General features: G+C 49.5%; 1 protein-coding gene across 2 annotated transcripts; it reads left to right on the top strand.

Moving 5' to 3' along the window:
- The first annotated feature begins 8,668 nt into the window (after nucleotides 1-8,668).
- On the top strand, nucleotides 8,669-75,276 carry RGS9 (regulator of G protein signaling 9). 2 transcript variants are annotated; one of them, XM_082708397.1, is made up of 19 exons: nucleotides 8,669-8,908; nucleotides 18,770-18,866; nucleotides 23,090-23,140; nucleotides 24,419-24,525; nucleotides 24,741-24,792; nucleotides 25,053-25,111; nucleotides 27,268-27,344; nucleotides 31,902-31,983; nucleotides 38,712-38,783; nucleotides 46,772-46,801; nucleotides 47,544-47,605; nucleotides 49,594-49,707; nucleotides 52,802-52,917; nucleotides 56,448-56,535; nucleotides 58,453-58,591; nucleotides 61,128-61,213; nucleotides 63,437-63,554; nucleotides 72,772-73,250; nucleotides 74,858-75,276. In XM_082708397.1, exons 1-19 carry the CDS (start codon nucleotides 8,852-8,854, stop codon nucleotides 75,006-75,008), a joined length of 2,037 nt encoding a protein of 678 aa, XP_082564523.1. In that variant the 5' UTR covers nucleotides 8,669-8,851; the 3' UTR covers nucleotides 75,009-75,276. The 2 variants fall into 2 exon arrangements, with proteins under 2 accessions (XP_082564523.1, XP_082564524.1); XM_082708398.1 differs by having other exon boundaries at nucleotides 8,686-8,908; nucleotides 38,712-38,774.
- The last annotated feature ends 47,235 nt before the right edge of the window (nucleotides 75,277-122,511 follow it).

Raw genomic sequence — 122,511 nt, 5'->3', positions numbered from 1 at the left:
ATGGACTGGGTTATATAGTTTACCACTGAGTGTGGTGTAGATCTCATCTTCACCACGGCACTCCAATGACACCCAGTTTCCTGGGCCAAGAGATAACCTATTTAGTTTATAGGATGGTTCTAGTTGCTAGGGACTTTTCCCACTGAGTCCTAATGTTGTCGAAAACTGACCTCTCTATTCTGGAGCTGAAATATAACACGAAGACAGAGTTTTGGGGTAAAAGGGAACGAAAGTTTTATTGCTTTGCCAGGCAAAAGAGAATGTAGCAGGCTAATGCCTTCCAAACTGCAGACCCAGCAGGGTTAAAAGACCGAGTAGGGTATTATTGGAATATACAGGATCTGGGCAGTTTGGATTGGAATCTGGTCCATGCTGCCAGCCGGATTGGTCACATCTTCAAGGTGGTCTCATCACCAGCAGGGGCACTGGTCATGGAAGTCTCGTTACTAAGTATACATTGAGGTCAGTGGGATGTCAGTATTGACACTGATTTCGGAATAAAGGATTCTACCAAAAAACAAGTGAAGGGGAGCAGGAGGCTTTAAGGATGAGGAAGAGAAAACATTGTTCAGTTTAAAGTCAAGCCTTACTGAAACATCACTGTGCCCATCTTTTTTTTTTTTTTTTAAAGATTTATTTATTTATTTATTTGGCAGAGAGAGAGAGAGAGAGAGAGAGAGATCACAAGTAGGCAAAGAGGCAGGCAGAGAGAGAGAGAGGGGAGGAAGCAGGCTCCCCACCGCGCAGAGAGCCCGATGCGGGACTTGATCCCAGGACCCTGAGATCATGACCTGAGCAGAAGGCAGTAGCTTAACCCACTGAGCCACCCAGGCACCCCACTGTGCCCATCTTAACTTCCATCCATCTCTATGTTCCTATAGTGGCTGCACTAATTGCTTTTAATGTAACCATGTCCCATTTCAGGTTTTGCTAATCCTTTGCAATCTTTTGGTGCTGCACCATGAACTAACAGAGAAGTCCCATCCAGTATGTCTGTGGTCACCAATGTCACATTAGTAGGAGTATTTATTCCACAGCAATGGGCAATGCCGCAAATCAGATGGGCCTGCCAAAAAACCAAACTCAAACCCAAACCCAGAAACCGCTACTTTCAAGCCACCGGCTGCCCTTATCCCTGGTGAAACTCACTGATGCGGAGGGGATGTAAGATATGCAGCAAGTAGCTGCAAACCCAAAGTTGTGAGTGGAAAACGCGAGGCACAGACTCCATGTGGAAGGAGCAGGGTGGGGTGGGGTGGTGGGAGAAGCATCCCCTTGGGCGGTCGGGGGACGACTTGATCTGGATTCTGATGGAGGGCAGCAGAGAGCATCTCACTTGTCAAACACAGGCAGCAGGGGTTTATCAGCAGACCACTAGGCAAGGAAAAAGACATAATGGTGAAAACACATAATGGTGAAAAAAAAATTCCTCTGCGGGCTGGAGAAAAAGAACATTTCAGGTCTGGTTAGAAGAGGCCGCTTGTGTTGATGAGCAGGGAAACCGTGCCCGAAAAATCACATTGATTTTTGAACGAATGAACGAATGAACTTTATTAGGGAGGAGAATGGGAGGTACTACCTCTTTTGGAAAGGGAAGGACAGTGTAATAATAGCAATAGCTGGGGACAATTAATTCTCTGGGTTTGCACTTTTAAGAATTGAGGTGTAATTCACAGACCATAAGTGTGCCCCTTCTAGAGTGTATAGTTCAACCTGTTTAGTATATTCACGAGGTCATTCCAGCATTACCCACTGTCTCATTTCAGATCATTTTCATCACCCAAGAAGAAGCCCCATACTCACTAGAAGCCAGTCTCTGGGATTCCTTCTTGTCCTAAGGGTTTGTACTCTTTAATTTTTTATAAAGATTTTATTTATTCCTTTGAGACAGAGAGAGAGAGAGAGAACATGAGCAGAGGGAGAAGGAGAAGCAGGCTCCCCACTGAGCCAGGAGCTGATGCAGGATTCCATCCCAGGACCCTGGGATCATGACCTGAGCTGAAGGCAGATGCTTAACCATCTGAGCCACCCAGGAGCTCCAGCACTTTTTACACCAAATCTGGTGTCTGTAAGGTGGCCTGAGGTTTGAACCCAGAGGGACTGACTACCAAAGATAAACAGAGAAAGGAAAAGCAGAACTGGCTTTTCCAAGATTCAGGTGATGTATCTGAACATCCCTCTTTCTCCAACGAGCGAAAAGGAGAAAAAAGAAAGAAGAGAGAGAAAGCATTATTAGATCTGGACATGGGAGCAAAGAGGAAGGAGCAGGGGTGAAGTAGGTCTTCAAATGCAACCTCTGAAGAAAATGACTTATAGGAGTGCCTGGGTGGCTCAGTGGGTTAAGCCTCTGCCTTCAGCTTGGGTCATGCTCTCTGGGTCCTGGGATCGAACCCCACGTTGGGCTTGTTGCTCAGCGGGGAGCCTGCTTCCCTCTCTCTGCCTGCCTCTCTGCCTACTTGTGATCTCTGTCTGTCAAAATAAAATAAAATAAGATCTTTTATAAAAAGGACTTATAGATGTTAGAAGATAGTCTAGCAGGGGCTAATGTTTTTATTTTATTTGCATTTCCTTTATGGGCTGTCTTGCTATAGCCCTTCAGACATTGCCTTTCCTGGGGAAACCAAGAGAAAAGCAGAAGGGGCTGAGATTTTGAAAAATCGCCTGTTTTGGAAAGCCTTAAGAAAGACATTTGCTGGGCGCCTGGGTGGCTCAGTGGGTTAAGCCGCTGCCTTCAGCTCAGGTCATGATCTCAGGGTCCTGGGATCGAGTCCCACATCGGGCTCTCTGCTCAGCAGGGAGCCTGCTTCCTCCTCTCTCTTTGCCTGCCTCTCTGCCCACTTGTGATCTCTCTCTGTCAAATAAATAAAATCTTAAAAAAAAAAAAAAAAAAAAAGACATTTGCTCTCTGCTGCCCTCTCTGGTCTCTTCACAAAAGGCAGGGATGAGGGATGGCTGCTGGCAGCAGGGAGAGGGGCAGGGGACCCGGGCAGTGGTGCCTGAGCCACCCACACAGGCAGGGGGAGAGTCCGAGGGTCAGCAGAGGACCCCAGGCTGTGTGCACTTGGTTTCAGCATCCTTGAAGGATGGGCACGGCAGGTCTGACATCAGAAGGGGACTTCAGTGAGACTCAGACTCCGGGGGTGAACCGAGTGATACATTTTCCTGGGGTCTCTTCTCCTAAAGTGGGTCTTTCTCATCTCCCAACCCCCACTCCTCTTGCTCACGTGTGGGAGGAATGGTTGGCATATGTAGATGGTAGCACTTAGCCCTTTTAAAAATTTATTATTTTTTAATTTAAGTTCAATTTTGTGAACATCTAGTGTATTATTCATTTCAGGGGGAGAATTTGGTGATTCATCAGTGGCATAGAACACTCCGTCTCATTCCATCACACGCGCTCCTTGATGTCCATCACCCGGTCACCCCATTCTCCTTCCCCCCTCCCCTCCAGCAACCCTCAGTTTATTTCCTAGAGTTAAAAGTCTCTTAGGGGGACGCCTGGGTGGCTCAGTGGGTTAAGCCTCTGCCTTCAGCTCAGGTCATGATCTCAGTGTCCTGGGATCGAGCCCCACATCTTTTGGACTTTCTGCTCAGCAGGGAGCCTGCTTCCCCACCTCTGCCCCCGCCTGCCTCTCTGCCTACTTGTGATCTCTCTCTCTCTCTCTCTGTCAAATAAATAAAATCTTTACAAAAAAAAAAAAGTCTCTTATGGTGTACCTCCCTCTCTGTTTTTACCTTATTTTATTTTTCCTTTCCTTCCCCTAAGGTCATCTATTTTGTTTCTTAAATTCCACATATGAGTGAAATCATTTGGGGACTCAGCACTTTGGAATGTCTGTTCCACGGAATCCCATTTTTTGGGGTGGCTGGTTGAAGTTCAGAGGGGGCGTCGCAGGGAGCACTAGTTCCCATTCTGCCAGCCTTGGGGCCGATGGAGTTTTTCATTCTACTTTCAATATTAAAATCATATGATTTTAAAATAGGAGAGGACTTCTAGATTCATCAAATTTGATATTTCCTTATTACTAATAAGAAACTAGTGAATTGGAGAGATTAGTGAACTAGAGACTTGATTAGAGATTAGGCAGCTTGATCCAACTAATTCATAGTGACAGAAAAAGGACGGGTGGTTGCTTAGGGACAGGAGGAGGAGGCATCACAAAGGACACTTCTGGGGGTTATGAACATGTTCCTTCCCTTGATCACGGATGTGGTGTATCAAAACTTATAAAATTGTACACTTCAAATATGGTGCTTTTTGGTGTATGTCAATTACACTTCAATAAAGCGATCTAAAAAAAGTCACACATCCTGTGAGAAATAGAGCAGGGCCCAGAACACACATCTTGTGCCTTGAGGCCTTCATACCTCCCCTCAACCCCAACGCTATCTTGAAAACCAAAGCCCACGTCAAGTTGTGAAAAATGCCTTTTCTCTTAATGTCATTTAAAAAAACCCCACAGTTCCAAATTTTCTATAGATATAAATATGAAATAATAACACCCTTCACCAGAAGGTAGCAGACGTCATTCATTAGAGAAAATTCCAGTGGGAGCAGCAGGTCCATAGACAGACAGCAGGGTACCCCACAGAGTGGGGGGGGGGCAGTGGGACACAGCAAGGCATGGTTTTGTTCCATTTACCTGTTCATGTCTGGTGCTTCCTTGTGAAAGGTATGCTCTCTGAATACAGCCAGACAACGCAATTTAGGATTTAAAAAAAAGATAGAGGAGGGAGTTTTCATAAGACGGTGCTGTGTGGGGCGCCTGGGTGGCTCAGTGGGTTAAAGCCTCTGCCTTCAGCTCAGGTCATGATCCCAGGGTCCTGGGATTGAGCCCTGAATTGGGCTCTTTGCTTGGCAGGGAGCCTGCTTCCCTTCCTTTCTCTCTGCTTGCCTCTCTGCCTACTTGTGATCTCTGTCAAAAAACCAAAAAAAAAAAAAAAAACCACACCCCCCCAACCCTGTGCTTTGTGATGTACTGTACTTTTGATGACCCCCTAATGGGCCAAGATAATTTCTGAGCAATATTTGCATGAGGAGGAGGCAGGGAACCTTCCAGAAAGGTTCTAAGTGTTCTTTTTCTTTCATACCCCCAGATCGAACAGCCAGGGTCACCAGGTGTGGCCAGCTTCCCGAGGTCTAAAATAGCTTCTTCGTAGAGAAGGTGAAAATTCGGAGAAAAAGGGAGTGTGGGTCTCACCCACATGTCACTTTATTACTCAACCAGAGCTGACCCGTGGGCACACAGAGAGATTCTGTCCGGTGGCCTGGTATGCTCACTATTGGGAGAAGGAGACCCTCCTCTGGTTTCTCTCCAAAATCCGTTTTCATGAGCTATTGCCTCTCTAGCAGGTGCTAGGAAGAAACATTCATGCATGGAAGGCGTGTGTTTTGTTTTTTTCCCTCTAAATGATTCGGTAGGATTGCATATGTAATATACACTTGTAACAAATTCAAACAAGACAAAATTATATGAAATGCAAACAAGGGGCAGAAAAGAGCAGTGGCCCGGGAAGTCAAATGAGTTCAATGTGATTTCTGTCTGAGTCAGGGAGACATCTGTGCAGGTAGGGGAGGTGCTGTTACTGTTCAAAGTGCTTGGGGACACAAAAGATAAACTCGGAGAACGATCCTCTGAGCTTCTGGGTTATCAAAGACATTTAACACGTCACGTTGCTTCTTTATGGTGTACCTACCCTGTGTCCCTCCTACCTCTTGAACCCTTTGCCCACCCCTGTGTGCTCCAGGAGCCTGACCCTAACAGGTGCCTGTCCCTAACAGGTGCCTCACCCAGATTCCAGTGCCCCCTTGGCTCCTGGTCACAACTAAGCAATGGGAGGCCCCAGGAGGAGAGCAGGTCAGCGTGTTTATTCCCCTGGCATCCTATCTAGCCATGGCTGTGTCCCTCCAACATGACAGCCCTGTAAGGCAGCCCCTCCACCCAGGCTTTGCCCCCCTGCCCCCAAGAGCCCTTTATATCTGCATAATAGCAGTGGCTTCCATCATTAGTTGATCTCTGGGTGCCTTGACTTCTTTTAGGGTTTCCTTTAACCCTGTGTCCCCTCAAAGGAGACCCTTCGTGAAGTCTCTGCCTGGAAGTGGTCTGCTACATCCATCATGCAGGAATGAGCTGTTGAAGATTCTGTCTCTCTTCCCAGTCTGGGACCTACGAGCGTGGCTTTCTAAAGCCTGACTTCCTCAGCACTGAGCGAGGTGAGCTGAACTGAGCTGTTGAGCTGGTCAGGGACATTTTACTGGGAGGTGACCTTAGACCTGGGTTTTAAAGGACACTGCCATATGGTTGACCACGTCATTGTGCCTGGATGAAGTTTATCCTACAGGGGACAAGGTTCAGGCCCATGTCAATGACATGGAATTCTAGCCAGGGCAACATGACCCATTTAGGGTCTGAATGACACCAAGAAGGAAGTCTTTGATGACAATAGAGACGATGATGATGGAATGCTCACCCACCTGAGTCATGGGAGGATTTCAGCTTTGTACCATGTCCCTCTACCGTGTTGGAAGATAATCCTTACTTTTGGGAGTCAATCTTTTTCTGGAGGTATGGCTTATAGACTGTCATGCTCCAATTCTAAGAGTACAGTTGGATGAGTTTCGACAACCTTACTGTGTTACCACCATACTTATTAAGATATAGAACATTTCTGTCACTTCAGAAAGTTCCTTTACACCCCTCTCCATTTAACCCTTGACCCAAAGTCAACCGTTGTCTGGTTCCTGCCTGTGTCCCTCTAATCAATCTCCCAAGACATTGTGTCCAAAGCATTCCTTGCCACCCCCCTCAAACGATGCTAATCCTTGCCTCTGCGCCTTTCTTTTGCTGTTGTCTGATGGACCTGTGACGATCCCTTTTTCCTTTAGGACTCCTCTTACGGGATGTCTCCCTGATTTTTTCTTCCACTCATGGATAAGGTACTCTTCTACAGAGTCCTGTGTTCTATTGATGGGATCTCCATGATATATACATTCAGTTTATAACACAGTTTTGTTCAAGTATTCTTCTCCCCCATGGAGCTGTGAGCTCCTCAAGACAGGAACTGGGTCATATTCTGCCCTAGCACAATGCGTGGCATGCAATAGTCTGTTGTTTAAATGAGTAGGTGAATTAAATCAGTTCTATTTTTCAGGACGCTGTCACTAAAGTCTTGACACTACATTATGCGTTAAGCCCCTTCGGTCGCAAGAAACAAAGACTCAAGATCCTTGGGAGGATTTGTGGAGATGGCACGTGCTCTTGGAAAGGCAGGGAGCCAGGTGAGCTCTGGGGACTTCTTGGTCGGCCTCACAGCCCCTTCTCTGCATTCAGCCTATTTAGTTTCTTTGCTTCTTTTTCCAATGGGCTTCCTCGGCTCAACTTTCATTTCTGTTTTCCTTGTAACGTCACCTTGCACTTGGCCTCAACTTCCTCTGGTTGTGTCTTTACCTCTGTCTGGCTCAAGCTGACATTTCTGAAGGTAATAATCTAGCAAGCTCCTTTAAGCTTTTCAGATCCATAGCATGGCCACAGCCTGAACAGGGAGTGGCTGGCGGTTCTCATCCTCAGCATCCCTGGTCCAGTGAGCTACGGGAGGGTGAGTCCCACCAAAGTAAGGTTGCTTGGTGAGCAGGGTCTGATAGAAGTGAAGGAGGAGGCGCCGGCACACATTACGGGGTTTCGGCTATCAGATTACTGAGCAAGAGCTCATGTGTTTTTCCTGTTTTTATTCCTGAAAAATTTAAGTTTTCTCCTCCTTGATTGTGGGAAAGCCACTTTTCTCCTTTCTGTTTTGGGTTTATAGAATCAAGGAACGTTGAAGGTGGAAGGAACCTCATAGTTCCTCTGCTCCAGCATATCCCAGTGTGTGTTCTGTGTAAGTCCAAGCCCCAAAGACACTCCATTAAAAAAAAAAAAAGTCCTATTTGGATACGGATATTGGTTTGTAGTTCACACTAGGAACATAGTTCCCAGGGGCCTGGTTTGCCTTGTAAGATCGCTGGTCTTCTGCATGAATGGACACCTGTTGGGTCCCGGATTTTCTAAAGCAAAAGGGAGTTGTGGACCCCTCTCAGAGGGGACCAGCCATGACGCCCTTGAAATTGTTTGCAACCTTGAGTCAGTGTTGTGTTCCTTCCTTTCCTTCTCCCCTTCCCCTCTTTCTTTAACCAACACCTCACCAAGCCACTTACAATTTGCTTCCGTAAACACTGCTAAACATTTGTTGCGGACCAAGCACTGTGTTACACATTTCCCCCATTACATGAGATAGCAGCCCGTCCGTTGGATAGGACCATCCCGCGTTTCATTTTTACCTTTCAGGTAAGGAAACCAAGGCTAGAATTTAAGAAACTTGCCCAAGGTTGTCCAGCTAGCTAATGGCAGAGCTAGGATGGGAAAGGCCATTTCCCCCCCCACGCTCATTAGTAAGGCCTCTTTGTCTCATTTCTGCATATAACTCACTTCTGGCCCAGGTGAAAAGGCTGCTCTTTGCGACAGATCCTCCCACTCTCCGGGCCAGACCCACGCGGATCTCACCTGAGGCTCCGCAGGGTCCCGCTGGGACCAGACACCGCCCCCTGGCGGCAGGTGGGCGCCAGCGCAGGGCATGCTAATGAGCCCGCGGCGCGGCGCGCTGATTGGCTGGCGCGGATTCCAGCGGCTTTCCCGGGGCGGGGGCCAAGGCAGAGTAAAGGGGCGCCGCCGGCAGCAGCCGCCCCCGCCCCGCGCTCCCGGCCGCCCTCCTCCCGCCGGACGCCAGGGCGTGTGCGGGGCACGCGGGCGCCTTGGCCGGGGGCTTCCTCTCCTGCGCTCCGCTCGGCTTCTGGTGGTGCCTTCATCCAGGGTCCAGGATGACGATCCGACACCAAGGCCAACAGTACAGGCCGAGGATGGCATTTCTGCAGAAGGTGAGCGCGGTCCGCTGCCCTGGGCCCCGGGAGGTGCGCGGGGTCCCAACTCTGGGAAGTGTCCGCAGAGATGCTGGCGAGGCGCGGGGCTTGTGGCCGGAGTGGAGGGCATCCCTGTGGTCCGTCGGTGCTGCTTGGTGTTATTAAATGACTTAGTTGCCGTGTGTGTGTGTGTGTGTGTGTGTGTGTGTTAAAGACTACAATGATTAGGTTTCCACGTAACCTGTTTGTAGCGGAGAATCTGAAGCCAGGGGCGATGGTCCACTGGAAGCTGGAAAACAACCTGTTACTCTAGAGAGGAAGGTGCCACAAGGCAGTTCAGCCAAGGCTGTGTCAGATTACAGACAGAATCCTGATATTATCATAAGGTTCCCAGATGTTGCATTGACATTTTTGCTATTTTTCTTATCCCCAGTTGCAGTATTTTTAAGTCGGAGTGTGTGTGGTGTGTACACATGGACCACAAAAATGGTGTGATTTGTAGGATAAAGGGACACCCCGCTCCCAGAGCCCCTAGAGCCCTCATTCAAGTGTGTGTATTTGTGTATCTCGGGTCTGTCTGTGTTGGCAGAAGAAGTCAGAGCCTTTCCCTTCCATTGCAAAGGTTTTCTCAGACCAAGTGGCCAGGCACAGGGTATCTAACCCGTGGACACTTGGGATGTGGCATGTACCTTGTGGGGTGATGTGTTGGGTTCCGACTGGCTCATTTTTTTGTTCTGGGCTTTTGAGGTAACCAGCGTCAGAGGAGATGGACAAAGGATTAGGCCCCAGGTCACTTGCCCAGCCTTCACCCCATCTGCAGCCATTTCTTACAGTGCAGTGTCCCCCTTTCCGGCTTATCTTGTTGAGTAGAATTAGCTGAATGCTTTGTGACAATTAAGAGCCCTGTCTTGAGCCCTTGAAGCTCAGCAGACTGGTGTAGGTGGGGACCAAGTGTCCTGATTTGACCAGGACTTTCAGTGCTAACACCTGGACAGCCCCAGGCACGATGGAGATAGTTGGTTTCACGTGGACCACCTACTTCTAGAAGCTCGTGAACATTCCAGGTGGCTGAGGTGTGAGGGTCATTCAGGAAAAGAATCCTTAGAGTATTGCAAACTTCTTCCTAAAAGCAGAAGAAACCCCTTAAGGCTGATATCCGAAAGCCATAAATCATCTTCTAGGTTCCCCTGGGACTGCCTTTGTCTCCCAGACAGGGCAGCTCTGGCTTGGAGGCTCAGAGAGCAACGGTCTGGAGACATTCTGTTTTCTGAACCTTGACACTCTTTTCCATCATGACTGTTATCTAGCAGATTTTCCTCTCTTTGCTGGGTTTTCTGGCTGGTGTCTTGGTTTCCAGCCTCCCTTCGCAGCCCCCAGCCTGCCCATCTCCACAGTATGCCTCATAAACACATTGGTTTTTCTTTCTTAAGCTAACACTGATCTCCTCAGCCTAAAACCCTCCGCTGGCTTCCCATGGTCCCAGGATCAAGTACAACCTGCTCAGCCCAGGCATTCGGGATCCTGCTTTGACCTGTCTCTCTTTCCCTCCCACCGACCTGCCCTGCCCTCCAGGGAAACAAAATCAAGCAGCCACAGTCCTCAAGGTCCTCCCTACCTTTCTAGGAACTCTGCGCCCTTTCATACCTCAGGCTCCTCTCCTGGGAAAGCTGGTTCTCTCCTTCTCACCTGCCAACTTCCCCCTCCTCCGCTGTGAAGGCTGGTTCTCCCCCGCCCCTGGAGCCGAGCCACTTCCTTCGCTGCCCACAGACTCTGCCCACACCCCCAGGACTGCTCTTTCCCTTTGCCCTGTGGGGAGGGACCTGCCTGTCTGTGCACTCTCAGGTCCCCAGTCAGGTCCCAGAGCTCCCCAGAGCCAGTCTCAAGAGCCCTGCCAGGGGGAGGTCCTGCACGCGGAGCCCACTGACCTAGATGCCTGGGCTTCTGGAGAAGGATCCAGACCAAAGGAACGTGAACATGGGTGCAGTGTCATTCGCCACTCACTCAAGGAATATTCGACGAAATATTCAGTGAATGTTTATAAAGTGGGGGCGGGCACGCGTGACTATCCCAGTCGGTCCACAAAGACGGACATGATCATCACCATTGACAGAGAAGGAAACTGAAGGTCCGAAAGAGGACTTGCCCCAATCACATAGCCACTAAGGGGTGGAACCGGGAAAAACAGGACTGACCGTCATCTGTCGCCAAAGGCAATGCTATGCTATGAGCTTGGGTGGCTGTGGGAAGGCCTGACTTGGATGCTTGGGGGTCGTGCAGCTGAGAGCGAAGAATAAGTGGGTGTTATCAGCAGAGAGAATGGCATGTGCTCCGTGTGTGTGGGACACGCGGTGGGCCGCTCCCTGTGGCTGCTGTATGAGTGGCCTCCTGTTCCAGGGCTGGCCTGTCCCCTCTGTGATGACCAGATCACCATCCCCGCCAGTACCAGTCACTGCTGTCCTTGAGAAGCACCGTGGCATTGACTCCCATGGTGCCGCATGGAGAAGCCTTCTGTTGGATGCTATGCTTTCTGGTGTGGCTTCTGGCGTCTGCTTTGGCTTGGGAAGGGAGTGCAGAAACAGAACTATTAGGAGGTGTGGGCCGAACAGGGTATCTTTTGCTTGTGTCCCTCTTTCATTCACCATGATACATAACTGTGCCCTTATCTGCCTGGGGGGAGGGAATCAGGACGGGTGTCACAAGGGGGCTTGCAACTGAGTTGAGGTACAAGAAATTCGTTTTCTTTGCCAGGAGGATGGGAAGGTGAGCGGCTGTTGGGGCAGATACACAGCAGACATGTCGAACCCCACGCTCGTGTGGGAGAGCTATCCGGGGCTGGGAGAGTAGAGTGGGTGATTGTTGGGTGCTAAGGCTGCTAGTTCAGAAGGGCCCAGACCTGGGGGCTTTGGATGTCGTGCTGAGGAGTTGGAGCCTTTCTGTGTTCAGTGAGAAGCCTTTGGATATTTTAAAATGAGTCGGTTTCTGTGCTAGAGGGATGATTCTGGTTCGAGGGTCCGAGGGCTTCTCTGCACTGGCTGCCCTTACAACAGATTGACACCGAGTCCCCATCCTTTGAGTTTCTGATTTACTTACGAGGTATTTAACTTATTAAGTGCTGTAGAGTCCAAGTATTGGTGATAAAAAAAAAAAAAAAAAAAAAAAAGCTTCCAGGGGATTTGACTGTACAGCCAAGCTGAAGGATCCTGGGGACGTTTGCCAACACCTGGAGACATTTCGGGTTGTCATACCTGGAGACGAGGGTGCAGCTGGTATCCAGTGGGGAAAGGCAGGGGTCCTGCTAGCTGTCCCTCAATGCACAGGGCAGCTGGTCCCCCAATGAAGAATGGTCTGGACCCAGATGTCAGTAGTGCTGCCGTGGGGGACCCTGGGTACACGGGGCTGGCGTCGTGCCAGTAGAAAGGCAGAGCCTGATGGTCCAGAGGGGAGGGAGGAAGGTCCCATGAGGCAGGATTTAGTGGGCAGGTAAGACACACCTCAGAAGCAAAAGCAGAGTCAGCGGACGTTGGCTGCTGTCGTCGGGGGTCATCTAGAATGCTTCCTGGGCCTCTGACCAAGTGGGAAGGGCAGGCCTTGGGGAAAGACCCCTGAGTACCAGTGAGGGTATGCAGCTCACCAGGGTGTGTGAGATGGCGGCGTGAGGTGGCGGGGGCATCACCTGGCCTCTGTGTGGCTGGGTGGGTTAACGGGGACACCGTCCTGTCTGTTAGCAAAACAGCCTGGTGGTTCTGGGCCACTCTGCCCCTCTTTGTACAGAGAAGGCCTGATTAGTTTCATCCCCCTGGGAACCTTCTCCGGCTTGAAGGAAAATTCCAGCCCCAGAGATCTTGCACGGTGACTGACAGCTCCTTAATGTGAGCAGCGGCGTGGGCGCGGACGGTGGGATGTTGGGGCGTCAAAGCCACCGTGTCTGCTCCTCTGGGATGTCGGGGTTCCCTGGCATGCCCCGCAGTCACACCGCAGCACGTTGGCTTCTGAGAGCAGAAATGTGGGGCCCGCACCCCCCATCCTCGCCGCTGTCCCCCAACACGAGGTCCCAGGCGGCCCGGCGCGGCCTGGCTGTGCGGCGTGTGTCTGTGCCTGGAACGAGGTTTGGCTGAATCTGGTCGGGAGTGGGCCTTGACATTTGATGGTGGGGAAGGCCGGCTTCGGCCTCAGCTCCCGGGGACGCCCACAGGACACCAGGGGGAGGTGTGAGAGTTGGCAGCCTTTTGGAGTGGAAAGGCCAGGGCTTCTCGCTGGCTCTCTGGAGAACTTGGAAATGGTTGGGATTCTCTCCTCTCTGCGATGGGTGATGGATTTTTCTCTTGGGGTGGATGAGAGGACGCGGTCTACTCTTTTTTTTGATGGGCGCCGCATGACAAAGTACCATGGGCTCTGTGGCTTAAACAACAGAAAGTGATTTCCTCACAGCTCTGGAGCCTAGAAATTCGAGACCAGGGGTCGGTAGGGCTGGTTTCCTCAGAGGCCTCTCTCCTTGGCTCCCGACGGCTGCCTTCTCCTTGTGTCCTCACATGGCCTTGCCGGTGTCCTACTCTGCTCTTCTCAGGAGGACACAGTCATATTGGATCGGGGCCCACCTCATGACCTCATTTTACTTAAATGGCCACTTTGAGACCCTCTCCCCAAATACACTCACGCTCTGAGGTACTGGGGGTTAAGTCTTCAGCATACACATTTGGGGGTGGGGGACACAGTTTAGCCCATAACAGAGTCTCTCAGTATCTCCTGGTGTGACCGGGGAGGCCCCTCAGAGGAATTTATGTGGGGAAAGTTCTAAGGAAAATTGATCGGAACCGCACCAGGCTGAACGCCCTCGAAATGTTCCCGAGGGTCATGTGATGCTCTCTCCTCCCACCGGCCCTTCTTTTCTGTGAACGGTGACACACCTGCTGGAGAGAAATGTGACTCCCCTCATTGTGTTTTTAAAATAACCCTCATTATTCCTCCCCTGAAGAGGATTTTCAAACTCTTTATAACTAGATTTTTTTCCCCCCCTTAACATGAAGAGAAGGGATCCAATCCGCTGACTTTCTCTTGAAGGAACTCCGATTTCTCACTCTTAAGGCAATTTCTTTTTCTTCTCCAATATCGGGGCCCCCTGTTTCTAGGAAACATGGCTGTTTCATCCAAAAATTTCTTGAACAAATAGGGAATTTCTTCTAGCAGCAAAGGGGGCGGAGGAAGGAGAGACCTAAGCCCGCACCTTCGAAAATCAGGCATTTCTTGGAGTAGCCTGTACATCTGCAGAAGGAGTGACCCTCACCACCTGTGGCCCCTCGGTCCTCCGTGTCCAGGAGAAGTGCTGGGCTTGCCCCTTTGCTCCCCCGCTCACTGCTGCAGGCTCTAGGCTGATGCAGTGGCCAAGATGCTGCCAGGCCCTGACCTTGCAGAAGGCCAAGAAGGGCAGCTCTGAATGGAGCCGAAAGGGATAGTTTCTGTTCCGGAACAATCTGTGAGCCAAGAATGCGTCTGGGCAGGTGCAACAGGCCCTCAGCCTTGCTCCCCTGCGTGATCCCTTTCCTCCAGTGCAGCTGGATCAGTCTTTGTCTATCATTCTTTTTAAAATTGTATTTTATTGAGTTAAGAACACTTACTGTGAGTATCTACCCTCTTAAATTTTGGAGAGCACAAACCATTCGGCAGAAGCGGCTTTACCTCCCTTAGCTGAAACCTGATGCTTGTTGGTTGGCCACGTCCCATTTCCCTTCCCCCAACCCCTGGCACCACCTTCCCACTCTTGGATTCTGTGAATTTAGAGACCCCACATAAGTGGGATCCTGCAGTCTGTCTGTGACGGGCTTGTCACACTTGGCAAGCTAATATCTCTTCGAGATCCCGATTTCAAGTCTTTTCAATACACACCCAGGAGTGGGATTGCCGGTCATTCTGTTTTTAATTTTTGGAGGAACCTTCGTACCATTTTCCATAGCAGCTGCACCGTCTGGCTTTCCCACCAACAATGCACAAGGGTTCCAAGTTCAAGCTCTTCACTTTTCTGCATAGAGAAGCCCAGGCCGTCTCAGACCATATCGCTCCCTTGGAGTACAGCTCCATTCTCACCCTGTGGGAAGATCCCATCCACCCTCTAGACACAGTTTTTGGAGATCTTCTCAGCCATCCTTGTCATCTCTTGAGTCATTTAGGGTTAGCACTTTCCCCTTTATTTGGTGCCTAATTCAGCCCGCCCTCGTGGTCTACTGAGTCATCTGTGTGTAGCACTGTACTAAGTGCGCTACACGCTTAATCTTGGATAATCTCCGCGACATCCCTCTGATGATAGAGGTACTATTGTCATCTCTGTTTTACAGAGAAATGAGTCTTAGTGACATTTAGGAATTTACCTAACTTCTACATTGAGCAGGGATTTGAACTGGGCTTTTTCTGCACCCAGATCTCTAGCATTTATCTTAGTTAACTTTTTATTTTCATACAAACATCTTCCCAGTCCTCTGTGGACTTGGAGTATGTCTTCTGCCTTGTTGTACTACACCCTCCCTCTACAAAATGCAGTGTACTTAAGGATGCTCAGTAAGTAGGTGTTTAATATTTGAACAGTGAGGAGAGCAGATTTTTATTCACACAGGCCTCTAAACACAGCCCCGTATGCAAAGTTCCAAAGATGCATTAATTATACAAAAGCTACTAATATGAATGATTCTAAGCATAACTACTAACACGAATCTCTCCTGATAAAGTATGTATCTTTTTTTATTATAAAAGATTTTACTGGAGAGAGAGAGTAGGGTGTGGGGAGAAAGGCCGATGGAGAGGGAGAAGCAGACTCCCTGCGGAGCGGGGAACCCAACAACTGGGCTCGATTCCTGGACCCCAGGAGCATGACCCGAGCTGAAGGCAGATGCTTAACCGACTGAGCCACCCAGGTGCCCTGATGAAGTCTGTATCTTTATGAGTCTATAACATATCTGTCCCTGTAAAGCATTTTTACACAAATGCTTAATGAGATTCTAAGAAATTACCAAAGTATGTCAATTACCTGGGCACAGACTATCACGTCCCCATTTTGCAGTAGAGAAAGGGCGTTCGGAGAGGTTCAGTGAAATCCCACCGTGGGCAGAGAAAAGAAGCCCCATGGAGCTGTGAGATTTCTTTTCTCTGTGCGTTTCTTTTCTTTGTACCGCAGCCACGAAGCAACATCCAAAAGGACTGGTAATTGTAAAGTGTTGCATAGAGCAAGAGGGTGTTATTTTATTTAAAAGCCGGAGAATAATGGTGAGATAACCAAGTTAGTAAATTGAGGGGAAGTGGGTGAATCACTGACCTGTTTCAGTTCGGGTAGCAGCTGGAACGTGGACGGGTTGGGTTGGAGGTGCAGCCCTCCACTGGATTTGGCCAGCTGTAGGCAGGAGAGGGTTTCCGGACAGAGAAGGACGAGAAAGGTTTCCCTCCTATTTGGCCATTCGTGTTCTGTTTCTGCTCCTGCTGTCCCCGGAGCCTGGAATGCTCTGGCCCACCATTTCCCCCACTTTCTGGTGCCCGATTCCTATTCATTTTTTTTTTTTTAAGATTTTTACATTTATTTATTTGACAGACAGAGACCACAAGTAGACAGAGCAGTAGGCAGAGAGAGGGAAGCAGGCTCCCTGCTGAGCAGAGCCCGATGCGGGGCTCCATCCCAGGACTCTGGGATCATGACTTGAGCCAAAGGCAGAGGCTTTCACCCACTGAAGCACCCAGGTGCCCCCCCCCAATTCATTTTTTTAAGATTCATTCCAGGAGTCACCACTCCTGACCCTCTCCTGGCGCTGTTGTGTTCTCATGATACCCTGAACTCACCTTCGTCACTGGACCTCCCATGTTGTCCCATAATATCCTGACACCAGTGAGCTCCTTGGGCTCGGGGACCACATCACCTTATCTTTGGTTTTCCCGAGTAACTGCCTGGTTGTTGAATGACTGACTAACCACGGCAAGCGCACAGCAGGCAGGGAGATGCGTGGTTTCTTCAGGAGTGAGGGGTCTCCTGGGGGAACCGGAAGCTAGAAACCTCGGATATGTGAGGCTTTGTCAGTGCCCGTGATAAACGTTGACACCTGGGTTGTCTTTTTTTTTTTTTTTTCCAACTGTGCCCACTCATCCAGCTTGTTTGAAAATACCCTTCAGTTGATTTTACTTCCCTTTGATTTTTTTTTTTCAAGCGGAAACTATTTTTTATTAATAAAATTCAAAAAAGTAAAGAGCATGAGGGCCATCCTTGTGTCTGTCTGTCATCCCGCAGTCTCTCTCCCTTGAGAGAGACTCTTCCGGCTCTCTTGGCTTCTCCTCTCTCTCCGAGGCTCATGACTAAGTCGTATCTCTGACCCTTATCTCTTTCGCACTTGGGATGTTCATTTCCCGTCGCCTGCCAGCCGCCGTGGCGAGCTCGGCCAGCATTCCAAAGCAGAATCCTTTGCTTTCAGAAGGTGCTCCTTCTTTGGCACATCTGCCTTTTCTATTCTGGGAACCGGCAGCTCTGATCATGGGAGTGAGAAACTTTGCCACCCTCCCTGAACAAGTCAATCATTTATAAGTACAGTTCACTCGAGTTAACTAGGGCTCTGAAGCCGCGCCTTCCTCTCGCCCCTGCCTTTGCCTTCATTTGCATATTAACTCACGCGCCAGCTGCTGATGAAGTACCAGCTCTGTGGCCCTGGCAGTGTCCAGCACCGTGCCCGTGCATGGGATAATGGCATCGGACCGTGATAGACAGACGACCTGCCCTTGAAGAGCTTACTGTCTAGGAAAAAGGAGACACATAATGTAATGTAAACACTACATACAAAGACACATAAGACCCATCAAGCAATGTAATCCAGAGGCAGATAATTTCCTCTGTAAGAGGGGGAGTACTCTTGAAAAAGCAGATCGGGGATCAGGAATGCCAAGAGTGGAGTTCAAGGTTGTTAAGTAGATGGTCAGGGCTGGCCTCCTGAGCATGTTAGCAGAAGGTGGTGAGCGAGTTAGTTACATAGGGAAGGGCAGTCCAGGCCCAGGGAATTGTCAGAGTACAGGCCCTGGAGCAGGAGGCTGGGCATGGTCAGGGAGCAGCAAGGTGGCCAGGGTGGCCGGATCGGAGGGAGCCAGGTGGGTGGTGGTAGGAAGAGAGTCAGGGAGGAAGGGGTCCCAACCATGTGGACCAGTTGGGGAACTTGGCCATTGCTTCTGAGTGGAATGGCTGCTGCAGGGTTTTGAGCAGAGGAATGACATCTTCTAAAATAATTGAAAGAGTCTTTCTGGCTGCTCTCCTGAGAAGGGGTAGAAGTGGCAAGGGGGGAGACAGACCCTCCATTGCTTGCTGGGACCGTTGCAGTATCTTCAAATGGACCTCCTCTCTTTTATTCTTCTTGGCAAACTTCCTCATACCTCAGCATCTTTTCTGGCATGGGCCACTTTTCCCAAGCCTGGGCTGAATCACGCCACTGCCCAACGGTCGCTGCGGGAGCCAAATGCCTGCTCCAGGAATGGCATCCGAGGCCCGTTGTGATCTGGCCCCCAGCTGCTTTTCTTGCTTCGTCGTCCGTCCCTCTCTCGCCCTGGGCACTAGCTCCCGTGTCTTCTCACTTTCTGTCCAGCAAAATCCTCGTTTCCCGTGTCTCCCCTTTTCCTCTGAGCTTGTGCAGAATCTCCAAATTGGAGCACACTTCTCCAAGCTCCCGCTCCCGGTTGGGAGGTTTGTGTCTGTGAGCCCTACGCCGAACCTGGTTGTGTTGCGATCTCTCAGGGTCCACCCGGGTCACAAGCTCCTGATGGTAAGCTCCCTGCATTCCTCTCAGCATCTCTTGCTCCCTCCGCAGTGCAGAGAGGGGCCTTGTCTGGCTTTTGGAGCAGCTCGGATGAGCTAAAGTTTTCGGTTCCGTTTTGCAGATCGAAGCCCTGGTGAAGGACATGCAGAACCCGGAGACGGGGGTCAGGATGCAGAACCAGAAGGTTCTGGTCACCAGTGTCCCTCACGCCATGACAGGTAATGTATCTGTCCACACGCAGGAGCTGACGATCTATATAGCCCAAGGTCCAAGTGCGGCCCACGGCCAGTGCTTGCGCAGAAAGCTTTATTGGAGCACATTCACATCCCTAAATTTTCTTTTTTTTTTTTTTTTTAAATTTATCAGAGAGAGACGGGGAGAGAGCAAGCACAGGCAGACAGAATGGCAGGCAGAGGCAGAGGGAGAAGCAGGCTCCTCGCCGAGCAAGGAGCCCGATGCGGGACTCGATCCCAGGACGCTGGGATCATGACCTGAGCCGAAGGCAGCCGCTTAACCAACTGAGCCACCCAGGCATCCCATTTTTTTTTTTTTTTTATTAAGATTTTTTTTTTCACATCCCTAAATTTTCTAAAAAATATTTTATTTATTTATTTTTGAGAGAGAGCATGAAAGTGAGCATAAGCAGGGGAAAGGGGCAGAGCGGAGGGACAAGCAGGCTCCCTGTTGAGGACCCTGGGGGTCATGACCTGAGCTGAAGACAGATGCTTAACTGACTGAGTGACCGAGGTGCCCCATGTCCCTCTTTACATATTGTCTTTGGCTGTTTTTATGCTACAGTGACAGAGTTAAGTACTTGTACGGAGACTGAATTGTGGCCCACAAAACTTAGAATATTTACAGCCTTTTACAGAGGAAATTTGCTGATTCCTGGGCCACAGGCTCCTTCTGAGGAAGGATTCAGAAAGGGAAGGAGAAAAGGAATCCATAGATCACTTTGTGATGCCATCCCTCCCAGGAGGTCATTTAAAAAGCTTTTGCTGTCACTTGCTGTTTGCCCTGTTTTCATGAAATCAGGTAGTATTTAAAAAAAAACAAAAACACTCTTTGGCAGAAAAAAATGTGGTCTTTGCTCTACCCTTTCCTGATTCTTTTTGACACCCTTCTTAACCACGCCACGGGGACAGCGCCAGTGTCTCTTTTCCTGTGGATGTGGGATAAAGGAGCGTCATGTGAGGCTATCGGCAGAAGGGACTGACCGCAGAATAAGAATGACTTTGGATAAATGTGTGGCATGTGTTTGATGACTTTGGTTTTTCAGTAGAGACTATGTTTCCTACTGAGACCTATTGTCTGCAGAAACAGCTTCTCAAAGCACGAGCTGGGGACTCGCCACCCTGCCCCACTCTTGGTGAACCCTCTCTCTCCCCCTCACCACAGCCTGACTGCCTTTCACTCAAGGTGCTCTGGTCTTGGCAGAGGCAAGCTGGCTAACTGTATTCCCCTGTTTCCCTTTCTGTCTGTTTGGAAGAAGGCGTGTCTCCATCTTTTTTCCCTCGGGTATAAGCAACAGAAAACCAGCCTGACTGTTGGGAGCAAAACAGCGGTTGATCGGAACAGGACAGAATAGCTCAGAGAAGGAAAGGAGACTCTGACCAGTTGCCCTGGGGAAAGGCTAGGAACCTGAGTCGCACAGGTGCCCAAAGAGTGGGGATTGATGGGCAGACTTCTCAGGGTGGCTCTGCATTCCCCCGGCATTTAAGATGTACCTGAGGTGTCCCTGTCCCCGCGCCTCTCCACTTCTGGTTGTCATTACTTCCAGCCTGAATTCTCCATGGGATTGGAAAGCCCTCAAGGGGAGATATGTTGTCCTGCTCACCTGGGTGACTCCCTTGCTCAGCCTAGCTGTTAGGGTGGCGGTTTAATAGAAGGTTCTTGAATGCGCGAGTGTGTGCTGGTCTAGCACCACGCGAGGAGTACTGGCCTCGGAGTCAGTTACCCTGGGGTTGACTTCTTCGGACGCCTCTTTCAAGCTGTGTAGCCCTTGTCTTAATCATCTCATTTTAAAAGCAGGAATAGCAATCCCTGGGGAAGAGAATAATTGTGGGAATTCTGTGGGATGGTACATGGTCATTCTGCTGATGAGCACGTGGTCAGCAGGCATGGAAGCTTGACCTGTGGCGAGAGCTGGTGACTTCCTACACTGTGTCACTGAATGCTCACGATCAAGTTCAGGGTTGATGGGACCATCTGCTTTTTTGCAGACAGAGTTTCAGCCACTGGTATCCCTCTCACTAAACTAGCACATGGCTGAGCTTGGATGTGACCCCAACAATGTGACCCCAGTGTCCATCCCTGACCCACTGTCTGTGTGCATAAGCTACTTTTTCTCCTTGCACATAGGGCGCGTTTGGCTCCTGGGTTTGGACGAGGCTGCCCACCTGCCATGTTTTCTCTTGTTCCTCCTGTGGGTGAATTTCAGGTGCCTTCGCAACAGGGCTCAGGTTGAAGGCTTGGGCCCTGCGTCAGCACTGGAACAAGCAAATTGGGTAATCAGCTCCCAGCTCCTCGGATGGCAGGTGACCCAGGACTTCTGGGGAGGGAGGTAGCTGACGTGGGAGCCTGCCGCACTGTTACACAGAAGACCACGTGATGAGAAGCTGGTGGCCCTGTAATCTTATTTGGTCTATTTTAGGAAGCAGTCAAGTGGATGAGAAAACCCTCAGCTCCTTGGTGGAGAGCACAGATCTATCTGCTGCCTGCCTGGGTTTCTCTGTCTCTCGGTCTGCGTACCTCTGAGCAGCGTTCAGAAAGACCCCGGGGAGAAAGTCTAAGACCCCCAGTCCTAGCTAGGAGTTGATGTAGGATTTTAGATGAAGAATTTTGCTTTAGAACAGCCAACCAGGGTTAAATAAGACTAAGAGCGACAGATGAGAACCCACTGGAAGCAGTAACGGTGGGCATGTGGGCATAGACAGAGGTCATGTTTGGACACTTGTGCCCCAGGACATGGCGGGGGGAGGTAAGAATTGTGGGTTGTCCATCTTTAGCCATGCCCTGGGCAGGTAATTAAGCCCAGAGGGTGTATGAGTGGGTTGTAAGGGCTTTCCCCGGAGGGGCCTGGAAGAAATGACTCTTTACTACCGCTGAGGAAGGAAGTATTTGAAACAGTCGAGCCACAAGGACACAGGCAGTAGCATGTCAGACCCAGATCCTTCTTCTCTGTATGTTCAGTGGGCCACTTCCCATGCAATCAGGGCCAAGCTTGGCCTTTGTAAAGCAGGCTGAAATTGCTGGAAAATGTGGTCATTGGTGTCTGCAAGATGGCGTCTGAATTGGGGTGCATTGTTCCGAGGGCATCTTGTCTTTCCTTGGAGCTGCTGTTGTCCTCCTCCTCCAAGGAGCCTGTTCTGCTTACGGGGCTGCAGGGCCCAGGGTGAGACAGAAGCATACAGTTTCCTTGGGGTCCAGCGACAGTTCTGGATTGTTGGTGGAGCTTGGCTTGCTTGGGTCCTTAGATAAATCTGAATCCTTGATGGACATTGGGAAAGGTATGTGCTGTGCTGAGTGCTGTGAAGTGTGTACACCTGGCGATTCACAGACCTGTACCCCTGGGGCTAATAATACATTATATGTTAATAAAAAAATAAAAAATTAAAAACAAAAATATCTGAATCCTTGGGGGACGGGGTGGGAGAGTGCTCGTTCTCTCCTGACCTCTCCTGGTCTTATCCCTGTCTGCCCCTTCTCCTTTTTCTCCCACACCAGTCTTCAGTCTGCATTGTCCCCAGACCAGCCCGTAAGACTTGTAGAACCCGACTACAAGTGGAGTCCACACCCCCTTGTCTGAAGTTATAAATCAGCCCACAGAGTGTTACCAAATACGTCCCATTCTCCTGCTTTGATCAGAGTACCTTTACAATGATCTGAGAGACCAGGTCTAAATTTAGAATTTTTGGACTCTTTGGGGGTCTGCCTGGGAATTTGGGAGCCTGGGCAAACCATCCCCTCACTCTTAGCTCGTTCCCACTTTCCCTCCCATCTCTTGCTCCGATTTCCCTTCACGTGGCCAGGCTCCACCTGGGTCCTCACAGACAGCATGCCCTGGGTCCGGTTTTTTCCCAGTGTCAAGACGTGGGCTGTTTGCTTCCTATCTGATGACTGTTAGTCCATGCACAAATTGCTGTAAAGTAAGAAAATAAGTACTACCAGAGAGGTAAATGTCGCAGGTGTACGGGAGACGTTCAACTGGAAATCTGGCTGGAGTCAGATCCTGGATGACCCTGAATCATGGGCTGCGGGATTTGGAGTCAACACCGTGGGAGGGGTGGGGGAGGGGAGCCCCTGAAAGTTTGGAGCAGAAGAGGGACGAGATCCCAGCTGAGCCCAGTGGAGACCAGTCAGGCAACAGCATGGAGGAGGGAGTGGAGGTCGATGATTTGCTTGGAAGCTCTGACAGTGGCCAAATACTTCTGGCTTGCAGGAAGTGACGTTCTCCAATGGATAGCCCAGCGGCTTTGGATCTCCAATCTGGGTGAGTGATTGTCCAGCGCCCCGGCAACAAGGACGGCTATGTGTGCCCAAAGAATCCCTGGAGGGTGGAGACTACAGGGAGGCTTAACCTTTGTCTCTGAGGAGTTGACATCAGAAGACAAGGCATTTACGTGCAAAACAGCCCGAATCAACAGTGAAGGCGTGATTAATAGGGGGAAAATAATTGTTTTGTACAAAATATTGAGCGCACATGAATAATGGATAATTGGGGAAGCATCAGCCAAGACCGAATTCTTGGAGGGAGGGATGCCCACAGACAGCTGGTTTTGAAAGAAGGGGTGCTTGTGAATTGTGGAGGGGAGCCCCGAGCAGTGGCGTAGAAATGGAATAAATGAGACAGGGAGTGGGAATGAGGAGAACTTGGGAGAAATGGCTTCAGCTAGGTGTGGAGAGCCGTGGAGGGATAGGGATCTAGTAGGCATGTCTACAGATTCCAGGCTTTTTAAAAAAGATTTATTTATTTGAGGGAAAGAGAGAGAGAGAAAGAGCATGTGCAGGGAGAGGCCAGATGGAGAGGGAGAATCCCAAGCAGTTTCAGTGCTGAGCCTGACTCAGGCTCGATCCCAGGACCCCAAGATCACAACCTGAGCCAAAAGAAGGATTCAGATGCTTAGCCAACTGAGCCATCCAGGCACCCCTGAAAATTCCAAGTTTTATCTGGGAGACAAGTAATAGGAAGCCATGGGGGATTTTTGAGCATAGCAGTATGCATTATAACCCTGATGCAAATCCAGAAGCAAAACTTTTCCAAGCATAGTGGAGGTTGTTGGGAATTAAAGTAAGATGTGGAAGAGTGGGATCTGGACCCGGGATGCAAGCAGGATTGAGCTAGGGGTAAAAGTTGACAATAAACATGGCCTTCTCTTTCCTTTTCTCTTTGAGTGAGGAACTTTTGGTCGGTCAGAGACATTCTCTCCCTGCTGCTGGGGACTTCTCCAGACCCAGAGGCCCAAGCAAGCTTCTCTAACATCTGCAGGGAACCACCTGTGGTACCCATTAACATTTGGGTTCATTGGCTCTCCCTGGACCTGGGAGTTGTCATTCTCAGGCATCGGGTTGGGGAATCTTACTATTACCACGCTCCCCAGCTTGGCCATAGCCAAGTTCAGGAACTGCTGCCCTCACTTCTTGGATGAAGTGCTATTAGCACGGGGGCACCTCTTCTGGAGTGTGGGGTGCTTTGTGGGAGTTGGGAAATGAGCTGCTTCTGCCTTCAGTGTCCGCTCTTGACTTCCATGTCTTAACTGTTTCTTCTCAGAGGCACAGAACTTGGGCAACTTTATTGTCAAGTATGGCTACATTTACCCCCTGCAAGATCCCAGGAATCTCGTTCTCAAGCCTGACAACAGCCTCTACCGATTTCAGGTAGGTCTTGGCCTTGACCTTGGTGTTCATATGGGATTAATCTTATCTGAGAAGGTAATTATGTGGCTTTATATCCCCCCAGATCAGAACTTTCAGTACTTTAGAAATGGTGAGGGGGTGGTCTAAGGTAGTTACCTCTTGAGCCACAGGTCTGGGGGCCCAGGAGGACAGTCACAGCCCAGTGTTTAAGCATGATTTCTTGGTTTCTTTTGTAGACGCCGTATTTCTGGCCCACCCAGCAGTGGCCGGCTGAAGATACAGATTATGGTAACTCCCCCCACCTTGCTTTTGGTAGTGCTTAACACATTGCTTATTTACTTGCCACATTTTGGTGACATTTGTCTTGCTGTCGTCACAAACTTTATGTCAGTTCACATCTGTTTTGGGAGTGTTCCCAGAGAAGGGAGCCGGGGTCTGCTGAGACCTCCTCCCACCAAGCCAAGCACAGCAGGCTCATGCATGGAAAGGCTGCAGAGGCAGTTTTAAAACATGATGATGATGGAAAATATCTTTGCTTTTTTCCCCAGCCATCTATCTAGCCAAGCGAAACATAAAGAAGAAAGGGATTTTAGAAGAATATGAAAAGGTACAGAGATGCTTTCAAGTACAAGTTATTATAATTGGAATAAAGTCTTGAGCTGTTTTATTTCTGCTTCTCCCTTTGCTACATCATATGTACCTCATCATCCATCCCTCCATCCATTATCTAGCCATCTGTCCATGCATCCACCATCCATCCTTTATCCATCATCCATCCATCCATCCATCCGTGCATCCATCCGTGAATCCATCCATCCATCCATCCATCCAACCATCCATCCATCCATCCATCCATCCATCCAACCATCCATCCATCCATCCATCCATCCATCCAACCATCCATCCAACCATCCATCCATCCATCCATCCATCCATCCAACCATCCATCCATCCATCCATCCATCCATCCATCCATCCATCTGTGCATCCATCCATCCATCCATCCATCCATCCATCCATCCATCCGTGCATCCATCAATCCAACCATCCATCCATCCAACCATCCATCCATCCATCCATCCATCCATCCATCCATCCATCTATCCATCCATCCATCCATCCATCTGTGCATCCATCCATCCATCCATCCATCCATCCATCCATCCGTGCATCCATCAATCCAACCATCCATCCAACCATCCATCCATCCATCCATCCATCCATCCATCCATCCATCCATCTGTGCATCCATCCATCCATCCATCTGTGCATCCATCCATCCATCCATCCATCCATCCATCCGTGCATCCATCAATCCAACCATCCATCCAACCATCCATCCATCCATCCATCTATCCATCCATCCATCCATCCATCTGTGCATCCATCCATCCATCCATCCATCCATCCATCCGTGCATCCATCAATCCAACCATCCATCCAACCATCCATCCATCCATCCATCCATCCATCCATCCATCCATCCATCTGTGCTTCCATCCATCCATCCATCCATCCATCCAACCATCCATCCATCCATCCAACCATCCATCCATCCATCCATCCATCCATCCATCCATCCATCTGTGCATCCATCCATCCATCCATCCATCCATCCATCCATCTGTGCATCCATCCATCCATCCATCCATCCATCCATCCATCCATCCATCTGTGCTTCCATCCATCCATCCATCCATCCATCCATCCAACCATCCATCCATCCATCCAACCATCCATCCATCCATCCATCCATCCATCCATCCATCCATCTGTGCATCCATCCATCCATCCATCCATCCATCCATCCATCCATCCATGCATCCATCAATCCAACCATCCATCCATCCAACCATCCATCCATCCATCCATCCATCCATCTGTGCATCCATCCATCCATCCACGATCTACCCAACCATCCATCCACCATCCATCTACCCTTCATCCATCATCTGTCCATCCATCCACTATCTATCTATCCACCATCCATCCATCCACTTTTTACCCAACCATCATCCATCATCCATCCATCCATCCATCCATCCATCCATCATCCATCCACCATTCATCCATCCATCTGTTTAGAAGTAAATTCCTCCGGTCAAACTTCAGTTTCTCCTGCTGTGATTTAAGCTCTTGCCTCAGTGGCTACTGGACACACAATAGCTATTATCTTCCTTTTGCTGTTCTACAACAATGAGACAATTAATATGCTTGATAATGGATATTATGTGATGAACAGATTTGAACTAGAGTTTGTGATGGGAAAACAATAGTGTAATTTTGTTTTAGGCCAGATGAGTCAGATTTCTCAAAGAACATACCCTCACCCTCAAAAGGCTAGACTTCCAGGCAGACAGCAACAATCTTGCTGTGTTTTTATTCTTTACAAACATATTTTTGGAAAAGCCAGCATCAAGCCAATGTTAGGACTTGTCTTTATGCATCTTTGTGATGCTCTGTCATTGAATATTGAGTTTCTGCATTTTCTCCTACTTTCTCCTCTTCTTCCTAATCATATTTGAGATATAGTTATTTAAAAAAAGAAATCAAAGCCAGGTTGTGGCTTTTGTTGTAAAGGTTTTTTGAGAATTTGGTGCTACCCTTTGAATGAATGTCTTTGCAAAGCTGGGATGGGAGATCATTTGGTTGAGGCTAGGTAGCTGCAGGGCCAGAGGCATGCCCTCATTGACTTAGAGCTTTCTGCCTTCTGCACACCGGTATGTCACGGGGCTTAGTGTTCTTTTTGTTTTCCATTTCTAGGAAAATTACAATTTCTTGAACAAAAAAATTAACTACAAATGGGACTTTGTCATTATGCAGGCCAAAGAGCAGTACAGGTAAGTGGAAGAAAACGTTTGTCTACTTGCTGTCCTTCCTTCTTCCCTTCTTTCTTTGTTTCTTTTTATTAAAACAAACCTTTCTTGGGCACTTATGTGTCCGGCAGTGGGCTGGGCCTGGGGAATATAAAGGCACAGTCTGGGGTCAGGTGGATGGGCAAATAGGCTGTGGCACTACACAGAGGTGAGGGCCTCGCACAGGAGTTTCCAAAAGGAGCTGCAGGAACGATATTGAACCTGGAAGCTGCATAGATGTTTTCCAAGAATGGTGGTGGTGGAGGGAGAGGAAGGTGAGGTGTGAGGAGGATCTTCTAAGCAGACAGAACCAGAGTCTGGAGTCAGAAGATCACCTGCTTGATGCAGTTGAATAGTGTAGCTAGAGCAGGGAGCAGGGAGCCTGGGACTGAAGGAGTGAGACCCGAGATGTCAACCGGAGCAGGTCATTAGTGGGTTTTGTGCTAAGGGCCCTGAGGAGCCATAAAAAGCTTAAGTGGGTTCGTGTGGTAGAACCACCCACTGCTGCTCTCATTTGCCTGCTGTCCACTTCAGAACTAGAGCCGGAAGTCCCTGGAAGGCTCTGCCTTGTCTCGGAGAGCCATGTGTACATGTTGGAGAGAATGAATCAGTCAGAACGAGGTCAGACTGTTGTAACAAACAGCCCCGAGGTCCTGGGAGCACGAAACCACAGGTTCATTTCTTGCTTGCGTTACATGTCCACTTGGGTTAGCAGGGGCCCCGACGTGCCTTGTGCCCACTCCAGAAGCCATGCTGAAGAAACAGCACCATCCAGGCTTTGCCTTTTGTTGGAACAGAGGGAAACAAAGCCTGTGCCGGTCACAAGTGATGCATGTCACTTCTGTTCACAATGCATTAGCCAGAGCAGCTCCTCATATGATTGTGACCAACTTCAAAGGTATTTGGGTAGGGATGTATGATCCTACTGTGTGCCTGTGACATAGGGGAGTCAGAATACCAGGAGACCGATACCAGATAGTACCAAAAAGGGTAAGTCTGGAGGGCCCAGCCACTCACTCTGGCAGGTCCAGTTTCTGAAGGGTCTGCCTTTGCTGGTGCATAGTTAGGCTGGACAGCAGGCTATCATCAAGTGGCCTTAGGATCAGAGTATTAGGGATTGTGAGGGCTCTCTAGAGAATAAGATGTATATGTATATATGTATATTGAGAGATTTATGATAAGGCATTGGCTCACACAATTTCACAGGTCACAAGACCTGCATTTGGCAGGCTGGGGACCCAGGAGTCAATGTTTTAGTTGAGTCCGAAGGCAGGAAGACTGATGTCCCAGCTCAAGGCCATCGGGCAGGAGGAGTTCCTTGTCATTTAGGGAAGCAACATCCCCTTTGTTCCACTCAGGTCTTCAACTTAAAATACTTTTGTCTGAAAACACCCTCCGGGATACACCCAGAATAATATTTGGCCAAATATCTAGGCGCCCCATGACGCAGTCAAGTTGACCAATAAAATTAGCTATCACAAGAAGTGAGCACTGTTATGCAGGAGAGCCAGTTTGGGAAACACAAAATTTCTAATTGCAGATGGTTTTATTGCCTCCAAGGGGAAATATCTGCTCTGAGCCTTGAGATTCAGGTAGAGGAGCATTACTCAGAGATCTGGCTTGGGCCTTTCACCATTGACATGTTTCTGCCCAGCTATGTCAGAGACAGAGCAGCTGTGGGGAATGCTCTAACTTCCCATCACTTGTATTTGTTCATAAGGCTTCATTTGGCGAGCTCTGCTTATGGTCTCCAGTTTGGAGTTTCTACTGTGTTCCACACTGAAATGGAACCTCCTCCTCCTCCTTTGGCTCTCTGCTCTTAGCAGGAAGGATAGCCCAGTGATCCCCAGGACCGCAGATTCTGACATAGACTTTTCAGGACACGCTAGCTGCCTGTGCAGTTCAGGGCTATTTTCAGTGGCTTTCACATGCCCCAATACTTGGGCTTTGGCCTCAGCCTAGATAAAGCTCCATGCTGCACATGTCATAGGACATCCTCCCCTCCATCCCTTCCAGATACCTTGGGATGAGAAATTTATAAAAGGTTCTCACCTTCTGAGATACTGGCTTTTCCCCACTGATTCCATTGCTTGACTCAAAGGCTGCCTCCGATTTCAGATTTTGTGTCTGCAGTGGCTAATTTTGTGTGTCAACTTGTCTAGGCCACAGTGCCTAGATAAGTGGCTCACTACCAGTCCAAGATGACATTGTAAAGTTATTTTTTAAAAATTTTTGATATTTAAGGAATCTCTATGCCCAGTGTGGGGCTCAAACTCACAACCCCGAGATCAAATCTCATGCCCCACAGACTGATCTAGCCAGGTGCCCTGTAAAGGTATTTTTTAGATGAGATTAACATGTAAGTCAGTAGTCTTTGAGTAAAATAGATTACTTCCATTGTGTGGGTGGGCCTTGTATAATCAGTTGAAGGCCTTAAGAATAAAGACAGGTTTTCTAAGGCAGGAGTTCTGCTTCTAGGTTGCCTTTGGACTCAGATTGCAACATCAACCTTTCCCTGGGTCTCCCTGGCATGTCCTGCAGAATTTGGACTTGCCAGCCACCTCAATTGTGTGTTATTCCTTAAAATAAATAAATTGTGCCTCTGTCTATCTATCTATCTATCTATCTAATCTCCTACTGTTTCTGTTTCTCTGCAGAGCCCTGATTAATACAAACAGAGGGTCTTAGCACAAAACTGGGTTGGCTCACGAGGCAGCCGTTTTGTCATCCTAAGCCTCTCCACACACACCTCTTTTCTGAACCCCAGACTCCCTATCTAGCTACTTAACATTGCATGTTGATGTCACATCTCTAACTCACTTGTTCGTATTTGAATGTTTCTCTCCCCCCTACCCCAAACCTCTACCTCTAGTGTTACCCACACCCGTGCAAGGGACCCCATTTTCCTCCCACCCCCAAACCCCCATGCCCAGTATCTAGTCATCCGGTCCTGTGGGCCACCCCTGGCAAAACTCCTTCCACCCTACCTGACCTCTTCCATCAGCCCGCACCTCCCTGCCCTGGGACACCACACACCGAGTGCCGTAAACAACAGACATTTCTTTTCTTTTTTTTTTTTAAGATTTTTTATTTATTTGTCAGAGAAAGAGTGTGAGCCAAAGTGAGCACAGGCAGACAGAGTGGAAGGCAGAGTCAGAGGGAGAAGCAGGCTCCCTGCGGAGCAAGGAGCCCGATGTGGGACTCGATCCCAGGACGCTGGGATCATGACCTGAGCCGAAGGCAGCTGCTTAACCAACTGAGCCACCCAGGCGTCCCAGACATTTCTTTTCTCATGGTTTGGGAGGTTGTGAAGTCCCAGCTCAAGGTTATGGCAGGGCTTAGTTTCCGGCGAGGACTCTTTCTGGCTTTCAGATGGCCGCCTTCTTGTGTCCTCCCAGCAGGACAGGGAGAGAGAGGGAGTGTCTCCTGTTATACCCATCACAGAAGCAATGCCAGGAGGGACCATTGTTGTCAGTTAGCCACTCGCTCTATGTCCAAGTCCCTCTGCAGTGGTAGAGATGGCACGGTGCCTCAGGCCATCTGTGTCCTACCCTCCTGAGGCTGCAGGGTCATTAACCTGGTGGAAAATGCATTTAGGCTGGCAAAGGGAAGTGGAAATGACAGTGTTCATATTTAATTTCCAGAGGAGGTTAGCACAACAGCCCGCCCGAATGGCACTCTCCTTTCGTCTGGCTCTCTAGATGCGATGATGGTATTCACCGTCCGTGAGCGGGCACATAAATCTGCCGTCCCTGTCTCGGGGAGGGCACATGCGTCATCCCACGTTGCCTGGGCAAACAAGCATCCGCGTGTGAGTGCAGGTCGCTGTGGAAATGGTGCTGAATGAGACCTACGGCGCGATTGTTCATGTGGCCTGGGCTTCCGTGGGAGGGAGGCGCGGTATTGTTTCCTCTCCGTCGTGGGCAAAGGGGGAGACAGAGATAAGCGGAAAAATAAATAGTCTTTTATGATCAGTGAGGTCTGGAAAAACCCTGAGACGGAGCGGAAGGGACAGGCAGGGAGGCACATAGACCCCTCCACCCTCCTCCCCCAGGCCCAGAATTTTCCCTGGCACGGAGCGCAGGCATGGCCAGACGTTGACGATGCTGTTTATCACCGCAGGGAAACGTGAAGCCAGGGGCGTCAGATGTCAGCCCAGAATGTCACCCACACCCGCTGCAGGGGTGCAGGTGGTGGGGGTCCGATGCTGGGGCCAGTCACGCTGGGATGGCCACACGGCGGAGGCTGCAGGCGGGTTCGAGTCCCACTCTGCTCCTTGCTGACAGCGTCACCCTCCGCGGGGCACATTCAGGCCGTCTCTGCTTCCGGCCCTGGAGCCTCTAAGTCTGGGGGACGAGGTCTCTGAGGGGATTAAATGAATTAGTGCTCGTGTGATACTTGCATTTGCCGTGATTATGATTTTGGCAAACACAGATTACTTGGACAGGCGGGGAGAATGGTCTGGGGCATCAGGAATGGGGTACATCACTGAGCAAAAACATGAAGTCTGACTGGCCTTTACGTGGCTTTTTGGCTTTTCAGGACCGGAAAGGAAAGGACTAAGGCAGACAGGTATGCGTTGGATTGCCAGGAGAAGGCTTATTGGCTGGTCCACCGATGCCCTGTGAGTATTGGCCTTCCTGTCTCAGCGGCCTCCCCCAGCTCACGCCTCCCCCACCCCCACCCTGTACTCATCACCCCTTTGGCCGGTCCATTTCCCGCTGGGGCTGCAACGGAATCAGCACGAGTGCGTCTCTTGGTGTTGGGTCAGCGTCTGAGCACCTCTTGGTGGAAGAGGACAGAGACTGCCTGCGTGGAGTGAGCTCATGGCTCCTTGGGTGGTGTTGGGTCTAAGCAAAGTGACCTCTGGGAGGAAGCCAAATGAGCTTGTCCTTTAGGAGGGCTGGATTTTATTTATTTATTTATTTTTTTTGGCCGTGACACCTTGGAAAAAGAATACAAGAAGAAAAAACTAGAACCCAGGCTCCCCATAAAATGCGGTAGAGAACTGGAAGTCTGCACAGCCCAAGCCAGGCACTGTGTCTCTTGCTTCCTCTCCTATTCCTTTTGCAGCTTCGTCCCCAGCAGCTGCGGTGGGAGGAGGCGAGAAGGAGCAAGTGTGTGCAGAGCCTCATGCCTTAGAGCACATTGCGTGTCTGGCTCAGGGACTTTAGGGGCCCAGAGACACAGGCTGGGCATAAGTAATGTAGCTTGTTATGCCTCGTTACCGGGAATGGTCACCCACTGGGGTTAACCCTGCTGCCTCGGTTTCCACCTGGGGCAGACGTGGGTACTGCTGACGGGTCACTGGAGGTGGGAGAGGTTAGAGGGATTCTGGAACATGAAGAGGTCAAAGCGAATGTTCTTCCTCTTCGTCCTTTAGTTTCCCTGCTTCTCAGCTGACCACATTCTCAGGACCAGAAAGTGACCTGGGCTGGTCACTGTGCCAAAGCTTTTGGATCTTGGACCTTAGAACTCATCGGATTTTGGCCATTTTGCTTGTTTTCTTTCTAAACTTAAAGCAGATAACATGTACGGTGTTCCATCTGTGGGGGTGTTGGTTTCCATGCCTCACTGCTGAGATTAAGGTCCTAGGGTTGATCCCCAAGAAGCTCGTTTGGTTTTGCTTTGTTCCAGGATTCCTCCTCTAGACAAATCGGTTAGCTGAGGCCTGACATGGGTCCCTGGAGCTGGGTGAAGGAGTCCACGGCTGGGATGAGAGGTTTCTAGAGAAACAGCCGAGCACACGTTCCCCTGCTCTCCCCACCGCCTCATTGTAGCTCAGGAGTGAGATCTTTGTAGGACAAGGACACTGGCATTGTTCAGCCTGCCTTCTGTCATCTGTTCCTGAAGCCTGGGTGGGGATAAGGGCACAATGAGTGGGGAAGCCACTCACTGGGCAAGACACCCTGGTGCCCGTGGCACTCATGAGGCGGAGGGGACCCTGCTCCTTGCAGGGTGGAGACTGGCTTCACGTTACTTGCAGAGACCCCATGGTGGGGAAATGCCATCCCTGGCAAAGTGGCATGGACTGGTGATGCCCAGAACCTGCCCTGGGTCTCTCTCCTCCCCTCTGTCCCTGAAACCAGGAGACCCATAGGGGACGAAGTGCAAAACAGATGATCTGAGTTTCCCCCACTTCTCCGGGGACAAGCTCTTGGTCCCTGTACCAGGCAGATGGCTGAGAGGTTCTTCACAGTACGATGCTGAACTCCCTGAAATTTGACCATGTGACTCTCTGATTACTGCTTCCGCCATCACCTGCCCCGCCTCCACTCCCCCGTCTTCCCCACTGCTGCCACTTCCTCTGCCTCCATCATCATCATCATCACCACCATCACGGCAGACCTGAACTGCACACATCACTGTGTGCCGGGCACTGTGCTGGGCTTCACTCCGCGTCTGTTCTCTCATTTCATCTTCACAGCCCCGGGTAGAAGGTGCTTCTATTCGTCCCATTCTGCAGATGGGAAAGCTGAAGCTCAGGGATGTTGCTAGAGTTGCACAGCTAGCAAGGGCCAGACTGCAGAGCACTCTCTCCTGGCCCCTGTGCTCTTCTGCCTCCCCCCACAATGACATGGGATGTCTTAGGGCATCGAAGTCCTTTCTGTCACCTCCTTGGTCATTAGACCATCGCATGAGTCCCTGCTGCCTTAACAAGACACCGGGGTTCAAAGGTAGCCAGTCCCTCTTTGAGAGCGCCAGGGAGCTGAGTTTTCAATGAGGTTCTGATGTCCCTGGAACCGTCGTAAAACCCCACGGACACAAGACTGTTTTTTCACGTCCAGTCTCTGGAAGTGCTGTTTCCTGGGTCCAGACTGCATGGATGGTCCAAGATGGGGCTGGGCTGCCTGTGGGTTCTGCTCTCCCCGACTTCCCTTAATCACCGGCAGCCTCTGGGCCGGGTGCTCTGCTTGAAGGGCATCCTGCTGGAAGTCTGTCTCAGCCTAGAAACTGAGCAGTCTCCCCGACAAACCCGCGAAGCCCGGGAGCTTGGGGGGCTGTCAGACCGTCTCCAGGAGACCCAAACAGACTGTCAGTTTGGTGGGAAGAGAGCCAGCCAGGCAGACTAACTTTTGGCTCCATGAAGCGTGCAGCAGCTGGTCTGTGGACCGTCTGTAACCGACTGTCGCGGCTTGCCGTCCCACAGCGGTTCCCCCGTTCCCTTGTCTATTCCTTGATCTGTGAAACCTTCATGGGCTCTGACTCTGTGCCGGCCAAGTTTGGTGCTGAGCATAAAATAACCGCTAAAAATCATCGTGCACTGGCTGTGTGCCCGTGGTAAGCTCTCGTTGTGGACGATCCTGTTCACCTGATGGTGATGCTGGTGAGTCGGGAGTCTCGTCACCCCCAGCATTCAGATGGGGCGACCAAGGCTCAGAGAAGGCCAGGAGGTTGCACAGCCCTGGGGTGTGAATCTACTTCTGTCTGATGGGCTGCTGCTCTAGGAGGGGATGCCCACGTGAGTGTGGTGTCAGATGCTGTATCAGGACACGATCGCGGGCAGAGGCCAGGCCCAGATGTGGGTGGTGGTGGCTGAGGGATGTGACCCAACCCCCATCCTGAGCCCAGATGCTGCCTGGGACTCAGCATCCAGGTCCTGGGGGGGGACAGGGTCTAGAAGGGGAGAATAGCGAAGGAAAGCGATGTTCCTCTCTTGGTTTTTACCCAAGTGAAAGAGAGTGCAGATCTGGACGGGAGGCAGACAGTTAATTGTGTAAATCAACAGAGAGAGAAGGGTTCCCTTAGAGAAGTCATCTGGGGGCCTTTGGTGCATCTTTGCGGCACTGTCGGTGACTTCTGAGTCTCAGAAGTGAAGTGGACCCGAAGTCACAGAAGTCACAGTGGACCCGAGGATGCGGTCCACTCACATAGGGACTGTGGATATGTGAAGACCATGGTCCAGGGACAGTGGCACTGTGTGCTCTAAACCCCAGGGTCTCTTGTCTGAATATCATCTAAGTGGCCTTCCTGTCCACCACCAACACCGACACTCACCAGAGAAGAAGGTTCTGCCTTCCGTTTCCGGTTGAGGTCGAGCTGAATGTCCCACAACAGAGAAACAGCAGAATAGATTTAAATAAATAAATAGATACATTTAAATCTTTAAACATGAGACGATATCCACATGGGGGAGCATTAGGAAGCTATTAAAAATTTGTATTTTCCAAGGCCGTTCATTGACCTAGAAAAATGGTCCGACCTATAACGTGAGGTCATAAGAACAGGTGGAAAACCCACATATTTTGTCTGATTCAAAGGAAGAAAGAAGTCGACATCTAGTTTGTGGGTGTCCACCCTGTACCAGGTGGGGGTATTTGAAGGATGAGCCAGGACAGAGGGCGGCCTGCGCTCTCGAGGAGCTGACAGCCCGGTGGAGAGACAGAGACAGACGCGAGTGCGCGGGGAAATGGTGGATGGAAAGACAGGACAGCTGGAAAGAGGCAGGGGTCCTGCGTCAGCTCAGGGTCTAGGCGCAGCTCCCCAGGGAAGGGCTGTTCCAGCCAAAACCCATCTCCCCACCGCTGCCCCCGGCTCTGCCTCTCTCCCCTGCTTTGTTTCGTTGATACAGCTATTTGGTCTTTTATATTTGTGTTCTGTCCCATGCACCAGAATCGGCCGAGCTGATCCGTTAGGGAGAAGAGTGATGATGAAGGAGAACAGAGCAGGAGAAGGGGCAGGAGGGATTGGGAGGAGTGCCACCAACAGTGTCCTTCAGCTCCCCGCTGGAATGCTGATTCTGGGGATGTCGCCTCCTCATGGAGCAGTCGTGGGGGCGGTACAGAGCTTCTTTCCTAACCTAAATGATGGTGCATTTAGCAAATTGTCTCTTTGGCTTATGCCTGGGGGTGTTCCCGGGGCATCACACCCTGGCGCTCACCGAGGGAGGGTTGGCCGTCTGTGTGTGGCACTGGGGCTGGATGGGTCTGCGTGTCTCCTTATCCGCTAGCAGCCCACCGCAGGGATTGCCCTGGTTTCCTGTGCACTGGCAGGCAGCTCCGGGTCACCTGAGTGTCGATCACCCTCACCAGGCAGAAACTACATCAGCAGTGGTCATGGGGAGCAAAGACTTGATGCTACCTCATGAATGGATGGATGGATGGGGGGTGGGGGGAGGGAAGGAGCCAGCCAGCCTAGGAGTCTTCCAAACCAGCGGGAGGTACCAAGGTTGCTGCCTGGGCAGTTCTGAAGTCAGGGCACTGGGAGGGGACCATAGCTCTGGGGAGCGACTGACACCTCCGAGATCTCGCACAAGGGCAGGGGGGACGGATGGATGCAGGAGACAGGGCAGTGGGTGCACCTGTGAGTTGCGGGGGCAGTCAGAGTGATAGCAGAACGTGGGTCAAGTTCAAAGGAAAGATCTGGAGAACTAACTCAAGACGTGGGCAGACAACTGCTCCGAAGCTGCTGAGGTTGTGAGGGCCAGGAGTGCGGGCTGTGTGTGTGTGTGTGTGTGTGTCTTCAGTTATCCCAGGGGGATTTCTTTGTACCAGATGGAAAGGACAGTTCCTAGAACTCACTTTAGGGAAAGGCACAGATTCTGATGACCGTCCTCCCGTCCTGTCCCCCAACCCCCGCCCCCTTTGCTCGGTTCCATCCGTGGAAGACTGGCTCGGACTTCTGTGTTGTCCCTTGTAGCACTTGTCACAACTGTGATTTATCATTTGTGTGATAAATTGCCAAGTGCCTTGCCCACGAGACCGGAAGTGCCTTGAGATACCAGCTGGAAATGTCTAGAAGTGTCACATTCCCCACAGGCTCCCAGGCTGAGCACGATGTCAGCTACGGGAAGTGCCTGAGAACCATTTGTTGATGGAGGTCCACATCTGTGACAGCGGGGGTGGGAGGGGAGGTGGGGGTGGGTGAGGACAGCCACGCCCTTAACCCTGTTTTTCTCCCCACCGATTTTCCACTCCGTTCTTTCTTCCCTTCCTTGCCTCTGCTCTGTGCCCAATATGTGCCCCCCATGGTAGCCTGCTGAACTGAGTTGGCCAATTTAGCAAGTAAAAGACAGGATGCCCAGCTAAGTTTGAATTTCAGATAAACGGCGAATGATTCATGTCACGTTATTTTGATGGTTATGGTATGTTTATATCAAAAGCATATGGGATATATTTCTACATAAATCATGTATCAAAATTATCTGTCATTTGTCTGAACATCCTGCCTAACTGGGCGTCCTGTATTTCCCTCGGCAACCATCCCTCTGGACTGAACATGTGGGTGAGCTTGAATCTGATGGGGGGAAAGCTCAGCGGCCTTCTGCCTCAGTATAGTGGGCCTGGTTGGTCCCATGTGCTGGGAGCTTGATGGTGGCCTGCAAAAAAACTAACAGAAAAGAACATAGAAGACCCAACTTTCTGGCCAAGGAATTGGGAGAAGCCAAGCAAGACTGGCCACAGATTTGGTTTCCTGATCGAGGAGGGGACTGGTAATGACCGAGGGTCCCCCTCTTTGGGCCAGGCCTTTACAAACACCATCTGAAAATGAATACAAGCCCTTGCTCAGTAATTGCTACCCTCTGCTGAGAGCTTTGCACATCATCTTGTTAGATCCTCGGCAAGAACTTGACGGGTAGGAAGGAACATCTCCATTTCTCAGGAGAGGTAGCAAGTGTAGAGAGAAGTAGTTTCCAAAGTCTTCCTCACCGCTAGGAAGTGGCAGATTGAGGGCTGAAACCCAAAGGTGCTGACTGAAGCCCAGATTCTCCAAAGCACTGCCTTCTAAGTTGGGGGGTGGGGAAGGAGCACTGCTAGAGGAGTCACAGTCCCATGTACTAATTTCAGTGAACTCTTGAGTTTAAGATTTATGCATTCTTCTTTCCTTCCTTCCTTCTGTTCATCTATCCATCTACCCATCCACCCACCCACCCATTTCATTCATCCGTCCTTCTATCCTTCCTTCTAACCACCAACCTGGCCATCCTTTCCTTCCATTCAGCCATCTGTCCACCCATCCATCTCTCCATTCCTTCCCATCCATCCATCCATCCATCCATCCATCCATCCATCTATCCATCCATTCATCCATCCATCCGTCCATCCATCCATCCATCTATCCGTCCGTCTATCCATCTATCTATCCATCCGTTCTCCCAGCACCCTACACACTTACCCACTTACACATTCATCCTACTGTGTTGGGTTCTGGGGATGCCGTGGGGGTGGAACAGCCCCATGAAGCTTCCCAGCTCACCCAGAGGGTCTTACAACAGCTTTGGTTCCCCATGGGCTAAGCCACAAGCCCTTCTCATCTCAGTCTCATTATTGGCAGTTTGACCAAGACCCAAAGTTAATCAAAAACTGGAGATTCTTCCAGGGGTGGTTCTTACACTATTTTTATTCCATTCAGCCGGGAATGAACAACGTGCTGGACTATGGCCTGGACCGAGTGACCAATCCGAATGAGGTTCAGGTAAACCAGGTAGGTCTCGGCTGCATACTTTGGGTAGGGCCTGGGTCGAGTTCTTAGGCTGGGAAGGTGTCCACACGACTATTGTCTATTTGTCTCTGTTGGGACAATGATGTAGCCCTTTTGGGAACAGCCAAAAAGATATCTTGTGGTGCCCGTGCCAGGGAGGGGGCAGGCTGTGACCAGGGTCTTGCGTGATGAGAGACGAGAGAATGTGGAGTACAGGTCAGAGCAAATGGGAGGTAGGTGGTTGGGTTTCAGATTTCTTCTGAGGCAGATCTCCCTTAGAAAACTTGATGAAAATTATGTTCCCATTTCCTCCAAAGATGCCCAGACAGATGTTTTGCCCGCAATTCCAGCCAGTTCCCTGACCTCCTAGAGACTGTAGGTCCCAGGCTCAAAACCCTTGAATCAACTTTGGGTTTAAACTTTAATCCACATGACCCAGAATGTCACACTTTTCTTTTGCATCTCAGTAGGGCAAGACCTTTGCAAAGATTCTCTTATGCTTTTAGTTTTAGAGGGACCCTTTTCCCAAATGGGCCACCACTTATGATGGGTGGCCATACTCCCCAAGACAGTGTTTTATTTAAAGAAATGCAGGGCATGAGCTATGAAGACGGGGGGCATTGAGGGTAAAGCTTCTCAACCATGGCACTGTTATTTGGGGCCAGATAATTCCTTGCGGGGGGATTTCCTGCATGTCCTACAGGATGTTTGGCAGCACCTCTGGACTCTGCCCACTGGGCACCAGTAACTCCATGCCTTTCCCCGCCAGCCTCCCAGTCCTGACAATCACAGATGTCCCAGACGTTGTCCAGTGTGCCTGGGGAATACGAGGGCCCCGAATGAGAACCGTGGAGCCTAAAACCCACTTGAACTAGTCTTACATGGTTCTATGGCTTTCTGTCTAATGTTGTCCATGGGCAGCAAGGGGTCAGGGACATTTCAGCCTCGTGTGTCACCTCTAAGCCTTGGCAGTGTCTAACAGCTTGAGTGGAAGATGGGAGGAATATGCCAGAAAGGAGGAAGAAGGCAGTCTGCTGGGACCTGGAACTCAAGGGTCCAGTGCATGAGACAGAGGCGTGGGTTTAGGGATGGAGTTCATGTGGCGAGGGGACATCGAGTCCCCGGAGAGTGTCCCTTGCTCACAACTCAAAGTGACCCCGCCTTTAATACATGTATGGGGCTGTCAGCCTTCATTGCCTTTTCCACATTTACCTCATCAGATGAAGGATAATTGCTGAGGCTTGTAGGCTTGGTTGCTATGGAAACAAAAGCATCAAGGAAAATACTGAACCGGGGACGAAGATCTGCTTTTTTTTTTTTTTTTTTTTTTAAGTGGATAACTGGCAGTTCTGGAAACCTCTGTGGTGTGGAGGAGGGGAGGGTACAGGTAGAAATCACATCACTCTACTCTGACCCCAGCCCGCCGGGATTTGGCTTACCGTGTGTGTGTGTGTGTGTGTGTGTGTGTGTGTGTGTGTGTGTGTACACGTGTGTCTGTGGTGCAGGGGGCCTTACCCTCCAGCTCTGGCAGGACAGCCAAGGAGCTGAGGTGCTCTCTCCTCCATGCTATTTGGGCAGTAGCTCCCAAGAAGCCTGGCCAGACCCCTTCTCACTGGCAGCATCTTTAGGCTCACGGGCAGTCAGGCTGGGAGAAGAGCTTACCTTCTGGCACTTTCTACCCACTCCTTGCCAGATGCCGGCGATTCTGTCACCCCGAGTCAGAGCACCAGACAGTGTGTGAGGCTGGGGGCTGTTCCTCCCGCAGCCATGTTTGGCCCGGGGGGAGCGTACCCTTTATTTACCTTTCCTTTCTCTATCTCTCTCTCACCAGCTCTCTTTCTCCTGTCTGCACTCGGGCTGCTCTGGAATATTCCGAAGAATAAAGCACCGTAATTCTCATGCGAGCGGGGCCTCTGCTGCCCCACCAACCCCAGTGTGTGTCAGGCCCAGCCACTGGGGGGACGGAGGCTGGTGCCATGTTTGATGTGTTGGCAGCGTCCCCACCGACTGATTAAGTGTCCTCCGTTCTCCCCGGTTTGTCTGCTCTGGGGGGGAGAGGGTCGAGAGAACGTGAGGTGTCTCCGTGAGGCCTTAGGCATGCAGAGGTTCCGGATTTTTGTCTCATTCCAGAGAAGGGCTCTCATTCCTGGTTTAAAGAGAGGCCATTTCTGAGGATTAGTAAATTCTTGAAAAGCTGCCTGTTTTCCTTAAATGGAGGCAAATAACCCAAAAGAAGTGAACACCAGCAAGGGTAAGAATGAGGCTGTTCGGTTGTTGGTGTCTGGGGTTCCCGGTGACCCATCTCTGCAGGCTGGTGGCTCCTGGTTTGGTGTGGCCCTGAGCCCTGGGAGGAGCTGCCTGTGGTCCCAGGGCCATACCCAGAGAGTGTGTCCTCTCTCAGTTCCCATGACTTGGGGCACACACAGCCCCATCTTCCATCTTCCTTTTACTTCACTGAGGAGACAAAATGGCGGTCGGGCACTAGCCTGGCCATGGGTGGTGGTATGCCCGGGGCTGGCCCTTCCTCTCTTGACCCAGATAGGGTGACCATAGTCATTTTCTGATGAGGCCCACTGTGGTGTGCTGAAGAAAGCTTTGACCTCACCGTGAGTCCCAGCTCAGCCACTCCCTGGACATGTGATCTTGGACAAGCTCTTGAGTTATTCAAAGCCTTAAGTTTCCTTATCCACAAAATGGGAATAACAGTAGCTCCTTCCTCAGAGGATTACACGAGATCATTTATGCAAAGTCTGTAATGGTGTCCAACATGTGGAGGTACTCCATGGACAGTAGCTGTCATTATCCCAACAGTCGCCGTGTTGTGAGGTCATTTCTGGGATGGTGCAGGAGAGGGTCCTGGACTTTCTAAAGGACAGAGAGGGAATGGGATTGGGGAGGGGAGGGACAGTTTAGGAAAGAGAACAGACTTCCATATTGGGTCCAGGTCAAATTCCTGGTTCTGTCACTTATTGGCTCCATGACTTCCCAGGCCTATGGCTTTTGCTCTTTTCTTTTTTTTTTTTTTTTTTTTTTTTTTTTAATTTGACAGAGAGAGATCACAAGTAGGCAGAGAGGCAGGCAGAGAGAGAGAGGAGGAAGCAGGCTCCCTGTGGAGCAGAGAGCTTGATGCGGGACTCGATCCCAGGACCCTGAGATCATGACCTGAGCCGAAGGCAGTGGCTTAACCCACTGAGCCACCCAGGCGCCCCGCTTTTGCTCTTTTCTGATCCCACGATCCACCCCACCCCACCCCAACCACACCTTTCCAGTGTGCCCCCAGGGTCACTATCATGGGGGGAAGACCTGGGCACTGGGCCACAGTTCCACACTCAGTAGGGCTCTGCGCTTGGGTTCATTTCGCCTGGCACCACCTTAACATTCTTACTGCTTTCTTTGGACGAGGGAGTCCTGCAGGTGCGTTTTGCACCAGGCCCTGCAAATTACAGTGTGTCCTGCCTCCACCCGGATCAGGAAGCTCATGGCAGGACAGACAACCTCAAGTGATCACAACCTCAAATTCTTGAGTCTTTGGGCAGGGAGATGCGTCCCATCTCTTGTCTGCTTTGCATTAACCCCATCAGTCCCCGGACCTCCTGGTTTCTGACTTTTGACCCCCTCTCTGCTCTCAATGCCTACATCCCCCCATTCCTCATGGTCGTTTCTATCTCGCGTCTCACTCTGTGACTAGCCCAACCCCTTGCCTCTGTTTGCCCGTATATTCCTGCCTGGCTGCCAGGTCTCAGGGTCCTTGCTTGTCCCTCCTCCTCGCTTCCACATCCCTGTCTGCGGTGACCCCAGGGTCTCCCAGGGCATGGCCCCACAGACCCCTCCCACGTGTCATGGTAGTCTGCAGCCCGCCCCCCGGGGTTGGGAGGCCAACAAGCCCCCCACACAGCTGTGTAAACAGGCTCTAGAGGCGTCGCTATTTGGGTAACTCCACAAGGGGAAAAGAATAAGTTAGAATTCCAGGAATGCGTAGAATTTGACGATTCCTTAGGCGGAGTATCTTACCATAGCAAAGGGTGTCCCTTGGATGAGGAATAAAGCCGTGACTTCCCTCCAGGAGGGCCACCTGTCAAGAAGGCAGGGAGCCTGTGCATGAATTACAGAGAAGAAAAAGATGTTCATTTCTTACATTGTCACGAAGCGGTTGTCTTTGAGTTGCTTAGAAATCGGCGCACATGTGCGTGTGTGTGTGCATTTTTAAATAACTCTACTTTATGTCTTTTTTATGGCCTTTGGTTAAGTAATAATAACGTGGGCAGGTTTACGAGATTTAACAAATAAAAATACTGGATTCTCAGTTGAATTTGATTATCAGATAAACGACGAATAACTTCTCTAGTGTACATATGTCCCCAAAATTGCAGGGGCGTCCTGGGTTTTGTCTTGGAGTTGGGGGTCCACACTGCACTGTGGCTACTCTTGGCAGCAGTGCATGAACCTTACGCCACGGCTGCTGTCTGTTGAGCCTCTGCTCTGTGCCCGTCCCCTCTGCGTATTATCTCATTTAACGCCCTCCCCCCTTTTCTGATCCCCTTTATAAATGAGGGAAGAGGCTTTGACAGCTAAATAACTCATCCAAAGTTGTGGAGCCAATAAGTGACAGAACCAGGAATTTGACCTGGGCCCCATCTGGGAGTCTGTTCTTTTTCCTAAGCTGTCCCTCCCCTCCCCAATCCCATTCGTTCTCTGTCTTTTAGAAAAGTCCGGGACCCTCTCCTGCACCATCCCTATGTCCACATACCCCTAACAGGACAGAGATGCCCTGTATGTCCGTCTAGAGGAAGCTGATCCCAAGGAAAGCTATTTTTACAGCTAGAAAGCAGTAAAATCCATATGGGAAATCCAAGGTAGAGGTAGGGAAGCCTTGGGTTCCACGGAAGACTTGGGTTCCACGGAAGCCACTGCCGTCCGGCTCTTAGAGGGTGGCTGGTAATCTTAGGAACCCCAAAACAGTCAGCGAACCGTACCACCAAAGCAGAAGCCCTTGTGGGGTAGTATAATCAAATAAAGTGAATGAAAATATTCAACATTTTAATACACTGAAGACTGACATCATGGTCCCAGACACATATTAGGCTGAAAGCCAGGCCAGGCCAGGTAAAGGGGAGATGACAAAGTGCACGTGATTGTGATTGACTTGCAGGGACAGCTTGCCTCGGGGCCCAGAGAAGGTCAGACGGACTGAGAATCTGGCTCATTTTGTCTCTGTTGGTCCACTCAGGAGCCCCGAGCCTGTAGGAGGTTTGATCTGGGCTCCTGGGCACTTGGCAGGAGGGTGTTCGTGCCCTCTGGCTGCTGAACCCAGGTCTAGTATGATTGTGATCATCACCATTGTTAGTGTTTTCTCTTCCCTAGCCTTATTGAGAGGTCAACATATAATGTGTATAAATTTAAGGTGCACAGGATCATGAGAGCTGTGTGTATATTGTAAAATGATTACCACAATAAGGTTAGCCCACACCTCCACGCCTTTGCAGATATAAGATTTGCGTGTGTGTGCTGATGACATTTAAGATCTACTCTCTTTAACAACTTCCAAGTACCTCAACAGTGTTGTTCATTAAAGTCACCGTGCTGTGTGTCTGATCCGCAGATCTCATTTCTCTTATAGCTGGGAGTTTGTTTTTCTGTCATTAGTGTTGACTAAGGAGTGTTTCCTGTCTTTCTGCCACATTCTGTGATTCGGGCTTTGGCCCTCTTTTTGCTTTAATTTTTTTTTTAAAGTTTTTATTTATTTATTTAACAGACAGAGATCACAAGTAGACAGAGAGGCAGGCAGAGAGAGAGACAGAGAGAGAGAAAGAGAGAGAGGAGGAAGCAGGCTCCCTGCTGAGCAGAGAGCCCCATCTGGGGCTCGATCCCAGGACCCTGGGATCATGACCTGAGCCGAAGGCAGAGGCTCTAACCCACTGAGCCACCCAGGCGCCCCATCTTTTTTGCTTTAATTTTAAACGGCATGGCTGGACTGAGTCAGTCCTCGGTGCAGCACCCGTGGCTTTAAGGCAAAGAAGGAACTGGGGAAGAGAGTAGGCTCTGTTCTGAGGCTTGTCCTCAGCTTTGCAAACAGAAAATCTAGGTTTGAATCCTGGCTCAACCCGTTACTGACAAGGAGGTAGGGAGAAAGTTGCCTGTAACATTTCAGGGGCTCGGTATCCCCAGCTGGAAATCAGAATAAGAAAACGGCCCTCCCCTCAACTTTGTAAAGGGTCAGAGAGATGGCCATTGCTTTGCACTCATTGCTAAGGGGTTACTATTTTAGGCACAGGTCCAGCATCCTCTTTGAACAGAAGGTGTAGACCAGTGGGTAGGTTTCTTAATCCACTCGAGCACACTCTAACAAGAGAGCCTGATTGCTTTAGATTTGAATGCAAAGTTACCCTGGTGCCAGGGTCCTTTTCTTCCTGAAATGTGAGTCTTCTCAAATAATGCCTTATGTTAAGAGACAATAGAGACAGAAAATCAGTGTCATTGCCAAAATACAGATCATCCGGGGAATGTCTTCAACTGTTGAGATGGAAAAGTATTCTGTTATTAGACTACCTCTCCATTTTTCTAGGCTTCCAAGCACATGGCAGTCATCATTTATCTGAGGTTTTTTGAGCGTCTACTGTGCATCCGAAATTATGCTAGGGGCAGGCGTGGTCACCCTGCTCTTAATGGAGCCCGGTGGGTGATACATGTATGAAATAGAATGACACAGACAAATATTTAATTACAGTTGTGGGTAAGTGTTATGAAGGAAGAAGTCAGGGTGTGTGTGAGCCCAAGACAGGGAGACCTACCATTAATTTTCTGAGATAATTCTCCCTACTTCCCCCACCCAGGAAAAAGGATTTCCTATGAAAAGCAATTACATAAAAGCAATCCAGTGAAGCAAAGTGAACCCCCACCTGAGTTAGAAAAGAGAGACGTGTGTGGAAAGGAGAGCTCAAACTCTCCTCCACTCCCTGTCAATGGGCTGATGGGCCAGTACTTATATTGCTAACAGGCTAAGGGAAATAGTGTCCTCCTTGAGCTCCTAATTCCCTTCCCAGTGGAGATCTGGTTGTATTATTAAGCTGCTTGGAGGCTGATGGCCAGGAATGAAGATGATCGATTTAAAGTATAAGAGTCAGCACCAAGCAGCCAAACCTAGAAAAACCGAGACTGGAATTACCAACTGTGCCCAAATTCTGGGAGCTACATGGAGCGGAAAAGTGATGCTAAGGAAGCATGTCAGGTAATAGAGAATTTTAGTAGGAGACAGATATGAATGGTTTCTAGGAGCTTCTAAGAACCTATACGTGGAGTCTCCTTTGAGAGCCAGCTTTTCTCTGCTATATTGCAGAAAATCCAGAGAGAAGGTGCCCTGCCACTCACCCCAGGCATGTACCTGCTTCAGCTGCTTCAACACAAGGATAGGACCCATCTGATATGTGGATATCGCATGGATTTACGTGGATACAGCTCTCCTCTGGGACTTAGCTTCTGGTGGACGCTGGTCTCAGTTTTTTAAATAGCGTGCTTTATGCTTGGCAATGTGGCTTTTTCTACCCCCACCCCAATTTGCCTTGGTCAAATTGTTATGAATACCCACGGAATGGGTCTCATCACTCATTCAGAGCTCTCTCCTGGGAGGAAAGAAACAAACAATCTAGCTGCCTGCTTGTCTCCCTATCTGTGTGTCTCATTCCATTCAGGATGGCTCTGTAGGCACTCTTGTAGATCGGGACCAATCCAAGACACAGTCTTGAATTCATCTTGGCTTTTGGGGGAACAGTGTACAGTTATAGTAGTAAATCGCACGCCTCCCCTCATCCGAGCCTTAGTGAATTAATGCTCCAGTGGTGGGGGTCATGGGGAAATCCTGTCTTTTAAGTAAGAAAAGGTGAAAAACTGTGTTTTTTTTTTCATGGGCAAAGATTTTTTATTTCTCAAATGGGTATTTGAACTGCAGTGACTTAATGGCATCTGTTTAATGGTTTTTTGCTTCTTTGTTTTTACAGAAACAAACAATCACTGCTGTCAGGAAAGAGGTAATTAGTTTCTCGGTCCCAGGGAAGTTTGATTTTTCAGTCCTCCAACAAATTACATGTATTTTGGCTTTGCGCTCTGCCCTCAGTAATGAAATGAAAAGCCATGTGTCATGTTCAATTATTTCTAAATTAATGGACCACACAGAATGACAAAGCATCTTTTGTAAGATCTAAATGGATCGGTGCCGAGGCTCAGGATATGAAACACCATCAGAAGGCCCAGATCTGAGGGACGTGGGCTGGCTGTCCCCGCGGCTGCGTCCCCACCCCGGCCCCGGCTCCTACAATGACAGGGCCGTTCAGAATCTCTCTGAATAGGCACACTACCTGTTGTGGCAGATCTCGTGTCCAGGGCCCCAGGCAGAGCCCCGGAAGGCACTGGCTCTTGAGGTTAGCTCTGCTTTGTGAACCAGAGGCCCCTGAGGGAAAAGCCAAGCATCCGTCCACCCCCCCCCCACCCGCCCCCCGGTCTTGGTGGAATGCTCCTTATGACCTTTCGTATTTCCGGTTGGTGCCTTTTCCTGGACTGACACATGATGGGCTATGGAGGCCCCTCATTTGGAGTTTGGGGGTCCCCTGTCTACTGTGGACCTATGCTCTGTTTGTACCGTGGTGGGTAGCTTGAGGGGATGGGGTGGCAGGGAGGTGACTTCTGGTTCTGGAGGCCACGTGCAAGGGCCAGTGTTGGCGACACTCGAGGGCGGGGAAGTTGGGCATCCTCTAACCACTCTATCTCTTCCAGATCATGTATTACCAACAGGCCTTAATGAGGTCCACCGTGAAGTCTTCAGTGTCCCTTGGAGGGTATGTCCCTAATTTGTTGGTCTTGCTGAGGTTGGAACAAGAGGTAGACAAGAGAAGAACTTTCTGTTTTCAGGCAAACTTGAGCAGTCATGGGCTGGCACAAGCTCCTCAGGAACTCTGAGGGACGAAACCAGTCTTTCAAGGGTTCAATTCCTTGCTCCTCGGTCGGCATGTGTTCAGGTGTCATCTTGGGTTGGGAAAATCGGGGATGGGTGAGGTTTTATATAAGCCTCGTTTCTCTTGGAAACCACTGCTGTGTGGATGGAGATGGTGGGAAGAATTGGAAGTTCATAGACCAGGCCCTGTGGGGGATCCACACCTGCCTGTGTTCCTATCAGTACCCACTCAAATTTATTAGAGATCTGTAGGCTACGTTTACTGGTTCAGTGTACTATTGAATGTCCAATGTTAATCTTTGATTTAAAATCCTGTTACGATAAATTGGAAATTCACATTTGACTTCTTGAACATTGAGGGTACCTCAAGCTAATCCCCCATAATGACATTACTGGGGAGACACAAAAGGATTTAGTGCCTCCCCTAATGTAAGCAGTTATTTTTTAAAAATGTGGAATTCATTTTAGGACCACCTTGTTAGCTCTAAGCTTTTCCTGCACACACGAAAATGAGCTTGGCTTGTTTCTGGAGGGTCACAGCCTGACTGATCATTTATTGTGACTGAGACTTGAGTCATGGTGCCGATCAAGATGGAAGATGTTGTATTTTGCCCAGTGCCTTTCTTCTGGTAGGGCTAAGGGTTAGGCTCCTATAAAAATCTTCAGATACCTTTTTTTCATCTTTCCAAATCCCTCATTTGCAAACATACCACCCAACTGAGAAAATGTGCCCTGACCTCCCCCACATTTTTCAACCACTTCTGTCTGCACCTGCTGAGCTCTGTTGGTCATAGAGGAGAGTGTGACCGTATACTCAGTGGACACTCAGCTTTAGGTTATAATGATAATCATTGCTGTATGATAAAGTAAAAACCATCGACCGTGATGTTCCAGAAACCCTATTTAATGAAACCAACCAGAAAGCTCATTGAAGGAGACTCAAAGGCTATCGGATACTCCTTACACCCGCTTTCCAATTTTTATCTGTTTTAGTACTTCATTACCAGAATTCAACGTCATTTGTGGTTGGACCCGTGGACCAGTGTTCTTTTCTCTTCCTTTCAGTTGCTCCCCTGTAAAGGTCTTGCTGAGAAAGAAGAGGGTCTTGGGCGAAATGAAGCCAAGGGGCTTGAATTTTGCACAGACCTAGAAACCTAATGCTCTGGGACATCTCTGGGGCATGGGTTCTGTTCTAACAAAATCTCTTGACTGTGGGCAGATGTCATAGCAGGTGTCTCACAGGTATACAGTGGATACAGGGCCCACCAAAGGGGTTAAGGCACAGCAGGTTTTCCAGACTGCCTGCACACTGGGAAATGTGCTACCTGGGAAGGTCTAACTCATGAAGAAGGCATTAGCTCTTGCTGATGTTTGTGAATGTGTGAACACGCCTCAGTGAGACCACAGGCTCTGAAGGATGAATCTAAGTTCCCAAATTTGGGCGATCTCCTGACAAAGGGTGGAACGTGACAACAGAATCTCAGAAGACCTCGCGCTTCCAAGATGGCGCCATGCAAATGGAGTTGGCTTTGAATTTGGAAGACTCCTGATCCCATATATAAAGAGGGCTTATTTTAATGGACCCTGATCCAATATATAAGGAGGGCTTATTTTAATGGAATAGGTATAGTAGAGAAATTGCAAAGGGATTGGCTTGGGAAGACATGTCCCAAGTAGAAGAGGGACAGGTCCGGTCCTGTCAAACACCTGCCAATCCTGAGGGCTATTCGAGCCTTTTTCTAAGAAGGCAGTAATAAGTATGTAACTAAATCGATCAGGAGAAAAGAAGACAGGCTGGTCAATCAACCTGAGTATTGATTTCGTCTCTTGGGTGTTGAACTTCTAGGAAATCATTTTCCATTTGCTTTTCAGGATCGTCAAATACAGTGAGCAGTTTCTGTCCAATGACGCCATCATGTCAGGCTGCCTCCCCAGCAATCCTTGGATAACAGATGACACCCAGTTCTGGGACTTAAATGCCAAATTGTATGTATCGGATATATTGGTGTTTTTTTAAAAAAATGGCTTTTTGAGTTATAATTCACATGTCGTTCAACTCACCCAGTTCAAGTGTGCAATTCCGTGGTTTCTACTATATTCCTGGGGTTGTGCAGCCATTACCACAGTTAATTTTAAAAACGTTTCACCTAAATAAGAACCCCTCCCCCACCCCAAACCCCTCCCGTCCTAGGCAAACCCAAAACTACTTCCTGTCTCTGTGCCTTTGCCGACCTTGGACATTTTGTATAAATGGATTCATATACTGTGTGGCCTTTGCAATTAGCTTTTTTCCACCAAGCATAATGCTCTCAGGGCTCCTCTGTGTGGGGCACTGGTTTAGTACTCCATCCTTATTTATGGCTGAGTGATAGTCACTGTAAGGAGATAGGCTTTTTTTTTTTAAATCCATTCATCAGTTGATGGACATGCGGGTTGTGCCTTTTAGCTGTCATGAGTAATGCTGCTGTAAACATTCGTGTCCAGCTTTCTATGTGGACATATGTGTCCATTTCTCTTGGGTGTGTACCTGATAGTAGAAATTCTGGGTTAGATGGTAACTTTATAATAACAATATATTACTTCTGAAAAGAAGAAAGAAATATTTATGGCTTTCCTTTTCTTTTTTTTTTTTAGATTATTTATTTATTTGACAGAGAGAGACACACAGCGAGAGAGGGAACACAAGCAGGGGGAGTGGGAGAGGGAGAAGCAGGCTTCTCGATGAGCAGGGAGCCTGATGCGGGGCTCCATCCCAAGACCCTGGGATCATGACCTGAGCCGAAGGCAGACGCTTCACCAACTGACCCACCCAGGCACCCCTTTGGCTTTGCATTTTCTATCTCTAACTAGAGAAAAAATAAGTGCTTGGAGGGCAGGGCTCCACGTCTGCCTTGTTGACTGTACCACTCACTCCTTTGCTCCGTTTGTGAATTCTAAACCGTTATGGCTCCCGAGAAAGGCAGAAATGCAGAAGGGTAGAGCGTAAGCCAGTGAAGGAAGAAGAGAAGCACACTCACATCTGAGGGAAAGATGGAGGAGCAGGGGAGGAAGGAAGGGGCCAGTAGGAGCAGAGAAGGCAGGTGGGGTGATGGGAAAGATCGAGAGCATCAGGTGCGTACCACAGTTCAGGTCACCACCAAGGTCATTGCCATGAAGGCATGAGGAACATGCAGGTCGCGAAGATCCAGCCAAGTCAAGAGGCCTACGTTCCCCATAGCTTGGGGAACCCTTCCACCCATACCTCTTGGCTTGCTCTGGGCCGCCGGTGGGTTAAGGAGGGCTCTCATTTAGAGTTTGGGGTCACCTCTCTACTAGCGTCCCCTACAGAGCCAAAAACTTGAGAACCACCTTCTAGAGAGGCTTCCCTCCCGCCCTGGGGGGCTCTAGTTTTGAGGGTGGTTTTCTGGAGCCTACGCCAGCCTCCCAGCGTGTCAGGGCAGAGGAGTGACCCAAATCTTCTTGTGCAGAATTCAGCTCTCGGTGGAGGAGAAGGCAGAGCCGCCTGGCTGGGAAAAGTGTTGTCCCAGGAGGGCTTGGGACGGAGACGTGGAGAGCTGCCCAGTTTTAAATGAAAGGGAGAATATGGTATTGAAGGGTGAGGCAGAGATTTGCTGGGGAGAAGAACGGGGGTGATGTTCTGTGTAGGAGCCATCTGTCAGGGGTGCTATGGGCTGAAGCCAAGTGCCCCCCTGAAAACAGGAAGCCTTGTTCTGGATGCCTGAGACCTTAAAGCTGTGTTAAAACCACCTGGGAGCCTTAAAAGCAAAAACCAAACAAATATCAATGTCCAGCCCTCACCCCCAGAGCCTCTTAACTGGCCCCGGGCTGCCTTCTGGTCCACAGCAGTGGTTTTCCAAAGTTCCCATTGACCTTAATGAACAGCTGGGGTTCCTAACACCGGTTGGCCGCAGCGGCGCCCGGGGTGGTCCCTGGACCAGTAGCGGCAGCATGGCGGGGAGCTTGCTAGAAATGCAAATCCCTGGGCCCCACCGACCCCGGTGAACCTGAAACTCCAGGGATAGCGCCCGGCAGTCTGTGCTTTTAATGATAAATCTCCCAGGCGATTCTGACTCGTGCTGAAGCTTGCACACCACGGTTTGTCTTTGTTTGGTTGTTGGGTCTGCTTCTCGGGTGGACCTTGGTCTTCTCAGTGGGAACAGGGGGAGGACAGCGGGCAGCTCACAATGTTCTCACCTGGGGATGTGTGTGTAGAGCGCGGGGCCTTCCAGGAGGTGGCCCTCTGTGAATGGTGGCTCTTAACGTTAGGACAGCGTTGTTACTGTTTTCATGCTGCTGTTGGAGAAAGCACGAGCCTGCTTGGCTGATTTGGAGGTCGTGAATGGCAGCCGGTCACGGTTCTAGCAGCTACCTCGGTGGGACTGGTGGTGTCGAAGACTTGGAAACCTTTGTTTCCAAGGCGCTGTGTTAGGCTCTGGAGGGTTTCCTAAGGAATAGGAGAAAAGCCAAGGCTTCCTCATTTTCTGGAATGTTAGACCTCAGCCAGCTGTGCTCCAGTGTCCTTGCTGGGAGCAGCGAGACCTTCCCAAACATGGAAGTGCTATGGGACTTGCATCTAGGCGGGGGCTCTGGGGGAGGGTGCACTGGTGACAGAAGGGTCTGCCTGGGACTTGGGGCCTGCAGGCGGGTATGGGAAGAATCATCGACTCCTTCCAGATGCCCCTGTGCTTTGTGTGAAGGGCCGTGGGGTGGGGAGGCAGTAGCCACAACACCCATCACTGGGGCCATTCTGGAATCTTCTGGTCTGGTGTGGCAGCCTGATTGACCCGCTGCTGGCCAGTCTCCATGGGCCTCAGAGGGGACATCTGTGTTCCTTTTTCCTGAAGAAGGGAGCCTTCCTGAATGTGAGGCTGTCGCTGTCTGGGTACCAGCTTCCCCCATGAGCCCCAAGGGGCTCCTGTGAGGCTGCGTGTTCCTAGCGTCTGGTTACTTGGATTGTGGTTTGTGTGGGGGCTGAGGGGGGAGGGTCGGGCTGAGCCCTGGGCGGTGGGACTCGTGAGCTTGGTGGGGGCCCTGCCTCACTCCGAGCGCCTGGTGCACTTACAAACCATCATCCTTGCAGGGTGGAAATCCCAACCAAGATGCGAGTGGAAAGATGGGCTTTCAACTTCAGTGAGCTGATCCGAGACCCCAAGGGCCGGCAGAGCTTCCAGTACTTTCTCAAGAAAGAATTCAGTGGTGGGTCTTTTGATTTTTTAATACCGTTTTTTTTTTTTTTTTTACTTTTAGGAACACGCCTGTCACGCCGGGCGTAGGGTTTTGAGGATTTCTCAGTCGGTGTTTTCCCAGCTCTGCTGCTGTGCGCCCTTCTTGGACGTGTCCTTTCCATCCGGTCCAAGGGGCCCCCCTAGCCGAGGGGCAGGGGATGGACTCTGCTGACGAAATCCACGCAGCGCACCTCCCAAATGCAAGGGCTCCGTCCCCTCTTGCTGTTCCCACCTCCTTACGCTGATTCTGGGGTCACCGGTCCAAGAGTCCCCGCGTCCCCTGCCGCTAAGTGCGGCTCGTGGGGGGGACCCTGGCCCGAAGGGAAGCAGAAAAGCGAGCTTTCCCTTTTTGTCTGGCGGCCTGGTTTCCTTCAGCCCCCTGCTTCTCTGCCCAGGCTGTGCGTTCCATTCACCCGGGGGAATCTTAAAAACACACCTGCCGGATCCCTTCTCCAGATGCTCCTTTTACATTGGTTTGGGCTGGGATGCCCGCAGGTGTGAGAACTCCCCAGGTGATTCTCCCACGTGGCTGTGATGGAGAACCGCGGTCTCAGCCCCCGCTCTGCTGCCCATGCACAGGGGCCGGTCTCGGGGGGGACGGACGGGCGGGGCCCCGTTTTATACTCCGTCTCGGGGTGTCTCAGCATGGTAAGGAGGCACCCGTAGCCTCTTAAATACACTACCTGAGAACCACCTGGGAACGTCAGGACCCTTTGCTGGAAGGTGTGTTTTTATGGGGTTCGTACACTTGCTTACTGACTCCCCAGCCTGCTGGGTATCTTCCTATTTAACCTCCGTTCTCAGCTGCTTGCTCCCAAGACCCATTTGTCTGTAGGGGCTGTGCCTGGAACTAATCCCAGGGGACGTGCCATTAGCCTGTTTGACTGCCTGATGCAGTGCATTACATCATAATACGGATTCCTGACAATCCTTCTCTCTGATCGAGCCTAATTGCCGTGATAGGATAAAACCCAGAATAGACGATGGGAAAGCAAGCGCTTTTAGCTGGGGCCCCGGCCCCTCCCACCCCCCCCCCCCCACCAAAGCAACTCCAGAGGAAGGCGATAGGGTGCCATCTAGCGGCAAAACGACAAAGTGCACCTGGGCTTGTTCCCGCCCCCCAATATCAACCCTGTACTTGGTTAACAGTGAGAATCCTTTGAAAAGAAATCCCTGTGTTACTAAAATACTATTTCTGGCGATCTCTGTGAGAGATTCCCGAGGCCTCAGGGGTAAGCAGGGAGGATGAATCATGAGTTTTCTCATTTAAATGACATTAAAAAAAAAAACCGAGATCGACTTCTCATACCATAAACACATGTACCATGTAGTTCACATGACATAATCCTTTCAAAGGTTACAGTTCTGGGGTTTTTCGTATGTTCACAAAGCTGCACAACCGTCCTCACTATATGATTGCAGAACATTTTTACCACCTCACAAAGAAACCCCTTACCCATTCAAAGTCATTCCCTCTTCCACACTCTTCCTCTGCCTGCCCCTCCCCCTGCTTCCCCCTCCCCCTCCCCCACCTGGGTGACCATTAATAATGTATTGTCTGTCTTCATGGATATGCCCGTTCTGGACATTTCGTATACATGGAATCATGCGTTGTGTGGCTTTTTGCCTTCTTTCACACAACATAGTGTTAACAGGCTTCATCCCTCTTAAGAGTATTTCCTTCCTTTTTATGACCAAATAATATCCCGAGGTACGGGTAGACCACGTTTCGTTGATCCATTCATCCTTCGGTGGCCCTCTGGGTTTAGACGTTTTGGCTATCGTGACTAACGCTGCTTTGCACATTCACGCACACCTGTTCGGGTGCTTGTTTACTTTTTTATGGCAATAATAATTCATCACATAAAATGTATCATTTTAACCGTTTTCAAACGCGTGGTTCAGTCGCGGTCGGTGCACTGACGTTGTTGTGCTCCGATCACTGCTGTCCATCTCCAGAACGTTTTCTCTTCACTGAAGGAAACTCTGTCCCCGTGAAGCACTAACTCCCCCATTCCCTCTCCTCCCTCCCCCACCAGCTCCCAGCGACCTCCAATCTCCTTTCTGTCTCCATGAATTTCTCTATATTTGATACCTTATAGAAGGGCGATCATATCATATATCACCTATCTTTTTGTCCTTTTGGATCGGCTTATTTCACTTAGCGTAATGCCTTCAAGGTTCATCTATATTGTAGCCTGCTTTGGAATTTTATTCCTGTTTAAGGCTAAATCGTATGGCCCTGTATGTCTATGCTGCGTTCATCCATTCATCGGCTGATGGACATTTTTGCTTCCACCTTTGGCTGATGTGAATAGCTGCTCATTTCATTTTAACCTTAAGCAACGGTTTGTCTTTTGCCTGGATAAGGCAGTCTACACGGCACTCGATGTGAGACTGATTGGGTGTCATTTAAAAGCATCGCTGCCTTGTCTCCTCATGCCCTTGACCAAAGTCCTAAAGAACACCCCGAAGCTCATGTTGAAGAGGAAGGACCTCTGTACAGTTGTGGGACAGACGTCCACTAGTTGAGAATTGTGCTGCTTTTTCCATTCCGACGCACCTGGGAGCTTTCTGGCAAATGCTGTGAAAAGTGTGTGGGGGGGAGCCCCACAGCATGCCACGATTTACATGCAGACACACGCATGTGCACGTGCAACACACACATGCACACAGTACATAATTGTACACACACACACACATACACACACACACTCTCACACGCAGTGAGATGTACCCCAATCTCCTGGAACGATCGTACCCCAGTGCTCACACCTGCTGTGGGTGCCTGGAGAGCTTTATGTTGAAAGGAAGGGAAGGCTCAGGAGGAGACTGGCTTGCCTCCTGGGCTCTGAGGAGCTGAGTCTCTGTGGCTCAGGTGACCCTCTGAGAAGTCCTTCCCTGAGGTCCTCTCTCTGAGGACCTCTGGCTGGTCTCTGCCCTGCAGGGGGCTGCCAGGTGGGGTGGTCTGCGCCCACAAAGTGGGCAGCCATCCCGTGCAGTCGCTGAACGTGGGCACAGTGAACAGTGGCCTTTATGAAGAAAGCCTCTCGGGACTTGTTCATGAGCCGGTCCCAGGCTTACTTGTCCAAGCAGGCTTTGCTCCAGCCAAACTCCAGGGCAGGGAAGGCTGGGGCGGTCCAAGGGGGCTGCTGTGAGCTCCGACCCATGCGTCGCCCGGGAAAGGCCAGTGGGCACGGTCGCCGCATACGGCTTCACACGTGGTGCACTGCAGTCTGGTTCACTGCAGAGACCACACGTGGGGCGGTTGCAGGTTAACAATGTTCTCATGGGCCCTGGAAGCAAGACCTGGCTCCTTCTCTTGGACGCTGTCCTGTCCAGCCTCACAGCCTGCTCTGGTCTGTTTTGCAGACGGGAGAGGCTCCCTGGGCGGCGGGGACTGACTTGGCCTCCGCTGACCCAGCTCTCTTCTTCCCTCTCTCCTCTCCCGCCGTGTTTCCCGCCTGCCTTGCGTCTGCGTGACCCCTCCTCCCCACGCAGGGGAGAATCTGGGATTCTGGGAAGCCTGTGAAGATCTGAAGTACGGAGATCAGTCCAAGGTCAAGGAGAAAGCAGAGGAGATTTACAAGTGAGGACCCATCGGACGGTTGGGAGAGCCTCCCGTGGGCCACCCCTGCTGTGCTGGAGGTTGAGAGGGAGTGTGGGGGGGACCAATCCACCTGCCATGCTGTCTGTAGATACCTCCCCACTAAGGCTTGGTGCTCCTCGGAAGAAAGTCTGGGAGGCGCGTGAGGTCACTGCCCTCTCCAAGGGGGCTGTGCTCGGGAGTTCAAGGCAACTGCCCCGAGTTACCGTGTGATGCTTTGTTTTTGATTCACCCCCCTTCCATGTCCCAAGAGGGGTGCGCATGCGTGCATGTTTGAGAGCGAGGAGAGGGACAACAGGTGGCATAGGACACCCCCCACCCCCTCCCCAGCCATCTAGGGAAGTAAAGACCATAACGGGAGGGAGCCTCCCCAAGTCTCTGCGCCCAGTGCACCGGCTTGGGCTACAAATGTGGGGTCCTCTCTTATGTTGCGTGGAATGGCTGTAGACCCCACAGCTCCGTGTAGCGGTGAGTCTGTTCTGCTCCACGCCTGCTTCTCCCCAGAATTGTCCTCCATGTTACCCAGGAACCTGAGGCTTCAGTTCAGAAGGCCCCCCTGCTTCTTATGGCCCCGGTGGGGAGGATGAAGTCGGGGGGAGACCCCCACACTGCTGGGTGCCCGGCTGTTGAGATGCGTGCCCTGTGCCCTCCCTCCTCCCGAGCTGAGCCGGGTGGGCCTTATCTTGCTGTGGGGGCCTTCCTGCCAGCCCTTCACTCTGCACCCGTCTGAGTGGACACCAGCCTGGGGCCCCGAGGGCCCAGCACCTTCGGTTCACACCCACACCCGTAACCGTGGTTCTCAAAGCCTGAGCGCTGAGCTGGGCCAGGCAGGGGCCCTTGGCAGCCCCCAGACCGTGACATTGAGCTCCGGGCAGCAGGCTAGAGGGCCCTTCGCCTCTGATCACTTGCCCCTTTGGACCTCTGGTGTCTGTCTGTCCTTCCAACCGACTCAGAAGGGACCACTGTCCCTTCCGGGAAGGCGCCGATAACACCGAAGGGAGGAGCTGAGGTTTTGCATCTCATGCTTGGAGGCTCTTGGCCTTTCTTAGGAATGTCCCCACCTCCGCCCCCAGGGAGAAGTGGGGGTGCCGGTGGGACTGTCCTTCCAGGAAGGTCCTGTGACAGCCACGCTCACAACAGTGGTTCCTGACGGCCTCGCCCACCACGACACACACACACACACACACACACACACACACATGGCTCCTAACTCTAGAATTCTGCTAGAAAAACCCTTGCGGCCTCCTCCTTTCTATCAGCTTCTCCCCAGGCTTGCCCATGACGTCACCATCATCTGAATTCCAAAATTTTAATGTGCAGCTTCGGAGGATGGGAAAGCACTCCCGGATTTCTAACCCTGAACAAGTCAGAATGGGAAATGTTGGAGAGCCGTGCAGCTGAGTTTGGGTTCTCATTGGGGCCATCGGCAAGGGCACCTTGGCCACCCAACCTCTGGGTGCTGGGACTGGGCGCTGCCTCCTAACTTAGCCTGTGAGGTTCAGCTCTAAATACCTCTGGAGCGCCCGGCTGGCTCAGCGGAGCACACCACTCTTGGTCTGGGGTCAACAAGTTCCAGCCCCATGTTGGGCGCAGAGATTACTTAAAAAAAAAATTCTGAATACATTTAGGTTGAACCAAGGGAGAGCAGAGGGCCTGGAACACCTGCTTGGAACGGCCTGGTTCCCCGTGGGCCCCAAATCCTCGTCAATAAGGCAAAAGGTGTTAAGTTGCAAACTGGGTTCTTTATTCTAATGGCTGGTGTTGGGCTGCTTTCATTGCCAGTGACCCGCTTCCTTTAGGGGACCTGAGTCACGGCCCTCCCTCCCGCCCAGGCAGCCGTGAACTTTTCATTCACCAACTTGGTCGAGCTTCCAATTCACATCTTCCTCCCTGCTCCAGGCTCTTCTTGGCCCCAGGGGCGAGACGGTGGATAAACATAGATGGCAAAACCATGGACATCACCGTCAAGGGGCTGAGACATCCTCACCGCTATGTGTTAGATGCGGCGCAGACTCACATCTACATGCTCATGAAGAAGGTAGGTGGGCTCTGCGCGGACGGTCATGGGGGGCCACGCGGCCCCTCCCTTCTCGGGCACCTGGGAGAGTCTTTGGAGACGGGAACAGGGGGAGATACCATGTGGCTTCTGCTTGGCTGGTGTTGGGGTTCAGGATGGTCAATAGCCTTGTTCCCCCCGTTCATTGGTCCGGAACCTTGCTGGGCTTCCAGTCTTGGCATCTGGGGGATGGCGGGGTACCACAGGCAGATGCTGTGTGTGTCCTTATGGTCTGTCACTCTGCGACAGTGGTCTGGGCACCCATGCATGGGTGGTGAGGACATTGCTGGAATAGGTCTTATTTACCGAGGACTTGGGAGCAGCAGTCACGGTGCAAAGCATGGGGCTTTGTATCGGGGACCACCCACGAGGCAGGACTTGCTTCTCCAGAGTCTAGTTTGTCCAGGGTCTCCTTGGAGGTGCAGTCGGGAGTCAAACTGTGTCCGCCTGCCTCCCAAGGCTGACCTTAGTCTCTACCAGGGGATGGTGGCCGTTCTGGTGGCTCCGGCCCGAAGCACGTATCATGGGTTGGGGTTGGGGGACCGTTTAGTATGGGAAAGAGATAAATTCACTGTGAGGATGATAAAACCCAGTGGGAATTCAGGTAGCCTTTCTGAGTTATTAATAAAAGTGAACATGGTGGGAAGTTTTAGGAAACTGTTAAAAAAAAAAGGCGGGGGGAAGTTTGAGACAAGAGTCAGTCACTTTCTTTCTTAAGAAATTAGAATTTGGGGTTCAGCATTGGCCTAAGAGAGGTTGTTCAGTTGGGTTCTTTTTTTTTTAATTTTATTTTTTAAAATATTTTTATTTATTTGACAGACAGAGATCACAAGTAGGCAGAGAGTCAGGCAGAGAGAGGAGGGGAAGCAGGCTCCCTGCTGAGCAGAGAGCCCGATGTGGGGCTCAATCCCAGAACCCTGAGATCATGACCTGAGCCAAAGGCAGAGGCTTTAACCCACTGAGCCATCCAGGTGCCCCTCCAGCTGGGTTATTAATTGGTGTCATAATAAGACTTTGTTCAGGAGCCCCTGGGTAGCTCAGTAGGTTGGGCAGCCAACTCTTGATTTTGGCTCAGGTCATGACCTCAGGGTTGTGGGATCGAGCCCCGCTCTGTGCTCAGGGGGAGTCTGTTTGAGATTCTCTCTCTCCTTCTCCTTCTGGCTCTCCCCGCCGATTTCCTTCTCTCTCTCTCTAACTCCCTGTCAAATAAATAAATACATCTTAAAACAACGAAGACTTTCTACAGTTGCTTTAACTTCACAGTACTATAGTTATTCCTCGTATAATAGAGGATCTCTAGAAATTTTCATTATGTGATGACTGTTGAATGGCAAATTTTTTGTTAGCATCCCTTAATTATATTTTATTTAGTCTTTGATGTATATTTTGTTATAAACACTTTTACTTTGCTTCTAAGATATGTAATAGTTTAGAATTTTCACCAAGCCACATCGCCTTCTCCACTTGATTTCCATCAGTGGGGTTTCTCCGTTTGCCTTGTGAGGAGATTCACAAGAAAATACCTTTACTAATGGTCTTCCTTTGGGTTATTTTCACATACATTTTGATTCTTAAAGATGTGGTTTTATACAGCCTCTCACAGAGACACGCAGGGAAGCCGGAAACTGGGCAGAACGAAATGGGAGTCGTGGGTGACTCGAGATCGGTGTATATGCTTCGCGGACAGTGTGTCGTTAGAGGTTGTGTCTTATGCCAATAAACTCAGTGTGACCCAATGATCCATAATGCCCACTCCCAGACTGTCGTGGTTCTTGTAATGTTTAGCCACCACTCAGTCTTTAGAATGGGACCCTTTGGATAAACTTAAAAAACTCTCAGTGCTGCGGATGTTGCTCCCTATTGGTTAGAATGAGAGTTTTGAGTTGACTTGGAGGTGACAAGCATTCATGAAGCCACTTCTCGGAGCCTGCCCAGGGTCCAAGGAAAGAGCCACACAAGAGAAACCTGACTCTTGGTGTTTTTTTTAAAAAATTCTCTTGCTTTCATACCCCAATTCAGGGCAGAAAAGGATGTTTGTCGGCTTTGAGGTGGGTTCCAAGTTCATGGAAGCTCATTTTTTTTTGGGGGGGGGAGGTACTGGAGGGGAGTGGTGGGGTACAGATGTCCTGTCATCTCATGTTGGCCTCATGGAAGACCCTTCCCCACCAAGGCTGATTTTCACGTGAGGGATTAGAGACCACAGAGCAGCCGAAGTACAAAAGCATCCACAGAAGGCTTGTGAAGACTCCGATGGTTCCATCCCGGGAATTCCTGATTTCGGAGGACTGGGTGGGCCTGAAGACCTGTGCTTCTGGCAATTTGCCAGTGAGCCTGACGCTGCCGGTCTGGGGACCGCACTGGAGAACCACTGATTTAGACCCACCTCCGAATGCCTTTCACACAAGGACGCAGATTCCCTGAACTTTGCCATCTTGGTGCCCAGGGAGAACTTGAAAACAGCAAACTTGGTCTGTTGATGTGACACGTCTCCTCTCTTAATGTCTCTTTTCCCCCCTAGGATTCTTACGCCCGCTATTTAAAGTCTCCAATCTATAAGGAAATGCTGGCCAAAGCTATTGAACCGCAGGGAACCACCAAGAGAAGGCAAGTGGAGACAGCAGCAATTTGCCAGTTGCCTGCTGTTTTGTTGACAGGGAAGGGAGGGTCTTTTTTTCAGCCAAATGGCCATGATGGAAATAATTTGAGGGACCGGGAAGGATTTCTTAGGGGTAGGATGGCCTTGTTGGCTTCAAGGTAGCCTTGCAAGATTTCCATAGAAAGTTGTGTGTCCCTGACGTGGGTTGGAAAAAGTGAAGATTATTGCCCTGATCATTACCCTACCGCAAAGGGAAGCATCTCGTTGGTTTGTTGATTGCTACAGTTCTCCACCTTGGAACTGATTTGTGGGAAGTAGCTTAGCCACATCCTTGTGTTCTTGGGAAGTCCTAAGACCTTAGCATAGCAGACTCCACCTGCCAGGAAAAAATGGCCAGGCTCCTGCGGGAGATGAGCACTGACATTGCAAGCATCCGTGTTGACCCCGGCGACCGCCTTTTGGCAAGCCCCACCCCCACCCCCAACTGGTTCGTGCTCACCTTCCTCATTGGAGATGTGGATCATCTCATCGGACCGAACCTGTGGGCAAAGGAGAAATGTTCTGAGGGCCAGATGGAACTCTTTTCTGGGGGGAAAAAGAAAACTCTGTGAGGACTGAGGATTCCAAAGAGGAACCAGATGACAGCTTGAACAAAGACATGGGGACTTTGGGGGAGGTTTTCCCGGCGCCAGCGCGTGGCCTGCCCCCCCCCCCCCCCCCCGTGGTTAGTAAACGTTCCCCTGTTTGCCGGCTCAGCCCACGCTGGGCTCTTTTCCAGTGTCGCCGGTCAATTCAAAAGAGGGGGGGTTGGACCGGAGCCTTTATTAAGGGAGCTTTAAAAAAAAAAAAAAAAACAACCAAAAAAACCCAACTTGGTTTCATTCTTGAGGATAATGGCCCTGTTATAAAAAGGAGAGAAAGGAGGTCTCTGTGGTGCCATTCTTCTAGTTTTACCAGGGAAGAGGGGGGCGTTTCGCATCCTTGGGAGCTTGAAAAGGTTTCCTTTAAGCCACAAGAAGTGGGGGGGGGGGGGTAATCGCTCTAGAAGTTCTGCCAGAAAGTAGAGGGAAAAGAAGGAGGGGCTCCTTTTCCTCTCTCCAGATATTTTACCAGTTGGGGCAGACCCGAGGAATCAGCTGGCTCTTTTCTGGAGCGTCCCCGGGTGCCTGGGGTGCTGGGGATGGCGGGAGGCCCCAGCCGCACCGCGTGGCTTGGGGGTGGGGAACTGTGGTCTGAGGATGTCCCTGTGAGTGAGAAGACACGGGCGGATGTTCTCGTACCAAGGGGAGCTCAGCCCGTAAATGTGGGGATTGGGGTCGGTGCCTTTGTCTCAAGGCTCGAGGGTGTCAGGCAATATACGAGCGTTAATTTCTCTAGAAGAAGTTAAATTGAGCTCTAGGCTCTCCCTTGGCAGGGCTGGTGGGAGACCCAGGTTCCGTCCTGATTTACTAGTAGGGGAGTCCTTGCGTTCTTCCCTAGGGTAGATCCAAGAATTCTCTGGGCTTTTGTGATCCGGAGCTTTGGGGACGTCCTAGGTTTTAAATCCACCGTTGCTGCTGAAAGGCCTGCTTTGGGGGCATGTGGGTGGCTCAGCTGCTCCCCGTTTCCTGCCTCACTCAGATACCTGGAGCTTTGTCCTGTGCCCAAGGCCGTGGTGGACAGGGTTGGGTCCCAAGAACCCATGGGTGACTTCAGTCAAGGTTCTGACTGACTCACCCCATGTTTGCACCCAGCACCACCAGCCACCCCCCCCCCCCCCCCCGCCTCTCCCCCTTTCTCTGCGGGCCCCGCCTTGTCCTCTAGGACAGCCCAGCACTCTTTGGCTTTTGAAAACAAATGCTCCAGCTCCCCCATGAGGCCAGAACCCTTGGGCTTCCAACGTCAAACTCCCCTTGCCCCCTTCGTTTAGGAAGAGCCCACAGGAGGTTAAGCAGGCACATTGATTTCCAAACATTCTAGAAGGTATGTGATCGCCACCGTAGGCAGTCCTCCTTGGGCCCAGCCAGAAACCCAATGGCAGCTGGTACTCACCGGCTCCTCCTCCCAAGGTGGAGAAAGAGCTAAGGTTGAACATGCCCCTGAGGTCCCCCCCACCTTGGGGCTCACTGGGAACATGGGGGAACAAGCCCAGATTCCGGTCCTGCGGCTCCGTCTCCCACTAGGGGCGGCCGCGTCCCCGCCGGGCCAGCTGGGTGGCTTTCCCCCAACCGCAGCCCCGTCCTGCCTTCCAGCTCCGGCCTCCCTTTCATGCGGCGCCACCTGCGCTCCAGCCCGAGCCCCGTGATCCTGAGGCAGCTGGAAGAAGAAGCCAAGGCTCGAGAAGCGGCCAACACGGTGGACATCACCCAGGTCATGAGCAAACTGGACCGCAGGAGCCAACTCAAAAAAGAGCCGCCTCCGAAATAAACCCGCGGCTGCTGGGGGCGGGGGTGGGGGGCAAGCAAAGAGGGCCGGGGTCGGTCGCAATCTAGAGGATGCCGTTCCGCGCTAGTGGGGCACCGGGATGGCCAGGGTCACCCCGGAGTCCCCTGAACTCCTTCCGGGGGAGCCCTTCCTTGCACCGCGGCGACTAGAGCTCGTCCTTCCGCTCCAGCTCACCAAGGGACAGGGTCGGCAGGGATACGGGGAGGTCACCTGACTCAGTGGCTGTGTGACTGCCTGTCTCCCTGGGGAGGCTTCCTGTAGCAGGAGCATAGAGAAAACAGGCTGCTCCGTGTCCCACATTTGCTTTGGAGAATGAACCAGAAGGCCCCCCTCCTCCCTCCAGGCATCGTTCTGTCAGGTACATCCGTTTCAAACAGCTTCATGAAGCTCCTTACCCCACTTCCCCCGTCGAGGCTCCGCTTCTGAAGCAGGCTGAGATCCCTCCAAGGCGCTTGCCGCAGGGTCCCCGAGAGAGGCACGTCCCCTGGACATGTTGCATCTTCGCAGAGAGGCCCTGCTGAGACAGGGCTGGCGAGCTTGCGCTCGGAAACAGTTACGGAGGGTCCTTCCCTTTTGTCTCCCCACATCCCGAGACATGCTAGGGGAATCCGTAGCTGTAGGGATGAAGGACTGGAGCCAGAAGCCTCCAGAGCAGTCAAGGGAAAATGGCCTTCTGCTGAGCATCCTTTGGGTAAAGGAAGGGCGCTGGTGTCTTCTTCGTGGGAAGAGAGAGAGGGTAGCTGGACATATGGATATTTTCAAGACAAGTTAGGGTCAAAGAAGATACTCCCCGGGATCTTTTTCTAGATGTTGGTGCTTCCCTCCTGTGTAGCTGTAGCCTGGGTCAGCCCTGTGGTCGGGGTGGCGGGGGCCGGCAGTTCTAGCTCCGACCTTGGGAGGACTACAAGGTAATCCTTGGAGCCAGCCTTACCTCATACACCTGTGTAGGAACTTGAAGGGGTTAGAACAAACAAGTCAGCCAGAAAGGCACAAACACTGCCCAGCCACAAGACTCGCCCATTTGACACTTTTTCCGATTAGCCACTATGTACCAGGGACTGGTGAGGACAATGGACGTGGTCTCCGACTCCCGGAGCTCACAGACTAGGACCGACGAACCACAGTGACGCCGACCGTTATCAGTACCTTTGCTGACAGCTGCAGAGCTGGGGCGCCGTGTGATAATCAGTGTTCACTGCTCATGGGTTTAGGGTCATCTGTGTGGCTCTGCTGATCTTGGAGCTCACTCCCCCGCCTGGGGGCTTGGTCTGTGGGAGCCTGAGCTGGGATGAGTGGAATGATTCTTCTCTGCTTCTCATGTCTCCTGTCCTCCAGCAACCTGGCCTCGCACAGTCTGTGGCGATGACGGAATTGTAAGGGAGTCAGTGGCAATGCCAGAGTCTTTTTTTTTTTTTTTAAGATTTTATTTATTTATTTGACAGACAGATCACAAGTAGGCAGAGAGGCAGGCAGAGAGAGAGGAGGAAGCAGGCCCCCCGCTGAGCAGAGAGCCCAATGCGGGGCTCGATCCCATGACCCTGAGATCATGACCTGAGCTGAAGGCAGAGGCTTTAACCCACTGAGCCACCCAGGTGCCCCGGAAACACCAGAGTCTTGAGGTGTAGACTTGGAACCAGTGTGTGGTCTTCTACCTCATGTTCTTGGCCAGATCCAGTTACAAAGCCAGGCTAGAATCAAGGGCTGAGGAAAAAGACTCTATCTCTTTGGTGAGAGAAATTTTAAAGTCTTGTTGCAAAAGACGTGGAGAGAGGAAGGGATGAGCAACCGGAGCCATCGTTGCCGTCGACAGCCCCAAGATGTGGTGAGATCTGTACCAGGTGTTAGAAAGGAAGTGGAAACGGCACCATGACAGAGAACAGGAAGGAGTTGCGTCTACTGGAGGCTTCTCTGAGTGACAGAAAAGAGGATGGGGAAAGGTGGGCCGTACAAAGCATGTGGGGAGGCAGGGAGAGCTTTCCAGACAGAGGGGACCACAGCCGTAGGAAGGGCCTGTTGAGGGAAAGCAGCTTTGAATGACGGCAGCGCCAGGCGAATGGAGCCTCATGGGCACGGGAGAAATGGTTCAGCTTGAGCTTGGAGAGGTGGGCAAGGCCAGGTCATCAGGGACTTTTTAGGTCATTGTAAGGAGTTTGTGGCTCTTGGTTTTGTGTTGGCAAAAGGATCCCATGACTCACTCCGTTTTCCGTAGTTGTAGTCTAGCTTATACTCTGGAAGGGCCACCAGAGGTATGTGTTGGGAATCTCTCTTTTGAAAAATGTCAGAGTCCTCCAACTCAAGGAGAGTACCCCAAGCAGAAATTTCTGGTAATGGCCATTGTATATTGACTGACATGAGGTGGGGCCATGTCTTATCGCTTGGAGCCTCATGCCTGAGGCCTGGCGGGGTCTGTAGAAGCATGTCTCCCATGAATGAGAGGAGGGAGGGAGAGAGGAAGTAAGTAAGTAAGTAAGTAAAGAATGGAGGGAGGTTGGTAGGAAGGAAGGAAAAGGGCCTTGGACTTGGAGATGGCCTCTCGGTCTCTGGTTCTAGCACTAGCCGTGTGGCCTTGAACAAGTCGCTTACTGTCTCTGCTTCTTGATTCATGAAGGGAGGGCTTGGGACCAGATGCTTGTTTCTTGAAACAGACTTTGTGAATTCCGGGAACATACCCAGCCTGGGGCCTCCATTTTACATGAAGATTTGGAATGGGATGAAACAAGTAATTTTCCATTTTTTTGTGTTAAAATAATCATGAATAGATTATGAGCTAGAATGCAACATGGACATGAATTTTTTTTTAAAGATTTTATTTATTTATTTGACAGAGAGAGATCACAAGTAGACGGAGAGGCAGGCAGAGAGAGAGAGAGAGAGGGAAGCAGGCTCCCTGCTGAGCAGAGAGCCTGATGCGGGGCTTGATCCCAGGACCCTGAGATCATGACCTGAGCTGAAGGCAGCGGCTTAACCCACTGAGCCACCCAGGCGCCCCTGGACATGAATTTTTTAAGATAAAAATTCAGGCATCAAAGACATTTCATGCTTGGCTGTGGCAGGTTCAGGCTTTGCCCTCAGACTCTTGGGAGAGGACGTTTATCTGGCTCTCCTGCTGTTTGTCCTGCTTTCCCAGGGAAGCTTGAGAAGCATGAAATAATGAATATGTACTCGCTACCCCTTCCGGTTACCCCCCCATGAGCCAAGACCACATGCCTGACACAATGGTGATGAGGATGGCGGGGTGTCAAGTGCATTGTGAATTCTTCCCGTTACCAACTGGGTTGTGTTCATCTTTGACTCAACCATCCGCCCGCCCACTCCCTGCACAGAACACGTCTGCCTGACAGCCGACCACCGGGGGCTCTGTCTCAGGCACCTGGGAGGGATACCACACATATCAGTGGAAACTTTCTCAATGTCTGTCACCCAAGGATCCCACCATCTGATGAGAGGCACAGACAGGCATGTAGCTAAAGTTGGTTATCATGCTTATGGGATAAAGGCATGAATAAGCACTGCGACACTCCCCATCTGAAGGAAGGCAGGAGATAAAGGGCTTCGCTCCTAGAGAGCAACTGCTCCATCCCACGAGGGTTTCTTGAACACCCGCTCTAGGTAAGGACCAGTAAAGGGTGTTACGGCAAATACAAAAATGTAGGCGAGGTTCTCCGCCCTTGAGGGGCTGACAAGAGTGTGTGGATGCAAATGGCTGCCATGTGAAATAGAAGGGGGACCGAGGCTGGGGTGGCATACAACACCCCAGGGGCATGCAGAGGTAGGAGAGGGTCATCTGGCCTAGAGGACTGAAAAGGGCCCCACCGGGAAGTTCTCACGTTTGCTAGTCAAGGAGCCCCAGGTTCTGACCCAGTTTTAGGGCTTCCTAAGAGTGTCTGCTATTGGGTCCCAGCAGGTGGCAGCTGTCTCTGCTGACATTGTTTCTGTGAGACAGATGTAACATAGCCCCATGAAGTCCGTTTGAATCTAGATAGCTTTGAAAGTAGGACTTGTTTGGACACTATTACTGATGTATTTAAGTGATTATGATGGTCTCTGTTATCTGTGTACTCAGCTGTCATCTTAATTCCTTAATGGTGTATTTTAAATAGCTTGAGTTTCTCTACCCATGGTGGTGTATATCTTATGCTAGACTATAAACTATGGGGTAAAGTACCAGGATTTCCTTTGTAGAATTTCATGCTCAAGCTTACTTTTTAGAGCACAGACTGTTCTTGTGAGGGTTGGGGTAATATAAGGGCTAGGGACAATAGGTAGATATATCAGATAATGGCTGGCATATAGTAAGTGCTCAATAAATGCTGGCTGCTGTTACCAGTGTCACAGTTATCACTGTCACTGTCATCCTCATCCTCACTGTCCTCCTCTTCACAACACTGTCATCATCATCACTATCATCACCACCACTGTTATCACCACCATAAGCATCATCACCACCCCTCTACCCGGATCATCACCACCATTGTCACCATCACCATCACCACCACCGTCACCACCATCACCATCATCATCACCACCAACACTACCATCACCACCATCATCATCACCACCATCACCACTATCACCATCATCACTGCCACCATCACCACCATCATCATCACCACCATCACCATTGTCACCATCACCATCATCATCACCACCAACACTACCATCACCACCATCATCATCACCATCACCGTCACCACTGTCACCATCACCATCATCACTACCACAATCACCACCACCATAACCATCATCATCATCTCGGCCACCATCACCACCATCACCATTACCGTCACCACAGTCATCACCGCCATCACTATCACCACTATCACCATCACCACCATCTAGTAGCATCTGGTCTCAGGGTAAGCTTGGGCTTTCTTGCATCTGTCAGTGCACTACCATACAGTGATTCATTATTCTTTATTATTTAGGGCATTTCCTGAGGTGTGTTTACAGCTTTGTTTCCCCAAACCTTCGTGCTTCTCTACTCTCTCAGAGTCTTGCAGTGTGGCCCTCCCTGCTCTCCAGCGGCCATTAGGATATATTTGAAGGGAGAAGAGTGGGCACTGATGTCATGTCCTCTGTCTATGAAGGGCTGACTAGCAACAGTGCAGTGACTTGTCCATCTTTTGGTCCCAATCTTCACCACTATGGTAAGGGGACGGTCTTGGGCTGAACTGTGCCAGATGAAGTGGTAGGTAGGAGGTATAATGTGTTCACCCTTGTGGATTTTTCTCCATGGAGCCCACTTTGCTTATTGGCTTTTGGAGGCAGTGGGGGAAGGGAGAGCAAGGAGGGACTGGAGGGGGCGCTATGTACACTGCATGTTGAACCCGAGTGCGGCTCACAGGACGTGGGCCTCCAGGTGGCTCTGAGGTCTCCTGCAAATTCTCAGCTGGTTTCTAGGCAGAAAACGAATCTCATCTATTTGCACCGCCTGCTTTGCCTTCCATTGAAAAGCCTGTGATTGTGTTCTCATGTCAACGTACCTACTCCATTTCATGCTCCTCTCCCCCTTCTGTTGGCTCCCTGCATAATAAAACAGCAGCACAAGATGAAACAAAGCGAGCTCTCAGAGCTTCACTGTGTCTCTGCGTGTCACATTTCTTTGCTACGTGCCTTGCATGCCGCTGCTTTGCTACCTCGCACCCGCAGTGGGTGTGGCATGGGCTGGAGGGGTGGGGCTAGGTCTCTGTGGGAGGGGCCAGAGTCCTGGGGGGCGATGGGCTAAAAAAGGGGTCCAGGACCAACGGGGCTATGGCCATCTGCCCAGAAGAAAGGACCTTCTTGGGCCAGGTAAGTCCAGCAGGACGTGGCTACATCCTCACCTGTCCTGTCATTCATCCTGGAAAAGAAAGTGCTGAGGGAGGTGAGGGAGGAGGAGGAGGGCACAGAACTGGGGTGGAAGGAGGCAAATGGAATGGCGCAGCCTGTCATAAGCTGTACGGTCTTGGTCCAGCTGTCCTCTCCACAAGCCTCAGTTTTCTCATCTGTCAAGTGGGGCTGATAGTGAATTCATCACAGATTCTGAGCAAGTGGGATTCCAGGTAATGTACGGGAGGTGGGATGTCCTCAGGTTATTGAAGGAGGAGAGTTGGGTGCCACTCTATCTCTCTTGCCAAAGCCCGTTTCCCCCACTTTGGTGTTGCAGCCCACTCTGCAGGACCCCAGGTCCTATCTGAGCCCCACACGCAAGGGGATGGCATGTGGATCGGTAGACAGAGCAAGGGCTCTGGGGTTACACACTCCTGGGGTCGAATTTTCTTTAGTTGTCCTGTTAATTGTCCATTGCTGTGTAACAAAGTCACATGAGCACCGCCGTTTATAGGCTCACGGTTGGCCAAGTGAGGTGGGCTGGGTCCTCTGCTCATGGTCTCACACCCACCATCACACCAGGCTCCTGTGTTCCTGTCGGGGGGCTCTTGGGTAGAGCCTGTTCCAAGTTCATTAAGATGGTTGGTGAGATTTCAGTGTCTCATTATAGGATTGAAGGACCCAGTTTTGGGGTGGGTTTGTTTTTGTTTTTGTTTTTGTTTTTGCTGTTAGCTGACGGCTCTACTCAGCTCCTAGAAGCTGCCCCAACCCCCCTCCCGGTTTCCCCCTTCCGTCTTCCAGGCCAATAACAGAGAACTTCTCCTTCATTGAATTCCTGCTGTGCTTCCAACCTCTCTGACGTCTGTCTCTGGCCCCTAGACTCAGATCTGAAGTTCATGTGATGAAGTCAGCCTCGCTCAGATGATCCTTTGTTGATGTCACCTGTCACAGCATGTGGCCTGGCCAGGGCGTGGGGCTGTCATGTGACATTTACAGCTCACACCCACCCTGGCAGACAGGGCCAGAATGTAGGGACCATGTAGAGTCCACCTGCCACCGTCCCCGGTGGCGGTGGGAGCCTCAGGAGGGCGATGAACCCTTCTGGGCCTCAAACATCTGTTCTCTAAAATGGGGGAGTCACAGATACGTAGATAAACTCGCACGTAGTAGATGCTTGATAAGTCATAGGATCATACTCCTTTCCCTTAACTCTTGTCTCCTGAACCCTTCATTAGAGCAGGCTTTCCCCTTTGTTGTTAATTCTTTTTTTCACAAAATATTTTACTTATTTACTTACTTTGGAGAGAGAGCAGGCGAGAGAGCATGTGAGTAGGGGGAGGGGCAGAGGGAGAGGGAGAAGCAGGCTTCCCGCAGTGCAGAGAGCCCAGTGCGGGACTCGATCCCAGGACCGGGAGATCACGACCTGAGCTGAAACCAGGAGTTGGACGTTCTTGTCTGCAGATTGTGTCCCAAGTGGAGACCCTTGTCCCTGTAGAAGGACAGTGTTGGAAGCACAGTGCAGGGCTCCTCAAACCCACCCGGCATGATAACAAAAGCGTGACCTCGGGTGTCTGGTAGATGCTTTCCCTCAGTGACACCCACGGAGAGTCTCCTCCGGTGGATCTGGCTGGGGCTGGGACCTGCACTTGCAGCAGACCCCTGGGGTGATCCTGAGGTGGGCTGATAAGCAGCTCCCCCCCTTGGGAGGTGCAGCTCGCTGTGAACTACACCGTGAACTCCACAGCCCACAAGCCAGGTTTCCAAGCCCGCCCCACTGTCCCCAGTGGCCTGTCCTTGGGGCTTGCTTTTCGAAGCATTAGTTTTCTTATCTGTAAAATGGGCGCAATGAGAGTTGGGCATCTCACCGAGTGTCCCCGGAAATAAGTGCAAATGAACCATGGAAAGGGCTCAGCCCAGAACCTCGTATTTGCCAGTTCTCACTGCATATGAACAATGCCGTTTACAATGACTCTGTCTGCCCAGGGACCCCAGGTCTGGGCCTTGGCTCTGGTTTGTTGCCTGTGGGTGTTGGAGCATAGGAACAGAATCAGCGACCCCCAGCTGCTGTTTCAGGGTGGAATGGAGCTGGGGCTTCGGGGAGCTGGTGGGGGAGAACGGAGCCCCTGTGGGAAAGCCTTCTGTGGCCTCCTGGCCCTTCCTTTCCTCCAAAAGCTGTCCTGGGCTGTGCCTGCCCTTTCCTCTTCAGGTTGGGATCTGCTCACTCAGATGACCTGGCAATCAGGCCACATCCCAAGGAAGCCAGAAGCCTCCAGCTCAGCGCCCGGAGCTGCCCTCTTGTGGCCCCAAGGCAGTGCCCTGGTCCCTCGGGCAGGCGGGCTTCTCTACACTGGGCGTCTGGGTGACCATGCCAGTTTCCAAGAGTGTTCGCTGTTCACTGAAATCAGGGGCCGTGTCGGCCCAACTGTCCCAGAAGGTCCCTCTTCCCCATCAGGACCGCATACCCTCTAGCTGGGCTTCAGTGTGGTGTAAGGCCACAGCCGGCTTTCAGGAGGGGGCCTGGCCAACTGGGCCGATGGGCCCTTGGAGGCCCATCTGTGGAGGAAAGGGGACAGCAGACAGCCTCCCTGAAAATCCCATTTCTAACGTTGTCAGCTCAAAGCTCCCTTGGGTGTCTTTGCCGGAAACTGCCTGGTCTGGCCCTCCTGTCCCCTTGCTCCTTAACTCCAGGGCCGCGGGAGCCCAGGGAAGTTGAGAGTCTCCCTGTCTCCTCGGACATGTCCAGGTTCCACCTCGGCCTTTATTTCTGGCCGCCCTACAGTGTTGCGGGAGGCACGGGCTGTGCCGGGGCTGGGCCCTCCCCAAAGGACGGCCAGAGGGACATGGGCCGGGGCTCAGGACCAGGAGGGTGGTCTCAGGCCTGGCAGAGTCAGCAGGGCACACGGGGGCCTTCTGGTCTCACCGCCATGCTCTGGTGCCCATGTCTAGATGCCTCCAGTCCTCAGGCTGGGTACCAGGGTAGAGCAGGATGGCCCGGCGTGTGCTGGGTACTAAACATCGTTCTCTGGGGGACGGGGAGTTGAGGGGCGATTGGAAATCCCAGCCTGGGCCGACCCCAGCACCCCAGGTGCAGAAAAAGACCAGCATGGGATGTGACTGCCCGGCTCTAGGCCGGTGCTCGGGAAGGGCAGGCCCCTTGGCAGAAGCCCTGTGTGGGGCTGTGCCAATGTCCCAGGTGGCTTTGGGCGCCCTTCCCAGCTCCCCAGTGAGCAGACACAGCAGGCTGTGCTCAGGGCACCCAGGGGCTAAGTTAGCAGAGGGCCCCGTCCATCAGCCAACACCACTCACTCTGAGCTCTCTCTCTCCTTCCCTGCAGCCGGGCCCGCACACTGCTCCCAGCCCTCACCTGGCCGTGTACACCGGGACCTGCGTGCCCCCCTCTCCTTCCAGTCCCTTCTCCCCGTGCCACCGCTCCCCCAGGAGGCCCTTCCCCTCACCCAGCCGCTTCATCAGGAGGCCCAGCAGCGCCATCTGCCCCTCCCCCATTAGGGTGGCCTTGGAGAGCTCTGAGCAGAAGGGCGAGGCCAGCGGATCCAGTGCCTGCCCGGGGCCCTCCGACTCTGACATGAGGGAGGCCTGCGCCGCCGAGAACCCCTGGCCCCGGCCCCAGCCCAAGGCCCCGCCCAAGGCCCGCGTGGCTCTGTCCTTCAGCAGGTTTCTGAGACGGGGCTGTCTAGCCTCCCCCGTCTTTGCCAGGCTCTCTCCCAAGTGCCCCCCTGTGTCCCACGGGAAGGTGCAGCCCCTGGGGGATGTGGGCCAGCAGCTGCCACGGCTGAAATCCAGGAGAGTAGCGAAGTAAGCACCAGAAGGGATCACGCTGCGTGTGCGTGCGTGTGTGAGTGTGCAAACACGTCTCTATGCACGCATGTGTGCACGTCTGTGACGGTGCGCGCACGCACGTTTGTGTGTGAGCACGCACATTTGCACACATCTGTATGTGTGCACGTTTGCACATTTGTGTGAACATGCAGGGTGCACATATGCCTGCGTGTCTACGTGCACACTTGCCTGTGTGTAAGCGTCCACAGATCTCTTTGTGTATGCATGCACGTTTCCACAGTTGCCTGTGTGAGCACGTGTGTGTGTGCACGTCTGTCGGTGGGCACGTGAGTGTGCGTGTATGTCTGTGGCGGGTGCTGGGGCGCTGGGGCTTGACCATGGTCTGGAACTGGGGGCTGGTGGGTTGAGTAACGAGGCTGCTAGGCTAGCAGACGTGAGAGCGGGCTGTTTGCCCGCTGGACAGTTTCCAGAAACTTAGCGTTGTCTTCCCTGCTTCCTGGGAAAGAAAAGGAACAGGTGTCTTTCCTTTCCATCTTGTTCCCCCTTCCGGGCCGCCCACACCCTGCCCCACCACCTGAACGTTAATCAATCGAACCCATCGCACCTTTAATAAAGGGCAGGAAGGGTCAGTGTTGGCTGTGGGAACCACAGGGGGTGGGGACTTGGGTCCCCTCCCTGTCTGAGGTGCCCTCGCCTCGCCACCCCCACCCCTGCATCCCCCGGCAGGCTCCCAGAGGGGCAGGCAGGGATCCCTGCTTCCGCGGTCGTTTCTGTGAAAACCGCTGTGCCCAGTCTCTTCTGAGAGGTGACCCCTCTCGACTCCATTTCCAAGATCTCCTGATCTCCGAGAACCCCACGTGTGCTAAGGCACCTTTTTGGGGTGCAGAACTCTCTGAGGGGGTGCCCGATAGCTCCCGGACCAGTGGCAGAAAGGAAAGTTACAGACCAAGCAAAACTGAGAATCAGCCCCCACCTTTATTTGGTTTTGGGGAGACGGTCAGGGGTATCCCTGCATCAAGAAACCTGCACCTGTGTTTGGCCTCGCCTGGCGTGGGAAAGGAAAGCTCCCCGCAGAGGTCTCAGTTGTGTCCCCGACCTCTGCCTCCAAGTGTACTTGGGGGATCACAGGGGCCAGAGGTGGTTGCCTCTCTGCTGCCTCTGTCAGTCCGGGCAGGTGGGAGGGGGGTGAGGATGGAGGGTGAGCCCGTCTATCGATTCTTCCCAACTAACCCTGCTTGGGGAATATTCTAGCTTTGTGGCCACTGCCACGTCACACACACACAGGGCTTTTAAGAGGCTCTTTGCTCAGGTGTCACCACCAGTCTAGCTAGACTGAGGATTCTGTGCAGGAATGCCCTCCTGGGACCTCCTGAACTCCCCCAAACCACAAGAATTCAAGGCCCTCAAAAAAGAAGCTAAAGCATCTTTTGACTCAGCCTTAATACAGCAGGAAAATAGGAGTCCCTTGCCTCCGCCAGTAAAGGAGGTCCCTTGAGCCATTTGCTGCACCCCAAGCTTTTGGCAAATACCCCTGCGTGTCACCCTTCTCCGGGGATGTGAGCGAAGCGAGGACTTGGTGTCCTTCCTGTCCCTATGCACTTGCTTTCTTTTTGTGCCTGAAGCTTTTTCCAGATCAAAGTGGACGTGCCTGCGCGGAGCGGAGCCTGCCTGATGGACCTGGAGGACGGCGGGACAGGAGACTCGGGTGACCAGGCCATAGAGAAGGAGGTCATCTGCCCCTGGGAGAGCCTGGCCCAGGGGAAAGCCAGCTGAGCCAGGGGTCCCGGACCAAGAAGACGCTCCCGGCAGACCCCGCCAGATGGGACCATGGGCACGCTTGCCCTCGAACCGAAGTGCATTGCGATCACATTTGGGGGCCGGAGAGACAAGACGGGTGGGGTTACGGGGACGTGTGCGCTGGCTGGGGTCCTGATGGCCAATTCCTACCCTTCTTCCTGACCTTCCCTCCCTTGGGCAGAAGAAAGGACTTTACTTGCTGCCTTAAAACCGATAAAAGGTTAACTTGTAAGGGTCTCTTGGATGGGAGTGTTAGTGTGTGTCTGGTTTTATTAGTTAGTTAGGAGCTACTACTTATGAGTTAATGTGTTAAACTCATTTCTGCTTTGGTTTTAGGGACAAAGGGACATTCACTGTCAAGAACTCCTTCCCTGTCTGCATGGGTTTGCGCTTGACACTCTTATATCAGCAGAGCTCCCTAGAGTGGGACACCATTCAGGAAAGGGGGTGCGGGGAAAGGCATCTTTCTAGAATGCCTGGTGTGTTGTTTCAGATCCACCAAGAAGTAGAGACGAGATGGGATTAGATGGGGATGGACTGGGGGAAACACCTGTGACGCATGAGGAACGGAAGCCGCAGAAGGGGGTGAGGACCTTCAGAGCATGTGCGGGGCTGGCCTCTGGGGGAGCAGGCAGGGAGAGTCTCAGATGGCAATGCAGCTCCCAGAAAGTCTTAGCCACGCTGTTGGGGTGTCCCTGAGGCAAAGTCACCATTGGAGGTGTCCTCTGTCTGGCAGGAATGGTTCTGCCTTAAGACTTCCACATGCAAGGTCGCTGGCTGGTGACACCCTGGGGGAAGTCTGGCCCTGGCAAGGACACACGGGTGGCCATCTGTCCATATGCTCCCTGCGGTAGGAGATCTGAGCCCGCATGTTCCTATCCGATGCATGCAATCTGGTAGGCACCCTGGAGGTGGTGCCCCACCCTTTTCTCCCGGTTGTTTACTCAACAAGTATTAATTGAGTCCCTCCACTGTGCCAGGCACCATGCTAGGTCCTGGGCATGCAGCTGTGGGTAAGACTCCTTGCCTCCTGGAATTCGTCTAGAGCGGTGGTTCCCAACCAGGGACAGCATTGCCTCTAGCGGACACTGAGGAGGGTCTCGAGACGTTTTGGGGTGCAAGGAATGCTACTGGCATCCAGGGGTAGAGGGCAGGAATGCGGCTGAGATTTCACAGAGCGCCGGTGAGTGTCCTACCCCGTCACCAGAGAAGGTGATCTTGCCCAGCACATGAAGTGGCCTTGCTGAGAGCTCCTAGAACAGAGGTTACAGGTTACGTCCGGTGCTGCTGGCCCCGTGCTTCTTGTCTCTGGTTTCTGCTCAAAGCCCTGATATGTTACCTGAAGGGGTCCTGCTGGATTCTGAGTGGATTAAACAGTGGGTTGAGGTTAAGGGCTACACGATAAAACAAAACAAAACAAAACAAAATCAAAACCAGAAAACCTTTCTTAAAAGTTGCACGGAAAGTTGTCACAGGAAAAAAAATTCAAGTGTGTTGCCAAACAGCTGGTTGTGCCCCTCCCCTTAGTCCTTGGCTTCATCAGATTTCGATCAGTAGACGAGAGCTCCTCACTTACTTTGAATGTTGGACACTTACCTTATTGAGCCCATGCGCCCTGGGGCTACTGAGTCACCCGTCCTGATACGGAGCCTGAATGGTGACGAGGTGCACAGCTCACACCTGGGCTTGCCGACCATGCCCGGAAACACAGATGATTTCGTACGGAGGGAGCATCTCGTTTTACATTCTATGGAATCCACTCTTGGAGGCTCAAGAGTCACTCATTCAGGGGTCAGGAAACTTCTTCCAGAGAATACAGAGACTGGGCTGGATCTTTCTTGGAAGGCGAGTAGGTTGATCATTTGGTGTCTTTATTTGCAAAGCTGGTCCAACACGAGATCACAGGCAAAGCAATCCAGATATTTCATCTATCAGCGGCCGGCATGCCCAGACTCGTACCCTACAGCTATGGGGCTCCGCTCCTAAGCCCCCAGGGACCTAAAGAGAAACCAAGCCCACCCGAATCTTCAGCATCAAATACTGAAGGCTACAGCATTTGCTGGTTGGATTAGGTGAGGTCCAGACTCAAGGGCAGTAACCGAGAGACCCAGAAGGAAGGAAGGAAGAGATTCGAACATGAAGGAGTTTTTGACTCTGTGATATCATTGCCCAAAGCGGGGAGGCAGACAATGGTGAATGGATTCCAGGGAAGAGAAGAGATCTAAGGGCTCCATCCATCCCCTAGTCACTGGCATGATCATTCTCCACCTTGTCTGGATGTTAGAATCTGCTGGAACCTTGAAAGATCTCGATGCTTAGGCCACGCCCAGTCCAATCAAGTCAGGGTCTCTGGAGGTGGAGCCCTGGCATGGGGATTTTTGAAGACACTTTCCCAGATGATTCCCATGTCCAGACAAGCTCGAGAACCACCAGCCTGGGGTAGTGATTGAAGCTGGTTCCCCACCCCCACGTCCATGTTCACGCTCAGAGAGACAGCAGGAAAGGAGAACGTGGAGGGGCCTTGAGTTCACGACCTAGAAGTAGCAGCTGCCATTTCCACTGGGCATCCGTTGGTTTGTGCTTGTTCACATGGCCACACCTAGCCAAAAGGATGCTGGGAAATGTAGCCTCCGGTTAGGTTAGGCCAAATCTTTGTTCAATATCTGCAAAATGCAGCCCCACTCTCTTCATGGCTGGGCGGCTTTGCCTTCATCCAGATGAAAACCAAACACCAGGGGAGGGGCGAGAAGCGCAGCCGATTCTCTCATGGGGTTCCCTTACTGCTCAGAGGCAAGCCGGGGAAGTCAGATCCACGGGTCACCGGTAGAGGCAGGACTACAGGATACTCGAGTCCTGCCCGGCCCCTTCCCAGCGTGGGACAGCTCCTTGATTCCTTGACCAGCGAGCTGGGGGCTGCTCACTGGACCATCTCCATAGGGTTATTTGAAGTCACACAAAATGCAATGATACCTATGAAACTTTTTGCCTGTTCAGAACTTTATAGGGTGCAAGAGGGAACAACTTTATCCACCAGCTCTCCCCACCCTCCTCTCCCTGTAAACCTACGCTGTTGAGTGAGTTTGGTTTTCCAGCCCTGGATGAAAGCTCTGGCGCGTCCCATAACTTTCCTGGTCGCTTTTGGTTAATAAATCCTCCAAGCACCGTCAGCGACAATGTAGCTCTGTCCGTGTGCCATTCAGACGTCAGCGTCATGAGCGAAACTCAGAACTTCATCCAAAGGTAAAGCTCCTTCCCTCCTCCAGCTTGAACTGAGCCAGACTGGGGAAGGGAGTCTGCTTCTTCTCTCTTTCCTGTGTCGCTCCTCCGCTTTCCTTCTTCCCCACTCACTCACCATGTCGCCTGTGGCTCCTGGCGGGGTGGGCTGGTGAGCCAGAAAGTTCTTAGTTGGCGGTCACAAAAGCATCATCGGTCATGACGGTTGCTGGGATTCCCCCTGCGGGGTCTTCCGTAGCTGGGGTTTTCCTGGATTCTTGGGATCTTCTGGTCTCAGCCTCCTTGGTCAGAAGGGACCACGAGTCTCCTCCAGCTAGCTGCGTGAGAAATTCATCCCACAGTCCACATCTCAGCTGTGATCACACCCCTGGATGCTGGGGCAAGAGTCAAATGTCTACGCACCAGCTTCCTGCTGTCCAGATCCTTCAGACTCTAGCATCCTTGCCCCTGCCCGGCAGCCCTGCCCCATTTCTCCCCTCTCTGCTGCACGGTTCTACCTGAGCTCAGCTTTTTTCTGGTTCCCTCCCTCTCACTCTGCACAAGTAAGTCCTCTGAGTGACTCGTAAAACTCCTTTCTTAGCTTAATAGAGAGGCAAGCACCCTCATCCCAGCGAAAGGGTTTGCGAGAATGACTTTGGACCGCCCCCTGTGCTAGTCATGTCCACGTGTTTGGATCTGGTTGGCCAGTGCTTGGCACCTACTGTTTTCTTCTTGGCCTCTGTGGCCACAGCAGAAATGGAGACAGAATAACTCCTATTTTAACATTCTGGTATGTTTGTCCCAGTGTCACGAGGGCACTCATTTTCTTTCTCTTGAAAAGCTATGAGCAGAGCAATGTCTTTGCTAAGTGCTAAGGTGGTTGTGCCTTTGCCTTCTGGGGAGGGGACTCTTGATGGCTTATTTGAAGCTGTGAATTCATTGAAACTGAGAGGAGACAGTGCTGCCCCTTGTTTTTATTTTTTGCCAGGAAAGAAAAGAAGAAATATTTAAGGAGACTGTGCCAGCCAAATACTGCAGGGTCCCTGGGTGTGGAGAAGGTGAGCAGGGGAGGTGGAGGGGACACAGGGTCTCCACTCCTGTCAGCCTCAGAGGCCCAGCCCCGCTGCTCTGGGCATCGGCTCCTCACGCTTCACCAGAAGAGGGAGTCCGCAGCTCACAGATCCCCAAAGAGAGGAGGCTAGGATTTCTCCATAGGAATTCAGAGCCCAGCTCTGGAGGCTTGGAGGGGACTTAGAGAGAGGTGCAGATTGGTAGGGGGTGCTGGGGCGCAGCGAGAGGGGCCGGGCCTCCCCTCTGAGTTCTGTTTTCCTGTCCCCACGCCAGAGCCCCTGGAACTGGTGGAGGTGGGGACTTTGCCAGAGAAGCTTCTTGCTCACTGCTCTTGGCTGTGCCCCCACCTCTATCCCATACCAGACAAGGTTCTCCTGGCTGCTGTGCTCTGGTGGGGACAAGGGGCTGTTGCTCTCTTCCTACTGGACTTGGGTGAGGGTTGTGATTCTGCAGAAAAGTCCCACAGAAAGAGCCTCTCTTGTCCACGCACAGATCGGTGATAGAATTCTACTTTTTGAGGGCTTCCTCTGTGCACATCTCTGTCCCCTAGGACTAGGAGCTGACAGGGCCTCATTCAGGGTCCACTTCCCGGCCCCAGTGATCTGTCAGGCCCTCTGTTAAGCAGGGGAGGCTGGAGGCCTGGGACAGCCAGAGGGGCTGGAGCATGGCGGTATTTAGGGCAAATACACGGTATCCGAAACAAGCTTTTCAACCTCTCTGCTGACGGGAGTGAACTATGTGTGGCCATATGACAGGGGACCGAGGGAGGAACAGGTTCATTTGCTTCTCACCCAGTCGAACAAGGGTAGTCTAAGGTCCCTGTGAGTAGGAGGGGCGTAGTAGGGATTAGCCGTTGGGGTATCAGCATCCATTCATGTCCAAGGAGGGGTGGAGTCCTGCCACGTGCACAGAGGTGTGTGTGTTCACACGGGTGGGATCACGTGTGTATACCGTGGGCCGTGGTGTGTGGACGATCTGTGTGGGGCACACAGGGCATGCCGTGGGTTGGGGGCTGGCGCCGGCTGCAGACACCACACTGCGCACACCCAGCACCACAGTCACTTGGCAGTGAACTTGGAGACCAAGGCACACATGGAGAGCACCTAGGAATGTTCTTGAGAAGCTGGATGTTTATGGAGAACGCCTCTGTCTCTTTGACCCAAACATTCAGGGAGAGGTGGACACAGTGTGTTAGACGAGATGGCTGGGGTGCAGTGAGGTTCAATGGACAGGGTCAAGGCCAAGCTCCAGACTGGTCCCAGCACATGTACAGTGGATCTCTTCTTGGAGCCTTCAGAAAGAAATCCCTCTTCTTTGTCCATCTGCCAGTCAGCTTTGATAACCCCTGTTCCTCCTTCTCCGCCCAGAGGAAGCCACCAAGCTCTCCTGTCCCGAAGCTCTCTAAGGGAGTTCGGGATCTGGATGGCCCTGGCTCAAGGTGACATTTAAAGACTCGTCCCGTGAGTTCCTGCTTGAATTCAATCCTCACTACAGCACCACCAAGGGACAGTACCACTGCCCTCATTTGAAGATGAGATTTCCCACTTACAGCTGGTAGGATCACTACCATGGATGCCTAGTGCACTGGATTTTCTGCGTGTGTGCATTTTATTTAAATTTTGGAATTAAAAATATGCCTAGAATTAACTCATGTCTACATTTTGCCCTAATTACTTGTGATGTTTTTAAAAAATCACGGCATCTGTCAGCACTTTTTTTCAGTAAATATCTCAGTCATCAAATATTTTAGACCTTGCAAGTTATAGTTGATTTCTGTCACATATTCTTCTTTTAGAAAAATAAAATAAAATAAAATAAAATCTTGGAACACCTGGATGGCTCAGTTGGTCGAGTGTCTGACTTTTGATCTCAACTCAGGTCTCAATTTCAGTGTCTTCACCTTCTCTACACCCATGGATCCTACTTAAAAAAAAAAAAAAAAAGTAAAACCTTCCTATACCTGACAAGGGCTTAATATCCAGAATATATGAAGAACTCCTACAGCTCAACCACAGAAATGCCTACAACCCAATGAAAAAATGAGTGAAGGATTTACATAAGTATTTCTCCAAAGAAGATATGCAAATATACACTGAAGATATGAAAAGATGTTTTAATATCACAATTCTGTATGTGAATGCAAATTAAGACCACAGTGATTTACTACTTCGTATCAGTTAGGGTAGCTACTATCAGATAATCCCCAAACCACAAGTGCTGGCAAGGCATGGAGAAGCTGGAGCCCTTGTGTGCTGCTGGGGAGCATAAGATAGCACAGCCACTGGGCGCCTGGGTGGCTCAGTGGGTTAAGCATCTACCTTCAGCTCAGGTCATGATCTCAAGGTCATGGGATCGAGCCCCACATCAGGCTCCCTGCTCAGCGGGGAGTCTGCTTCTCCCTCTCCCTTGCTTGTGCACATGCTTTTGCTTGCTCTCTGTGCCAAATAAATTTTTAAAATCTTTTTAAAAAAATGGTACAACCATTGTGGAAAACAGTATGGTGGTTCCACAAAAAGTTAAAACCAGAATCACCCTATGATCCAGCAAGAAAAAAAAGACCATATGATTCCACTTACATGAGGTCCCCAGAGGAGTCAGAGTCACAAAAACGGAAAGTAGAACAGAGGTTTGCCAGCGGCTGGGGGAGGAGGGAATGGGAAGTTATTGCTTCCTCACCTCCCATTATTAAACAATCATTGTTTAACAGAGCTTCAGTTTGGGAAGCTGAGAAAGCCACGGAGACGGGCGGTGGTAACAGGTGCCTAACAATGTGGATGTACTTCCCGCCTCCGAACGGTACACTTACGAATGGTTAAAGTGGTAATGTTTATGTCGTGTGTATTTTACCACGATAAAAAAAAATATAAACAGTGTTCCTACCACGAGGGCCATAGGAAAACGGGCTGCTGACGAGATTTAGCTCAAGGGTCAAAGCTTGCCAACCTTTGTTCTAGGTTGTGAGTTTCATTATGGTTTTTTGAAAAATGAGTCATTGTGATTGTTACCATTGTGTTTTGCAGTCAGTGCTTACTTAGCTTCAGCTCTACGTGTACCGAGCTCTTCGCTCACCTCTGCCCCTAGTACCCTACTTTTTCCTTTCAAGTCCTGTTTTCTTTGTACTGAGGTGCATCTTGAGTGATTCTTTCATTGATGGCTTGGAGAAGCAAACTGAGTTTTCTGCTTGGAAATGTGCCCTATTCTTCTCTTTCTCATTACCATTAAAGGGTGGGTTGCCTGAATAAAGAAGGATAGGTTGAGGGGTACATGGCTGGCTCAGTCAGTGGATCACGTGATTCTTGGTCTCCGGGTTGTGAGTTCAAGCCCCACACTGGGCATAGAACTTATTTAAAAAAAAAAAAAAAAAAGAATGAGTGGTCAAGAGTAATATATTCCCTCTGCCCTTCAGAAATTATGTCATCATCTGTTGCCCGGTCTTGCTGCTGATGAGACATCCAATTGCTGTCGTTTTATAGATTTTCTTTTCCACTTTGTTTCTGAGCATTGGTCTTTGTCTTGAGTGTTTGTAGTTCTCCTGTAGCACATCTAGGAATGGCTGTGCTTGTGGGTATCCCGCTCTGGTGGTTCTTCCTTGGTCTGAGGACTCAGGTCTGGTTTTCAATATCAAAATTCTCACCCATTGTCTGTTCGAATGTTTCTCCTTCCTCCCCATTCTCTCTGTTTCTCTTTTGGCAGCTCCTATTATATGTTTGTTATACCTGGGACAGAAGTCCCTCCTTTTTTCTGAGTCCCTTTTCCTGGCCTGAGCAGCCCTTCTGGTAACCCGGCTTGAAGAAGCAGCCTTAGGTCAAGTCATCTAAGTCTCTGGGTCCCCAGCAGCCCCTACTGCTCTCCTTCAGGGCCTTTGTCATTTCTATCTTCATTCAATATGTTTACCACATTTTATAACAGAGGGGAGTCCACATTAGCTCAGCTTTCCTCTTGCTGGGACTAGAAGCCCACCCAGGGCCTTTCTTTTTACCACAACACAGCCATAGAGCCATCTCTCTCTCTCTCTTTCCTATTATTATATACATATATTCCATATATGTGTGTGTATATTTCCCTCTTCCTTGTAGCACCATTTTAACAGGGACCTCTGGTTCAAGGAAATGCATCTCCAAACTTAGGATGGTAGGCCCCAAACATGCTGTGGAAATAATTTAGGGGCATAGAGATTTACAGTCAGTGAATGTCTTATGAGGTTGACTCTGGTTGTGACTCTGCCATGAGATGCTTCTTCACTTTCCATCATAAACACACAAATGAGTCTATACTATCAACATTCCATCCATCCATCCATCCATCCATCCGTCAATCCATCCGTCAATCCATCCATCCAACTGATGGGATCCATTAAGACAGCTGATGTGGTACGAAGCTCAACTTAGAAAACATCTAAACAAACAGCAGACGCAGAGAAAAAAATATCTAAACCTCTTTCTTCCTGACTTAAACAATGCTTCTCAAAAATATGCTCTCCATAAATCCCCTCTCCAGGAGGTTTACAGTTAGAGAAGAGATGGACCTCTTGTACCTGAATGAGAAATTACATAACAAAACCTCACCAAAATTTTCTATGCCTTTCATTCTTTTTGCTGGTTTTTCCCTGCTTGTTTCTCATTTCCCACCATTTGCTTTTCCTTGAAATGCTAGCCTCTCTTCCTATTAGGATGATATATAAACCCTTAACTTTTAGCTCTTCAAGGAGACATTTCCTTTTTTCTTTTTTTAAAGATTTATTTATTTATTTTAAGAGACATAGAGAGAGAACACATGAGCCATGTGTTGAGGGGAGGGGCAGAGAGTGAGAGAGAAGGAGAGAAGCAGACTCCCCACTGAGTACAGAGCCCAACGCAGGGCTCGACCTCACCATCATCCTGAGATCATGACCTGAGCAGAAGTCAAGAGTTGGCCACTTAACCAACTGAGCCACCCAGGTGCCCCAGGAGCCATTTCTTTGTGTGCTCTCATGCATTTTAATAAACTTTGTTTTTTCTCTGTTAATCTGAGGCTTAATCTCTGTTAATCTTTTAGTCTTTCTTTTGTCAGTTAATTTTCAGGACCCCCTCAATCCCTGAACAGAAGTTGGTAGAGGGAAAAACTTTTTCTTCTAACATTTCTATCCATCCTTCCTTCCATCCATCTATCCATCCATCCATCCAACTATCCATCCAAGTTTCACCAAGTGCCTACTAGATACTTTATATGCTCTCATGACTGAAGTTAAGTCTTGTTCTCAAGGATTCATAGTTGAGTTGGAAAGCATCCTTTTAAGTTAAGAGTTAGAGTACACTGCATTGGCAGGGGTATAAGAGCATGACAGCTAGCAGCACACTGCCTGGTGTGTACTGCTCTCGTCTGCTGCAGGAAAGATCCAGGTCCCACTCTCTTCTAGCCGAGTGACCTAAGCATTTTATTAAAGCCCTCCAAACCTCAGTTTTCTCACATAAAATTTAAATCAGGGTAATACCTGCCTTGTACAAGGACGTGAAGATTATGAGCTAATTTGTGTAAAAAGCTCAGATCAGTGCTTGATGAATATTTGCTATTTTTATATACGAGGTGGTACTGAAGCAAAAAAGAACCTCTAGAAAGTCTTGTTGGCTCCAGAATGTGGCTCTGTGTATATGTTGGGCTAGTGTGTGGAAAGTTTTAGTTCCCGTGAGGAACATGTAGTAGGAAAGGCCAGGAATATACAAAAATAATCTCAGAACACTCACCTTCAATTAAATGCAACAGAACATGGTGAGGTATTACCCATTTGAAACAAGAGGGTGCAGAATGAAGGAGACATCCACCTCAGTAAGAAGCCGACATCAAATATCTTCTGGGATCCAGCTCCTGGAGACCCAAGGAGCAAGGAAGGAGCAGAATGTATTTCAGCCAGCAGAGAAACATGGCTATGCACCCCAAGAGGACAATGAGCTTTGACCCTAGTTGGGTCCAAGAACCCGACCCACATGAGTAACTTCCACTGTGTGTGTTACTTAGACATCAGAACAACCTAGATTGCTGAGTTCTCTGCTTTCCTATAGACCCCCAGCTCTGGTCCTTCCCTGGGCCAGTCCTCAATGCTTTCTCATTCTCCTTTGGCTTCAAGGCAAGGAGATTTTGAAACATTGTAGTAACGTGGCACTCATGGGATTTTTGGCCAAGCCTCTAGAATACTGGAGGGCATGCCTCTGTCACTATGTCACGGTTGTCATTGAATTTTATTTATATGGCTCATTTCTCTCATCCTAATAAAAGTCAACAATAGGAACTCTAAAAGGCAGGAGTCATAGCCACAGCCTGATCTTTGTCCAGAGCCCAAGGCAGTGTCTAACTCAGTTTGGGGAGCGGGGTGTTGAAGATATTGGATCATCTATTAAGATAAACATCTCCTGATTATTCAACAAATGCCCACGTATATCTCAATTTGTAAATTAAGGCTAATATTGTGAATCAGTGACCTTTTTACTACTTTTTTTTTTTACATCTCTAGTATTTTTGTTGAAATAGGATGAAAAGTCAATGACTTCATGGGAGTTACTGGCCTGAGATTTTTAGTGTCTTTTTTTTCCCCCCCCAAAAAATATCCCTACTGGTAACTTTACTGAAATATTAGTCATACTGGATTAGGGTGGGCCCTGAATCCAATGACCGGAATCCTTCTAATAAGAGATGACACATGGGGACACATGCTGCCGTGTGAAGACAGGCACAGATGGGACCGGTGTGGCTTAAGCTGGGGATTGCTGAGAGTTGCTGGGGCCATCAGAAGCTGGAAGGGGCACGGAAGGAGCCACCCCTAGATCCTTCAGAGGGGCCTCGACCCTGCCAACACCTTGGACTTCTGGCTCCCTGAAGTGGGAGAGAATACTTTCCTGTTCTTTTAAGCCACCCAGTTTGGGGTCCTTTGTTATAGGAGCTCTGGGAAGCTAATACATTATGCTTACAACATGCCTTGATTATTCTATAAGTGAATATTAAGTTGTTTCCAATTTTTCATGACAACAGTGTTGTCATGAACACCATGTGTATTCCTGGGACAAAAGTGAACAAGAGGCAATCGCTGGGTTAAAATGCGTGCTTATGTTACAGACCAATCCACCATGCCAAATTGCTGTTTTAGAAGTCTATATGCATTTAGATTTCTACCAACATGAATGTACGAGGGCAATCATTTCCTGAGAGAGCTGATATTGGCACTGTGATCCTGTCTGTGCTGGTGTTTACTCGGTCGGCCGTGAGGCCACAGGGAGTCAAACACATTCTTCTAGAGCCCAGTGCTCGAAGCTGAGACTGTCAGGGGCTGCTGTCTCCCTGGGAAGACGGGACAGTGGGGACAACCACAGCCTCCCTGCCTGTCCTCTGGGACATCCCAGCCTTGCCAGGGCTTTGGCTGTCTGTTTGGTGCCCCCGTTACGGGTTCGTGTCTGGTATGCAGTTTTATGGGAAGCGAGGGAATCTTTGTGATGACCTCAGTTGCAATATATCTTGTGTCGTTTCAGTATGTGATTATCTTCCTGAGAGACGGTGACGTCTTCAGGATTGGGTAGCACTTCAGTCATCTTTGTGTGGATGCAAAAGGCAGAGAGGAGCATGGGTTCTTGGAAGGGAGAGAAGCAAGGAGCTGTCTATATAGAGCTTCCGTGTTAGGCTTGAGTCCTTGAGGCTGCTGGTGCCCCCCATGGCTTCCCCAGCAATGTACTCTATTTCTGGAGACATAAATGTGACCACCCCCTTCTCTCCCCATATCATGTGTCAGGATGTCTGCTACTGGCTGAGACTGTCCTGACGCTACCCCCCACCCCAATGACTCAGGTCCCTCAGGTGCATTCTGGACCCTCATTGTGGGCAGTCTGGTCCTGGAGAGGCTAGCTCCAGGCTTGGGGAACTAGAAGAGCAGGTTCTGCAGATGACTGCTTAAAATTCACGTTGCCATAGCAGCATGGCGTTAGGCCACGGGTGATCCGGCTGCACAGAGCTTTGATCTCAGGGAAGGCAGAGTTTCTTTTTTGCTCTTAAGCTGTTCTGAGGGGACACTGCCTTGGGGTCAAACTTTGGCTTTGCTCCTGGGCCTGGGGATTGTCCCATAAGCAGAAAGCTGGGGACAGGAAGACCGAGAACAAGGCTCTCAGAAGTCGGCTAAGCTTTGAGACTGAGATTCTGGTCTGGGGGAGTTGGCTCGAAACCCTCAGGGCAAGAGATCTCTGGTCTGAAGAGAGAGCAGTTGGATGGGTCTGTACTGAAAGGATGCCCATGCCCTCCTTGACTTGAGAGGAAAGCACAAACATGATGATGTGCGTGTGTTTTTCATAGCAGAGCGGAGGAAGAGGTAGATGTGGCCTGGCTCAGGGAGTCTCAGCAACATCGACATTTGAAGGATTCGTTCAACACCCGTTAGGAGGACTTACTGTGTGGTTGTCACTGGGGGATACAAGGATGGTCACATGGCTTCTGCGCTCAAGAACTTTTCAAGCTATGAGGGCACTAAGACATGCATTCAAAGAGGACAAAGCAGGATGTGGTCAATGGCTTAGAGAATACAGAGATTCAAAGTGGGGAGAATCATGCCACGGGCGCCATCGGGGTTTTCATAGGTGAGTTTAGGTTGAACCTTCCATGACAAGGAGAGGAAAAGGAAGGCACTCCTGTTGGAGGGACCATGAGGACGATGGTGTGGCAAGGGGAGGGAGGGAGGATGTGCTTGAGAAGAGTGAGGATTCCATTGTATTAAAGGGACATGGGAAAGAATGTTTTAAACTTAGGCTGGTCCCAGGGCTGAGTTCAGGAGACACTTCAGTTGATAGGCAATGGGGAGCCCTGAGGAGCTTTTGAGCCTGCAGAGGGCTGACTAGAGCTGCGTTTTTCAACAATCAGTCTGGGGGCAGGGATCAAATGGGCTGACAAGTAAATGTTTCAGATCTTCCCCAGGCCTGTGGCAGGAAGGGGACAGCACTCTAGTGACAGCAATGAGGCTGGAGAGAACAGTCCAAGGAGTTGAACAGACCTGGAGTGTGACTTTGTGGAAAGAACAGAGTGAAGTCGGGCTGACATATGGAACCCAGGGCACTAGAGAGTGGAGTGGCCATGGGAAGGGACGAGGAAATCAGACAGGAAGATAAACTCATGACATTTGAAAATGTCGAATGTGTTCCCGGGATCGGAGACAGGGAGGGAGAGGTCAATTTTGTGGACTCCCTTATGGGCATAATGAAAAATACAGAAGGCCTGGGCATGGATGGGGGTGTTGAGGGACAGAGTAGAGGGAGAGAAGACAAAAGATATAAAAGCAGAACCTGGAGGAGTGGGGGTGAGGATGGCAAGAGGCAGGGTTTCCTGGCGGCCCTGAGAACCCACTGGTAGCTGGAGAACCTCACTGTCCACCAAGGGTGCCCAGGACAGTTGGGAGTGGTGTGGTTGCTCCATGTCAGAGTTCCATAGGCAGGCAGATGCCTCAGCCCCGCTACTAACTTACATGTCCAAACATGTCCTTCAGTCCGTTCTCCCTGTAGGCCAACTCTACATATTTGACCTCACAAAGTCACATTTTTGGTGACTTTCAACCCCTTCTCCTTTTTTCCAAGACATAGTTATAACTTTCTGGTGACATCACTCCTATATAATATGTAGGAAAACATGCTTTATCCCTGAAAAACTTTTTCTTGTACATTTCTCCCCACTTCCTCCACCCTTCACATGTGATGACGGACATACAAGTGATAATATTTTTTTCCTTCCCTCGTACATATTTATGATCATTTATGTTCCATCTGTATCTCAGTGGTTCCTTAACCACACCACTAAAGACTTTTTTTTATACCCCATTCCACCCACATTTACCAGATTTAGAAGGAGTTTGGACAGAGCATTTCTTTAGCATTTTCCCATTTTATTAATTAAAATTAATTTTTAATTAAAAATTATGTAGCTCCCAATGAGCCCTTCTGATCCTTAGCTCTTCTGATATTTTCAGGTTGCTGCAAAGATTCTTGCACTGCTGGAAATTGGTGTGAGAGGTGGAAGGACCAGGGATAAAGCTAGAGGGGTAAGCCAGATCATGAATGCATTCTAAATATGAGAGCTTTCTATGAATACAGTGGAAAGGCATCAAAAGATTTCAAATCAGGAAGGATAGGGTACAATTTGCATGTTCGAAATTTCTCTCTAACAGTGATGTGGGGGGAAAATGGATGAACTGAACCAAGGAAGTGGCAATGAGGTTGGAGAAAAACAAAGAGGTGAGAGATATGTAGGTAGTAGAATCAACAGAACTTGGGGGACCATTGGGATACAGGAAAGTGAGGGTCAAGGATAAGAAGACAGTGTTTAGTGGAATTGAATTCAGGTTGGGAATGTGGCAAAGTAAGGTCACATGGATTTCAAAAGAAGCAGTCTACACAGAGGCACAACATCTATTCTAGAAGGAATATATGTGTTCAGGGACATTTATTAGCCAGTGTATAAATTCATTCATTCAAATGTCAATGCCATAAACATTGATCAGACATTAGATATGGAAACTGTCCCCTCCCTTGAGAAACTGAATGTCTCCTTAGGAAGACAGACGTATAAATAAATGTCATTATAATCTATCCTAGTACCAAGATATACAAAGTTCATTTTTGTATACTTCCCTCAAGTTCAATTTGTTGCACATATAACACTTTCTCATAAATTTTGCTAAGTATTTCTGCTGTCCCTACACTCACACCATGATATTTTACTCATTATAATAGTTTTATACCATCTTAATCATTCTATCCTTTTAATAAAAAAAAAAGATTTATTTATTTATTTTAGAAAGAGAGAGATAGCGAGAGAGAGCACAAGCTGAGGGAGGGGCAGAGGGAGAGAGAGAATCTCAAGCAGACTCCCTGCTGAGTGCTAAGCCCAATGCAGGGCTCAATCTCAGGACCCTGAGATCATTACCTGAGCCGAAATCAAGAGTCAACCACTTAACTGACCGAGCCACCCAGGTATCTCTAATATTTTTGCTAATAATGCAATAAGAGTTGAGACTGGAGTTGGAAAAGGAGAAGAAAATTATTATTTGTAAATAATACAATTGTAACTACAGAAAACTCAAAAGAATCACCTAAAATTACTTAAATCAATTAAGAATTTAGTAAGAGGATTTAAGACAATAATTCAAAATTCAGTGATTATCTGATTTACTAGTGTGGTAGATTTACTATTTGTATAAGAATTTTCTTTCCTTCCCCATTCTTGCAATGACTTCCCTCCCTGTGAACCATGTGATTTGCTTTGGCCAATGGGGGTGGGAGAGAAAATGACAATGTGCCAACTACTGGCTGAGGTCCTAAGAAGCACAACAAGTTTCCAACAAGATCTCTTGGACCTTCTGCCCTCTAGTCTGAGAAGAGCATATCCCAGATGAACCCAGCTCTTTCGGAGAGTGTCCAGGAATAAGGACCAGAACCCAAGCAAAACCTGGAGCCCAGTCATGTCCACTAATTCTAGACAAGATCAGACAAACTGCAGCCATAAGGTGTGAAATACATGTTTGCAGGGCAAGTATCTGAAACACAATATGCACTACAGCACCCCAAGCCCTCTAAGTTATCAAACACAGAGAATGGTTAAGTGAATCATGGTACTTCAATGTTGCAGCCGTTAAAATTACTGTTATGGATGGCATTTAATGATGTATGGAAATGCTTATACTATGATAAAGAAAATAGCAGAATATAAAACTGGCTATACAATATGCTTTTAGCAATAGAAAAATACAATTAAAAGCTAAATTGTGTGTGAGGTAGTTGTTTTGATGGCTTATCTGAAAAACAGGCATATTTTCCCCTTTAGAACAGTGGTTGCAAATTGTCAGTCGTGGGTTGAATTTGGTCTACAATCATATCTGGCACAGTGTTTTAAAAACAATATTCATCTTCAATATTTTAAAATTGAGCTATTTTAACATGTAAATTCTGGTTTCCATGTCTTTCTTGAAAATGCCAGTTCCTCTTGAAGATCTGGAATCAATGCTCTCCCATGGTCACTCCCAATGAGAGCAGAGTAGCAGCTCTCTCAGCTAGGAAGTGTGTCTTCCCATGATTTTTTTCTTACGTGGTACCTCATTTACATTACCCACTTTGCCCCTGTAGGCGTTTGCTTGTGCAATCTCTCATTACACACTGAATTTAATCCTTAGATTTTGTCAGAGCATCAAAAGCTATTTCCCTCAACCACACCACTTGGGCTCCTTGCCATCAACTTATGGAATTCGTTACTATCATCTTTGCAAGAAGCCATTGAGGATGTGGTTCTCAACAATCCACAGGAAAAAATGTTCTCTGCACTTAATGCCAGAAAATACTTCTTTTTCTCCCTGGTCATGATTTTGTTTTTAAAGCTCATAGATGCCATGAGTCATAAGACCAGTCATGGCTCTGAGAGTGCTGGCTTCTGGGAAGATCAGAGCCAAATCTTTCATAAAGCACAACGTGTCCAAATTATATGATATACATTGTATGTATTGAAAAAGAATGGAAGAAGATGAAGTAAAGCATCAACAGCAATGTTGTAGGTGGGTTTCCTAAAAGCAGACCCTGAGATGAGGACCCACATGCAAGTGATTTATTATGGAAGGGCTTCTAGTAAAACTAGTCAAGCAGTGGGGAAAGCAGACAGGGAAGGGGCAGAAGCCAAGTAAGGATGGATTTCAGAAGAATGGAGAGTAACTTCAGTATCTTTCCCAGGGGAATTCTGAAATGTAAGCCACGCATCACAGGATTTCATGTTTCTTTCTGTATAATCTTCCAGGCACTTCCACCTTCTTTCTGTACGTTTGGTCAAAGTCCACCAATTTAAATGTTAATTTCATCCAAAAAAAATCTTCACAGAAACATGGAGATTAACTTACCAAATATCTAGGCATCATGGCCCAGGTGAGTTGACAGATTAAACTAACCATCACACTAGGACAAGTTCTCGTTTCTGACTTGGTGGTTGACTGGTTGCGTGCTGTTTTCTAGCCAGCACTTTTTGCTTGTATTTATCTTCCAGTCAGATCATTAGCACTGTAAGGGCCCTATTCCCGAAAGCACCAAGCATGGTGACTGCCATTCGTGATAAGAAATACATTTTCCATGACAGAGCAGACACTGTTATGCTCTATCTAGATTCCCTTGGTCTATTCCAAGGTCATCACAGACAGTTCCTCTGCATTCTGACAGCTGCTCTGTCTCTCAGCCAGAAGGTGTCCTCTGGCCAAGAGGACATACTTAGTCTATGTGTGGGGCATCCTAGAAGTGCTAGGGAGATAATGCCCAGGTGAGACCCTAACCGATGGAAGATAGATGTTTGTGGACAAATGCTCTAGCTTCCATACCTCCAGGAGGACAGCTCTGAGGCATTTCCACAGGGTCCATTAAAGGGTCCCCAGAGGGTTGAGCTGCAGTGGCTTGTAGTGGTAGCTCAGTCATTAATGCATGTTTCACTGGCTTTCCTCCTTTCCTGTCTCATTTCCTTCACTATCTCACGGTATTTTCTGGAATCATTCTCCCCACCCCCAAATAAACTACTTATCTTAAAGCCTTGTCTTAAGCTCTCTTTGGACACAACGAGGTGGTGATGATACATTGTGATCTGGTATGCTCATCTCTGAAACAGAAGTTTCAAGAAACAATACTTAGTCCAATCTATCGAACGACTCTGATATTTTCTTCTCCTTTCTCTTCTGCTGGACACGATCCACTGAAGTGACTCGATGACCCACTCATGGGTCTCGGCCTGCAGTCTGAAAACCACCATCCCAGATGGTGGGCATGTGAACACCTGGGTCTTGGTCATAAGGGCAATTTGATAGTCAGACTCTTCCTTGGGGGCACAGTGAGCAGCTGACGTCAGCTTGAGGGGACTTCTTACAGCCTGGGGATGTCTCCTTTTCATCAGATTTCAAACCAATGCTTCTATCAAGGGTTACATCACTGGCCTCTGCTGACCATCCTGGCACACATCCAAACAGAAACAATGTCCCCCTTTTCTCTAAATTGTCCTTTGGGTCACCTCAGGGAAGACCAGAGCTGGGAGTGAGGGTGGGGAGAGCAATGAGGAAGGAGGAGGAGGAGGGGTTGGATGTGGATTTTCAAAGGTCAGCTTGAGTATGGTTCGTGAACACTTGGAGATTTATTCCAAGGCCCTTTCCTGACTGGAAAAACAACAATAAAGGAAAAAAAAAAAAAACCCAAGCCCACAAGTGGGGTGGAAGTTGAAGAACACTTTAATTCATAAGGAAAAGGGCTTGAATAATTGATGCAGCCGCCATGCCAAAGATAATCTCAGCCCTCTCTCTATCTCACAAAGACATTTAGCATTGATTGAGATCAAAGTACCTAGAACCCCCGCTGCTAGGCTGAAAGGCAAAACTCACAGCGGCCTTTCTCCGCTCTGATAATGTCGTCTTTATGTAGTTAATAAACTGCACACTTCAGTCAAACTATATCATTACAGAAGACTTAGGGAGCTAATAATTTAAAAGCAAAGAATTGCCTCTGTTCTTCACTTTGAACTAAACAACATTCTGTTGAATGAGGAGGACATCAAAGTCTTGTCACTATTACCAGTGTGGATTGAGCAGAAGGCCGCACAGAGTGGGTACTTCAGTCATCAAGAAAAAAAGAGAGAGAGAGAGAGAGAGAGAGAGAAAGAAAGAGAAAGATGAAAGATATTGGCTTTATCAACCCAAAGGCAGTACCAGGTGTTTTATTATTATTTTTTCTAGTATGCGAGCATCAGGTGGTTTGCTTATCAATAAGTGTCCTTGTTAAATGGATGTACATGACCTGGGGCAGACTCTTTTCCTGTTTCACCTTGGCCCTGCTCTGAACTTTGTCTCGGCTACCTTCATGTTCACCGTCAGCCTCCCTAATATCCTTCTCGTCACTTTCTGGTACCTCCAGTGCTGGCTTCTGTGGTCCATCTTTGTGACGGGCGGGGAAGCCCCGTTTCCCTCTCTTGCTGGCTTGTAGGTCCTCGAATGGCTTGCTGGCCCCCACTCTGCCTCCAGGACCCCACAGGCTGGCTGGGGGCGGGGGTGGCAGACATCCTGTGCACATGTATTTGGAGAGATGCAGCCATTTGGAATAGAGGCTTTCTGGGACTGAGAACCCCATCCCACCAGCCCACATCCACATCCTACCTGGCTCTGTTGAAGATAGTTTTTTTTTTTTTTAATATATTTATTTGACAGAGGGAGGGATTACAATTAGGCAGAGAGGCAGACAGAGAGTGGGGGGAAAGCAGGCTCCCCGCTGGGCAGGGAGCCCTATATGGGGCTCGATCCCAGGACCCTGAGATCATGATCTGAGCTGAAGGCAGAGGCTTTAACCCACTGAGCCAACCAGGTGCCCTTGGAGGTAGTTTTAAAGAGCGACATTCCATGTAGAACCTAAGACCTACCCCCGAACACCTCCATACGCACTATTGAAAGAGTCTCTTAAGACAGATTCGACATAAGGGCTACTCTTGTAGGTGATATATTTGTGGAAGGAGGTTTTTGGAGAAGGACCTTTGAGGAATAAAGAGACAGGATAGAGGAAGAAGCCCAACAAAGACGTAGCTCAGCTGAACTCAGGTCTTAGCTCGTCCCTTGGGGCACTAAGGGGCTTGAATGACTCCACAGGTTGTCCCACCTTGAGGCGAGGGGCTGGCCTTTGTACCCCGTATCCATCAGCCATTGGCTGATGGGGGCAGCCCAACATTCTAGGTTCTTCCCGGGAATGTAGCTCCCGTTGGCGAAGGGCAATCCCTCAGGTAACGGTGCAGCAGTGAGTCCTTTGCTGTCAAGGTGGACCACAGCTGGGAGGCAGGTGCAGCAGCCCGGCAAAGAGGCCCTGGGCAGGGTATACGGAGGGTAAGTCACGTTCACGGTCAGAAGGCTTTAGAAGATGTACATATCATTTAACCCAGCAGTTTAGTGTCTTGGTTTGACTCCCGAGGAAAATACAGATTTCTAAGAACCGGTGCTACTTACACTATCGCCTTCACCATCCTTCAACATGAGCTCACTGAGCGCCCTATGTATACTATCTCCTTCAAGTTTTTTCAATGATTCCGTGAGGTATTGCCCGTGATTTCACATCAGGATGCCGGGGCTGGGAGAGGTTTTTACCCTTGCCTGCTCAGAGGGGCGTGCCCCTGGGATGTTCACTGTAATATTACTTAGAGTACTAAGGATTTGGAAATAACGTATTTCTCCAACCCTGGGAGCGGGAAGGTGAATCATTACACCCCCATACTGTGGCATAGTATGCAGCCAATCAAAATGCCATAGGGATGCAGGGACGGGTCCCTAATGCGTTGTTAAGCGGAAGAGCTAGGTCATAAAGCAGCATCATACTGGCATGTGCCTGTGTGAGTGCACACGTGTGTGTGTGTGTGCGTGTGTGCATGTGTGTGTGTGTGTACAGTACTTTTGAAACATTAAGGGATACTTTTGTATCCGAATTTCCTTTTACCCTTTGCTGAACCTCCTCCCTACCCACTCTCCTTGGTCTTGAAGCTCAGCTCTTGGGTGCTTGCTGCCTCGGGGAAGGGATGTGAATAGAAATCAGCAGAAAAGGAAAGTCAACAGGGGTTTCAGCCACAGAAGTCAGGGCGGATAACCCTCCCCTACCATCCCCCCCCTCCCCGGGTCCTGTTCCATCCCAGGAAAGATCCTCTGGGGTGGACAGGGGTGGGGAGTAGGGCTGGGGCATAAGGGGGAAAGGGGAGGGGCTATGTTGGGGCCGGAGGAGAACTGCTGAGAGCTTCGACGCTAGGGAGTCCCTGAGAAAACAGTCCAGAGCCTTGTCTATCACTTGGCCGGGATGCTGGAAGCTGCCCAGAGGTCAAAGGCTCCAAGAACCAAGGGGACCTGACGCCCAACCCTGAGAGGATTTGGGCCTCCTAAGAGGGAACACTGTGGGTAGAGGGTCCGGTGATGAGACCTCAGTTCACCTTCTGCGACACTCTCTGGCTTGTCCCCGTGCTCCAGGGGACCCAGAGGCAGAGGCCCTGGACCTGTGGGGCCTGCAGAAGGAAGTGAGGGGCTCCGGGCAGCAAACCATCTAGACGGATGCCCAGATCCATGGACCAGACCCCGCTGCCCCTGCCTCCTTCGGCTCAGTGTCCTTCTCACTCCTTCCACCCGCCATGGCAATTTAGAGAAAACCCCAGGGAAAGGAGAGGGGCTCACCTAGCGAGATTGTGTTCCCGCCTGCACAGCAGTGTGGGCTCATAACAGAAATCAAGTCGAGCTAGAGGAAATAAAGATTTATTTCTTGCCCACCTGAAGCTCACGAAGTCACAGGAAAGGATTGGAGGAGCATACCTCAAAATTATGTTTTGGTGGTTATTGCGGAGTGATTTCTGCTTTTTCTTGGAGCTTTCCTGTGGTGTGTGTGTGTGTGTGTGTGTGTGTGTGTGTGTTTCCCAACAGAACATTCGTTCGTTTTGAAATTGGAGGGGGTGGAGAAGAGATTGCAGATCCTTCCATGACAACAATAGCTCACATTTACTAAGGACGGAAGCTTAACATGCTGGGCTTTCAGCATATTTTTTCTTTTTAAGGAAGCCTTTAGTATTTTGTTTTATTTTTTATTGAGGTCAGACTCACATACAACCTTCCATGAGTTTCAGGTATACAACACAACGATTCGCCATCTGTACAGAGAGAGAAATGGTCACCGTGACAAGTGGGCTGGCCACCTACATTATCCTGTTCATTCCCCATCCCTGCCCTCCGGGGTAGGTACCGTGGTGAGCACATTTCACAGATGAGAAGTTTGAGGCTCTAAGAAGTTAAGCAACTGACCTTACATGGCAGAAAAGTGCTAACAGTGCGGGTCTTTCTGGCTCCGAGTCTTGTGCTGTTTCCACCATGCCCCGTTGTCTATCAGGGGAACTTTTTCTGCTAAACACAAAATTAGCCAAAGCATCTGGGATGGGTTTAGGGATTCCAAGGGAGCACAGGTGCTGAGCAGAGCCGGCCTTGCCAATAAACAGAAGAGTCCATACAAAGGGCTGGCCAGCATGGGGCCCGAGGACACAGCTGTCCGTACAGTGTGAAAGGAAAACTTGCCATGATGAATTATATTGATGTAACAATGAAAGAATCGTTTTTGAAAGAATTGAACTGTTATTAAAACACAAAGGCACATGAATCGCATCAACATTGATCTGCTCAGTGTAATTTCTGAACTAGGCAGTATTTTTTTAAGGTACATTCTCATTGAAGTTTGACATAATAAGCTCACACAGAGACCCGGTCGGTATACAGCTTGATGAATTTTCTCAAAGCAAGCCTGCCCATGTGGCCAGCAACCAGATCAAGAAACAAGCATTTCGAGAACCCCAGAAGTTCCCCCCTTGTGCCCTCTGCCAGCTACTTCTCCCCTCCATAAACAACTACCCTGATATCTAACACCCGAGATTAGTTTTGCCCGTAGCTTTAATTTTCTGAACGTCATATAAATGGGTCATACAATATATTTACAAGATTTATCTCTGGAGTCTATGTAAAGTTTATTCATGCTTATTGACATACAGTTTTCCACAGTCCATATTAATTTTGAGGGACTATATTGAATGTATGTGAATAGAAACAGTAGAATTCCCCCATTTGTCTTTTCAAGGAGCCATCCTGAGTAGCCAGGGGTGGCTAAGAAGTTATTCATAAGGGAGGTAGAAAGGCTTTGTAGGGAAAGAGGACCATATGTGGACGCCAAAGGGAATTTGATCTTCATTTGGGCAATATTTACTGAGTTCCTTCAAAGTCTCCGGCTCCAGGTGTGGGGCTGTGAACACGGGGAGAAATAAATATCATTCTTTTCTTTGGGAAAACGCAGTCCTGCTGGAAGACAGTTGTGTATATAACTAGCAGTTACAGTATGCGATAACAGACAAAGAAACCATCCCTGCTGTTCACCCATGCAACAAATATTTTCTTTTTTAAAAAAATTTTTAATTAATTAATTATTTATTTATTTGACAGACAGAGATCACAAGTAGGCAAAGAGGTAGGCAGAGACAGAGGAGGAAGCAGGCTCCCCGCCGAGCGAGAGCCCGATGTGGGGCTCAATCCCGGGACCCTGGGATCATGTCCTCATCTGAAGGCAGAGGCTTTAACCCACTGAGCCACCCAGGTGCCCCGCAATAACTATTTTCTGTTACGCCTTTGTTTATAGAGCCCTGAGGTTTTTTCCACGTGACCACGTTCCTGGGACAGGTGGGTCCCTCCCAGGCCCAAGGGATAAACCAGGATTGGACGAAGACAAGTGTAATTCCCACTTCTGGCGGTGGAGGGGGCGGTGTAGGGGTGAGCAAGGGACTAGATCTGGCCAATGAGATCTCGCCTCCTCCTTCCTGACTCCAGAATGGTTGTGTACAGACGTGGCAGGTGGAGAGGAGGCAGCTATACCGGGACAAGACAAAGGATGAAAAGCCAAATGCTAAAAGAGCCAGATTCCCGGAGAGCCTTGTTGAACTGCTGTGCCAAGCCCAGAACAGCCACCGCCCCGGACTTCCTGTGAGGGAGATAATCAGAGCCCTTCAGCCCCTGTCAGGACTCTGTAGCTGGGAGCTGAGCTCATCCCAGGCGATCCGTGTGTGTGGACGGCTGCCTGAGCAGGAGGGAGAGAGGAGGGAATTGACTGTGGAATGTACCATGGAAGGCTTGGGGGGAACAAATTTCTGAGGTGTGTTATGGAGCATAAATAAGTGTGTTCGAGAAGGAAAGGGGACAGGAGAGAAGTAATCTCACTCAGAGGAAAGGGTCTGAGTAGGACCATGAGAGCCTTGGAGTGACAGCTTAGAGATCTAGTAAAACCCGAGCCCAGGAGGCATTGGGGAGAGATCAGAACCTAGAAATTCAGACTGGGGTGAGGTTGGGTCAGGGCCTTATGTGAAATTTTATCTTGAGGGGAACTCATTGCCCAAGCCTACTTTCATTTTGGCAGAGCCTCTGGGTTTCTTTAAGCTCTGATTTTAATATTGACCAAGTTTAAGATTAATTAAGAACCTTCAAGCGGGACGTTTGTTATAAATGGCAAGTTTGTGTCCCGAGTTAACATACTTCCAGAAAGGCAGGTTATAGGTACCCAAACAGTTTAACTATGTGGGTAGCCCCTGAGTCAGAAACCATGACCTGCTTCTAGAGAATCTTCTCGACAGAAAGCTCTATGTGCCTTGTGTGATTTACATTTGCAATATGGCATGATGGGACACATATTTGCATATTTGCAATGTGAAATACCTTTTGTGGAGTCGCATAGCTAATTAGAAGTATAGACTGGATGACTTGCACATCTTCTGGTTTCTCTGCACAGAGTGACATCTCATTTATCAAAATCCCAAGCAGGTGGAAGAGGCACCACGAGTGGAAGGTACATCATTAACTCAAGGCTTCCAGCCTCCATGCCTGTTAGGTTGGTCTATCCATTATGTATTTCTGTGCAACAAACTATGCCACAACTCAGTGTTCTAAAACAACAGAATCATCTATTTTGCTCCTGAACCTGAAATCTGGACAGCACTCGGAAGGAATAGCCCATTCCTCCTCTATGTGGCCTCAGCTGGAGTAACTCAACTGTGGGGGCGGGGTTCGCGGCTGAAGGATGCCCTTTAGAGATGGCTCCCCCAAAGGGCTGGTAAGGTGGTGCTGGCTGTTGTTCAGATACTCAGCCTCAGCCAGATCCGTGGGCCTCAGTGCCTGTCCATATGGGCCTCTCCGTGGGCTGCTTGCGCTTCCTCATAGTATGGCGGTAACGTTCTAAGCGTGAGCATTCCAAAAGAAAAAGGCAGAAGCGCAGGACATTTTTGGACTTAGCCTTGGAGGTTACGTAGAGTCTCTTCTGACATACTCTATTGGACAGGCAGCCATCAGGCCACCCAGGCCCAAGGGGGAGGGGGAGTATCAAGGTTCCAAAAGAGCATATGGGAAAGAAGACATTATTGCCGCCATTGTTAGAAAGTGCCATCTGCCAGGATCCCTTACCATGGGCTCCAGAATTGCTTCACAAGACCATAAACTTTATCTTTTATGAGGATAAATGTGTCTTAGGGAAAGGTGGAGAAAAATATACTGTAGCCTGGTACACGAAAGCTAAGTCAGCGTAGTGGCCAGGTGCTATTTTGTGTTCTTCACATCCCTTTCTCTCCCCGGGACACAGAGCCCTCCTTGTCCATTTTGCCCCTTCTCAGTCAGCCAGCCCCGTAATCCTGTCCTGACCAATCAGAATATTTAGCCCATTTTTTTTTTTCCTGGTCACAGTGATTGGGTCAGGAATAGTCACCTGGCCTGAGCCAGGCCTATGGGAATCAGCCATGGAGCCTCAGCCAGAGCTCCTGGAGAGTCATTGGCTCTAAGGACCAGGTAAGCTTAGAGCTACTTCCTGTGTAGCAGCTTTCCTAAGGTTCCGTGTGCAAGAGCCTGTCTTACCACAATGCAAAGCTGAGAGGTGAAGAACAAGAAAGATTTCTGATCATGTTGTTTATGGACCTGGTGTTGACAGTGCACAATGGCATATCTACCTTTGGAGTTTTTTCTTTTAAAGATTTTGTTTATTTGAGATAGTGAGTGAGCATGCACAGGAGTTGGGGGAGGGGCAGAGGGAGAGGGAGAAGCAGATACCCCACTCAGATCCCAGGACCATGGGATCATGACCTGAGACCAAGGCAGATGCTTAACTCACTGAGCCACCCAGGTGCCCCTGGAGTCTTTGTTTATACAACTGACCCTTGAACAACACAGATCTGAATTGTGTACGTCCACTTGTACATGGATGTTGGTTTTTTTTTTTTTCACAGTAAATGTATTTTCTTTTCCTTATGATTTTCTTAACATTTTCTTCTTCTAGCTTAATATATTGTAAGAATATAGTATGTAATACTTACAATAGATGAAATATACACTAATTGTTTACATGGTCTGTAAGGCATCTGGTCAATAATGGGTTATCGTTAGTTAAGTTTTTGGAGAGTCGATGTTCATACTCAGATTTTCAGCTGTGCAAGGGATTGGGAGCCCTTAACCCCCACCTTGCTCAAGGACCAACTGTGTACACCAATAAATTATCTTTGGGGAATAAGCCAGGTTGAGTCAAGTTTCTGGCATGTGCAGCCAACAGTGTTCTAATTAATGTTGTTAGCGTCCTACATAAATATTAACATGGAGAAATTGAATTAGAAGTGTGCAATATTCTCCTTGGAAAAAGAACTCAGAGTTCCAAGGATGTAAAATCACCATGTGAAATATGTCCTCCTCCAGAATGGACAAATCAGAGGCAAGGCTGGCCTCAAAGAAATGAACCTTTGGCCAAGGAAGTCTTGCATGGCAAAGAAAAGATGGGACACATTGGGTTAGTTCTTCTCTGTGTCTGACACCTGCTTCTGGTCCTTTTTATTACATATTATTTTACTATACATATTATTTTATTATGTATCAACCCTGGGCAGGATAGTAAATATTCATTAATCTAATAGAGTTGCCATCCATCCATTCATCTGTTTCTCCATCCCTTTCTACATTTACCCTTTAATTAAACACATATTGATAGAGTTGGAAGAACAAGGCTTTCTGAGAGGGCAGGCTGGAAGCATGAGGTCAAGGTCAAATTAACAAGACATTTCTATGCCTGGTGGCTGGGGCTCAGCCAGATGTGCTCTTTTTCATCAGATAAAAGCAAGAAAATCTAAGTTGGATACTTGCTCATATCCCTTTCGGTGCTATTACTTAATGATTTGACCCACTTTCAAATGGATGGTAACTCAGAACGTGATCTGGTCCACTTTTCTCATGCCTGGGATGGGCAAACCCAAACTTGGGGACCTTGAGGGATTTGTGCCCAAACCTGGGACACCATCACTCCATGGTGGCTTGTGCGCCAGGAGGGGACTGAACAGGCAGATTCTGGGGCAGCAGGGCCAGCAGAGAACCAAAAGCTGCTGGTGTGGTGAGGGGCACAGTGGGTGTGCCCTGCCCAGGCTCAGAAAGTGGGAAAAGAACTGGGAGCCACAGAGAAGCTGCCCCTGTGGGTTCCCCCCGACTGATTGAAGAAGCACAGAGCCTGTCTGAGCCGTGGCCCCAGGAGCATGGGAAATGCTGCTCAGGGCGGGCTCACCAAGGGCGCCAGGCTGCTCGGCCCTGACTTTTCTCCTCCAAAACGGAAATTGCGGGCTTGTTGCTGCTTTGCTCCGGACCAGGGATTATGGAGCTTAAACTCGCTCCTTCAAGCCATGTTCAAGTTTTTGACTTAAAAGGGAAATGTTTCATTTTAGGCCAAATGCATCCCCCCTCTTTCCCCCTTCCTGGAAAGAGAACAAAGCAATTCAAATCAGAAAACAGAGGGAACTCCATGCGCACTGTCCACGGGGACCCGGCTCCCAACTGGATCCCACGGAATTTGATTGAAGTACAACGGAACCCCTCCGCGTTTGTTCAAATGTCATTTAAATAGAAACGTTTCAAATCTCTGCCAAGGAACGGCCCAGGGGGTGGCGTGGAACCGAGTCGGGCCCTCACTGCTCTGCGGGCTGCTGGGCCCGGAGACCACGGGGGCGGGACCCAGGCGAGGCTGACTCAGCCCTGCTCACAGTGGGGTGAGGGAAGCAGTGGGAAGAGAGATGGGGGCGGGGGGGGGGGGCGCTGGGGGAGAGGAAGGGAGGAAAGAGGTTGGGGGGAAGTTGGGCTTTCTGGGCAGCTTTTACTGTACAGGTACACGGCATGAATGAGACACCGTATGCCTGCATTTGGGCATCTTTTTCCTTTTTATTTATTTTTGAAAGATGTAGACAAAGCCCTGGCCCGGAAGGATTCGTCATCAAGAGAATGGGGGACCTTCAAGGTTTGGCTGGTCATCCCTTTAGTGTCAGGATGATCTCAATGTCCACGCACCATGCAGTGGCTGTTTTTAGCTTGCCACTTTGGAAAGAGGCTAACCCCTCTGGCTCGCCTGGGTTTTGTTATGTCAATTGGATAGGACCTGATTTTGTGGGGGCGGGGTCTTGCGTTTCCTTACCCAGTGTGGTAAAAGCAGCCAGTGAGGTCAGGGATTTAATGTAGTTGGTGGCCAACCCTGGGAGTCTGCAGATAGAGGCACAGTGGACCCTGATGATGACCAACAGGAAGGAGTCTGGGTATCTTTTTCTCCCCTAAACTGAAATGGCTACCTTTTAATGTTTTGTATTTTCTAGATCTGGGTAAGATCTTGTGGCAGAAGAAATCTGCTACTCAGAGCACTGTTTGAGAACCATGGAAGCAGACATTTAGAAGGGTCCCTGGTTCTCATCTTCTATAAGATCAAAATTAGGAAAAGGTGAGAGTGGGGTCATTCCTTCATTCCTGGGGACCCATTAGCGTGAGAAGAAATTCATTCACTCATCAGGATCTTCCTTCCCAAGACAGTAGGCTCACCTGGCTTTTGGGAAGATACCACGTAGATACCAGGTTATATAAGGAACTCATTGAGCATGTGTGACTCATGTCAAACCATTACGATATGATTATGTCTGATGTCTTTGTTTGTCCTTCAGCCTTTGCTCACGGAATGGCTTTTAAAGAGTGTTTTACACATTTCTCAGGATGAGGACCCCTTTAAATATAAAAAAGTTGTTGCAGATCCCTACCTAGTAGTGGTTGGATTTTCCTTATGTGTAGACAGAAAATATATAATGAAAGAAATCCACTCTAAATTTAAAAATTCTTTTTAAAAAAGATTTTATTTATTTATTTGACAGAGAGAGAGAGAGAGAGAGAGAGAGAGATGGAGAGCACAAGTAGGCAGAGAGGCAAGCAGAGAGAGAGGAAGAAGCATTCTCCTCGTTGAGCAGAGAACCTGACATGGGGAGTCGTCCCAGGACCCTAGGATCATGACCTAAGCCAAAGGCAGAGGCTTAACCGACTGAGCCACCCAGGTGACCCTAAATTTAATATTTTTAAATAATTCCTCGAAATAAGTTTTTATTGTATTACTTCATCTACTTATGTTTGAAAAATCATTGCACATGTCTGTGGTAGACATTATTTATTCATTCTAGGTATAACGTATCAAGATGATTTGAGAATCTTCAGTTACATTAGTGTTCAAAGACTGGTAAACACACATACATAGAAACCTGCTGTTGTCTAAAGATGAGGCATGGCAGCTATATAGAGTCTATGTCTCCAGGCTCCTATCCTGTGCATACTCACTCCATCATTCTGTTTCTTTTCCTGCTGAATCTGAAATTCAGCCTCAGAATCCTTCTCAACAGAGTACTCAAAGAAATCACTACCCATCCATGGGAGCTGGCGCATGAGATCACACAAACACTCTTTTCCTTCCTCCGAGATAGATTACAAGATTTTAGAGGGTAAGGGGTCAGAGGATGCTTGCCTGCCATTGTTCTGGGCTTAAAGACAATCATGAAAGACTTCTAGAACTTGGAACGGATTCACGTGGGCCTGGTTTAATCAGGATGGTCAGTGCCTTATGCGGAAGGATTTAGAAGACGCTGAGAAAGTACAGTATTGGTGATCCTATAAGACGAGCCTCCTCTGAGTCAGAATTATTAACCCAAAGTTGTACGAGAAGAGCACTCTAAGAGTCACTAAAGTGAGCTCCCCCGGTCTTACAGACCTTTGTTCTCTTATCTTAGAGAACCTCTTAAAGCAGCAGGATGTACTCAAAAGGATACATTTCCTTTCATCACTGTGTTCAGCCAAGAAGTAGCTCTGAGGAGTCCCTTTCAGTGAGGATCACCAGTGGAGATGGTGGTTCCTGCACTGGGAAAGGACCTGAGGTATGAAGGAGCTGCTCACTGTAACTCAGCCAAGCACAGAAACCACAGAACTTCAGAGCCGAAAGAGACCAAAGACTGATCTCTTTACAGATGAGAAAAATGATGCCCACACTGAGTGTCCACATATAATTAATTGTGGCATTAATTGATTAATAATAATCTAATTTGGCACAATGAGACTTCTGCAACTTCGGTTAAATTTCAGCGACTTTGGTTAAAAATCACAAAAGATACACCATTTAATTTCGAGATGGTATGCCAAACCCAAAAACCCAAATCAAATTCATTGTGTGTCTTGACAGTCTTGGTGATAGATTAGACTTGATGGAAATTAGTTCATTCCTTTGAAGGGACCATGAAATAATGGATAGGCCAATGTAAAATGCTCCTGCATTGGGGTGGCTTGGACAAAAACCCTGTGTTATTCAGCTGCTATCACAGAGTCATGGCCATATCAGTTTTTATTAGCCTATGTAAGACAATTAGTCTGTAGGACAGATATTGTCCTGTTCCTATTATCCATGTGCTAAGAAAATTCCCTTATCTCCCCTACCTTTTATTTCCCTCCCCTTTCAGGTAGTAAAGGTGATGGGCTCAAAATCCCAGCTGGCCTTTTTGGAGGACTTGGTAAGCCAATCCTAAAATTCATATAGAAATGCATGGGACCCAAGGGTGTCCCAGGTGGCTCAGTCAGCTAAGCATCCAACTCTTGATTTTGGCTCAGGTCATGACCTCAGGGTCCTGGGATCGAGCCCCACATTGGGCTCCATGCTCAGCAAGGAGTCTGCTTGAGGATTCTCTCTCTCCCTCTGCCTTCCCCAACTCATGTTCATGTTCTCTCTCAAACAAACAAATAAATAAATAATACATCTTTAAAAAGAGAAAGAAAAGAAATGCGAGACCCAGAACAGCCAAAACAATCATGAAAAAGAACAAAATTGGGGGACTCACTTTTGCTTTCAAAACATACTATGAAACAACAGTAATCAATCTTGGTATAAGGATAGACTATGGATCTATGGAATAGGATTAAAAATCCATAAATAAACCCATATATTTATGACCTCTTGATTTTTAACAAATGTGCTGAGACAAGTCAATGCAGGAAAGAATAGTCTTGTCAACAATGGTTCTGGGACAACTGTGAATCCACATGCAAAAGAATGAAGTTGGACCCCTACCTCACACCATATAGACAAATTACCCGAAAACAGCCAAAGACCTAAATATAAGAGCTAAAACTTTTAGAAGAAAGCATTAGTGAAAATCTTCATGACCTTGGATTAGGCAATAGTCTCTTAGATATGACACCACAGGCACAAGCAACTAAGGAAAAAAAAAAAGACAAATTGAACTTTTATCAAGTTTCAATGCTTCAGGGGTGACTGGGTGGCTCATTCAGTTAAGCATCTGACTCTTGGTTTCAGCTCAGGTCATGAGCTCAGGGTCCTGGGATGGAACCCCACACTGGGCTCCATGTTCTGTGTGGAATCTGCTTGAGATTCTCTATCCCTCTCTCTCTGTCCCTCCCCCTCATGTTCTCTTTCTCTCTTTCAAATGAATAAATAATTCTTAAACAAACAAAAAAGATTAAGTGCTTCAAAGTATGCTATCAAAAAAGTGAAAAGACAACCCACAGAATGGGAGAAAATATTTACAAATCATGTATGTGATAAGGTCTAGTGTTCAGAGCTCTTGCAACTCCAAAATAGAAAGGCAAATAACTCAATTCAAAAATGGACAAAAGATTTGAATAAGCATTTCACCAAAGAAGACAGATGAATGGCCGATAAGCACATAATGCTCAACATCATTAATCATCAGAGAAATACAAGTAAAAGCCACAATGAGATATGACTTCGCACCCACTGGGACGGCTATCATCAAAAAGAAAGGCAATAGCGAATGTTGGTCAAGATGTGGAGAAACATTGCTGGTGGGCATGTAAAGCGGTATAGCCACTTTGGAAAACAGTTCAGTAGTTTCCTCAAAAAATCCAAATGGAATTACCATAAGACTCAGCAACTCACTCTTGGGTAAACACCTAAGGGAACTGGGGGAAAAAAATGTCTACACAAAAACTTGGTACATGAATGTTCACCGCAACATTAGTCATAATGGCCAAAAGGTGCAAACATCCCACATGCCCATCAACTGATGAAAAATATTCCCTTGCAGGGAATGAAATGAAACAAAGTACTGATATATGCTACGCATGGAGGAATTTTGAAAACATAACGCTGAGTGAAACAAGCCAGACACAGAGGCCGCATATTAGAAGATTCCATTTATGTGAATGTCCAAAATAGGCAAATCCATAGAGGCAGAAAATAGATCAGTGGTTTTCAAAGGCTGAGAGTTAGGGATGAGGAGGGACTGACGGCTAATGGGTACAAGATTTCTTCTAGAGGTGATGAAAACATTCTGGAATTATCTAGTGGTGAAGGTTGGAGAACGTTGGTCAGACACCAAACCCCACAGAACTGTATATTTTTAATGGGTGAGTTTTATGGTATGTGAATTATATTTAAAAATTTTTAAAAAGGTCATGGGAATGAATTAGAGGAATGGATTAGGAGAGCGAAGGAGGCCAGCAAGAGTTTGGCAGCATTAAGACTCACTTCTCTTGTCCACGCTAGCATTTTTCATACTCACCAAATGTGAGTGGGACATGCAAGAGGTCACGTGTTCATAGCGACAGCGGCCCGAACTAGGTGACTGGGACATGCATATTTTAGTCTTGTTTCTTGCATTGCTTCGCCATTTTTATATGGCCCTTGGACACATCCTGATTTTCTCTTATGCATGTGGGTGGTTTGGCACAGAAGAAAGAACATGAGCCTCACAGCCAGAACCTTGGCTCTGCCCTTTGCTCACTGGAGGATCTCGGGCTGGTGTTTGGCCCCATCAACCTGAATTTTTCTCTCTATAACGTGGTTTGGTGGGAAGACTCACTGTCAAGTTCCAGGCACCTGGTCTGTATCTAGTCAATGTTAATGTTCATGCCTTGCTTCCCCTTCTCCTCCAGGGTAGTGAGAGCTCGGTGTTTATACAAGAGAGGACGGGTGCAGGGGAAGTTTGGGTGAACAGGAAAATTGCATCCTCACGAACCCTCACCCAGCCTCTAACAGGGAGAGAAATCTGTTCACAAACAAACCCATCAGGTCGAGATTTCCTATGAGGGCTACTTCTCCTGAGCTCTTCAAGAACTCAGCTGGACGGAAAGGCTCAGGGCTGGGTGAAATTCCCAAACCGGCAAACCACCCTAAACCAGGGGAACTCTGATGAGTTTCTGGGAACCTGAGCCTCTGTCGCTGCTTCCTCTCCCCTCCCCTGGAAAAATTCAGATTGCTTGCCAGGTTCCCAGGTCCCTGCCCCTCTGCACTGGCTGCAGGGATATCACTGGGCTCCCCTTAGTGACATCCCTCTTGCCCCTTGTTTACAATCCCAGAGAGTCATCAGCAGAGGTGGAAACTGAGTCCGACGGTCCCTTCCAGAAGCCACTCTGACCTGCAAGCTGGTTTTCATTCTCCTTCTCTCTCAAGCTGTGAAGAGTATCTCTTTCTAACGCTTGTCAAAAATTAAAGCGAGACCTGCTTTCAAACATTCTGTCTGTACTTGCCGGCCAGGAAGGCAAGTTTGTCTCTAAAGAATTTGCATTTACAATTCCAAATATGCACCTGTGCTAAGACGAAAGACCGTCTCCTGGCTTTCAAGCTGGGTTTGGCGTGACCTCTAGGTTTTAATATTTTCAACAAAGTGTCATTTGACAATCCAGCGGCGTTCAGAAAGAGGAGAGTCAACGTCCCTTCATACACCTGCCGGCTGGGTAGAGAAGCAGACGGGAAGCCTTAGCCCAGAGCCATCGACTTCATTTTATCGTTTGCTTTCCCCTTTTATTTAATTTTAAAAATCTCCACAGCAACATCGCTGTTTTCCTTTTCCAATTACAGCTTCTGTTTTGGTGAGGAAGGTCAATGCAAGCTTTCTTAAGAGGACTGTGGGGTGTGTGTGTTTCTGAACACAAAAGCATCCAGCCAGGCGGGGTTTGTCCCTCTCTTCATCTCTCCCATTCAACCCAGCACCCCAAGAAGCCTCTCCCCAGTGCCAACAGCCAAATCCTCTGGGTGTAGACGGTGTCGGAGGGCAGCGTCCCCCGAGTCCTGCAGGAACCCCGCATGCTGGGCTCTTCCAGGGTTCTCCCCAAAAGCCTGTTGCCCCAAAAGCCAGCTCTGAGTGGGGGGCTCTGGGCCAGCCTGCAGACAGCAAGCTCTGTGCTTCTGTGACAGGGGCAGTCCCTCCAGAGCCCAGGAAGACGGTGTCTCATGCTTCAGAAATCCTGCTGATGGGTCCTGGTCTCCTGGTTCTTTAGTTCTGTTATTCCTTCTCCCCTCCAAGCACGGAAGGCCCCCATGCTGACAAATATTTGGTGGCCACTCCATGACTCCACCTGTAGATCAGTTTGTCCCAATAATCAGAGCTGCTCCGAGGCCACGCCACCTTGCCCTGTTTTGCTTAGAAGTCAGCTGAACAGCGGGGGTTCTTGTGACAGCTTCATTCAACACTCCGACAGGCCTGTGGGCGTGGGATGGGGCGGGTACGCACAGATGTTGGCCTCTGTGGGGCCCAAGCAGGGATCCGATAACCTCTCTCAGACCACCCTCACCATGAAGACCCCCCTTGGATTTGGGAGTGAGAGGTCAGTCTTTGGAGACACTTTTGGGGACAAGCTGGCTTCCCGGGGCTCCCTCCCCCCCAAGGCTGGCTGGGGCATGAGGACCTGAGCCCACACCAAGAGCACGCCCGGAGGGGCTTTGTGCAAGACCTCACTGACTTACGTGGCCACCTGTCAACATTCCCTTTCATGCCCTAGGAAAGAGGCTTGCCTTGATGGTCCCAAAACTGGGAGGTCATAGAGCCATGGCCTGTCCGGAGGCCCTTGGGTTTCTGGGCCCACATATGTAACCACTGCACCGCCTGTAACAACAGACGTGACCCCTTGGAGGCCCAGGAGACGTCCGGCCGTCAGCACGTGCTCTCAGTTCATGCAAAAGTCTTTGCATGTTTCCTTCCGTGATCTCTTTTGTTTCTCCCTTGGAGATCTCAGACTGTGTGGTCGGGGGAAGATGCCAGGCCTGGCATTGGGGTTTCTTAGCCCCAAGGACCCCACCAGCTGGGGTGCATCCTGCTCCTGCAAGCCTGTGGGCAGCCCCCCTCTCCTGAGATGCCCCTGGGCTTAGAAAGTCCTTCATTTGCACCCTGAATGTGTGGGGCTCCCTGGACCCAAAAGGAATTTAATCAAATGAGTCCCTCAGAGCTCCTGGAAAACCTGAAGGGTATGTAGAGCTTCTGGAGAATTCCCCCCCCCCCCCCCCGCCGACATGTCCCCCAAGGTAGGGGTGACTGAAGATGCCTGGAAATTCTTAGACGTGTAAGATTTGAACTAAAAAAAAGAAAAAAAAAGAAAGTTCATGGAGAGTTGCATTCTACTTCATCACATTCTACTTATCTTTCTTTTAAAAAACTGTAATATGATGCCTAGAACACAAACTTTATTGTTTTCACCATTTTTAAGTGTACAGTTCAGTGATGGCAGATGCATTCGCATTGTTGTGCAAGTTCTAGAACTTCTTCATCTTTCCAAACCGAATCTCTGTCCCCAGTGAACAGTAAGTCCCCACCCTCCCGGCCCCGGCCCCTGACAAGCAACATTTTAGGTTCTGTCTTCATGATTTTGGCTGCTCTAAGGGGCGCACGGAAGTGGGATCAGAGTATACGTTTGTATCTTTGCTTCTGGCCCCTTCACGTAGCATTGGGTCATTGAGGTTTACCTATGTTGTAGCCTGTGTCAAAATGTCCCTCTTTTTAAGGGCTGAATAAGATTCCACTTGATAAATATAAATATATGAATAAAACATATATGTGTATTTACGTATACATACATCTAAAATACAAGAAACAAGTTCTTCACATTGTGGGGGGCCAGAGAGTAAATGTTTTAGACTTTATGGGCCACAGACTCTCTGTTGCAATCATGAAGTTACAGGAGCTGTGTGGTGGTGGGATAGCCCAATATGAAGGAATAGCGGTGTCTGTGTTCCAATAAAACTTTATTTACACAAGTGGGCAGTGGGCTGCATTAGCCTGAGGCTAGTGGTTTGCATACCCCTGGTCTGGGGGTCAATATGGTACATAAATTAAGAGCAGGGACTTTGGTGTCAGTGGGATGATTTAGTTCACACAAGAAACCACTTTCCTTCCCAGGGCTCACATGTTCAGCTGGGCCAAGCCCCAACTGGTGTGCTCTGCCCAGAGCTCCCCTCAACACTGTTCTTTGCTTCCTGTGGCTGAGCCGGCACCCTCTGGCCAAACCCCTTCTCCCCAGATGAGTCTCTCAGATGACTTGGGTCCCTCCCAGTAATGGCACCCAAAGTTTGCCAAGTATGTTTGTGAATGACTGAATGACATTTGTGGATGAGAAGGTTATTTCCCAGCATGCCCCCTGTCCCTGTGCAGACCCTGATGGGAGATAGACACCAGGGGATTGGGTGTTGCAATTCCAGGTGCCAGGAGTACCAGAAGTCCAGCCCTGACACAAACAAGAGCTCTATGTCTCTCTGGCCCAGTAAAATCTTTGTAGTCACTTACAAAGGGTCTGTGTTCATTTTCCCTTCTTGGAAAGGATTTTACCTGGGCTACTCGTCACTTTCCCTGGGATCTGAGAGATGCTGTCTCTGAACTGAGAATGCCGAGGTGTTCTGATGTCTTCCAGCAATGTCTCAGGAGAGGAACATATGAGCCCGGGCACCAACCAAACTGTACTACCTTGAAAACAAGATTTCCAAGTGGAGACTTTCCTTTCTGCCTTCTATAGAGCCTGAAGACATTTTAAAAAATGGCTTTATTAAGGCATATTTGACATATAATAAGCTGCACCTGAAATGTACAATTTGGTAAATTGTGACAAATGTATATGGCCATGAACCCATCACCATGACCAAGAGAGTGAACATATTTCTCTCCCCGTAGAGTTTTCTCATGTCCCTTGTTAGTCACTCCCCTACCCCTCCTGCCCTCGTCTTTCTCCCTAGGAACCACGGATCTGCTTTCTATCCTAGATAAGTTGGCATTTTCTAGAGTTTGATATAAATGGATTTATAGGGTATGTACTCTTTCATTGGTTCACTTCTTCTACTAAATGTAATTATTTAAAGATCTGTCCTTGTCATTGAGTGATTAATGGTTCATTCTTTTTTATTGCAGACAGTGTTCTGCTGAACGCATAAACCAAGGTTTCTTATTCATTCCCAGTTGATGGGAACTTGGGTTATTTCCAGTAAATTAGGTCAAGTTGGATGATAATGTCACCCAAGTCTACTATATCTTTGCTGATCTTCTGTCTACATGATTTATCAATAATTGAGAGAGGAGTGTTTGAATTTCAAATTACAAATGAAATTTGTCTATTTGTCAATTTGTAATTTTCTCTTTACATTTTTATTCAGTTTTGCCTTATGGATTTTGCAACTCTGTTGTTAGCAACATAAATGTTCATGATTGTTATGTCCTCGTGTTCACTGATCCTTTTATCATTATGAAATGAGCTCGTTTATGCTTGGCTGTAGCCTACAAGTCATCATTTGGTTACTTAAAACCTGATTTCACCAACTAAGACTGTGGGGACTGGGGTGAGTCCAGTGTGAGAGGCCAAGTCACACTCAAGCCTAGCCTGCTCTGATGGGCTGTGCGATGCCCCATCTCCAGTTTCTTTCCCATGTTTCTCCACTGGCCCCTCCCAGATTCAAGGAGGGGTAGAGTTAGGGCTGGGGCCCAGGACTTGGAATATCTTGGCTTATCACTCCGCAACGTGGTAACATATGAAGACCCAGGGGGTGGCAAGGAGGTTGTGGTAATCTTGTCTAGATTCTAAATTTACTTCTAAGAGACAGTTTTGTTGGAACCAAGGCTTGGACTATTCAGTGTGTTCTCAGATGGTGCTAAAAGGATCTACTGTACAGGGGTAATGTCCTAGGTTTATAATTTCCAGACTAATTCCACCATAAACTTAATTGCCTTGTCTTTGGCTTTGAAGCCTTAAGACTCTTGTTGGCACAGGGCTCTCTTGTACACACACACACACCCAGAATCCTGGCAGGAGGTCATGATTGAATATCCAAGTGCCAGGGGTCCTTGACTCATTCTCCAAATGGTTACTTCTGCCTGGCCCAGGAGCTGGACTCTCCCTCTTCAGGAGGTGATGTCAGGAAGGAACCACTTTGCCAGCAACACGGCAGAGCATTTGGAAACAAATGCCCAGGAGTTGCTGCTTCCAAGCCCTGTCCTGAGTCCTATCCTGAGTGCTAGGGATTCCAGCTCAGCATCTCGTCTGCCGACAGCCACCCCTCAGCAGTGTAGGAGCTCTGCTGACTCTTCCAGATGCTTTAGCTATGCTGTCTTTGATCTCATTTCATTCCCAGTACAGCCTCCAGAAGCTGGGTCACAGTGGACCCATTCGACACAGAAAGACACTGAGGCCTGGGTCAAAGTCATGGAGTTGTGTGAGGACACGAGGCTAGGAGGTGTAGAGCTAAAGCTAGGAGGTGTGATTCTAAACACAGCGTTCCATCATGCCACACAAATCTGTCTTCTCGTTTCCTAGGGCCACCATAATAAGTTACCACAAACTAGGTGTCTGAAAACAATAGGAATTTATCTTTTCTACAGTTCTGGAACACAGAAGTCCACAACGGAGGTGTCGGCAGCATGGGTTCTCTCTGGAGGCTCTGAGGGAGAATTCGTTCCATGCTTGTCTCCAAGCTTCTGGCGGCTGCTGGCGACTCTGGGTGTTGGCTGGCTTGTAGGTGTCTCGTTTCAGTCTGTGCTTGTCTTCACATGGCTTTCTTCTTCTGATAACAAGGAAGTACGTTGGAGAGTTGGAGGCACTGCAGGAAGCATGACCTCAAATAACCTAAGGAGTGTTTCGAGTCAGGGACTTCTAGGTGGGGTTGTGCTCAAGGATTTCGACACGCACGTTTCCTCATCTGTAAGTAATGGAACACACTTCATGGGGTTCTTACAAAAGGGAAGTATATGTCAAGCGCTTAGCCCCATGCCAGGGACCAAGTAGGAGCCTAATTAGCATTTCTTAGGAAAAAAATACAATGAAGGACTCCTGGCTGGCTCAGTCGTTAAGTGTCTTCCTTTGGCTCAGGTCATGATCCCAAGGTCCCGGGATGGAGTCCTGCATCAGGCCCCCTAGTCAGTGGGGGAGTCTGCTTCTCTGTCTCCCTCTGCTGCTCCCCCTGTTTGTGCTCTTTCTCTCTGACAAGTAAATAAATAAAATAAAATAATAAATAAAAGTAATTTCAATTGCAATTGATAACATGGCCCCCATCTCATTGTCAATAAAAGCCAGAGTCCTTGCGGTGGTCGACAAGACCTTCCATGATACAGGCCCAGTTCCTTCTGATCTCACCTCTGACCCCTGGCTCCTCTGTTCTCTGCATTTCTACTGTCCTGACCTTGTGGTTGTTCCTTGTGTGTTTGCCCAGGGCCCTTTCACTTACGGTTCTGCCTGGCTTGATTCTGGTCTTTCTTTAAAGGCCATTTACTTTCAGATCTTCCCACGAGTCCCTGTTTAAAATGCTTCCCCCTAAAAATACATTAAAAAAATTAGTTCTGATCTGGTCTTCTCAGGTATCTCCCTTCCTAACACTTATGGCTTTGTGGGCTGCTTTATTTTTTCTTAGCACTTATCATGAATTGATATATTCTGTATTTATTTCTCCCTTCCTCCCTTCCAGATTTTATTTATTTATTTGACACACAGAGAAAGAACAAGCACGGGAAGGGGCAGAGGGAGATGGAGAAGCAGGCTCCCTTGGAGCCCAATGTGGGGCTTGATCCCAAGACTCTGGGTTCATGACTTGCGCCAAAGGCAGACACTCAACCGACTGAGCTACCCAGGCATCCCTGATTATTTATTTCTGTCTCCCTCCACCAGAGTGCAAGCTTCTCAGGACTGTTTTGCTCCATTGCCGAATCCCTAGTGCCCATGAGAGTGACTGGTGGGTAGCGTTCTCAAGAATTATTTGTTACATGTGTTCCGGAATGAATGAATGAAAGCTGACTGGTTAGCTCTGGTCGGTAGCGTGGTGCCTGTGTACGATCCCGCCCCGTTAGTCATCTTTCTAAGAGGAAAATGAGAGCGAGCGTCTACCTTACATGTCAGTGCCTTGAAGCATTTTATACCTACTGTTATGGCAAAGACACAGGTTCAGAGAGGTTAAGCCCGTTGTCTGAGATCACATAGTTCGTAAGGGCAGAGATGGAATTCAAATCCATGTCTTTCTGTCCCAGCGCCTTCCCACTTTCCGCTACCCTAAGCTGACATCTCCTTCAGCTTTGGCTTCCAGAGGAAGAAAATATGGCAAAGTTGGAATTTGCCCCCATGAAGGGGCTCCATGGGAAACTCTCCAACCTCGGCTCCCAGAAGAGGGTCCTGGCCTCTGGAATTCTTGGCAGGAGGCACGAGATGGGCCTGGATCCTCCTGTCAGTGACCTTGAAGAAGTGTCTTCAGAAACTCTTTTCATCTGAAATCCCCTGCAGCTCCCAGCCACCCACATCTTAAGTCAGCAGACCCCTCTCATAGTTGACATTCTTTCCCGAAGTTCCTGACCCCGGCATTCCCTGCGCAGCTCTCTTGCACATTCCCACCTCTGCGCTTTGTGGTGCACTGGGGAAGGAGAGCAGGGTGGGAGGCACCAGAGGACTTCAGCCCCCCCCACCCCCGGGGACAGGGAGCACTGCTTCCTCTGTAGCTTTGTCTCAGAAAACCCATCTCTAGGAAAGCCTCTAGAAGCTGTGAGGAGAGATTGAGGTCCTTCAAAGGATGTCTGGGGTGGAGTCAGGAGCCACAGAACTGTGGCACAGCTCATGTTTGTCCAACCTCAGAGGAACTGCCCACCACAGAGGCCAGCAAAGTCATCTTCCTTCTGTGGGTGGGTCTGTGCTCAGACAATAAGACCCCTGCACCTTGGACTTCCCAGTCCACCCAGCATTGCTCCCTGTTCCAGCATGGTGTCTCCATTAGAACCAAGTGAAAAGCACTTGAGGAACCAACACACAGCTTGTTCCTGGCTCTAGGGAGGCTCTTAGTCTGTTCCCACCCTCCCTGCCAATCTGGACATGACCTAACTCAAATCTCAAATTCATCCTGAAGCCATCCCAGGTTAATTTGCGTCAGATTCTGACACCAGTTCCAGTGGTGGAGGTGGTGGGGGGTGGTGGTGGCAGTTCTCCCACCGAGTAACTCCCTGTGACACCAGCGGGGCATCCTTCAAGTTAACTCGATTCTGACACTATTTACCCGGAGAAAGCATTAGAGCCCACAGTCCTACAAGACTGCCCCCACTTTCCTTCAGATGCCAATTGCAAGTTCAGACTGGAAGTTCCAAAGACCCCCTCCCTAGGTTTGATTAATTGCCTTGCCTAGAGCCACTTGCAGAACTCAGAGAATAATATTTTACTCCCTAGATCACTGGTTTACTGTAAAGGATAGAACTCAGGAGCAGCCAGAAGGAAGAGGGATGTGGGGCATGGGGGTAGGGAAAAAGCGTGAACTTCTGTGCCTTCTCCAGGTGTGACACTCTCCCCCAAATCTCCAAGTGTTCCCCAACCTGGAAACTCTTCGAACTCGGGCTTTTTTCGGTTTTTATGGAGGCTTCCTTACTTAGGCATGATTGATTAAATCATGAGCCATTGGCCACTGATTCAACTCCAGCCCCTCTCCCCTTCCCAGGGGTGGGAGAGGTCAAGAGGTGGGGGGTGAGACTGAAAGTTCCAACCCTCTAATCCTTGCTTGGGTCTCCTGGCAACCAGCCCCCACTCTGGCATTAGGTCCAAAGTCATCTCATTAACATAACAAACCTCACCTTTCTTGCTCTCATCACTCAGGAAATTTCAAAGGTTTGGGGCGTTCTGTGCCAGAAACAGGACCAAGACCATGTGCATATTTCTTATTAAAAATCACGACCTCACATGGCCCAACTCAGATCTTTCCAAACTGTATTCCATGCAGAGGCCATGGGTCTAGACCACACATGTGATGACAGCCCTCACTCCCCTGCTTAGGGTAAACCCCTGGGCTTTCAGAGCCGTTGGGGTCCACCATACTTTTCCTCCAGCTTCAAGAGCCCCTCTGGCCATCTTCTTTGGCCTGGCTTCCTCTTTCTTTGGCCATGCTCCCCCCTCCCCAGCCATAGGGGGCTAGATAGCATTGCCCCCAAAACTTATGCTCCCCCAGATCCTTGGAATGTGACCTTATCTGGAAATAAGATTGTTGCAGATGTAATTTAAGATGAAGTCATAATGGCGTCGGTGGGCTCTCCATCCAATATGGCTGTTGTCCTTATAAGAAGAGACCTAGAAACATGCAGGGGGAAGGCCATGTGAGGCAGAGCCTGAACGGATGCCTACAGAAGTCAAGGAAGGCCAAGGATTGCCTGCAACCATGAAAAATTGCCTTCCTTCCAAGGCAAGGAAGTCTTCTTGATTGTAGACTTCTTGATTTTAGACTTCTGGACTCTAAAACCCTGAGAGACAAAAATTTCTCTTGTTTCAAGCCGCTGGTTTATGGTACTTTATTATGGTCGACCTAGAAAATTAACATCCCCTGTCATGGACATTGACCATGTTCCCTCCACCCCCTCCTACTGATCCTTTAGCCTCACTACATCAGACCTCATTTTCTCACCGCTCCAAACCCGGCAGGGTCCTCCCAAAACATGATATATATTTTTTCACACTGTAGCAATTTCCTTTTGGTTCCTTGAGGGCAAGGATTGGGAGTGTGGCTCTCGGAGCCCTTCCAGGCACGTGGAAGCTGGTTTTTCAGAGCATCTACAGAGACAGCTCCTTTCAGTGGGTTCTCTGGTTCTGCTTGCTGTGAACCCACGTGCTTTCTCAGATGCCCTTGACTGTGTCCGTCTTCCCAGTCGGTGGATTGGTTCCCACCCTCACTAGGACACTCTTCCAGACTTAGATGGAAACTCACACCTCTAGGTGTAGAATGTGGAGTAGCTGCCAAGGGGCCAGATGGCATAGCCAGTGGATTCAGCTCCTCAGGAAGGGAAATTTGACCAAGAGGACATGGAAGGAAGCTGGGCAGATAAATCCTCCTTCTTTCTCTCTTTGGGGGGCTCCTCTGGCTCCTACTTTCCTCCTTGTAGCCCTTCTGGAGAAATGCCGTGTACCCAGCAAAGCCACCTGCTGGGTAACCTCATGGAAATGTAGGAGTCAATGTGATGAGGCATGGCTGAGCCTTGCTGCTTCTCCCATTGCCTTCTTTTTTCACCCTCACTGTCCCCCAAGGCTTGTACCCTACAAAGAAAGCACTGGCACTTTCATCTTTACTTCGATGTCAAAAACAGTGGTCAAATAAAAGTAGGTAATATTGCCTACTTTATCCTGTTCCCCACTTGGAGAGTCAGGGTTTGTTTAAGCATCTCAAAGATTCTGGGCAATTCTGCAGTAAAGAAAACAAAATGGTTTACCTTACAAACTAACATCTCTTACACTTACCCTATGATGAACATGATTCTCAGCATTTTACCTATATTAGCATGTTAAAAGTCCCATCGCCAACTTCCAAGGTAGGTATTATTCTGCTTTACAAACAGGGAAACTGAGACACAGCATTTAAGTAACTTGTCTAAAACAGCAGAGTTAGCAAATAGAGAAGCCTGGTTTCTAATCCAGGAAGCCTGGCTCCAGAGTGCTTGTAATCCTAACGCTGTGTATACTCTTGCTTTAACTCAGAATGGCCCTTATTTTTTTGATGATGATTTTTTTTTTTTAAATCATATCACCTGTTAACATCAACTGAGCTGGTTCTATTGGAAACAGTTTGCTCTAAGTTTATCTTGATTTCCTGCAAAGATGCCGACTAACCAGCACTGATCCTTCTGCCCTTATCTGCTTGGAGCCCTAGCCCAACATCCTTATAAGCTCTCAACTTTGCACTACAATAAATATTTGTAGGATGGGAGGGAAGAAACAAGAACAGCTGTCCTTATAAAAAGACCGAGTTCTCTGTTTTACAGAAATACTGGACAAGAATTCAGTGGCACTTTTGATTCTTGGTTATGGCCCCCACCTTGAAAGAAAGGGTCTTCTACTACATGCATAATCATCAACTTCTCTACTTCTTTGGGGCTTCTACACACAGGGGTGGCCAAGAAGAAAACCAAAAGAGGCTGCTGTGATGATAAGACATGGTATCCTGGTTTTTTGGAAGGAGAGCTGCCACATACAGTTGCATAGGTTGTGCACTGCACAACTGTAGGGGTTGCTGTTCACATGACTGTTCATTGCACAGTTGCCCTGAGCGGGAACCACACTATACAACAACCACAATGCTGAGGTTTGGGTGGGGTGGAGTGAGGGTAATTGCAGGAGTATAATCATTACAAACACAATCTGGTTTATCTGAGTGGCTCAGGGTGTAGTCCATGCCATATCACAAAGCACCAGGAAGTTCTGACACTGGCGCCTGGAAGCCTGCCCTGTCTGAGGCGAGGCCCGAGTTCTAGCGGGAGTGTGCAGTGGCATCACCCTGACAACCTGGCACGGAGTACCCACTTCCTCCCAGGGTTCCTTAGAGCTCTGACTTGCCTCTGTCAGCATTTGGGGCAAGATAGTTCTCTGTTGAAGTGGGGGGTTACCTTATGCTGGGTAGGATGGTTAGCAGCATCTCTGGCCTCTATACCCTATTGTAAGAACCCAAACTGTCCCCAGACGTTGTCAAATCTCCCCTGGGGAATAAAATTGCCAGAGCTGAGAAACAGTACTCTAAAGGTCTAGTCTGGTGGCTGCTGGCCACATGTGGCTCTCCAGCCCTTGTAATGTAATGGGTCTGAATTGAGATGGGCTCAGAGTATAAAGTACACACCAGACTTCAAAGAGTGCAAGACAAACAAACAGAGAGGAAAATATATCAGTGATCATTTTAAAGCATTCATCACATGTTAGAATGAGAATATTCTGGGGGCGCCTGGGTGGCTCAGTCAGTTAAGTGTCTGACTTTGGCTCAGGTCATGATCTCGGGGTCCTGGGCTCGAGCCTCACATTGGGCTCAGCGCTCAGCTGGGAGCCTGCTTGTCCCTCTCTCTCTCTCTGCCCCCCTCTCCTACTCATGCTCTTTCTCTCTCTCTCAAATAAAGAAATAAATAAAATCTTTTTAAAAAGGGAATATTCTGGCTCTTTGGGACTCATTAAAAATCTATTATTCAGGGCGCCTGGGTGGCTCAGTGGGTTAAGCCTCTGCCTTCGACTCAGGTCATGATCTCAGGGTCCTGGGATCGAGTCCCATGTTGGGCTCTCTGCTCAGCAGGGAGCCTGTTTCCTCCTCTCTCTCTGCCTGCCTCTCTGCCTACATGTGATCTCTCTCTGTCTGTCAAATAAATAAATAAAATCTTAAAAAAAAAATCTAGCATTCATTTCACCTGTTTTCCTTTTTCTTTTAAGAAATGTGACCCCTAGGGGCGCCTGGGTGGCTCAGTGGGTTAAGCCGCTGCCTTCGGCTCAGGTCATGATCTCAGGGTCCTGGGATCGAGTCCCGCGTCGGGCTCTCTGCTCAGCGGGGAGCCTGCTTCCTCCTCTCTCTCTCTGCCTACTTGTAATCTCTCTCTGTCAAATAAATAAATAAAATCTTAAAAAAAAAAAAAAAAGAAAAAAAAAAAAGAAATGTGACCCCTAGAAAATTTGACCTCTAGATTCAAATTACATATGAGTCTAGAATTGTGTCTCTCTTAGCTAAGCTGGCTTAGCTTGTCCCTCCTTGCATTCAGTCCTTTCTGTGACATGCTGATGCTAGTGCGCTAGTCCTGCTCCCGTCTAACCCCGGCCCTAGCCCTGCTCCACTCCTGGAGAAACCACGGCTACATCTGAGCCCCTGAAGACCATGCTCAGGGCCTCTAATAAATGCCCCAGATTTGAACCTGCATCATTGGGGGAAAGACTCGGTAACCCTGCTCCTCCCCACCAGCTATGCTCTCCCCACCGCCCCACAAAGCAACTGCATTTTTGCATCCACCAGTCACATGGCCATCTTGGTTTTGCTCTTCTAGAACCATCTGGTTGGTTTCCTACCACTTGCTGCTAACTCTCATCCCTTCTGCGCTTTTCCAGGTGCCTTGCTCTGAACATATCCATCCCCATCGAAGAAGCTTCAGTGGCAGCCTCTTGACACTGAGAGGAAGCCCGGGTTCCTTGGCCGGGGTTTCAAAGCCTACTGCAAACTGGCCACAGTCCACTTCTGGAGCCTTGTTGTCGGAAGGGATTTTCTTCCCTTTCCGAACACATGGGTATATTTCCCCGCATGTTCTCTTCACTTGGCTCCATCCCCTCCTTCTGTCTGCCTGTGGAAATCTATTCATCCTTTAAGACCCTTCGAAATCCCTCCTCTTCCGAGGAGCCTTCAGAGTGGACACCGTGCACGGTCACCATTCGAATCTTCTGAGCATGTCTTCACTAAGGACTTGGAAACAATGACTAGATGGTCTTGGGGAAGCTCTGGCCTGTAACTGTTCTTTTGTTGTTGTTGTTTAATTTATTTTTATTTGTGTGTGTGTGTGTGTGTGTGTGTGCAACTGTTCTTAACAGAACGTATGGCTCCTTAGCTTTTTGTGGGTTTCGATCATTATCTCACAGAGTTTGTATTTCCTTGGACTTGTCTCCCAGGACTATACTCACTAGGATAACCAAAGAAGGTGTTTTAAACCCTGCATCCCCCTGTCGCCTTGGAGATGCATGGTGATCATAGTTAAGCAGCTGGCTGTTTCCTAAAACCCCGGTATTGCGCGACACATATCATATTCGTCAATGTTTATGGATAGAGTTCACAGAGAATGAGGTCCCTATTCAGAAGAACAAATGGAATGGGGGGAGGTGCGGGCGGGTTAGAACCTGGGCAGGACTTGGGGGACATCTTGGAGACAACTGTCCCCCATTCCTCTGTGTGATCTGCCCCAGCTCTGACGTCCCTCTGTGATGGGGGAAATGTGTGTGTGTTGGGGGGGGGGTGCTGCTGGCAGTGGTGCCCCAGCCCACCCCACTCCTTGGCAGAGCATCTGAGTAACAAACTCTGGCTAACTTCTGGCTCGGTGATTTCCTGGGAAGTCCCTCCTCTAGCCACCTTATAGCTCAATATTTGAACTGGCAAATTATAGCAATTCCCCAGACTGGCAGGCTTCATTTCCCTGCATGAGAAGGTGCCGGGCCCTGGATATGGGGCTGTAAACTCTGATTCAATGACAGCCTGCCCAGGAGGGTGGTCCTTCCTGAGGAATACACTCCACGTCTGACCAACCTCCTCCCTCCATTTGTATTACAGAAAGGCCACCCTTTGTTTCTTTGGTGATAAATGGC

This window comes from Mustela nivalis, assembly GCF_964662115.1.
Source record: "Mustela nivalis genome assembly, chromosome: 17".
Taxonomy (NCBI): domain Eukaryota; kingdom Metazoa; phylum Chordata; class Mammalia; order Carnivora; family Mustelidae; genus Mustela; species Mustela nivalis.
The sequence above is the reverse complement of the archived record's forward strand: the minus strand, read 5'-3'. Positions and strand labels throughout refer to the sequence as shown.

Coding starts and splice junctions, on each gene's coding strand:
- RGS9 (XM_082708397.1), top strand. CDS start 8,852: ATGACGATCCGACACCAAGGCCAACAGTACAGGCCGAGGATGGCATTT. Junction 38,784..46,771: donor ATGAGGTTCAGGTAAACCAG/GTAGGTCTCGGC, acceptor TTGTTTTTACAG/AAACAAACAATCACTGCTGT. Junction 49,708..52,801: donor TGGGACTTAAATGCCAAATT/GTATGTATCGGA, acceptor TCATCCTTGCAG/GGTGGAAATCCCAACCAAGA.